Source organism: Phyllobates terribilis, unplaced genomic scaffold (genome assembly GCF_046119375.1).
Source record: "Phyllobates terribilis strain yellow unplaced genomic scaffold, ASM4611937v1 Scaffold_3__8_contigs__length_932513732, whole genome shotgun sequence".
Lineage (NCBI taxonomy): Eukaryota > Metazoa > Chordata > Amphibia > Anura > Dendrobatidae > Phyllobates > Phyllobates terribilis.
In genome coordinates, this window is record NW_027362763.1 from 853,297,120 (window position 1) to 853,441,298 (window position 144,179).

Here is a 144,179-nt window from a genome sequence, read left to right on the forward strand (position 1 = left end):
GCTCTGCCGTCACTTGCCGTGACCACCTGCCTGTCCAGAGACTCTTGCCCGCTCACCTGGGAGCGCTCACCTGCTACCTGCCTGCTAGCCTACCTGGAGGCTCTGCCGTCACTTGCCGTGACCACCTGCCTGTCCAGAGACTCTTGCCCGCTCACCTGGGAGCGCTCACCTGCTACCTGCCTGCTAGCCTATCTAGAGACTCTCTCCCTGCTGTCACTTGCCGTGACCACCTGCCTGTCAAGAGACTGTCCCCGTCACTTGCCGTGACCTCCTGCCCTTCTACCCAGAGACTGTCCCTGTCACTTGCCGTGACCACCTGCCCGCCTTCCCTGGGAGCCACCCGCTTCCTTACAAGGACTGCCCCTTTGTATAGTTGCTCAGAGGTTCCACCTCCCAGACCCGTTACACAATGGCAGATTTTAATTTTCACTCGGCAACAACTACTGCTACTTGTTTCTGGAAAACATCCATGGAGTCAAAATTGTCACTACACCTGTAGATAAATTGCCAAAGGGGTATCATTTCCAAAATTTAGTCACTTGAAGGGGTATTCTGCTCTTCTAGCACTTAGGGGCTCTGTATATGGAGTCTGCAAACTATTGTAGGAAAATCTGCGCTCTGGGAGGCAAATAGCGCTCCGTCCCTCCCAAGTCTCGCCGTATGGCTAAGCAGTACTGCACAGCCACATATGGGGTATTTCTACATTCAGCAGCATTTTATACATTTGGAGGAAACAGAGTTTTGTTGGTATAAAAACACATTTATTGGTTCTTAGAAAAATATGTTAAATCTCAAAAACATTTTAATAGAAAATTACATGACAGTGAAACGAAAAGGTGGCAGACATGGCACCCCGAAACCCCACTAACTAATACATGTATAAATAGCAAAGTGCAGTACAGGTAAGTTAGAACCCACCAATCAAAGCAGATAAGCCATTGTCTCTGATAAAGGTGATGTAGCAACATGAATGGCCCAATTCGGCCCGAACACAAGGCATGAGAGGGGGATTTTTACCTTACCAGTTGGTGGGTGTCAGCTGACAGTGGTGGTTTCAAAAAGACCCCAAAGCGCGTTTTGCATATCACGTTACCTCTTTCTCAAGGGGTGATGGTGAAATGGGAATAAAGAGGACCTTTATGTATCCTGGGAGACTGGTCACGTGACCGCAAACTTCACCGCCAAGAAGGGTGCATGACTTCCGGGAGCGCTCCATGGTGGATGCACAGCGTGGTCACCGTGTCACTGCACAGGCCCTAGCTGTCAGGGCAACCATGCATGCGCGGGAGCGCGTCACATGACAAAGCTCCCGAACATGCACGGGAGGCTGTGATACAGCTGAGTGCGCGCGTGACAACAGCGGCCCGCTAACACAAGCGCACCACAGTCCCAGAGAGGTGGGACGAGATTCCATAAAGATGGGTGGCAAATTGCGGCACAGCAAAATATCATAGACAATAAATGCATCAGTGGCATATAAAGTATGCCTTTTAAAAGGAATCTGTTAGACAGTTTTTGCTATTTAATCTGGCAGCAGCATAATATAGGGCAAGTGAGCCTGATTCCAAGGCTGTGTTACTTATTAGGCTGTGTATTGTATTGTAGTTTCAATACAATCAGCGTTTTATCAACACGAGATTTTCACTGCCTGACTAGAGCCCCCGTCACACTAAGCGAGATCGCTAGCGAGATCGCTGCTGAGTCACAAGTTTTATGACGCAACAGCGACCTCAGTAGCGATCTCGCTACGTTTGACACGTAGCAGTGACCAGGCCCCTGCTGTGAGATCGCTGGTCGTGTCGAAATGGCCTGGACCATTTTTTGATCGTTGAGGCCCCGCTGGGTAGCATGCATCGCTGTGTTTGACACCTTACCAATGACCTCGTTGGCGACTCAGAACTGAGACACATAGGCGTGCATTTGCATTGCATCGTTATACAGGTCGTTGCTGCGTCGTTGGGAAGATCTGACTGTTTGACATCTCACCAGCGACCACATAGCGACGCAGCAACGATCCCTGCGAGGTCGTATCGTTGTCGGGGTCGCTGTAGCGTCGCTAAGTGTGGCGGTACCTTAGGTCTCACCTGCACAGCAGTCCATTCTATGTAACCCCACCACTATCACTGATTAGCAGCTTGCTGACATTGTACACAGGAAGCTGCCAATCAGGGGTGTGAGCGGGGCTATACACAGCCCAGCATTCAGAGCTCTGCTACATCTACAACAGATAAAACAGGGATTCTATCAAAACTGCACCAAGCAGCCCAGTAAGTGACACATTGCTGGAATCAGACTCTCTTTCACTTTATTATTCTGCTCTCACATTACATAGGAAAACCCTGCTGACGGATTACCTTTAATAATAAAGCTAGTAATTTTACAACTATTAGGAGTAAAAAAGACTTGTGCCGAAAACAATCTATTTTGTAGTACTGTCTACCATATCCAGTACGGTCCCGGATCCGGAAAGCAGACGGCCGCAGTCTGTTTATTTCTATGCCTTATCACATAGCTCACCAGGTGAGCGCTTAGCCATTACATTTATCTGGAGACATCTCTCTATTAGTGATACTATTCCAGGGAGCACCCTTGTTTATCTATCTTTTTCTAGTGATATTATAATACAGAAAATTGGCAATGTTTTTTTAAAAAAATAGAGACTCTGTTTTGAATGTGGCTGAGCTGCAATGCCAGACACAGCCCATGGTCCAGAGTGGCGCTGTTTCTGGATGGAGGCATGTTTTTCTTTCAATTTTTGAGAACTACTTTATTGTTCTTATTTGTGTCACGAGATAAGAGGTGAGCATCCTGGAATTGATATCTATTGTATTCTTTTCTTCCTTGTCCGTGCATGTAATCATTAAATGACTTAAAACAAGGTAATTGCTATTTGTATGTGTGCAATTCCATAATAAACTTTGTGAAGTGTCTGCAAAGCCTCTGAGCGTAGCGTTTCTATAAATAATAAGGATTAAGGTGATCTGATATGGTACTGTAAGATGGGGTTAAGTTATTACAGTTGGCACACATGAGCCCCCGAGTGATTATCGTGACCCTGGAACACTTCCATTGTGCAAGCGGTGAATTGTTTTCAGATATGAGTGATAAATGCAGGATCCAAAATAGCCTGCAGTAGGAGTGCTTTCATATCTGGCATTATTAAGGCCGGGCACGTGATCTCGGGGGATAATAGACAGCTGCCTAGCCAGAGCTTCACTGGGATAGCCGGCACAGGAGTGTCCAGGACTGAGGCTGATGAGGCTGAGCTCCACGTGAAGCTAAGCTAAGGTCATCTATACTCCAGCAGCATCACAGCTCCATCAACCAAGCTGCCACCCGAAAGAAGAACTCATTCTTAAAATACATTTACCAGGAGCATGACCCAAGTGATAACCAACGACATGTACAATTATACCTATGAAGAGAATGAGTACATGAACCAAGAAGATGAATGGGACCGAGACATGCTCTTAGACCCAGCATGGGAAAAGCAGCAGCGAAAGGTACGTCTAAGAGGGCAGATCTCTTATATGTTGCTTTTAACAATATCCTAGTGACTAAAATCTCTTCTCTTTTGTGCTGATCTTTAGTCTAAGGCCTCATTCAGACCTCCGTTTTACTCACGAGAAAAACGGACTAATTATATTGATCAGAGTGTGGTCCGAATGTAATCAGTTTTTTCTCGTACATGGAGGAAAAAAAAGTTTCTACATCTTCTCCTTTCTGACAGTCTGTGAAAGTCAGACAGCACACAGATGACATCTGAGTACAGTCTTGTTTCCCAGACCCAATATACTTGCATTGCCAATTTGATCTGACCCTTAGATCAAAATCGGACACGAGTCCATGATTTTTCGTCGACCCTCAGTACATGAAAAATCACGGACATGTGAATTGTCCCATAGACTATCACAGGTACGAGTGCTATGAGAATATCGGACGTCTGAATGAGTCCTGAAGTAGAAGCCCACAACCTTTTAAGGTCCAAGTGCCAAATTTTATGCTTGGGCCACATAAAATTTTAAAGTGATATTCTGATACAAGGTATATATCGTCATTACTATAGGTGCCATAATCTATTAAGTTGGGGATCCATATCTGGAACTTCCACTACTGTAGGCAAAGAGGTTCCTCAGTTCCCCTTTTAAGCAAGCAGAAATGACGGGTTAAGATGACCATACAATAAGTGCAACTATCCCCATAGTTTATGAGAGTTACTGATCCCAGAGGAGCCAGAGATGGCTGGGGGTCACACAGAATGCTATCGCGGGTCACATTTGGACCCCGGGTCGCAGGTTGTGCACCTCTTGTCTAAAGTAAGTGATACATATTGTATTCTCATTAGTAAAGGGGTTGTCCAGTGTGAACATGTTACATGTTCGCAGAATAGGTGATAACTTCTTGACTGGTGGGAGTCTGACAATTGGGACCCTGTTAAAATGGAGCGACAGTGCACATGCTCCACCTGCACTCTATTCGGTCCCTATGGAGCTGCCGAGCCTTAGAGAGAATGACTATTGCAGCGGTTGGGCGGGCAATATGCCATCCCATTTAATAACAAGGATAAAAATTCCCCGTTCTGTGGTCCAGGTGTTTGGACCCCCGATCAATCAGTGCGTTATCACCTATACTTTACACTTATTATTGATGTCCCCCTCTTTCTCCATATTGGTGGTAAACACAACAGCTTGATCACATTGGTCAATCTTTCATAACATTTTTGATTGATTTTTCATATTTTTGTTATCCTTTAACAACTATGAATTATTTAAACTATTATATAAGTACATATTAAAGGGAATCTGTCACCCCCTGGGAGATATCAGACCTCTACTATGGCCATACAGGATATAGAAAAGTAAATCTATACTTACCTGTATGGCCCATAGTAGAGGTTTGATTGCAGAGAAATGTGTTTTTATCAACACGGTTTTGCACAGGCTTGGCATCCCCCGGTCGCCAAGAAATCCCCGCCTTTCTTCTTAGTAATCCCCGAAATCCCTGCCTATGTGTTTAGTTAGCATACTGCCCCCCTCCCCTGCACGTCACAGGGCCCTGTAATGTGCACTGGTCTACCTCACTTCCCGCGCTTTGCTTCATCCCGGCCTGACTCTCTGCCCACTGCGCGTCAGGGCCCAATTGTGCCGGCGCCGGGAAGTCAGTGACTCCCCGGCGCCTGTGCAATAGAACCTTTTCTGCACCTATTAGATCAATTAAGTTTTTTCATTGCATTTTTTACATGTCTTTTTATCTTGTTTTTGACGCTGCGGTTTTGTCTCTTTTTGGTATGTCATGCTTTAAATAAAGCTGCTTTGTTTTTGATACTTCCTGGTATTTGGTTTTTACAAAACTTTATTGATATAGTCATGTGTGGAATACATATGTGTTTGCAGCGTTTTCCTTTATACTTGTAGATTTTCTGCATCTAATACAATTCTATTGAGAAAATCTGCACATAAAACCCAGTGTACTAGGAAGATAAATTGACAGGTTGCGGATTTGAAACACACACCGCAGGTCAGTTTACATCACATACGAAAAATACAGTGGGCACGAGATCTCTATAAATCCATTACATTTTGCTGGCACTATAAGACACTGCCTTTTTTTTGCGCAGTGAAAATCCGCAATGTCAAAAACTCGTCAGTGGAGCTTAACCTTATTGTAATTGGATGTGCAAGCGCTGAAAAAAATCAAACTTCTAAGCCACGAGCAAATTAGCTTGGAAGTGCGCTAGAAGATTGTCGATGTACTTTGAGTACTGGCTGCGCCATAATTCTGCCCAATCTGGCTTAAATAATGTCTTTGAAGACAGAGTACGTCATCCCAGGTTGTGTTGTGGAGCACCCATAGCGCTATTATACTGCTTGGTAGGCTCAACATACACTAACACACAGGACCTGTTGCTCAAATCATAGTTGTGAGAAAATTCTGCAATATTGTTGGTACTATACAATATTACCCTGTATACCGTTCTTCCTTTCTTCATTAGCCTCACTATATTTTTCAAGTTGTTAATGCAACTTGCCGAAGGTGGGAAGGGTCTCATTTTTTTCTGATCACATCCTCTAAAACCAGTGGTCTCCAAGTCTTTCAAACTAAACTGTAAAAAAATAATGTCAATTGAAATAAAAAACGGACCAAAGATACATTAATTTGTATTATTTACCTAAAAGACCCACAGTTTAAATCGCACCTGTCAGCAGGATTGTGCTTAGTAAACCACATACACTATCAGGTGGGCGCCATTACACTGAGTAAAATGATACCTTGGTTGATGAAATCCGTCCAGTGGTTCTTTTATAATCTTTATTTTCAGTTCTGCCATAATGAGATTCTCGTGCTTTGGGGCGGGACTTTGGGGAGGGTCTGTAACTGGTGCTCTCATTTTGTATTCCTATCTCTGGCCTCCTCTGACAGGTCACTGTCACGGTGACGGTGCTTTCAGTGACCTGCCTACTATTTTAAATACTGCCTGTGTAATTTCTGTGGCAAACATAAAATTTACATGCAGCAAAATGGCTCCCCCCGCTAGCGCATGCGCAGTAGCATCTCTCGGTTGCCAATGCGACTGCGCATACGCCATTTTGCTAGAGGAAAAAGAAATTTGCCTGCAGCAATATGGCCCCCTGCTGGCCGCGCTTGCTCAGTAGCATTTCTCGGTTGCTGAGAGATGCTACTGTGCATGCGCGGCGCCATATTGCTGCACCCAAATTTTTTTTTCCAAAAGCAAAATGGCGCCCACACGTGCGCAATAGCATCTCTTGGCAACCGAAAGATGCTACTGCGCGAGCGCAGGCGGCAGCCATTTTGGAGGATGTAAATTTCACTTTAGCACAGAAATTGCAAAGGCAGTATTTAAACTAGTAGGCAGGTCACTGAAAGCACAGTGACCTGTCAGAGGCCAGAGATAGACATACATAATGAGAGCACCAGTTGCAGCCCCTCCCCAAAGGCTGCCCCAAAGCACGAGCATATCATTTTGGCAGAACTGAAAATAAAGATTATAAAAGAACCACTGGACGGATTTCATCAACAAAGGTATCATTTTACTCAGTGTAATGGTGCCCACCTCATAGTGTATGTGGTTTAACAAGCACAATCCTGCTGACAGGTGCACTTTAAAGCATTATTCCCATAATCGCATTATTTATTTCACAAAGCACAGTAAATGCTCACTTATTTTTAATATACAGACTAACCCCAATATGACGTTTCTTTTTTGTACCTTTGTGTGTTTTACACCTCCATCTGCCTCTGTGCATCCAGCTTCACATAGCTGAATGGGCAGTACTATTATCTGTTAAAACTACATCTCCCAGCAGCCTTGCTTCTCCTTAGTGCTTAAGACCCCTCACCCCTTTTCTGTGCTCTCATGATTATCCCCACCTATCATCAAGCTAATGTAAGTGTAGAATTCACCCTATGCTTCTGTGCACTGTCTGCTCCTGTATTGTCCTCTGCCTGACTGATGTTGTCTTCTGCCATCCACATTAGTTTCATTGCAGTATGGTTTTACATCAGCTAGCTCTAGCTCCTGCTGACAAATTTGTTTTGTGAAGCTGAAAAGCATGCTGTATTAATGCATATGAGAGAAGATAACATCACTGATCTGTCAGCAGCAGGTAGAAAACACAGGTCAACTAATCTCAGCCTCTGTACATAGAGCCCCCTCCTAAAGTATATCTCTCCTCTCAGCCCCCTGTGTGCAGTATATCTCTCCTCTCAGCCCCCTATATACAGCCCAGTTCTGCAGTATATCCTTCTTTCTGTTCCTTGAATACAGAGCCCCTCCTGCAGTATATTTCTCATCTCAGCCCCTTGTATTTAAGTGGTTGTCTGATCTAAATCGATATGTCTCGCTGCAAACTTATGAATCCCCCCAGCGCACGCACTGTATGGGGCGAGGCTGCGCCCTCTAGTCAGCCATGCCCACTGAACAGTCGCGTCACTAGTCGGGACGCGGCCTCGCTCAATACAAGTGTATGGAGCGATGCCACGCCCACTAGATGGCTTCTGCCACAGAGTATGTATAACGCATACATACCCTCTACCCCTTTTAAGAGTCCTATTTTGCAATATATCCTCCTTTCTGTTCCCTGTATACAAACCCGTGAAGGTGGCTTTGCCTCTTTCCATGACAACATCTCTCACAGTATAAGCTTCATTGTACACACGTTCAAGAGCACAGATATGCTGACAAGATGCCAGCTGAGAGAGACTGCACTGTGCATAATTAACCATGAGCTGAAACTACCAAAGGACGGTTCCAATGCCAAATGAAGGGCAAATAGAGCCTGGAAGTTCTATTTTTCTCTACCTGGGGTTAAAATTCAGTTTGGTGTCCCCTCCTATACATAGGTGACTAGCTTCTCTTCCTTATTCTCTCAATGTTCAGTGACAAACTATAGCCCCTGCTTCATTGAGAGATGCAAGAAGAGAATCTAGTTGGCATGTGACAATAAGTATGAAAATTGCATATGAGTGGTCATGTGATGGCTGCTGGAATCAGTAAGTCGTGCCAAATTGTTACACTTCTAGGTGACGCACGAGGTTTATGGACCCACTGTGCCACACACCGGACTTACCCTGGAGGGGCATAACTAAGCAGCTCCCTTGGTGTTCACTGGAGCCTCTAGTAGTGAGGTCAGGCTTGTGCAGGTAGCTGCTAGGTACCACTCCAGGGCGACGTCTGGCAGTAGCTACTGACCCCAAAGGACAGAGACGTACTTCAGATTCTTAATGAGGCAGAACGGTCACTTGGGACACTTTCAGACTGTGCCGACAGGACGGCCACTGGGACAGGTTCAGGTTATGCCTACAGGACGGCCACAGGGACAGGTTCAGACTTCTGGCCTGGGTATTCAGCTCCCTGGGTGGCGGACAGGTACCGCCAATGCGGCCACGGGGTACAGATACCGCAGACGTGGTTTCGGGATGCGGACATCGCCAAAGTGGTCACGGGTAACAAGGACTAACGGGACACAGGACATGAGATAATATAACAGGCTAGGGATGGGAGACTTGGCAACATACAGTTGCATACACACCAACTACCTAACACAGAACTATAGGGGTTGCTCAAGCACCTCCCAATTGGGGAGGATGCCTTTTATACTAGATGTCTACCAGCTGTTAGCTGTGAGACACCTTGCAGGTGAACACACATTTAACTAAATGCAGCTGTGGCTGGGAGCATAAACCATGTGCGCACACTGCCCCTTTAAGAACTGGGGAGCACGAGCACCCTATGTACGCTGCCGAGACACAGTACGGCGTGCACAGAGGAGGAAGGAGGCAGGGGCCATGGGCTGGGGCTGTGAGTAAGCCAGCATCCCTGCATGGAGGGAGAAGGGGCACCATGCAGGGGCAACGGGCATAGCGCTGCACAAATCCTGACAATGATTGCATTACACAATGTTATCATTTGTATGCTACAGTGCTTAATTTTAGAATTAATGCTCCGAACATAAATACAGATGTAGTAATCATTAACTTGTCAGACAGCACAATACTTTATCAACATAACCATATATCACGTTTTCTGACAAGTTATAGATTGCTACATGTGTACAGGATCAAAACCAATAACAGAACAGGGATAGTCCATCAGAACCACTATCAGTGCATAAATACAGAAACAAACCATCATTAGTACATGAATACATCAGCATAACCACCATCAGTAAAGGAATACATCAGCAGAACCATCATCAGTGCATAAATGTGTCACCAGAGCTACCATCAGTATGTAAATACATCACCAGAACCACCATCAGTGCATGAATGCTTCACAAGAACAACCATCAGTACTTGAATATATCACCAAGCTTAGTACAGAAATCAATTACAATGTCAGGTCAGCCCCATATACAATTGCACCGCATGAACTTACAAGTTCCATTGTGTCTTTAACAATTGTAAGGTGATACTGGGAGTTGTTATTAACAGCCATCATCAGACTATGGACAATGGAACTACAGTACAGCACAGATGAGATGTAGTTAGTATCACAAATAAACATTTACATCCAGGTACCTTATAGGTGACAACTTCTCTGATTGGAGTCGTTATCTTTTTTTCTCCATCTTATCCAGGCACAATGTTGACTTTTCACATCCACAGCTCATCTTTACAGACGTCCATCTTCTTTGATCTTCTGCAGCACATCCTGACACAGTGCTTTTAAAAATAAATGTAATTTTAATGCTCCTGAACCTACATTGTACCCTGAATAAATGATTGTACCTCACTATGCTCCTCGCACAAAATATGACCTCCACACTGTCCCTCTCTTATAAGATATTGCCTGCACACCATCACCCCTTATGAACTGTAACCACCACACTGTCCCCCTTATAAAATTTAACTGCCACAGTTTGCCTTTCTGATGTCTAACTGCCACACTCTCCGCCTTTATTAGCTATAACTGCCAGACTCTCCACCCTTATTAGCTATAACTGACACACTGACTACCCTTGTTAGCTATAACTGCCATACTGTCACCCCTAATAACTATAATTGCCACACAGTCCACCCTTATTAGCTATAATTTCCATACTGTCCACCCTTATTAGCTATCACTGCCATACTGTCCGCACTTATTAGTGTGGCGCCCAGCTGCGCTTGGTACCACAGATCCTAGAAGGGTGTATTGATGGAATCCTCCACAAGAGGCCCCCATAAACATTCACACATCTTCACCTTCCACCTCAGACCACCAGAGGGAGCCCGTTAGGAATATAAATAGGGAAGGTGGAGCTAGGCAGTTAGTCTGTCGAGAGAGTTCCTGCAGAGTGAGACACAGAAACAGGTCAGTCTGCAGTGGAGCTCAGTCTAGTTTAGAGAACTCAGCTAATAGTTCAGCAGTGGAGCACGAGGCTGCTGCTAGCTAGATTCAGGGAGCTCAGTTAGAGCTTAAGGTGTGCCGGCGCCATAAGATCGGTGAAGCGCGGCAAGCTGCCGTTAGTGTGAGTAGCCTAGTGAGGACCCGAGCGTGGCCGAAGGCGAGTGGAAAGTGAGTAGCAGTGGGGGCAGAGGAGCTTACCCATACACCGGACACCGGGTCCGAGCTTACCGGGATCTCTACGACCCAGTAAGGCATAACCGGAATCCCTGGAGAACTACAGGTCCCAGGTTCACCAGACTGCCGCAGCGCTGGTGATTCTCACCAGAAACCACAGGTGGCGTCACGAACTTTCATAGAGTTAACAAATAATCCCCTTTTAAAAGCTGACCCCAGGGTACGGGCCCGGGAGCCGACCACCGCGACATCCCCAAGGCCAGGCAAAGGCCCGGGTACCGAGTCGTCCCCATCCCCCTGGGCTAGTCATTAGCTATAACTGACACGCTGACTGGCCTTATTAGCTATAACTGCCATACTGTCCACCCTTATTGACTTTAACTGCCACACTGTCCGTTTTTATTAGTTACAACTGCCATATTGTACACCCTTATTAGCTATAACATCACACTGTATGACCTTATTTGCTTTAACCACCACACTGTCCTCCGTTATTAGCTATAACCACCACACTGTCCCTATCTTAAATGTCCCCCAAAGGCTCACCCTTTCTATACTGGGTGCCTATTCACAATGTGTCCCCACATTTTGTTCCTCTAGTGTTTATATTGCACCTCCTTCTCACATTCCCCCCTCTGTATACTGTCGCTTCCATAATGTGCCATTACACGTACCCCCATTCTGTCCCCTTTCTATACTGTTCCGCATACACTGTCCCCATACTGCCCAGTCTCTATACTGTGTGCCCCTTTCTCAGACTTTTCCCCTGTACTGTGCATTCATACTGTTCCCATCGCTGCCCCCATTCTATAACATCCCTTCCCACATTGCCCACTCTATATTCAGTGTCCATTCACATTTTACACTCCCTACATACTGTCACCTCACATTATTTGCCCTCCATGACACTTCCATGCTTCTCCGGGTGCAGGAGTGAAATCAGCACCGTAATCAGGTGACCTCACCGCGTTGAGGAACGTCAAGTTGACCCTGGAACTAACCACATCTTCAATTGTACTTGCGCATGAAATATGCGATTACAACTGAATGCAGGAAGCCGGCATTTTATATGTTCTCTGAGCCGGCTATCAGTTTAACAATTGATTTGGAAAATGGCCGAACCCCACCCCCAGGGAGCGGCAAAATGCTGCCACCTAGGAGATGCCTCATGCAGCCAGATGACCTGCGCCTGGGGCAGTGCTTCTCCTAGTTTTGTTACTGCCCCTTTAAGCATACTTTTATAGTATCTCATAAACATTAAATACAGACATTGTGCTCATGATAGTATCCTGCTGACATTGTAGCTGAACTGTCCCTTTAGGCTACTATATCTCTTCTACATCCTGGTTGTCATAGATATAATGTCAGATCGACAGTATGGATTAGGACAGTATCTATGTATAGAAATGAATAGATTTCGAAAGCTATGTATGTGTATTTGTTTGCAATGGATTCTGCGTGCAGTTCCCATATATCACTCCGACCAGCCACACTGGTCAGCCTTTCCTGGCAGGCAGCAGACATGTATGTCCTATGAGACAATCTCTCAGAAGCGGAGGGACATAAGCCTGCCTTTGCAGCTATTGTGGGCAGCAGACTGTAGACTGTTGCCATTCTGCTGATATGTATGGTATGAAATCTGTCAACAGATGCTGCTAGCAAATGATGAAGTCTGGATTACAATGGATGAGGTTGCTAATTATAACTACAGTTTTTAAGGTCCGTGGTTATCCAACAGTCTTTCTATCAAATTCTTGTTTCAGGAATATCAGATGTTATCTTATGCCACGAGTAGCTAGAACGAATGATTTTAGATATGTACCGTAAAAGGTATATTAAAAAGACAGTAGCTCTGTCTGTTATCACTTCTTGTTTTTTTGGTAATCTAAAGAGGAACTTTCACAAGTTTAACATGTTAAACTAGCCAAATCATGGAATAGTGACTGCTGACCTGAATAAAACATATTTTTTTATTTCTCATCTTTGTTGCTGAGATACTTGCTTGTAAAGTTTATATTCTAATTTCCGCTAAGATAAGGAAGCAGATATTCTTTTCTGGGCACATCTACTTATTTTCCTGCATGTTGTTATCCAATCAGAAACAGGAGACATCATGCAGAGGAAAAAAAACATGCCCCCAGAGATGGTCAGAACAGACTTTCTCCTGTTAAAAATGTAATTACACACATCTCTACTCTCCTTCAAGATCTGACTGCTGGCACCTACTGTGTAGAGTAGAGCACAGTTATTTGTCATTACCAATACCTCTTGCAGCTTTCATCTCAGGGCATTGACGTTTCCTAAAAACGCATGTATTTTTTACCTGTGGATTTTCCGCATCTAATTTAAGTCTATGAGAAAAATCTGCACATAAAATTCAGCATACTCGCAAGAGAAATTGACATGTTGCAGATTTGAAACACGCACCGCAGGTCAGTTTACGCTGAGTAATAAAGAAGCACAGTAGGCATGAGATCTCTATAAATCTCTAAAATCTTAATGACAACCAAAAACATACAAATGACCCTGATCAAAAGTTCACATACCCCAGTTCTTAATACCTTGTACTGACCCCTCTAACATCAATGACATCTTGAAGTCTTTTGTGGTAGTGGATGAGGTTCTTTATTTTCTCAGATGGTAAAGCTGCCCATTCTTCTTGGAAAAAAGCCTCCAGTTCCTGTAAATTCCTGGGTTGTCTAGCATGAACCGCACGCTTGAGATCTCCCCAGAGTGGCTCAATGATATTGAGGTCAGGAGATTGAGATGGCCACTCCAGAACGTTCACTTTGTTCTGCTGTAGCCAATGACAGGTCGACTTGGCCTTGTGTTTTGGATCGTTGTCATGTTGGAACGTTCAAGTACGTCCCATGCACAGCTTCCGGACTGATGAGTGCAAATTTGCTGCATTCATCTTTCCTTCAACTTTTACCAAGTTTCCTGTGCCTTTGTAGTTCACACATCCCCAAAACATCAGCAATCCACCTCTGTGCTTTTCTGTAGGAATGGCGTTCCTTTCATCATAGGCCTTGTTGACCTCTCTCCAAATGTAACGTTTATAGTTGTGGCCAAAAAGTTCTATTTTGGTCTCATCACTTCAAATTACCTTGTTCCAGAAGTTTTGAGGCTTGTCTCTGTGCTCTTTTGGGTATTGTAGGTGAGATATTTTGTGGCATTTGTACAGTAATGGCTTTCTTCTGGTGACTCGACCATGCAGCCCATTTTTCTTCAAGTGCCTCCTTATTGTGCATTTTGAAACAGCCACACTGCTAGTTTTCAGAGAGTCCTGAATTTCAGCTGATGTTATTTGTGGGTTTTTCTTTGCATCCCGAACAATTTTCCTGGCAGTTGTGGCCGAAATTGTTGTTGGTTTACCTGACTGTGGTTTGGTTTTTACAGAGCCCCTGATTTTCCGTTTGTAAATCACAGTTTGAATGCTGCTGACTGGCATTATCAATTCCTTTGATATTTTTTTGTATCCCTTTCCTGTGTTATACAGTTCAACTACCTTTTCCCGTAGATCCGTTGACAATTCTTTTGCTTTCCCCATGACTCACAATCAAGAAACGTCAGTGGTTGGATGAAAGTTGCAAGAGTCTGTCTGGATCCCAGAAACTCACTCAGCTTTTATGCACACACACTGATTACAAGCAAACAGGTCACAGGTGAGGATGCTACCTTTAGTAGCCATTCAAACCCATATGTGTCAAATTCTGTGCATGTTATCAGGCCAAAATCACCAGGGTATGTGAACTTTTGATCAGGGTTATTTGGATGTTTTTGGTTGTCATTAAGATTTAAAAAGAGAAAACACAGTAGTTTGACAATAAATGGGTTCACCCAACCAATAACCATGAGTGGAGAAAAAGTTTTGTGTTATCATTCATATTCTCTGAAACAAGGCCAAGAAAGGAAAAATTCTGCCGGGGTATGTAAACTTTTGAGCACAACTGTATATACAGCGCCGTGATCACGCGGGCTCACGCTGAGCGCCACCGTGATCGAATGCGGGTGTCAGCTCTATGTGAGAGCTGACAACCAGCAGCAACGCCCATAAACGGAGCTAGCACCGATTGCGGCGTTTAACCCCTGTGATGCTGCTGTCAATAGTGACAGTGACATTGCGGGGCATCGCAGAGGGAGTGGGCTCCCTCCGTGCTTCCATCAGCACAACACGATGCAATCGCGTTGTGCTGATGGTCTCCATGGTGACACCCGGTCCCAAGATGGCCACAGAGTCCTTCAGGGTTCTTCAGAAAGGTGGCCTGTCAACACCTGCTCAGAGAGCAGGAGCTGAGATGCCTCTTCCCTGCCTGTCAGATGCTGATCTGATGCTCTGCAGTGCTGAAGCATTGCAGAGTATTAGATTAGCGATCAGGACAGGGAAAGTTGATGTGGGCTCATCGTGGGCCAAGATAAAAGAGTTAATAAAAATTATAAAAATATTTTAAAAAATCACAAAATAAAGAACAAAAAAAAGAATAAATTAATCCAATAAATACATTTATCTGTGTAAAAAAAAATAATTAAAAAGTACACATATTTGGCATTGCCACTTCTGGAACGACACAACCAATAAAATTGTCCCACTAGTTAACCCCTTCAGTGAACATTGTTAAAAAAAAATGAAAAACAAGGCAAAAAAATATGCTTCATCATCATACCGCTGAACAAAAAGTGGAATAAAACGTGATCAAAAAGATGAATGTAAATAAAATGATATCGCTCAATATGTCATCTTGTTCCGCAAAAAAAACAAGCCACCATACAGCTCTGTCAGTGGAAAAATAAAAAAGTTACAGCTCACAGAATAAAGTGATGCCAAGATAACTATTTTTTCTATAAAAAATAGTTTTTATTGTGTAAAAGCGCCAAAACATAAGAAAAGATATAAATGTGGTATTGCTGTAATTGTACTGACCCGAAGAATAAAGCTGCCTTATCAATTTTACCATACGCGGAACGGCATAAAAAAAACAATTCCTAAATTGCTGGTTTTAGTTCATTCTGCTTCCCAAAAACGGAATAGAAAGCAATCAAAAGATGTGATTTGCCCTAACATGGTGCCAATATAAGCGTTAACTTGTCCTGCAAAAAACAAGCCATCACATGATGCTGTCGGCCGAAATATGGAAAAATTATAGCTCACAAAATATGGCGATGCAAAAACTTGTTTTTACAATAAAAAGCGTCTTTTAGTGTGTGACAGCTGCCAAACATAAAAAAACCCAATATAAATCTGGTATCACTGTAATTGCACTTACCTGAAGAATAAAGTCTTCTAATCATTTATACTGTACGAGGAACGGCGTAAAAAATAAATGAAACCAATTCTTCACTTGCTGTTGATTTGTTCGTTCTGTCTCCCAAAGATCACAGTAAGGCTCGGCACACATTTATCCTGCGCTCTACCCTGAGCGCTTACCCAGGGGTTTTTGTGTAAATCTCTGAAATACGTGATTCAGATGGATCCCCCGGCAGAATATTTCCTGTAATGAAGTAGATGGATGCACTGTGTTGCGAAACTGCAACTCAGAACTAGGGCAGGAGAGGGAAAAGCTGTCCCTGCACTAGGACTAGACTGAAACCCTACGATGGAGTGGGCAACTTATTCCTAGCAAATAGACCCACCGACGTTTCCTAGACTAAACTCAAAAGAAGACCTAAAGGAAAAGGGAAAGGAGACCCTGAAAGAGCTAAGGACTGGGAAAAACAAACAGGTGACGTCCTAGCAGTAAACTAGAGGAAGCTGCAGAAACAAAAAGGGAATACTGGAATCTCAGCAGGCAGAAATAGAGGACCCCAGAACTGCACAAAACTAAACACAGAAACCACTACTACCAAACCTCAAAGCCAGAACTCGCGCAGATTAACACTGTTGTCCGGCAAAGACTAGGAGGCAGGTGCTGGGTAATAAAGGGTGATACAATAACCTGACCTTAGTCAAAACCAACACCAGGGGAAAAAGACCAACAGCCAAAACCCACAACAAAATGGCGGATGGTCCCAAGGAAACAGATTCTAACACACTGTGGACGCTGTTTAACCTGTGAATCAACAGTGTCCGTCTTTTTAGGCGTGCATAAAAGCGCCGTCGGCCACAGTTTTGTGCAGTTCTGAAAAGAAGGACACCGCTGAACAGAACTGAACAGAGGCCTGATGGAGTTCAGAGTAACGCTGCTGCCTCACTATAGTGAATGGATCCCTGGTGGGTTTCATCTGAATCACATCACTTGGAGATTTAGATGGAAACCTCGATGTAAGTGCTCAGCGTAGAAAGCCGGATAAATGTGATCCAAAATGTTATGTAAAATGTTCCCAATAAAAGAATCAACTCCATTCCCCCAAAAAATAAGTCACCACTCAGATCCCTCATCTGTTAATGGAAATATAGGGGCTTCCATGTTACTGGTAGTACAAAGGCTCTGGAAAAGCAAAATGACACCTCGCCCTCCAAAAGAAATCCAGCGAATTCTGCACTCCAAAATCCAAATGCGCCCCTCCCTTCTGAGCTCCACAGTGTGCCTAAACCACATTTAGTGTCCACATGTTTGGCATTTCTGTAACGATGAGATCCCGCCTAATTTACGGGTGCTTGTCTCCAGAAGCATATGAACTGGGCACAATGTACAGACACTACAACGTACTGGTCACTACAATGGCAATTTGCAATTTTCACTCAGCAAAACCCAGTGCTGCTTGTTTCTGGAAAACACCCATGGAGTCAAAATAGTCACTACACCAATTCACAAGGGGGTATCGTTTCCAAAATGGGGTCATTTTAGGGGGATTCTGCTCTTCTAGCACATAGGGACTCTGTATATGGAGTCTGCAAACTATTCTAGGAAAATCTGCACTCCAGGGGGCAAAAAGCACTCCATCCCTCCCGAATCTCGCCGTACAGCTAAGCAGTACTGCACAGCCACATAGGGGGTATTTCTACATTCAGCAGAAATTGTGGGACAAATTTTGGTGCCAGTTTTACCCATTTCCCAGTGTGAAAATGTAAAATCTGGGGCTAAAACAAAATTTTGGTGGTAAAAACTTAATTTTTTCTTCACTGCCCAATGTATAAAATGCTGTGACACACCTGTGGTATCAATATGATCACTGCACCCCTAGATGAATTCATTGAGAGGTGTAGTTTGTAAAATGGGGTCACTTATGGGGGGTTCGGCTGATCTGACACTTCAGGAGCTATACCAATGTGACATGGCACCCTCAACCAGTCCAGCACAATCTGAACTCCAATATGGCGCTTCTTCCCTTCTGAGCTTTGCACTATGCCTCAAAAATATTTTTTGACTACATATGGGGTATCTGCATACTCTGGAGAAATTGCACAGCAAATTTTGGGGTCCATTTTCTCCTGTTACCCTTGTGAAAATTTAAAATTTGGGGCTACAAAACATTTTTGTTGGAAAAATTAGTTTTTTGGTTTTTTTTTACGGCTCAACGTTATAAACTTCTGTGAAGCACCTAGGGGTTCAAAGTGCTAACCACACATCTAGATAAGTTCCCTGAGGGGTCTAATTTCCTAAATGATGTCATTTGTGGGGGGTTTCTACTGTTTAGGCATATCAGAAGCTCTCCAAACGCGACATGGTATCCGCTAATTATACCTGCAAATTTTGCATTCAAAAAGCAAAATGGCGCTCCTTCCCTTACAAGCCCTGCCGTGCGCCCAAACAGTAGTTTTCCCTCACATATTGGGTATTGGCTTACTCAGGAGAAATTGCACAACTAATTGCATGGAGAAATTTCTCCTGTTACCCTTATGAAAATGCAAAATTTGGGGATAAAAACATTTTGTTGGAAAAATGTGATTTTTTTAGTTTTATTTTCACTGCTCAATGTTATAAACTTCTGTGAAGCAACTGGGGGTTCAAGGTGCTCACCACACATCTTTATAAGTTCCCTGAGGGTTCTAGTTTCCTAAATGATGTCACTTGTCGGGGGGTTTCCACTGTTTAGGCACATCAGGGGCTCTACAAATGAGACAATGCATCCGCTAATTATTCCTGCAAATTTTGCATTCAAAAAGTCAAATGGCGCTCCTTCCCTTACAAGCCCTGCCATGCGCCCAAACAGTAGTTTTACTTCATATATTGGGTATCTGCATACTCTGAAGAAATTGCACAAAAAATTGTATGGTGCAATTTCTCCTGTTACCCTAGTGAAAATGCTAAATTTGTGGCTAAAACAAAACATTTATGTGGAAAAATCTGATTTCTTTATTTTTACGGCTCAACATTATAAACTTCTGTGAAGCACCTAGTCAAATGACGATTCTTCCCTTCCAAGCCCTGTCATGCACCCAAACAGTAATTTTCCCCCACATATGGGGTATCAGTGTACTCAGGAGAAATTGCACAACAAATTGCATGGTGCAATTTCTCCTGTTACCCTTCTGAAAATTTGGGGCTGCTAAAAAACATTTTTGTGCAAAAAATGTGATTTTTTTTTTTATTTTCATGGTTCAACATTATAAACTTCTGTGAAGCACCTACACATTTATACACGTTCCCTGAAGGGTCTAGTTTCAAGAATGGTGTCACTTGTGGGGGATTTCCACTGTTTAGGCACATCAGGGGCTCTCCAAACGCGACATGGCATCCGCTAATTATGCCAGCAAATTTTACATTCAAAAAGTCTAATGGCGCTCATTCCCTTCCGAGCCTTGCCGTGCACCCAAACAGTGATTTTCCCCCACATATTGGATATCGGTGTGCTCAGGAGAAATTGTGGTCCATTTTCTCCTGTTACCCTTGTGAAAGTAAAAAAAAATTGGTCTAAAGTAAAAGTTTTGGAAAAAAAGTTAAATGTTTATTTTTTCCTTCCACATTCCATTAATTCCTTTGAAGCACCTGAAGGGTTAATAAATGTGGCTTTGAACACCTTGAGGGGTGCAGTTTTTAGAATAGTGTCACTTTTTGGTATTTTCTGTCATATAGACCCTTCAAAATCACTTCAAATGTGATGTGGTCCCTAAAACATAGTTTTGTAAGTTTTGTTGTAAAAATGAGAAATCGCTGGTTAACTTTTAACCATTATAACGTCCTAACAAAAAAAAAAATGATGCTTCCAAAATTGTGCTGATGTAAAGTAGACATATGGGAAATGGTATTTATTAACTGTTTTGTGTGACATATCTCTCTAATTTAGGGGCATACAAATTAAAAATTTGAACATTTTCACCAAATTTCTTTTTTTTTTCACAAATAAAGCCATATCAGTGAAATTTTACCACTATCATGAAGTACGATATGACACACAAAAAAACAATCTCAGAATCACCAGGATCCGTTAAAGCGTTCCAGAGTTATTGCCTCATAAAGTGATAGTGGTCAGAATTCAAAAAATTGGCCTGGTCAGGAAGGTGAAAGGGTTAATATGCAAGTTAAACTTTTGACTAGTCGATGGGGCATTTGTTACCCCAGACTGATCGTCCCACTCAACATGTTATCACGCCCCTGTGGGCATGATAACGTGACTTGCAAGTGTTGGCGTCATTGCCCGCTCTGTGCAAATCTTGCGCATGCGCCCAACTTCCTTTCCTACATGTCATTGCGGCTCTGAAGCCAGGTGTATGCTTGGGTCAGGAGAGCCACCGGCTAGTCTGTGCACTGTGTTCCAATTTTAGTTCAGTTTATACAGTTGTCTGACTTTGCCCTAACACTAAGGTGTTGCCTGAAAACCCATACACTTATTTGAACGTAGTCTGATAATGTGATCACTTATTGGACAATGTCGGACTGTGTAAGTATTATATTCATAGATTTGCACGAGAAAACAACCATTTTGTCAGAACAGCTGACAGATTCTCTCTAAATTGCAGTTGTATTTTATCATGTATTTTATTTGCAGTTGTATTTTACCAAAAATTAGCCCAAAAAAATCCATGTTCTTTGACACTAGTATTATAGCCAACCAAAACCGCAACAATGTATAATTTAATAGTAATTGTTATTGTGTTATTGCATTTGCACATTATGCAAGATAAGTAGTACGGTAATAGGATGCGAGAAAGGTAATCATGCCTGTGACTAGTAGCAGTATGTTTCATATATGGGGGCATAAAATCTTTTTTTTAATTACATTGTACCATTAGCAGTCGTTCTATTTTTTACAAAATGTGCAGCTTTATGTTTGCTAGTTGCTATCACAAGATTCAGTAAGTCAGCCCTTTTTTGCATTTAAAGGGAACCTGACAGTATCACGGGCAGCAAGAATCAGACACTGGCTGCTTTATTGCAGATGTGAATGATTTATTTTGATGTGGCCAGGGACTATTTGACTTGGAAGATTAGTCCAAAAGGCAAGTCCCTAGCGTCTTTTCCTTGCCCCACTCCACTATACTGACAGGTCTTTCCTTATACATGTATATAGGGAGAGACCTGTCAGTCCATGGGAGCAGAGCAAGGAGAAGCGACCAGGGACCTGCCTCAGAGTAGTTTTCTGAGACACATTGTCCTTGCTGTATTTTCAAACAGTTTCTTTTTCTGAAACAGAGTAGTAAATCAAACTAAGAGTGCATTCAGATGTCCATTCAAATTGGTCCAAGATTGCATTGCAATGCACGGACTGGTCACGGGTGTCCTGACCAGAGCGTGACAGTTTCATAGAAATGTATGAAGGTGTCATAATCGGGTAGGGAGACCCGTGGCCAGTCTGTGCATTGCAATCCAATCTTGGACCGATTTGCACGGATGTCTGAATGCGCCATAAAACATACAGGTCTTCAATAATGCAGCCAATGTTTTAATGCTGTCTGTGGTTCGCGCAGCATGAATCTACTCTCTGGCTCCCATTAAGGACGCAGTCAGACAGCCGTATAAGTAGGAGCAAGATTGGAAAGCAGTGTACGGACTGGCCGCCGGTTCGCCCTACCAAAGCAAGACAGCTTCATGTATTTCTATGCAGCTGTCACGCTCGGGGCAGTGAAGCTTACGGCCAGTCCGTACACTGCGTTCTGATCTTGCTCCGATTTATAAAGCCATCAGACTGTGCCCTAAATGCCACTTGCGTGTCTACATGGTGCATCCTGAATAAGAAGCATCCATCCCTGGTACGCTATTCTGGAAGAGATTCAGTAACTAAGTACACAGAACAGTAAATCCTGCTGGAAGCACTGTGTGCAGTCTTGTAGTTTTAGCATTGTGAGTAATACCCTCCGCCTGGACTTTCATTTCTATTTATACGACTTTATGGGCTTTTTCAGTCATCAGGAGGCATACACTTAGCCTTTTTTCATAAAACTAAAAGCAACTTTTGCATGGATTTATATTGCTTCGAGCTGGGTAAATATTGTAAATATTCAGTTTGTTGTCCTCTTTGTTCTTTTTCTGGAAAATATGTACAGGTATTATATGTTACAGTTAGAAAATCAATCAGTTCTCCGCAGCCTTTAGACTATGTTCACATTTTGCGATTTTGCTGCGTTTTTTACTGCAAATTTTAAGCTGCTTTTTTCAGTACCAGTAAAAGCTATGAGATTTCAGAAATCTCATACACACAACTTTTTTTTCTGACTGATTTGGAAAACTGCTGCGTTTCTGCAAACTGCAACATGTCACTTCTTTCAGTGTTTTTTCAGCGTTTTTGCAGGGTTTTTCACATAAGAAAGCCATGAGAAAGTAATGAGTAAGTGCAAAAATGCAGGTATCAGTTTTTGGTGCAAAAATTTCAGAAAGTTGCATCATGTTTTTTTTATGCACTAAACTTTATCAGCATGCACAAGCAGCAAATGTACCTGATAAAATGCAGCAAATACACAGCAAAACCTTCTTTTTGTAAGCAGCTTCTTTACTGCCAAGAGAGCAGCTTTTGCCTGCAGAAAGAAATGCAGCAAAAACGCAACGTATGAACATAGCCTTACAAGGCAACTCCTCTCTGCACCAAGCCAAAACCCGAGTTCAATTAGCAGCCTGTATATATTCCCATTAAAAACATCTTCATCTTTATTCATTTATAATAAAAAAAAATCCAAACAACAAAAATATACAACAAAGAGAGTTAAAGTGTTAGCATGAAAGATATGACTAGTGGTTGATGAATTTCGGACCACTGAGATCCTTAATTATGGGCCATGTTACTTGGTGAGTTTATAAAGAGCAACTAAACTTTAATTTCTTTTTAAACAATATTGTCCAGCATGGAAAGTTATGAAAAATATAATTTTCAAAAAAGGAAACACCCCTTTAACCGCTTTCTGACATAGTACGTAATAATACGTCCCTGTGCCCTGGGTCTTATGGACCAGGTACGCATTATTACGTCTTGGCGATTGCACCCTGATTCTGACATCCAGCACTTTAACTCGCTAAATGCTGCGATCGCTGAGATCGCAGCATTTAGCGAGCGATCAGAGGGACAGAAGCCCCTCTGCTCTTGAATCAGAGACCCCGCAACCTCATCGCAGGGTCCCGATCGTTGCCATGGTGACCCGATGTTGTCATAATCAAATCAGCTATCATGTGCCGGGAAAGATGCGGGCTCAGCGCCAGAGCACGCATCAAAATGAGGGAGACGACCTTAGACGTATCTATATGTCCGGGGTCATAAAGGAGTTAAGAATCAAGAGTACTTTGGCTCTTCCAGACATCTAAGGCTATGTGTTTTCGCTGTGGTTTTCACGCCACGGAAACGCTGCGAAAACGCTTGTGCACATGATGAATGAATTTCCGCTCCGGATTACCATTGCAGAAAAAAATGCAACATGACCATTGTTCGGGCATTTCCGCCGCGAATTCGCGCCCATTGACTTGCATTGAACCGCAGCAAACCCGCAGGTATAATATCTATACCTGCAGATTTGCTGGGTTTCAATTAAAGCCAATTGGCACGAATTTGTGCTGGTGGTACACAGGTCGGGAGAGGAGGACTACTACTCCTCTCATCCGACCGCCGCTCCCGCTAATAACAGAGCGGCGTGGCTGGGAGGATCAGTAGTCTGCTGTGCCCAGCCCATGTGCCCTCAAAAGTCAAAATAAAAAAAACCTCAGTCCGGCGGCCCCCGGTGTCCTCCTAGTCCCCGGCGGCGATGCGCTGCTCCCGGTGGCTGGGGGTACACTGTGGGAGCGTGCTCGCTCCCAGCAGTGTACTGAGCTGCCAGGACCTGCGATGATGTGGTCGATCAGCTCATCGGTCACGTGACCGATGAGCTGATCGCTCACGTGATGTCACCATGGGAACCTTCAGAAGAAAGTTTCCAGGGTGATGGCGGTGAGAGCTCACCGGGGCTGATCAGCTGATCTTCAGCTGATGAACCCTAGTGACCTCCTGCAGCATCATGTATACTAACACGGGTGATTTTACACCCCTGTCAGTATACACTGCTGTCTTCTACAGCAGTGACATCAGTGATCGCTGATGTCACTGCTCTAGAAGTCACCCGGATCGTCGTGGGACATTCATTGGCGGTGATGGTGGACTACATCGTTGACGGCGGAGAGGTGAGGGATATGGTTGTTTGTTATTTTATGTTTTTTTCAGAAGATCGATGGCTTCGTGGACAGACTGCAATAAAAAAAATTGTAGAACCGTGTGTTTTTTATTTCATTAAAATACTTTATTCTGGCCATGTCTTTTATTGAAAAAGCGTCGACCATTTTACTACGTAGTTAGTAATGGGGTGCCTTATAGACGCCCTCCATTACTAACCTGGGCTTCACGTCAGCCGCCAATACAAGGCTGACGTGAACCCCAACCCCATTACCCCACTCGCCACGGCTACAGGGCAGTGGGAAGTGCGGAGGCTAAGCGCCAGATTTGGCGCATCTTATGGATGCGCCATTTCTGGGACTGCTGAGGGGTGATATTAATAGCCGTGGAGGGGGCTAGTATCCATGGCCCCTTCCATGGCTATTAATATCAGCCCGCAGCTGTCTAGTTTAGCCTTTTCTGGTTTGATTTTATAGGGGAACCCCACGTCAATTTTTTTCTGTAATCTAGCCAGTAAAGGCTAAACAAACAGCTGTGGGATGATATTAATAGCCAAAGAACATTGTTGGCTAATGGCCCCTTCCCCGGCTACTAATATCAGCCCCCAACGGTCAGCTTTCCCTCTTCTGGTTATAAAAATGCCACTGGAGCCCACGTCATTTTTTTTACAATTTTAGGCTCTGTGCCCATGATCTGGACATAGCAGCGCTTTGGGCGCATACTTTTTGCTGTGTCCAAAACGTTGCATTCTATTGAATGCAGGTAAATCCACATGTGTTCACTGAACCATTTATTATCATTTAACCGGATTTATCGCATTCAATACTTTCTAGTGGTCAAATTTCTGTTGCGCAGACTAGCGACTCTGCAAGAGAATTTGACATGCTGCGGTCCTGAAAGACGTGCTACATGTCAGTGTCCACAGGTGATTCGCAGCCTCTGATGCACGCATAGTGGACATGGGATTTCTAGAGATCCCATCCACTATACTGTAACATCTGGACACTGCAGGTTTGACGCTGTATAAACACAGCGGCTCCTGACCGTGGCCACGTACCCAAACTCACCCGCAGCATGTCAATTTCTGTAGTGAACACACTAGTCTCAGCTGCAGATTTTGACCGATTGAAGTATCATTATATGCGGTGGGTTCACATGTACTGACAACAAAAGTGCCGCATTAGAACACAGCGTTTTGGACACAACAAAAATATGCTGCGTCCAAAGCTCTGTAAGTGCTGATCAGGGTACATAGTGGCTAAGGAAACAGCTGTGAGCTGTTAATTATGGCCAGGGACCATGTTTGCAAATGGCACCTTCCCAGGCTAAAAATAGTAGCTCACAGCAGCCGCATAAATTACATGAATAGAAATGCAAATGAAGATTGGGTGCATGGGACTAGCTGACACCTAGCTCTTTTGTTTGGTGATGTTGATCAGACCTTTTCATGACCAAACCCAATTAACCCTGCTGTTCTGTTCGGGTCTACTATACACTTATAATGTTCCGGTCATTTTTGACCGGACCTATTAAAGTCTTGATTTTTAGCTAATTTAAGTGTTTTATTTGAATACTTGTTGCATTATTATACTGTATGTGAACATGGTTGTTCATAAACAAATGAAAAATGAAATCAAAAACTTAATTTTTATTTTTTTGCATCAAAAAATCTTACAATGCCTTATTGCAATATTCATGTATATTGCACATTTGCACATAAAAGAAATATTCTTTATAAAATTGTAAACTATAACTAATATCATCAAACTGTATGTAAATATATTTAAAAAAAAAAAAAAAAAAAGTTCATTTTTTTCTCTATAAAATGGTAAATAAGGTTCACAGTGCTACATTTACAGTTTGCATTCGTCACAAGTATAATTTACATGTCTTTTCCATAAGTACTTTGCACAACTGCAACATATCACATTTGTTTTGTGATTACTTGATGTTAGACAGAAGGCGCATCGTTTCCGTTTTAGGTTGGTTACGTTGCTGGTGGAGGCCGTGGGTATCGTAGCAGTGCTGGTGAAAGCCATGGTTCACTTTCTTTAGCATGCTGTTGGATCCTGTGGACGATGGCTCCATCATCTTTGGGTGTTACTTTTCTTTCTTCGATATATGGGCTAACCAGTGATTTTCCCAACTCCTATATAAAAATTCTTCTTTTATATAGTTTATTTTTGTTCCAATTTGAGTGTATTTCACGCCATAACACAAATGCATTGTATGCCGACACATCAAGAATGCTGTAAAAAACAACCATTGGCCACCGATTTGTTTTGCATTTACAGGTGTAAGTGCCTATAAGTTGATCTAGAGTATCAACTGCCACTTTTGTGCCATTGTAATGTAAAATCATGTCCGGTCATGGTGCATTGTCCTCATCAGAATGACCTGTTTGTGTTTTTTGGGAACGTGAGAAACTACTGTTGTATCCTTAGTAAAATAAAACATAGAACTATAAACGTCTCTCTTACTGAGGTTACCTTGTGGCAGTTCTTGCTTATTTTTTCTAACCATACCCAGCATGGTCATTTTTCTTTTCAGCATCATCTGCCCCAGTTGGTATGATGTGAAAACTTTTTGCACATAACTATGCTGGAAGCGAATCCATCTACTGTATCGTAATTTGAAAATGTATGTACAGTGCTGCCCAAAAGTATTGGCACCCCTGCAATTCTGTCAGATAATACTCAGTTTCTTCCTGAAAATGATTGCAATCACAAATTCTTTGGTCTTATTATCTTCATTTAATTTGTCTTCAATGAAAAAAACACAAAAAGAATTGTCCTAAAGCCAAATTGGATATAATTCCACACCAAACCTAAAAAAGGGGGTGGACAAAAGTATTGGCACCCTTTGAAAAATCATGTGATGCTTCTCTAATTCGTGTAATTAACAGCACCTGTAACTTACCTGTGGCACCTAACAGGTGTTGGCAATAACTAAATCACACTTGCAGCCAGTTAACATGGATTAAAGTTGACTCAACCTCTGTCCTGTGTCCTTGTGTGTACCACATTGAGCATGAAGAATGGTCTACAATTCCAGCAGAGCATTGTAAGAAACTCATTGATGGTTACCGGAAGCGGTTGTTCGCAGTTATTTTGGCTAAAGGTTGTGCAACCAAGTATTAGGCTGAGGGTGCCAATACTTTTGTCCGGCCCTTTTTTGGAGTTTTGTGTGAAATGATCAATGATTTGATTTTTGCTTCATTCTCTTTTGTGTTTTTTCCTTGCAAGCAAATTAAATGAAGATAATAAGACCAAAGGATTTGTGATTGCAATCATTTTCAGGAAGAAACTGAGTATTATCTGACAGAATTGCAGGGGTATGACATCTATTACATCACTTCCGGTCTGCGTTCCACGCTGACACGCACGCCGGCACCTCACTCCCCCGCCTGCTCTGCGCTCCTAGGAGCCGCAGCTCAGAGCGGGGAAGCAGTGCACGGCATTACACACATGGCGCCATGGTTTTTAATCATACTCATGCCTCCTCCATTGGTCAGACCCCCTTATACATATCAACCACCCTCTGTTTGACATCACATCCTCGTCAAAGCCCACCCTTGGCGAAACGCGCGTCGGATCTGGCTATCTGGGTTAGTACATGCTTCATTACTTATGCACTTTTTGTCTCTATTTCTGTACTCCTCATTGATGATTCCTCTATAATGTAGCACCTTTCTACTATTTTGGTCCATCTATAGCACTATGCACTTTATTGTGGACCTCATTTAAAACATTGATCGTTTATACACTGCTTTATCTGATGTATAGAAACTGAACACACTATATATTTCTTATATATCAAGTATTGTCCTACCCAGTAACCTCCTTTTTGTGTTACCCTTTCCCTCATTTTATATTGTTATGATCATTTCAGTAGAATTTTTAATTTTGACATCAACTTTCATCGCAGATGGTGAGGCCCAGGTATCACTTTGGTCTTTCTGGTGAGCTCCAGGCATCACCTTGGTTTCTCCACTGGGGCAACAGTTGAAAAAGTATGAAAGGCTGGAAAAAAGTGGAGGCTGCCAGCAAGACGTAGTCAACTAAGTCTTGGTGCCGGCCTCCAATAGGCGTATATGGCAAAAAATGATGTGCAAGAGGACACTGTGCCTCCGTCTGCATCATCAATGTCAATGGCCCAGTCAGCGCATACCACCAAATCCCGTTTTGTTGGGGAGTCCCAAGAGAGCCACTGAACATAGAGTAAAACGCTATGTGAACATTGCCTTAGTCATACAGTTAGAGAAAGAAGTAGACTTAGTCATACAGACATCCAGTGTCACGACTCAGTTGTCTGATATCCCAGGGCTAGGGGCTCCTTCCCTATCCCTAAAGCTGAACTTTTCACCAACAAATAAGTTCAATATCTTCCAGACCATTCTGGATGTAAATAAACTAGAGAGAAACCTTACCCTAAAGTGTCATTTTTCAGAAGAGATGGGAAAACAAGATACTACGAATGTTTAAACTGGTTCCTTATTTTCATCTACAAATTTTTCCTTCCAGGAATTTAGTAATCTGTCCAGTCTTAGATCAATTCAATCCGAATCAGTAACATCCACCACTCTCTCAATGATTGCTTCATAACTAACAGCATATTTTTTTATCCCATTCAGTCCAGACCACCCATTTTAGATTAGTTCCAAGAACTGATAGAAACAGATTTAGAACTTCTGAATAAGAACACTTCTATCCATCCTAACAATTTATCTAGGGAGGAAATTGCTGGATTGGAAGAACTTAAAATAAAGACATAACTATAGGCCCTGCAGATAAGGGTGGGGCTATTGCTGTGATCAATTCCATACTATATTATGAACTGAATATGCAAATTTTGAGTGACACTTCTGTTTATATGAAATTGCCTTCTGATCCAACTAATGGTTTTCAGAAGGAACTACTTAAATTGTTGGAAGAGGGTGTTACTATGGGGGTTTTATACAAAAAAAATTTGAATATCTGCATGTGCAACATCCAATTACACCCATATATCACTCTCTACCTAAAGTGAATAAAAATGTTTTTCCTCCCCCATTTAGACCCATCATCTTTGGGATAGGGTCAATTAGGGAGAGATTGGGGGCATGGGTGGATCACTACTTACAACGCCACAATAGCCATTGTTTTTACATTCAATAATTTTTCGTGGCAGTCTAATTTTAACTGGTTCACCTGTGATGTGGTGGGACTCTATCCTTCCATACCATACCAGGTTAGTATCGATAGTCTCACATTTTTCCTTAATAAATACCGTATTTACACCACGCAGATTCAAGAAATTTTGGTTATGGATGTTTCTTTTTTACTTACAAATATGGACTCACAAACAACAGAGAGGAACACCAGGAAGTAAAGGAAGGAAAAAAACAAATAGGAGATGATGAGGATAAGCACACAGACAAATCAACAAGCAACAGTCTTTAGAACAACACTCCAAACATCTCCTCAAACAACAAACACCTCCAACTCCAGAACCAGGCAGTATAAGACTAACATTGTCAATCCCAATTGCCAGAGGCAAGTATATATAGGCGAAGAGAGTGGCCAATACTGAACAGCTGAGACCATCAAAGCTGGAAAGCTCCTGGAGCTCACAACTGAACAATTTAACCCCTGCACTGAAACCTGCACCATTTAATATGATGATGAAGTGCTTCTAATCAATGCAGAAATTTGTGAAATCAGACGCTTCCGTCTTCTGGCCCTTCTCTGTTGCGGTAAACCCGTGACATCCAGAGTCAGGTGCAGGGGTGAACATATCATAGGTGCAACCTGTGCAGCCGCACAAGGGCCCTAGATGTAAAGGGGCCCAATTCTACCTCCATAGCAAGTTGAATTGTGCATTATGATGTTATTTGACTACAAATTGCTATATACTGAACTTGCACAGGGGCCCTCTGTCTGTGTCCGCCTCTTGGAGATGTATGATTACTCATGCAAACAGATAGAGCCATACATGGACACGTTTGACCATACAACGTTGGTCTCATGTACTCTTGTTTGCCTACATAATTAGGGTCAGACAGACATTCATACATTCTATTTTTGTGTGTGAACTAGATTACAATATTGTTTTTTTATGTTTGTACAGACGTTTACAGCTTGGTGTAATTCACATTTACGAAAAGCAGGCACAGAGATCGAGAACATTGAAGAAGATTTCAGAAATGGACTGAAATTAATGCTCCTACTTGAAGTCATCTCAGGTTGGCGCCCTTTCATTTCAGTATGTTTGCTTTCTAATTTAGCCCCACTGTCCCTGATTTGCTAAAAAATCTTAGATTGAACTATTTATTTCTGAGATCGCTCACACTGCTGGTTAAGTAGTCATTACGCGGCAAAACATTATACAAAGGATATGACAAACTGGATCGTTTAGACCAGGGATGCCCAATCTTTCATGGTCCAAGGTCTATATTATCATACTGAATCACCCACATAAACCAGAATAAAACGCTATAAATGTCTGTTAGATTCCATTGCCATCTACAGGGGTCCCACCAATCTGGAGAACAGTGGTCTCCTTCTCCCCCAGTCAGAACTTCAGAGAAGAGTAGACCGTACAAAATGTGTCTCTCTCCTTTTGTAGATAATGACTTTTATGGTACCAGCCTATCATTTCACAACTTCCATAAACATCAACAGAGAACCAGCACCTCTCCAACTGATATACTTTTTGCAGTGACAACCAGGGATGAAGGGACCCCATTGTCCTAATATACAAGGGAACCAGAGATGGTAAATAGTACGCCATACATACTTTCCTATCCCTCAACTGACTTTTTGCCATTTCTCTTTTCCCTGACACGGAAATACATATGGACAATACATATTTGCATCCACCACAAGCAAATATTTCTGTGTCTAGATTGTTAGGAACAGTGTAGAATAGCTTTGTGGGCCACAGGTTGTGTACCTCTGGTTTAGACAAAGCATCCATGTAGTTTTTTTGTAAATTTTGACAACTTAAATCTGCAGATGACTGAATGCTAAATAGAACGGCTAAGAAATATATGGTTGTCAAAAATTTTGTTCGATATTACTTATGTTTCCTGTCAGTTGAACAAACTTTGCATCGTTGGTACAAGCAAACATGGAACACTTTGTATCGTGGAAATCTGCTTAGAACTTTCTCCACATATGAGCCACTCTTTATCCTTTCCCCATAACTTATAATTTGCTATGAAAAACTTCTAAAATCCATCCCACTTAAAACAAAACGAACTGTCAGCTCACTGAGAGATCATATTACAGTTGCCTATTGAATTCTGTGGAGAGGGGATGGGGAAGGAGCAGACTGAAAGAGAATAGAGGAAAACCTGGGCTGGATTCACAGCTACACTTCTCAGAACTTCAGTATTATGTCCTCCAGTTTGCTGCTGCCTCTGAACATAAGCTATATAACGACAGGGGAACAGGAATCTCTCATGACTCTGTGTATTGAAGACATCATAACAGCTAATCTTCATCCATCCATTCACTTAGATACAACTGGAAATTAAAAGGAGAAAAGTCAGGACAGAAAAAGTGTTATTCCTCATGTATGCACACAACAGCTTATTCTGAAAAGTTACTTAAAGCGACACACAGGCTTTAACTATACCGAGCAAAGCCTTCATTATTGTTCTAATTGCCCGAATGGTATAACATGACTAGGTGTGTGGAATTCTGTGTCACCATGTGCAAAATTCCATTACAAATCTCAATCCTGTATTACTTTCTTCCCACAGGAGAGAGACTGCCAAAGCCAGACAGAGGCAAAATGCGTTTCCATAAGATTGCCAATGTCAACAAAGCTCTGGACTTCATTTCCAGCAAAGGAGTAAAATTGGTTTCAATAGGAGCAGAAGGTAATTTCACTGAATTTTAAACTGCAACCCAACTAAGCAAAGAACTGCAAATCATGCCATCATATATCATATGTTCCCTTGTCTAATGGTTGCCTTTGAATATTACACCCCTAAGTACAAAACATGCTTGCAGTGAAAATCAGCTCAGCCTTCAGCATTTGGATGATGCAGACATAAAACATGACTTGCTGCTACTGTGGGCTAATTCTGACCTTGGAGTACAGGAGGAAATTGAGAAATTTTGACAGTAATCATATTTCCAACTTTTTTTCCAATTTTTAAAAAATTTGTAGGATTATTTTGGGTACTGCATCACATGTATTTGTGGAGCTCAGAACCCTGTTCTACATATGAAGGGTTGAAATCACTTACACTAACCCATAAAGTTAAAGGGGTATTCCCATCTCCAAGATCCTCTCTCAAAATGTAGTAGGTGTAATAATAATAATAATATTAGCAAATACCTCCAATTAGAAAACTAGTATAGTTTTTCTGATTCGCTATGTCGCTTACCCTATGTGCAGGCATTGCAGTAGCTAAGATATCCATGGTTATGACCACTCATATAGTGACAGTTAGTTTATTGTTAGTGGTTGTAACCATGAATACCTAAGCTACTGCAATGCCCTACACATGGGGTAACTAACATAGCTTATCAGAAAAATTATAGTACATTTCTAATTGGAGGTGTTTGCTAATATTATTATTATTATTATTATTATTATTACACCTACTACATATTGGGATAGGATCTTGGGGATGGGAATACCCCTTTAAGCCCCTGTTGTAGTAGAGTTGTACCATTATCAGCAGAAATTAGTTCACTATCAGGTGTCTGTAGCAGGAGAGTTGTGAGTACAATAGCACCAGGATCTACAAATCAGAGCTAAGAAGTAGTCGCAGAAGGTTGAATAGCGGGCTGGAGTTTGCTGAAGAAGTGGTTAGAGAGTTTAGAGAAGTGGATAATGAAGCAAACTTCTCCAACACTTGTGTTAGCTGTATGCTATGCCTTTCAAATATCCAAACAGCACATGACTCTCTGAGCTGACCTTAAAAGGCCTTGGGTGATCAGGGTGTTTTCTGGGTTACCACAGTACCCAGGCGCTGACTTGCACAAAGGGAATCGGCTCTAAGGGATGGAAGCAAAACCCGGCACCTGAGTCAGGACAGGTGAGTAACATTCTTAAAGCAAATGAATGACCCAGTGGTTATTCTAGTTGCTCATTCACCAGTCAGTTATTCACAGAGTTGTACCCATCCTGAGATCTGGAAGGTCAAGTAGGTTTATATTACACCAATTCTTAGGTAAGAAGAATCTGGAGTGGAAGATCAATTATAGCATAGGAAAGTACAGGTGATGAATTACTAGGAGACTTTAACTTGGTTTTAATAATCAGCCTATCCCTGCTGATCGAGGATGGTGTGATTGTAGAGTACAGACCAAAAGTTTGGACACACCTTCTCATTTAAAGATTTTTCTGTATTTTCATGACTATGAAAATTGTACATTCACACTGAAGGCATCAAAACTATGAATTAACACATGTGGAATTATATACTTAACAAAAAAGTGTGAAACAACTGAAAGCGCTGCGGAATATGTTAGCGCTATATAAAAATAAAAAAAATAAAGATTATTATTAAAAAAAATAATATATTTCTTATATTCTAGGTTCTTCAAAGTAGCCACCTTTTGCTTTGATGACTGCTTTGCACACTCTTGGCATTCTCTTGATGAGCTTCAAGAGGTAGTCACCAGAAATGGTCTTCCAACAATCTTGAAGGAGTTCCCAGAGATGCCTAGCACTTGTTGGCCCTTTTGCCTTCACTCTGCGGTCCAGATCACCCCAAACCATCTCGATTGGGTTCAGGTCTGGTGACTGTGGAGGCCAGGTCATTTGGCATAGCACCCCATCACTCTCCCTCTTGGTCAAATAGGCCTTACACAGCCTGGAGGTGTGTTTGGGGTCATTGTCCTCTTGAAAAATAAAGGATGGTCCAACTAAACGCAAACCGGATGGAATAGCATGCCGCTGCAAGATGCTGTGGTAGCTATGCTGGTTCAGTATGCCTTCAGTTTTGAATAAATCCCCAACAGTGTCACCAGCAAAGCACCCCCACACCATCACACCTCCTCCTCCATGCTTCACGGTGGGAACCAGGCATGTAGAGTCCATCATCCGTTCACCTTTTCTGAGTCGCACAAAGACACGGTGGTTGGAACCAAAGATCTCAAATTTGGACGCATCAGAACAAACACAGATTTCCACTGGTCTAATGTCCATTCCTTGTGTTCTTTAGCCCAAACAAGTCTCGTCCTTAGCAGTGGTTTCCTAGCAGCTATTTTACCATGAAGGCCTGCTGCACAAAGTCTCCTCTTAACAGTTGTTGTAGAGATGTGTCTGCTGCTAGAACTCTGTGTGGCATTGACCTGGTCTCTAATCTGAGCTGCTGTTAACCTGCGATTTCTGAGGCTGGTGACTTGGATAAACTTATCCTCAGAAGCAGAGGTGACTCTTGGTCTTCCTTTTCTGGGGCGGTCCTTATGTGAGCCAGTTTCTTTGTAGCGCTTGATGGTTTTTGCAACTGCACTTGGGGACACTTTCAAAGTTTGCCCAATTTTTCAGACTGACTGACCTTCATTTCTTAAAGTAATGATGGCCACTCGTTTTTCTTTACTTAGAATTTGTATTATGGCAAGAAAAAAGCAGCTAACAGTCTTTTCAGTAGAACTATCAGCTGTGTATCCACCTGACTTCTGCACAACACAACTGATGGTCCCAACCCCATTTATAAGGCAAGAAATCCCACTTATTAAACCTGACAGGGCACACCTGTGAAGTGAAAACCATTTCCGGTGACTACCTCCTGAAGCTCATCAAGAGAATGCCAAGAGTGTGCAAAGGAGTCATCAAAGCAAAAGGTGGCTACTTTGAAGAACCTAGAATATAAGAAATATATTATTTTTTTTAATAATAATCTTTATTTTTTTAATTTTTATATAGCGCTAACATATTCCGCAGCGCTTTCAGTTGTTTCACACTTTTTTGTTAAGTATATAATTCCACATATGTTAATTCATAGTTTTGATGCCTTCAGTGTGAATGTACAATTTTCATAGTCATGAAAATACAGAAAAATCTTTAAATGAGAAGGTGTGTCCAAACTTTTGGTCTGTACTGTATGTGCCCGTGAACATTGATTTTTAGACCCCCATGCTATATCTATTTGTTTATTCTCTAGAAATTGTTGATGGAAATGTGAAAATGACACTTGGTATGATCTGGACCATCATTCTTCGTTTTGCTATCCAGGACATATCTGTAGAAGGTAAGTCATTTGTTTTTATTTCCTAATTTTTTCATTGCATTGTCTCTTGCTGTTAGCAAAGTGATTACTTTTATTTCCTTTTCATTTATTCTATAGTATTAGATACATTCATTGTAATTATATGTCACCCATTCTACAGTGGAAGGACAATACGATATATACGGAAAATGTCACATTTCTTTCCAGCACAGCATACTAATATAATTCTAGAATTAAAGAAAATATGCAGTATATTTGCTCTTCTGTTGTTTAAAAGTCAACTTGAACGCTCTGTTTTTCTAAAGCATTTACATATTTATTGTATATGTTGTAATCGTCTTATTTAGAATCTTTTTATTTAGATTATATCAAATTTTTACCTTGGAATTTTGCATCTGTCACATAGTTTCCACCTACAATGTATATATATATATTCTGTGATGTACAATATGCATTCACTTTGCCTATGAAGTGCTGATATTTTTCAGGCTTTTAACTTTTGTAACTGTAGGATATACCTTGGTGAATTAGGGCTGGCCTTAGGAAAGTGTGAAGGGGTGTGCCACGGATGACCTGGCACCTAAGGCTTGTGACCATGGCAAATCTTAATATTTATCAATTGTTTAAAACATTTTTATAGACATTGTAGAGCATCACTATTAGATTAATTGATATATACAGCTTTGAGTACTGTTGGTATTATTTAGGCGCTAAATGGTGGTATTTACATTACTGCTTAAAGGGATTGTGTCATCAGAAAAAGATCTATTATTTTAATCATGTTTTTAATGTAAATATATCATTTTTATAATTTTTTTTTATTATTCATAAAACTAAGTATATTAAAAAGAAAAAAAAAGAACAACACCAGAAATCTTGTAATTTTCACACTGGATGCTAAGCCTTAAAGCCCCCATACACATTAGACTAATATCGGCCAAACCTGCCGATATTGAAGGGTTTGGCCAACAGTGTAATATGTATGGGTCGCCGGCCAACTGATGGTCTGGAGAGATAGTAATCAGGCATGTCCAATTTCGCGTTGCCGATGGCATTGTTTTCCCCGAGATAAGCCGCCGACTGACACTCATATAGTACATAGGACCACTCGGTCGAATGAGTGCTCCTGTGTTTGGGAGAGTCGGCTGAGATGGTTGATTGACGAACGATCGGCTGAAGCATTGTTCAGCCAAAAGCCATCTAGTGTGTATGGCCGACCTTATACTAGAGACTCCCACAGCCTAATTTTTACAGAAGACTTTTTAATCTGTCTCATTCACAGACAAGATTACAATTAAAAGTACCACGGCTATATACAGTAGATCACACAGGATCCACCAATCACAATAGGAGATTTCACAACTCCTCTAATCCCCATCCCCACACAATACCCTTTGCCCTTATGGCTTCTATGCAAAAGATAGGGCCTAAATTAGTCTAAGATCATGGCCCCACTATCAGTATTTGGTCAGTATTCGGTCAGTATTTTTTCTCAGGAGTAGGAGCCAAAACCAGGTGAGGAACAATCAGAGAAAAGGTACAATAGAAACAAGTCACCAATTCTACATTTATCACCCACTCCTGAGGAAAAATACTGACCACATACTGATAATGGGGCCATGGCCTTATGCTGCTAATACTAATGACCATGTACCCAATAAGAAGTAGGAGAATTAAATAAGGTCTTCTGGTCAGTGTGAAAACGGCAAGATTTATTTTTTAATATACTATAGATCATGATATGAAAAATCAAAAATGCATTATTCAACATTTTTGGAAAATATATTTAATATAAGAACCTAATTTAACCCCTTCATGACATATGACGTATATTTACTGAACCAGCTCCGATATCTCTCCCATTACTAAAACCCAAACACTACAAGGAGAAATAAAGTTCATTTGCTCCCCGAAGTATGCCGCTAAATGTGGGCATTGGGCTGGTTAATAAAGCTATTAACCTGCAGATTAACCCCATATCTGCAGTTTAATAGCATTTTTCCTGGTGACAGGTTCCCTTTAAGCAATAGGTAATCTTCTGATAATGATGGCACTGCATAGCATTGGTAGAGTATGGAAGTGATATTTAGCCCGAGTAGGGTTCTGTTATTTAAGCAATATATGGTATTTAAATTTGTATATATGACAGTACTCCATATGGGGAAGCCTTAATAGGAGATGATTAATGGTAAAGTCGGCCCTGGACGGGTGTTAGTGACTGCTGCTACCTTTTATTGCAAGACAAAGCAGAGATGTCTCTGATAATAAATTGCATTCATGTTTTTCTTCGTATAAAGATTCATTGATTGCTGGTAATACACTTCCATATGAAACATCTAAATCATTATTTGGTGCTTTTTGATTATAAATAAAATACATTTTTTTTCTTCTAGAAACGTCTGCAAAAGAAGGATTACTCTTATGGTGTCAGCGGAAGACAGCCCCCTACCGCAATGTGAACATTCAGAACTTCCATACCAGGTACAAACTAAGACAGCATGGAGTGTTCTGTAATATTCAGTTTCCTCATACTAGGATTTCTAATTTGTTTCCAAACCACAACATTGTATGTACAGCAGACCTATTGCTCTATGAGTGTCTTAGTGGGTATGGAAAAAAGAACAGCAATTCCACCATTGTTTTTTGCATTTTAAAGTTACAACATTTTGGATAGTTTTTTATACTTATTGTTTTACAGATGTTGGGTTAGTTTTTAGGTTTTTTTATGGAATTCTTGATCAGGGATAAAACTTGTAGTCATTTTAAAGTTTGGGTTATTCCAGATGTAGTGATACCAAATTCATTTAGCATTTTGTAAGAGAAAGACAAGGGGTTTACTTACAATTGTTGAGCTTTTTATACAGTATTTTTTAGTTTCGTACAACGACTTCAACATGCAAGCATTCGATTGCTTACCTAATACACAACACTACTTATGTAGTGCAATGTATTATATTAGGCATCCTATTAGGCTCTGCCATGGCCTATAAGGAGGTAAGATTTATGTAAACCTTACTGTAATATGGGCATTGGAGCAGACCTGTGGCTTTACTGGGAAGGGTGGGAATTCCTGGGGATGGCCAGGGTTGGGGCCGACTTAAACAAGACAGAAATGCTGGCAAATATGCCGACATGGGGTCTATGTCTATTGCTAGACCCTTAGTTGCCATAGCCATGTATGAAATGTGATCTCCAGCCTCACTACTGATATATTTACTGTGCCTTCCTCTATATAAAAAGATTGTTTCAAATGGATATCACTTCTCCCTATGGTCAGATAGAGCATATGGCATCATCATAAAATCTCCTCTGGCAGACATGGTGGGACCATAAACTGTCCATTCATTAGAAACATAATGTAATACTATTTCCCCTGCTTTATTCTTCAGCAATATTATGCCAGACCGATGCATCTGATTACTGGGGCAGTTTGCATTAGCAGAGGTCTGATCCCAATTACACCATGTTTCCCCTGCAGAAAAGAGTGAGAAGCCTGTTGTATAGCAGATACCAGTGATATCAATATGTTGTCAAAATGCAATGGCAAAAAAAAAAACAATGCATTATTATATCCCATAATCAAAAGAAGGAAGTTGAATACAGATATTAGTTAAATAAGGAAAATGATGTTTGTATATTGGCAGATTTTTCAGAATAGAATTTATTTAAACAGCATCTACCTTGCTTCCATCTGGCCTGAATCCTGATTATATCCACAGTCCACACATGAACTCCGGTTTTGTGTAATCTGGCTACTGACAGACAGCAAATGTCACTGAAATGTGAGCGTTGTTTTGGATGCCTGTCTCCAAGTGGCATTTAGACACGGGTGATATTTCCTAGACAAGCAACTGCAATGTTGAAAGAAACGTTAACGTTATCCCTCGAGAGCCACATTAAAAAAAAACTAGTGACATCGTTGTTCTCAAGAGACATTAAAGTATTGAATATATTAATAACTTACAACCGATAGTAAATGAGAACAGAAAGTGAATAGACATGCAGTATGCATTAAAGGGAACCTGTCACCCCTTAAAAGGCTATCTGCAGGCAAATCGCATTACAAAGTTGCCCGGCCGTCTTACTGAAAATGAACCTATTTCTTCCCAGAAGATGCTGGCTTTCAGTCATGGTGGCGTGCACAGAGCGGATACAGTCATCACTCACAGCATGGCTTACTGTACTGTAAGTGGTGAGTGAAAGCACGCCTCCCCCCCTGGCATTTTGATTGACAGTGAGCGATGCTGATGCTGTGAGCGATGACTGTAGCCGCTGCGTACACAGTCCCATGACTGAAATCCGGCGGCTTCTTCTTAGGTCCGTATGAAAAGAAATCATCTAAACCAGGGGTCTCAAACTCAGCTGGGCATATGGGCCGCATACGGAAAAACATTTCATTTGGGGGGCCGCATTATTTCCATGACAAAGTGACATTTTTAGTGATACCATTTTATTTTCTATACACCTTTTGAACTGGTCCTCATCTTGCAGACATGGTCTCCCATCCAGATTCGCCATATTGCAGACATGGTCTTGTGGCACCCCAGGGGTCTGGTCTCCACAGTAATAGCAATGTTATGTCTGAGAGCAGGTGGGAGGTCTCTTGGTCAGGAATCCTATGCATGCCACACCTCCTGCCCAGTCCTGGGAGGGGAAGGACTTCCCCTATATAAAACTGGGGCTGAGGCAGGGTTAGTGAGTAGAGTAGAGAGAAGAAGAGAAGCAGCTATAGGAAAGAGAGATCAGGAGCTCTGGGGAAGTCGTGCTAAAAGGAATCAGGGGCTGGCAGCTGAAGAGCTCGCCCTGATTGAAGAGTTACCACCGGACCCGGAGTCCGAGGCTGTGGGGATTAACCCAGACCCAGCAGCAGAAACCGCCCGGCAGGGGATTTCAGGTCCTCTGGCCAAGAAACCCGAAGGCACGGTCACACGCGTGGGACCAGCACCGCCGTCGTGGAGCGGAAGCCACTAGAAGGCCCCGAGTCACCGGCCATACGGGTGAGCACCACACGGTACACTCAGGGACGTGGGCTACCTTTACCCGCCTCTAGCAAGGAAGCCAGAAGAGTACAATTAGTTGGGGAGGCCTACAACTCCGCCTGGCCAAGGGGGATCCCATCTGCTCAAGGACTGACCAGGCCCCGACCGCTAGCCAGTACTCCGGGAGGGTCTATCTTTGTCACCAGTAAAGACCCTGAACTACACCGCATCGTCTCTGAGTGGTTCCTACTACCCCCATCATCCACGTCGGTTGCCCTGAGGCCATACCCCTCCCGTTGGGGGTTATACCATCTACGCTGCACAATCGTACCACCGGCCTCAGCGGTCTGCCCTGCAGCGGCAGCTCCATAGCTGCATTCAACGGGTGGCGTAGTCGTCCAACATCTACTGCTAATACTCAGCCACACAGTTTGACTCCCTGGGCACGGACCGGGTCACCGCCACGAAACTACTACCCCCAACAGGCCCGGCTCCGGGTAGTCCCCGCGTGCGCAACGCTACACTAAGTAGGCTCAGGGGCGCGTCAGCTTTTGGCGTAGTCGGCAGGATTTCGTGCCCGCAACCACCGGGTACTGCGTGCCTGAAAAAGACTGTTCAAACTTACCAGTGGTGAAGATTCCCGCCATCCGTGGAGGTTTCCCGCCATCCGGCGCCATCTTCTACCTTCTTCCCGCCATCCGCGAAGGTTTCCCGCCATCCGGCGCCATCTTCTGCCTTCTTCCCGCCTTCCGTGGAGTTTTCCCGCCGTTGGACGCCATCTTGAAGACGCCGCGCGGGAAGAAGAGGGGCGTGGACTCCGAAAGCGCGCGAGAACTGAAGCCCCGCCTCACGTCCGGACGTTGCGTAAGGTCCTGGAAGGAGCCCAGCAGACGCCGACGTCACAGGAGCGCGACGGAAGGTCCTCAACCCTGACGATCCACTGCGGAGCCGCGGCCTACGGAAGAGGATCATCGCAAGGTAGGCCACGGTCCACTGGGGGGGAGAAAGATGTCGGATACGGAGGAGAGCTTCACTGCCTCAACCCCCGCCAGCGCCAGCGCTGCTGCAGTCATGCCTTTTACCATGCCCTATATCCCGGGAGCAGCCTGGCTACCCCAATACTCAGGGGAGTCACATACCCTGAATGACTTTAGAGAAAAGCTGGATAGCCTCTTCCAGGTGTACCCCCTCACAGAAGAGCAAAAAGTGAGCATCCTGGTGGCCCAACTAACCGGGGCAGCCCAAAGGGAGGTAAAGTCCTGGCCACCTGGGAGGAGGACTGTCGCGGGGATACTAACCCGGCTGAGGGACACCTTTGATACCCGCACCTCAGCCGAGATTAAGCTTAAATTCTATGGGTGCAAGCAGCGAGCACATGAGAGTATAAGGGACTATGCACTAAACCTACAAGAGGCCCTGAGAGCCATTAAGCAGACCGACCCCGACAGCGTGGGAAACGAGGACAGGCTGTTGACCGAAAAATTTATAGAGGGACTATATTGCAATGTCCACCGAACCCAGTTGCGGGCCATAGCCTTACAGGATCCTCATCTGGACTTTGCACAGGTCAAGGACAGAGCCATCCGGGTGCTCCGAGAACCGGCACCGGGTGGCGTTGTGACCCACAGGCGCCCAGCTATCACTTACCACCAGGAGGCGGCGCCCTTGTCGGCAGGGCCTGTGGGGGCTGATGCGCAGGCTTTGAACAATGACCCGGCTCCAGACCTGTACCATCAGGTCCAAGAGCTAGCTAAAAGCGTTGCTGCGCTAACCCGAACTGTGCAGTCTTTACAGGTTTCCACTCCAGGGAAGATCCAGCTGGCATCCGGACCGGAGGACATCCCGTGGCGTCGACCAAGGAGGACCCCACCGGCCAGAGGAAGACCCAGCGACCGATACAACGAGGACGGACAACCCATCTGCCGCCGCTGCAATCAACCCGGACATATGGCAAGGTACTGTCCTTTAAACTGGCACAACCTGGGGTAGAGGGCCAACCCCCAGGAAAAAGATCACCAGGCCCATCGAGCTGGCGCGACAAATATGTGGGAGGACGTCCAGTCTTGCCTGTGGTACTGGATGGCATTCCTATGAGTGCCCTACTGGACACTGGGTCACAGGTCACCACCATCCCGTACGTGCTCTTCAAGCAGTACTGGAATGACTCGGATATAACCCGCTACCCTGACGACGACTTGAGTATTATTGCCAGCAATGGTCAACCCGTGCCGCAGATCGGATTTAAAAAGATGACCATTAAAATCGGTAGAGTCGAACTGGCAGCACAGGGACTGATCATTGTGGACATTGACAAGCGCGAGAGTCACCCAAAGATAACTCTAGGAACTAATGTGATTGAAAATTGTCTTGCAGAGGTGATTTTCATTTTACAGCACGTTGCCAAGAACGCCAGCTCCGGCCAGCAGCGAGTGCTCCAGAAAGAGATCCGGGCACTGATGCGACGGCAACAAGTGGAACTCTCCGGCGGTGAGATTGGTAGCGTAAGAATGTGTGACCCTTTCCCTATTGCCATACCCCCGAAAAGTGAAATGATGATTTGGTGCCGGGCAGCTATTGGTCTGAGAGGTAGAGATTACCAGGCCATGGTAGAGCCAGTCTACTCAGACAGTAGGCCCACCATTTTGACAGCCCGGGGGGTAGTTGATGTACGCCATGGGAGGGTACCCGTTCGCATAATAAATATTGGGAAAAGGGAAGTATACCTGCCCCGGTATGCTACGCTAGCCAAATTATATACTATCAACCAAAATTCTATACAGTCTGTGGAACCCTTGCCTCCATCTCATCCGGAGGAAGGTAACGGCTCTGAGAAAATAATGGAGGATTGGTGTCAGCAACTACATTTGGGTACTGACTCCACTCCCTCCCACCAGAAACAGGGAGTCTACCGGGTGGTTCAAGAGTACGAGAGAGTGTTTAGTAAACACCCGTTAGACTTCGGGCGAGTCAAGGGGGTAGAACACCACATCCCCACGGGAGACCATCCTCCCATAAAAGAGAGGTATCGGCCCGTACCCCCTGCACACTACCAACACGCCAAGGGGATGCTTAGAGACATGAAGGAGGCTGGGGTAATCAGGGATAGCTGTAGCCCCTGGGCAGCTCCACTAGTCTTGGTCAAAAAGAAAGACAACACCATGAGAATGTGTCTAGATTACCGGAAAATTAACCGTATCACACACAAAGATGCGTACCCCTTACCAAGAATAGAGGAGTCTTTGGCTGCTTTAAAATCTGCTAACTTCTTCTCCACCTTGGATCTCACTAGCGGGTACTGGCAGGTTCCTGTAGCAGAGGCGGATCGGGAGAAGACCGCATTCACCACCCCGATGGGACTTAGCGAGTTTACCTGCATGCCGTTTGGACTCTGCAACGCACCAGGAACCTTCCAGCGATTGATGGAATGCTGTCTGGGATACCGAAACTTTGAGACGGTCCTGTTATACCTGGACGATGTCATCGTCTATTCCAAGACCTACGAGGACCACCTGAAACACCTGGCGGAAGTGTTCGAAGCTCTGGCAAGTTACGGCCTAAAGGTGAAACCTTCCAAGTGTCACCTCCTGAAGCCAAAGGTGCAGTACCTGGGACACGTGGTGAGTGCTGACGGAGTGGCTCCCGACCCTGATAAGATCACCGCAATTAAGGAATGGCCAAGCCCCTCCAGCGTAAAGGAAGTGAGGCAGTTCCTCGGGTTGGTAGGCTACTACCGAAGGTTCATTCCCGGTTTCACCAAAAAGGCAGCTCCTATGCAGGACCTCCTGATAGGCCAGTCCAGGAAGGCCAAGAACCAGAAGCCACCCTTCAGATGGGAGAAGCTGGAAGAAGAGTCCTTCCGCCAGCTGAAGATGGCCCTCACGGGGGATGAAATCCTGGCGTACCCGGATTACAGCCAGCCCTTTATCCTCTACACCGACGCCAGTAACATCGGGCTAGGAGCCGTACTATCCCAGATCCAGCAGGGGAAAGAACGGGTAATTGCTTACACCAGCCGAAAACTGCGACCCACCGAAAGAAACCCTGAGAATTACAGCTCATTTAAGCTAGAGTTCCTGGCAGTGGTGTGGGCAGTCACCGAACGCTTTAAGCACTACCTCGCTTCTTCCCGGTTCACCGTGTACACGGATAACAACCCGTTGACACACCTGGACACTGCAAGACTCGGTGCACTAGAGCAGAGATGGATGGCCCGCTTGTCCAACTATGAGTTTACAATCAAATACCGGGCAGGACGCTCCAATACCAACGCAGACGCCCTGTCCAGGATGCCAAACCTACCGGACGTAGGGGAAGATTCAGAGGAACTGGAAGAAGTTGAGCTCCCCGCGTTCCACCGTCATGGGACTATCCAGTATTCCCACCGTGTAAGAAGTAAGCAAACCGCTACGTTCAACCCCTTACCTCATTACAACTGGGTGGAGACGCAAGACAGTGACCCTGCCGTCCGTCTGGTAAAGGAGATGCTGACTCGGCCAGATGCACGCCTTGACCCAGACGCTCCGGAGGAAGCCAAGCAACTGTGGGCTGAGAAGAGTCGACTGTTCCTTTATAAGGGAAAGTTGTGCCGCAGAATGGTTAACTCCCGGACGCATGAACTAATCTGGCAAGTAGTGGTGCCAAGAAGAGACGCAGCTATGGTGATGGAGGCATACCACGACGGAGCTGGGCATTTCGGATGGAAGAAGCTGGAGTTTCTGCTGCGCGGGCGGTTCCATTGGGTAGGCATGAGAGGAACCATCGAGAGGTGGTGCAGAGATTGTGGCCCATGCAACTTTAGAAGGAGGGACCGTGCCAGCCAGAAGACTCCCCTGCGGTCCATCATCACCAGATAGCCGTTGGAACTGGTAGCCTTGGATCATGTAAAACTGACCCCAAGCAGAAGTGGCTACGTCTACGCGTTAACCATCGTGGATCACTACTCCCGGTTCTTGGTTGTCGTCCCCGTCAAGGACTTAACGGCTCACACAGCAGCTAGAGCCTTCCAGCAGCACTTCTGCCGTCCGCATGGATACCCGGAGCAGGTGCTGACGGACCAGGGGCCTGCCTTTGAAGCGGAGTCTTCCAGGAGTTCTGCACCCTGTATGGCTGCCGGAAGATTAGAACAACACCCTATCACCCGCAAACTAATGGACTTTGTGAGAAAATGAACCAGGTGGTGATAGATCTCCTGAAAACATTGCCCCTGGAGGAACGCAGTCTGTGGCCTGAGAAGCTGCCCGACCTGGTGGACCTATACAACCACATCCCTGTAGGTTCCACCAACTGTACCCCGGCTTACCTAATGAGGGCAAGACCTGGTAAGCTTCCTGTTGATCTGGAGATGGGAGTCCTGACACCCGAGGACACTTCACCAGAAGCCAACTGGGACACAGAGAGGCAGCAGCAATACCGAAAAGTACAGGAGAGCGTGGAGCGAAGTCTCTGTCAAGCTAGGGAAAGACAAGAGAAAACTTACAACCAGTATGCTCCCGCTGTTCCCCTGGTGCCCGGAGAGCAGGTCTTGAAGAGGAAAAGACGGCTCCACAAGTTGGACGACCAGTGGGAGAAGGACCCGTACACCGTACTGCCCTCAAGCCACGACAACCCAAAGATCTGTACAATCAGTAAAGACGGAGGGGAAACCACAGCCATTGTATCCCGGGATCACCTGAAGAAGTGTCCTGAACAGCTACGGAACCCTGAAGAGGAACAAGAAGACCCTCGACCCGTAGAGGAAAGGGAAGATATGGTTAGTACTGTGCTCGGAGACTTCCCTCGGTCTTGGACTCAAGTCAATGGTGCTGTTGTGGTACCCGTCCTCACGTTCCTCCAACCAGCATCCCAAGTGCCTACGGAGACACAGGTGGAGCTGGAAGAACAGCCGGTCCAGGAGGCAGAAGACCTCACACAAGCAGACCAGGAGAATCAACCCTCTGCTTATAGTGAGCCTGCCATACCCCTAGTGAGCCAAAGAGTCCGTAGACGGCTGCCCAGTTTACCCTTGACAGCTCCTATACCCTGTAGCTCAGGACCAGTCAGCCGGCTCCGTAGGTCCACTAGGGTCACTAGAGGCCAGCTGCCCATACGGTGGAGGATCTAAAATGTTCAAGTTATTTTATTAATGTTTACCTGTTTATTGTTGCTTGTGTATAATTATGTGTTTCTAGTTATTTATAGGAGTCTTTGGTGGATTTACCGGGAATCCTTTGTGTATATAGTTGGAGCGTAACCCAGGACGGACTGAAAGACTGTTAAGGACTCGGGGCAGGACAGACCCCTACCTGGTTACGTCTCCCTGTTGTTGGTGAAATGGACACCCTTGTTTTCCTCAAAAGTTACACCCGGTTGCGGACACGCCGTGACCACCTTATGTGTTGTCTCTATTAGAATGTTATTGTTTGCACCTTGTTATGTTTACAAAAGTATGTTTAGTCCCGGAGTACTAACTTTCACTAGGGGGGAATGTGGCACCCCAGGGGTCTGGTCTCCACAGTAATAGCAATGTTATGTCTGAGAGCAGGTGGGAGGTCTCTTGGTCAGGAATCCTATGCATGCCACACCTCCTGCCCAGTCCTGGGAGGGGAAGGACTTCCCCTATATAAAACTGGGGCTGAGGCAGGGTTAGTGAGTAGAGTAGAGAGAAGAAGAGAAGCATCTATAGGAAAGAGAGATCAGGAGCTCTGGGGAAGTCGTGCTAAAAGGAATCAGGGGCTGGCAGCTGAAGAGCTCGCCCTGATTGAAGAGTTACCACCGGACCCGGAGTCCGAGGCTGTGGGGATTAACCCAGACCCAGCAGCAGAAACCGCCCGGCAGGGGATTTCAGGTCCTCTGGCCAAGAAACCCGAAGGCACGGTCACACGCGTGGGACCAGCACCGCCGTCGTGGAGCGGAAGCCACTAGAAGGCCCCGAGTCACCGGCCATACGGGTGAGCACCACACGGTACACTCAGGGACGTGGGCTACCTTTACCCGCCTCTAGCAAGGAAGCCAGAAGAGTACAATTAGTTGGGGAGGCCTACAACTCCGCCTGGCCAAGTTGGATCCCATCTGCTCAAGGACTGACCAGGCCCCGACCGCTAGCCAGTACTCCGGGAGGGTCTATCTTTGTCACCAGTAAAGACCCTGAACTACACCGCATCGTCTCTGAGTGGTTCCTACTACCCCCATCATCCACGTCGGCTGCCCTGAGGCCATACCCCTCCCGTTGGGGGTTATACCATCTACGCTGCACAATCGTACCACCGGCCTCAGCGGTCTGCCCTGCAGCGGCAGCTCCATAGCTGCATTCAACGGGTGGCGTAGTCGTCCAACATCTACTGCTAATACTCAGCCACACAGTTTGACTCCCTGGGCACGGACCGGGTCACCGCCACGAAACTACTACTCCCAACAGGCCCGGCTCTGGGTAGTCCCTGCGTGCGCAACGCTACACTAAGTAGGCCCAGGGGCGCGTCAGTCTTCCATCCAGGTCCTTCATATTGCAGACATGGTCCCCCATCCAGGTCCCCATATTGCAGACATGGTCTCCCATCCAGGTCTCCCATCCAGGTCCCCCATATTGCAGACATGGTCTCCCATCCAGGTCCCCCATATTGCAGATATGGTCTCCCATTCAGGTCCCCCATATTGCAGACACGGTCTCCCATCCAGGTCCCCCATATTGCAGACATGGTCCCCCATATTGCAGATATGGTCCTCATATTGCAGACATGGTCCCCATATTGCAGACATGGTCTCCCATCCAGGTCCCCCATATTGCAGACATGGTCCCCCATCCAGGTCCCCCATATTGCAGACATGGTCCCCCATCCTGGTCCCCCATATTGCAGACATGGTCCCCCATATTGCAGACATGGTCCCCATATTGCAGACATGGTCCCCCATCCTGGTCCTTATCTTGCAGACATGGTCCCCCATCCTGGTCCTTATCTTGCAGACATGTCCCCCATCCAGGTCCCCATGTTGTAGACATGTCCCCCATCCAGGTCCCCCCATACTGCACACAGGGTCCCCGTCCCCTCATACTGTGCACAGGGTCCCCGTCCCCCCATACTGTGCACAGGGTCCCCGTTCCCCCATACTGCGCACAGGGTTCCCGTTCCCCATACTGCGCACAGGGTCCCCGTCCCCCCATACTGCGCACAGGGTCTCTGTCCCCCCATACTACGCACCGCACAGGGTCCCCGTCCCCCCATACTGTGCACAGGGTCCCCGTCCCCCCATACTGCGCACAGGGTCTCCGTCCCCGTCCCCCCATACTGTGCACAGGGTCCCCGTCCCCCCATACTGCGCACAGAGTCTCCGTCCCCCCATACTGCGCTCAGGGTCCCCGTCCCCCCATACTGCGCTCAGGGTCCCCGTTCCCCCCATACTGCGCTCAGGGTCCCCGTCCCCCCATACTGCGCTCAGGGTCCCCGTCCCCCCATACTGCGCTCAGGGTCCCCGTCCCCCCATACTGCGCTCAGGGTCCCTGTCCCCCCATACTGCGCTCAGGGTCCCTGTCCCCCCATACTGTGCTCAGGGTTCCCGTCCCCCCATACATCGCACAGTGCCCCCCCCCCATACTGAGCGCTGTATTTCACATGACAGAGGAAAAAAAAAAAGATTCTCACCTGTCCTCCGTTCCCTCTGCGTCCTTTCTGCACCTGTGGCCCGCAGGCATAGACCCCATAACGATAGCGGCTCTCTCCAGCAGCCGCTGACATCAGTGCTGTTATGCAGTGTATTGGCGTGCAGAGACCGGCTCTCTGCACAGCAATACCAGTGGCAGCCGCCGGCCTATCAGAGGCCAGCAGCTGACATCTGCGCATGGCAGTGACGTCATACGTCGCTGCGCTGGGACACAGATGTCAGCTGCTGGCTTCTGATAGGCCGGCGGCTGACACTGGTATTGCTGTGCAGAGAGCCGGTCTCTGCGCGGCAATACACTGCACTACGGCACTGATGGCGGCGGCTGCTGGAGAGAGCCGCGATCATTACGGGGTCTATGTGCCTGCGGAAAAGCTATATCCATGAAAAGCTATACCCATGGAAAGCTATATAAATAAAATAAACAGCCCAAAAAAAGGGGGAGCCACGCTTTGTAATTAATTAAAGAGGTTGTCCAGGGGATTAAGGCTGGAAATGGCTGGATATGCTTGTAACATTGCTCACTGGCTGCAGTGGTGAGCCACCTCAGTCAGTGATTGCTTGTGCAGACTATTCATGTGGAAACGGGTCCAGAAAGTACAGACCAGCAGGAACTAAGGGGGATCACGGGACTCTATATAGTTTTGTAGTATAATGCATAAAGAACAAATTTTAGACTGAAAGTGAGTCGGTCAGCCCAAATTGACAGTATAAACTAAGCATATCTTCATGTAGCGGTTGTAGCTCATATAAAAATCACACTTTTAGTAGTCTGATTGCGGCTTCCGTTCTGCAGAAACTGTTGTTTAAGAAAATATGCTAATTAATCATCTTGGTGCACCCTTGGTGTGGCCAAGAGGCTCAGTGCACCATTCCACCCACTGGTTTTGCATGTCCCCTCCTCCCTCACTGGAGATTGACAGTACTGGCTAGCCTGAGCTTCCTCTGCAGACACTGCTCACTCCAGGCAACCAGGGCTGTCAACCACCAGTGAGAGAGATGGGGACATGTAAATCCAGCAGGCAGTACGGTGCACTGAGCTTCTTGGCCACACAAAGGGTGCACATTGAACTTCAGCTTCTGTAGAATGGAGGCAGTGATCAGAACAATAAAGGGGTGGTTTTTATATGGGTATATCACCTACAAGGAGATGTGCTTAGTTTATACTGTCAGTTTGGGCTGACAGACTCTAACAATAATTAGTTTTTTTCATGTGTTTGTGAATTCTAGGTATATTCTTTTAATAAAACATGTAACTTTTCTTTTTCTTGCATTGTATATGGTAAAGCTGGAAAGATGGTCTTGGTCTATGTGCCCTGATCCACAGACATCGGCCTGATCTCATTGACTACTCCAAACTAAATAAGGTCAACCTCATACTGAGATCAGATCTTATTTGACTGGTACTTACACCCACTAACACTGCATGTACTGTACACCTGATGTGATTTTTATCCACAACCAAACACCTTTATATCCTTCATAACAGCAACTTAATGCATAAGGTTACTTCTGACAATTTATAGTTACTATAGAGAGTTAAAGATGGGATTACATCTGTGATAAAAATCCAGTCTTTTTTTTCCATATTAGATAAAGAAAAGTAGAATTTATGACGGTGACGCATTCATCACGTGATGGACACAAAATGTGCTTCACGGACCTAATAATGAGGTCTGTCGGGTTCCCAGTCTGCATCATAGCCTGTTAATGGAGGCTCCAATGCAGATGTGTGTAGTTACTACACTTATACTATCCTGATCCAAAGATACATCATATACAGTATCATTGGTCCAGAATTGCATTTCTATATCTCATGGTGGTTATTGAAAACAGGCAATAAACATTATGCCAGATATCCCCTAAAGATGGGCACACACATTAGATAGCTGTTGGCGGACATCTATCTCTCCTGACTCCCCGATACATAGGATTGCTCCATGTTACTGTATAATCAATGAGAGAGCCTCTGCCAGAATCATCTTATCTCCCTGCCAAACAAAAGGATCAGCCCTTGAAATTCAACAGGCCAGATACTTCTCTATCCCGACATGATCTGTAGGGGAAGAGTCATGAAGCCGCGATATATAGTAAATGACCAACTTTTATCTAATGTGTATGGAGGCCTTAAAGAAGATCTGTTAGCTGGATATTTTACCCACAGCTTGAAGAGAACCTGCCACATGAAAAAATGCTATAAACCTGCAGATATGGGGTTAATCTGCAGGTTAATAGCGTTCTGACCTTGCCCGGCGCCGGCACTTAGAGCCTCGCTGCAGGCAGGAAATTAACTTTATTCCTCCTGGCAGCATTTGGGTTTCAGTCATGGGGGCGGCGCCGGTTCAGTCACTGCTCTGTGTATAGAGAGCGACAGCTGTAACTGTGCCCCCATCACTGACTGAGAGCAGTTCAGCATTAGAGCTGGCTGTCAGTCAATGTCGAGGCTGCAGTTACAGCCACTGCTCTCTATACACAGAGTGGTGACTGAACCTGCACCTGCGAAACCCCCGTGACTGATGCCTCACTCTGCCGGGGGAAATAAAGTTAATTTCCTCCCAGCAGTGGGGCTCAAAGTGCAGGTGCCAGGCAAGTTCAGGAACTCTATTAACCTGCAGATTAACCCCATATCTGCAGGTTAATAGTGTTTTTTCACATGACAGGTTTCCTTTAAAGTATGAGTGTACATTTTTGAGAAATCTATTTTTAAAGTTTTATTCTCAAGGGCACTTCACTCACCAGCTCTGCTGTACTTCACCACCCACTGCCGTCCTCTGGTCATTCATTGACAGTTCATGCTTCTCTCAGCGACCTGTCTTCCCTGCGCATGCGCCGTCATTGCTCAGGATAGTTTCATCAGAAGGGGCAGCGCCTGCACGGTGAGCTCCTGTTAACGTTGCAGGAACCAGTACATTGATTTTGAAATGTCATCAGAAGCTCACCGTACAGGCACTTCTGATTAAACAAACCTTGGCAATTATGGCGCCTGCACAGGGGAGACAGGTCACCAAGGGAAGAGTGACCTGTCAATCAGTGACCGAAGTTTGTCAGTGGGCGTTGAAGTACAGCAGAGCAGAGTGAACTGCCGGCACCAATGCACTTGAGAATAAAACTTCAAATATAGATTTCTCAAAAGTGCCCCAATGAAATTCTACTTGAAAGGTATGAATGTAATAAGCATTAGAGGGGCTTTACACCTATAAGTTTAGCTAGGGGTCAAATATCCTGCTGACAGGTCCTTTTTATCAGCTTAGTTGAGCTCCTTTAATGCACTGGGAAAATTAGTCCCACATCACACATTATTGTGCAGTGCCTGTTGTAAATTATAATTTATAATATGCAAATCACCAGAAAACAAACCAGCAAGGAATGCTGGGATCTTTCAGCTCTGAATTGTGAAAGCAGCTCTGGGATATAACACAGCCTATAACTCAAGATCAACATCAAGAGAATGTATTAACAAAAATGCATCTCAGCTTTTCCAGTATATACACTGATCAGTTATAACAATAAAACCACTGACCGGTCAAGTGAATACCGATTATTATCTCCTTGCAATTGCAAGTATCAAGTGGTGGGAAATATTTGGCACAAAGTCAGCAGTTAATGAAGTTGGAAGCAAGAAAAATGGGCAACTTCTACTTTCATGGCTAAGTGACTGGATAAGAGCATCTCCAAAACAGCTGATCTTTTGGGGTGTTCTCAATATGCTGTGATTATACTGTCCAGAAGTGGCCCGGGAGTAGGGGGGACTAATGATGAATATATGCCCAATTCTCATTGAGGCACATAGGGAGCACAGGCTGGCTTGTCTTATCTGATCCCACAGAGCAGTTACTGTTTGCAGTAATAGAAAGGTGTCAGAACACACATTAAATTGCAGCTTGCTGCATATGGGCTGCGTAGCCACAGACTGGTCCGGGCGTCTATGCGGACACGTTTAAAGAGGAAATCAACTTTTTTTCTTTGATAATTTTGTCCAGCATGAAAACTGCTGAAATTTTGCAAATCACTTTATTTGAGATTTGTCTTCATACCTGTAAAAACTTGTAAGTGGTTTCCAAACCCCAGCTTTACCCCAGACTATTTGCCTTTAGATTCATTCTTATCATAATGTACTCATTTGTAGTATAGATGATGGCACCTGTGTGTCACTAACTCTGGGGACAAGTTGCTCCAGGGGATTGTTTTGATGAGCATAACACTCAGATATTATTATTATTTCTTTTTAGAGCACCATTGATTCCATGGTTCTGTACATGAGAAGGGGTTACATACCAAATACAGATATAAAATGCGGTGAACAAACTAACAATGACAGAGGGGGAGAGGGCCCTGCCCTTGCGGGCTTACATTCTACTGGAGAAAGGTGCTGAGCCTTTCACTGCCATCATCTGTACTCCCAATGAGTACGTTCTGATATTAAGGCTACGGCCCGATTATCAGTATTTGGTCAGTATTCGGTCAGTATTTTTTCTCAGGAGTGGGAGCCAAAACCAGGTGAGGGACAATCAGAGAAAAGGTATAATAGAAACAAGTCACCAATTCTGCATTTATCACCCACTCCTGGTTTTGGCTCCCACTCCTGATAAAAAATACTGACCGAATACTGACCAAACACTGATAGTGGGGCCGTGGCCTAATGAAGCTAAAGGCAGATAAATAGACTGGGGAAAAGCAGGGATGTGGAAGCCACATTTTTTTCAGGAATTAAGACTAAAGCAATTTACACAGTTTCAGAACATTCCATGCTGGATAAAATTTATAAAAAAAATACAAAGTTTAGTAACTCTTTAAGATGGGTAGGTGATGATCAGATCTTGACCATAAAGCAATAGAAGGAGGTGGTCTTATGAATACTGTTTTCTTTCCATCATGTGGATGACCTGGTGCATTTATTTTGCATACCTGGGAAAGAGATGGCACCAGAATGAAACATGAAGGCTATCAGCAGAAGCACTGTGATACTGTGAGCAATGTTCTGCTATGAAACATGGGGTTCTAGCATTCATGTTGATGTTTCTTTGACACGTCCCACCTACCTTTAAAGCACCACTCCACTTTTTTGTTTTTATTTCACTACCAGATAGGTATCAGTGGTGTATGTTCCTGTGTGTAGTAAAATACTTACTGGTCTCCATCTTCAGCTGTTCCCAGTGCCGCCCCGTCCTCAACTACACCACGTGACCGCAGTCGTGACTGGCCGGTTTGCTTCATTGTTTGCTGGGTGGCCTGGATGTCACTTCTCAACGTAAGTCTATGAGACTCAGGACAAGGCTCTCATAGACTGACATTGAGAAAGTAGAAAAACATGGGTGCATTTTTTTCTCGTCAGTAATAGCACCATGCCTGTCCACAGCTTGTATGGGGCATTGCAGCTTGGCTGCCATGGACAGGTCTCGTGGAGTTCATATCGTGACTGGTCAGAGCTATTTGGCTACATGAGGGGGGCCACATAATATTTTATTGTTAATGACCCCATCTTAAGACAATGGGACACTGCAGCTTTAGCCAACAGGAGCATCACAATGCAATGTTGGTAGACTATGATGTGATAAATTGTTGTACAGAAACAACATTACAGCCTGCTTCCAGGATCTGTCGTGAATATGCCAAATACTTCCTCAGGGCTCCATTCACCTGGTAAAGCACGAAAGTAGTATACTTCAGACCTCTATCGTGCCAATATATGTCAGTATACATTTTTTATCTGGTGTACTGTATGAAAAACATATTCTCCATTGTACACTATTTCCAATTTTACAGTGGGAGACTATTAGTGAGCTATCATTGACTTTCACTGCAGGTATCACATTGGGAGTTCCTCCTAACATATATCTCCAATGTAGGCTAAGGTGAGGTGCCCAGAGTCAACATTGTGTTGGCCAGATGACACTTTGTAGATTGAGGTCATTGCATTCATATTTGAGTTGGTAAAACTAAAAGAAAAAATCAACATAAACTGTAACATTAACACACACAGTAATAAAAAAGTCTAATTAACCTGTTGTCAAATGTAACCTACAAATTGTGCTCCCCCAATAACAGCAGCTTGAAATGGCATATATGTTTCCCTTTTAATTATAGTTATACGCAGCAATGGTAATGGATATACAGTATATGAAAAGTGGGAATATAATATAAATGACTATTTTAGCGGTAATATATTACTTTGGCTGCTTTCTACTATTTTACTGAAAACAGAAATACCAAGTTGAAATGACCAAAATATATACCTATGCTTACTCCTTTCCTGCTGCCTGTATTACTTCATTTTATTCTGACCGGCCAGGCTTCGCTCTTCATCACTACCCTATTTTAGGAAACAAAGTGTGTTGGCAGGACTGATATCATAGCCTGTCTATACAGCATAATCCCAGTGAATGCTTCCTAATCTTTTCCTCTCTCTGGTACCAGAGGCTCAGATAATACTAAAAGAAGAACCATAAAGAATTTGTCCAAGCCAGATACAGAATTAAACTATATCCAACAGGGAAGCCATGCCGGAGCACACAGTTTTTATATTAATTTATATAGCTATTCCCAAAATATTAAATTATTCCCTATCCACAAGATAGACAACAACTTAAAGGGGTTTTCCCATGAACAAAAGTACATTTTAATCAATAGATCTTTGAATAATAATAATTTCCACAATTGGATGTGTTTAAATAAAATGTTCCTGTGCTGAGATAATCTTATAAATGTGCCCCTGCTGTGTACTGTGTAATGGCTGTGTCTGACCGTGCAGGAACATGGTCTGATCATACCACAGCTCCTGGGCTTATTATTATTCCAGGATCTATTGATTAAAATGTACTTTTATTCGTGGGAAAACCCCTTTAATATTTGCTAGAGAACCAACTTCTGGGAAGCAAAGAGATCCTAAGAATGGGACTCTGGAACATGATAACCGAGCTATGCAGAGCTCCATCCTGAATGGAGTGGAGGTTCACATGCTCGACCTCTGATCCATTCATTGTTTATGGAACTGCTGGAGATAGACGAGGGTTCTAGAGCCCCGCTCTTGAGGCTGCTGTTCCCAGTGGTACAACACCAGCAATCAGTAAGCTATTCTCTATTCTTTAAAACTGCAGATAACTTAAAGAGTCACAAGGCTGAGGCTTCCCATTTTTCTTTAATAAAAGAGGGGCCAGCCCCAGACTAGTGATTCTTCAAAATATAAGTTAAGAAAAGTGCACAGAACACTTCTTAATGTCCCGCAAAAGGGCTCAACTTTTACTAGAAAGATGCTGGAACTGGGATCCTGGCATGCAGAGCGGGATCCCATAAACCGCCATGGCCACTCACACAGTGAAAGCAAGAGATCTCGCTTCATTATCTTTGCACCAACTACTGCTTCATTGTCTACTAAGTGGTGACCAAACCTCTCTAAGGAGGTTAGCGTTCATTCACCGATTAGCAAAGTATTTAGCAGCCATGGAATAGTGCAAAGAGCAGCATCGCAACATAATGCATACTAATAGAGGGGCCGTGGAGGGTTGTGGGATCACATTCTACATGTCGGGAATCCAAAACCCAGAAGATCGAGCTCACCTTTTGCTAGAAAGTTGGGTCCTTTCAGGAGACATTGGGGAGTGATCTGAGCAATTATGCTAAATATTTAATATTTAGAAAAATCATCAGTCTGGAGCTGCACACTCTTATTAAATAAAAAGGGCAGTATGATGGACCCTACAAACCCCACACACAGTATCATGCCACCACTGCACCCACCACACAATATGATGGCTCCTATACACAGTATGATGGCCCCACAACCTCCAACACACAGTATGATGAACCCCACAGCCCCCAAGCACAGTATGATGAACCCCATATCTCCCCACAGACTGTATGATAAACCCCACATCTTTCCACATTCAGAATGTTGGACCTCACGTCTTCCCTATACATAGTATGTTGTCCTCCCGCCACACACTCACAGTATGATGCACCCCACAACTCCCCCCACAAACACAGTATGATAGCCCCCACAGCTCCCCACACACAGTGTGATGACCACCACAGCTTGACACACAGAATTATGCCCCCACACAAGGTATGATTGCCCACACATCTCCTTACACAATGTATAATGGCCCCCACAGCTCCGTACACACTGCTTGATGGTCCCCTTAGTTTCCCCCAATTACTTTCTGACAAAAAAAAGAAAAAATATAGAACTACACACCTAGCTGCATTTTCTCTGCTGCTGCTCTAATCTGTGCAGCATGGGGACTGAGGCTCTGCCCACCAGTCGCGATTTAGTGACATCATCGCACCTACTGCAATGAGACTCCATACTACACCATTATATTTACCAATACTGAATACTAGGGATGCAGAAACTGGTGAAATTGAGATGCCTTATAGTGGTTGGCCATATGGTGGGATCCACGAGCCACAGTTTCAAGTACTTTGGCACTCCTGGTCTGCAGGCCGGATAGAAACAGCAAAAGAGTCAGATGTGGCCCATGGACCATACTTTGCCCGGGTACGGGTGTTTTTTTTTAGTTCCAATTGATTCAGTGGGAAAGCTTAAACACTAACCCTCATTTTAATTCTCATCTTATAAATCAATAGTACACATAGAAATAAGAAACTTTGTAATATATCTTATCAGAGAAATCTGCTTCTTTCTCCTCCTGGACTGATCGTTCATTTTCAAAATTCATGGGTAAAATCTGTATTCTGTGAAAATTGACTTTCCAATTACAGAGATTGAAGAAGACAGTTGCTACTAATAAGATTCTATGTAGAGGGGAAATGGTAGGAGGAGTGGGGAGGGGCTAGAGGTAGAGCTCCTCCTCCCTACTCCCTTCAACATAGAATCTTTTAAAAACCAACTGCCATCTCCGATCTCAGTAATGTAACAATCTGTCTTCACTGAATACAGATTTTACTCAGGAATTGAGATTTTTTGGAATGAATGATCAATCCTGGTGAAGAAAGAAGCAGATTTCTCTGAGTTATAATATAAAGTTTCTTATTTTTACATGTACGATTGATTTATGAAATAAAAATTAAACAATGGTTACTCTTTCATGAATTGTGCAAACTGAAAGGGCTGCAATAATTGACATGTTATTTTTCCCCACAATTAAAAAAAAGAATTTGATTTGGATTTTGGAGAAGAATCAGATCAAATAGAGTCATTCTGGTTAACTATATAGTACATGTGAGTTAAAATGGTTCTTACAATTATAACAAAAAAGGCTATTTATTTTTTTTACAAAATTATTGACACTAAAAAAAACAATAGAGATGGAAAAATTATGGTTAAGTGTTAAGTGACAGTAATTGGCGTCTCATAGGATGGTGTAACAAAAAGGTGTCAGCCTTAAAGTTGTCCACGACTATTTTTTTTTTTTGCTATGGGCCTGCAAACTAACAGGCAGGTAGATGCTAAATATCTGCCTGTTCTACCAGGCACCGGCGATTCAGCTGCTCTATGTCAACAGAGCAGCTCTGCCTTTTCTGGGCTGCTGTGTTGATGGGGGGTGACTGCCAGTGTCATGCTGATTGACAGCCGGCTCCCTGCAATTAGGCAGCAGGGAGCCGGCTATCAATCAGTATGACATTGGCAGTCATGCCCTGTCAACAGAGCAGAAGAGAAGCCATTGCTCTGTCGACATGCCATTAGAGGAAATCGCTGAATTGTCAGCAGGAGCGGTCTGTAACTTCTCTGTGCTGGCAGAGATCCGCGCTGGGCACAGATCTTATTAATATAGTAAAAAAATGAACTAGTGCCAGATAAACCCTTTAACGTAGACATAGATCTAGATACAATGGATAATTAACAACTGAATATCATTTGAGAAAATGAAAAAATACATGTATGTCCATTTAACTACCAGGCTACTGGCTTATTCCCTCCACATAATGCTGGCTAGAATTCTAGTTACAGTCCTGATTCCGTCAACATATCTGTTGTTGCCAATAACAGTAATCAACTAAATATTGTGTTACCTCCAGAACTACTACTTGGTTTGCAAAAAATTAACTAAAAATCATTTAACTTCACATTCTGGTTAATCCTGGAAATTCAGAAGATGAACACCAATAATAGCACTATTATATTATTGCGCATACACAACATGTAATTTTTTATCACAGGATGACCCTGTTGGAAACATAAACCTAGCAATGGACGTTGCTGAAAAATACCTAGATATACCAAAGATGTTAGACGCTGAAGGTAGGAATCCATTTCTTGATGTTGTACATTATTTTCTAATCCAGTCTACCAGGAAGCCCAATAGGCCATGTATTGATGGTTTCCTAATATTGCATAGAGGATTTAATATGTTTCACAAGATCAATGTTAGCTGTCTATAAGAAATCCTCAAAACGTGGCCTGTCTCCCTGAGGACTAGTTTGAAAAACACTGATCTGATGAAACTAGGAATATAAATAACAATCGTATTTAATTTTGTAATTTGCAACTGGAATATACGTATATGGATTACAAAATATCATAATTTTTATGTTCTCCTAATGGAAAACAGCTCTAAGATGATTAGTTCTCCCTACTATTCATATAAAAGTTGAAGTAACACTGCTGATTCTATTTTTTTAGGGGTAATTAGTGTCTTTTATTCAACAAAAAAGTGCCCGTGTATTCACACAGTGTTTTGAGGAGGATTTTAAAATGGATCCCATCATCAAAAAAACACTTCAAACACTGTTTAAATAATCTTCCTATTTAGTTCAATGGAAAATCCACTTTGCTGTTGATATGACTAATTTTTTTTTTAGATCTTGTTCCACTGAGGTTTTGAAAACCTTACTGAAGAAAAAATAGTGACTGAAATTTTTGAAGGTGCAAAAATATGACAAGTTTGTCGAGAGGAATCTACTCCGGAAAGCACATTTTTTTGGGTAGATGGTTTTTCTTTTCATGACGCATTTTTTAAGTGTCTCTTGACTCGTTTTCTTTCTACTCCTTATTTTACAGCCTTTTGTCTTGATAGTGTCAGATTTGGAGTGGATTCCACCTCCAAGAAGTCACATCCATTCTTTTTTTCCCTCAATGAGTTTTTGAAAGCTCAGTTGATAAAAAAAATCCAGTCGTTATAACAGCAAATTTTCCATTGAAATAACTCGGAAAAGTATTTACAAAGTATTTGAAGAAGTATTTGATGTAAATTTGAACCTATATATGAAGCTAGTCTTATGTATAATGCCACATGTTAAACTGAACAAGTCTGCCTGATGGGAATGATGCCAATGAAAACCATGACCATCTCAAATTAGTTCCTTGTACCCATCTATCAGGCTTTTTTCTTTGAAGGTAGCAAGGACATATGTGACTGCATCTAAATTTATGGAATATCACAAAGGTACGCCATCGCTACCTGATTGTAGGCTTTCACAATTTGACAATAGGATCCTTGTAATTCTAAAGAAGTCATAGATCTAGATCTTGTGAACAGATCCAAAATATTACTGAATTTAAAGAGCCCTTTCCAGTACACTTGTATGGAGCGAGGCCGTGCTCTCTAGTCGACGCGCGCCTCTTTATTCGAGTGCAGCCTCACTAAATACAAGTGTTTGGAGCGAGGCTGCTCCCACTAGTCTGGTTCTGGCCAGGAATATGTACAACTTATCGATTTCGACTGGACAACCCCTTTAAAAGTTCATTTTAAAATTTGCCCGTGTCTGACCTTGTATGGACCATACCACAGCTCCTGGGCAGGGGAGGAAGCAAAAGAGTATACGGACATAACAGCAGGGGATCACAGAGGATTCATTTTGTGAGGTAAAGCATTTCACTGCCTGTTTTTAAACAATATTTTACCTCACAAAATGAATCCTCTGTGATCCCGTGCTGTCCTGTCTGTATATTATTTTGCTTCCTCCCCTGCCCAGGAGCTGTGGTATGATCAGACCATGTTCCATACACGGTCAGACACAGACAATTTTCAAAATGAACTTTTGGTGGTTGTAAAACCCCTTTACAGGGGTACCGCATGGTAGACGTTTCTTTGCAGTAGCCCCCTTTATAGTAAAGCACAGTCTGCTGTGCATACAAACTGTATGCAGACACATACCGGCCAGACGGACGCCCAAAAGAACACACTTTTGGCCTCCATCTGATGAATGAAGCCCTGTGGGCACATTACAGTAGATGACGGGAATAGCTCCTGACATATGCTGTACTCTAGGAGCACAGACAGTGTGTATCTAGCCTAAGGGTTAAATATCTACTAGTCGGTATTGGAAGGCAATCGTGATGGTTGTTTCACCTAGTATAATGACAAGGACTGTTGCTTTTCTTCACTAAGCACAGAATTGTTGTCTTTTTGCAGATAAAAGACCGACCATTGCGACATGACATTGTGTCGGTGAATGTTTAGTAGGGATTTGAAGTTTATCTAGTACGTCGTGGTAATTTATACGTTTTCTCCTGCATCCTTTCAGATATTGTGAACACACCAAAACCTGATGAGAGAGCCCTCATGACCTATGTATCATGTTTTTACCATGCGTTTGCTGGAGCAGAACAGGTATATTGCATCTGTTGTTACATCATGACAAGAAGAGGAGACCCCGCTGGTTCATATCATATGATCATATGTCAATGATACAAAAGTCTTCTACCATCAGGGGCGTAACTATAATAGGTTCAGGGGTTGCAGTCACACCCGGACCCCGGACCTTAGGGGGCCCAAATGGTCCCTTTGGTCGATATTAAAAGGCCAATACAATTACAGAGCCATTATAGTTAGGGGCCCTGTTGGAGATTTTGCTTTGGGGCCCATGAGTTTCAAATTACGCCACTGTCTACCATATTTTATATAATATTACAACATCCAACCTTCATGATTGTGTGGAACTACCTCAATTCCTAGATCCCAAAAGGCCTATTATGTTTATGTAGTGTTTGCTCCCCTTCTCCTTGTTTCTTGTACTTGACCGCAACACAAAAACTTTACATTGTCAGTGAAATATTTACTTTAGAGCGAACAGAAAATAGCTCATTATGTAAAATTGGATCTGTCACCATAATATGTTGTTCAATTAAAAGGAAGCATATTATAATAACAGGAACTAGCATAACTAGGGTGTGATGGGACGTGACCCCAAAAAATCCAACTCACTACCCTCCACTTCCTCCACCAGCATAAGTAATGGATGGATTAGACGGGATGATACAGTAAACCAGCATACTTTGAGCAACATAGACACACTGGTGCTGCTCAGTTCACATGCGTGCACCACTGGGCATGGTTTTGACAAGATGGGCACCAACCATACCCCACTTTTTTCAAAACTCACTTTTTCAGTATTGTGCTTGAAAGACTCAAGAAGACAATGCTGCTTTTCTATAGGTGGTGTCTCCCCCTCCAGGCCCAATTACGGTTGCAATAACTGCATACTTAATTGTTACACCCCTGAAGACCGGTCAGCTGAGTTATGATGCTAAATAGCACAAAAATGTTGGTCCCTTTGTATAATTGCCAATAGGAAATATTAGAGTCATACTTATGAGTCCACTGTGTTTATTAGGAGAGGACTCCACCAAACTCTCTTTTTTAATATACCATGTTTAATCTCATGTACAGTGTATGTCAACTTAAACTATATTCACACATAACAGAAATACCAGCCCACATTAAGGTATCATCCAGAAGGTTTTTTTTTCTCTTATGAAAAATCAGACACTTTTTTCAGTGTGCTTGATCCATTTTAGCCTATGTGTCAGTTGTTACCACCCATTGGTCATGCATTGTTCTCTTATGAAAAAAAAAAACCATTGTCAAAGCTTTCTGTATCAACTGCTCAGTGAAATATGTACCGCACAGATTGTGAGTGCTATCTATGTTTTGATGAACCCATTCTTTCCAGTGGGACAGTTTGCCCTACCAAGTGTATCAAAAACAGATATGCTCCTAGTCTATTTTATGCAGACCATTGTTCTGCAAAAATACCCCTAGACATGTGAACATGCCCAAAGACTGTAATGGGTCCATGTTATATCTGTAAAAAAAAGCTGGATAGAACACGTGAGATTAACGAACTTCTGAATGAGGTCTTACTAAGACTGGAATTTCTTATGCCAGTCAAAGGGAACCTGTCACCAGAAATAATGCTATTAACCTGCAGATATGGGGTTAATCTGCAGATTAACAGCGTTATTATGCCGCCCGGCGCCTGCACGCAGCCAAATGCAGCGGGGAGAAAATGAACTACTTCCCACTAGCATTCAGTTTCAGTAATGGGGCGGGGGCGCCGCGGGTTCAGTCATCGCTCTGAGAATATAGAGTGGCAGATGTAACTGCGCCCCCAGACATGACTGAACCCACTGCGCCCCCGCCGCATGACTGAAACCGAATGCTAGAGGGAAGAATAAAGTTCATTTTCTTCCCGCTGCATTTGGCTGCGTGCAGGCGCCGGGCAGTATAATAACGCGGTTAACCTGCAGATTAACCGCATATCTGCAGGTCGATAGCATTATTTCTGGTGACCGGTTCGCTTTAAAACATAGTTGCAGTGATTTCTACCAAATTTATTAAAAACCAACTTACTTACAGTTGTAAAAACTCTCCAAAACAAATGCATAACAAACACAGCTTTTTCACAAAAAATACAGCGCGTAATTATAAAAGAAATCCACACCAGCAAGCACTAATTGTGCACAAAAATTGCCTAATTTTCTGTCTTTCTGTTTAATAAATTAGTTTACAACTTGGATATTACGTCCACTCCTAAAAGAACAAGCCCACTTTTCCTCAGCACTTTTCCAATTGAAAGAGTGCTGAAAAACCTTGCAATTAAAAAACCTCTTCAGGTGTTTTTACGTTGTAAACTGATTACTATACAATGGCCATTGTATGCAGACTTATCAGCAATCCCTATTTTATCCCAGATTTTTTCAGCAGTGTCAGCTATTCTATTGTGAGCAAATCTGTGAAAAAAATTGGCATGTCATTGTTCTTTTTGTGGTAACGTTTGTGTAATTTTTCTGATGCCTTTATCTGCACAATGTGTACATACCCTAATCAGATGGCTGCTCATTTGGGTTTTGTTCCTAACTGCAAATTACTTAAATTATTCACAGAAGAAAACTCAGGTCAGTAAAATCCAAGTGAGAAAGTGAGAAAAAATGTCATCACTCTTCTAATCATAAAAGCAAGTTATTGGTTCACATTAAAATTCCACTGGAAGATTAAAATAGTTTGGACAAGACTATGGGGGAGATTCATAGTATAAACACCTTAATAAATCACAATATTTTTGCACATCTCAGAAGTTGCGCAAAAATATTGCGACTTTTGTGATTTACATGGCCATAGTATGGGCGGGATGGGGCATGGTCACATATGACTGTCAAATTCATCATAAGCTATGCCACAAAAGTGACGTAACTTACTCTGTAAATCTATACCAGGCCACGACTGGTGTACATTTTTGAAGGTAACACACACTGAGTAACAAACGCACCTACTTCATTAAGTAGTGAACCGCTTAAAGGGAACCTGTCAACAGAAATAACGCTATTAACCTGCATATATTCAGTTAATCTGCAGGTTAACCACATTATTATGCTGCCCGGGGCCTACACGCAGCCGAATGCAGCGGGGAGAAAATTAACTTTAATCTCCCCGTCAGCATTTGGTTTCAGTCACAGGGGTGGCAGCGCTGCTGGTTTAGTCATTGCTCTGAGAATACAGAGCAGCTGCTGTAATCGTGCCCCCAGCCCTGACTGACAGCTGAGCCCCAATGCAGAGCTAGTGTAAGTCAGGGCTAGGGGCGCGGTTACAGCAGCTGCTCTGTATTCTCAGAACGGTGACTGAACTCGTGCCGCCCCCATGACTGAAACCGAATGCTGCCAGGGAGTAAAAAGTTAATTTTCTCCCCACTGCATTCGGCTCCGTGCAGGCGCCGGGCAGCATAATAACCCTGTTAACCTGCAGATTTAACTGCATATCTGCATGTTAATAGAGTTATTTCTGGTGACAGGTTCCTTTTAAACAATCAGGTGACTACACCAGTCCTAATAAATCACCCCCTTAGTGTATTCAAGCTATGGACACCTTTAAAATGGAAAAAAAAAATATTGTTACATATTACATATTACATATTTTTTACGTGGACCAACTGACGGCATGATATGAACACCAATCGATAAACCTTTACCAATCGGCGGTTGTTTAAATGCCTGTTTACACAGGCAGACAAAAGTAAATAATGAGCAATCTGTAATAGATCATTCAGTATGCATAAGCTGCTATAATTCTCGGCAGTGTCAGTCCTGTTTACTCATCGTTCATGATTATCTTGTAATGTAAATGCAGCTTTAATGGTTATCTTAAATTGATTAAATTACACTATCAGTTTTCGCATTTTCAGACTCCCTGTAAAGCAGTTTACAGCTAGATCCAAGTCTCAGATTTTTCAATTGGAAGATTTTTACAAGTCCCATTTTTTTTTCTTCAGTAGGCTAATATACACTTCTCAAAAAAATAAAGGGAACACTTAAACAACAGAATATAACTCCAAGTAAATCAAACTTCTGTGAAATCAAACTGTCCACTTAGGAAGCAACACTGATTGACAATCAATTTCACATGCTGTTGTGCAAATGGAATAGACAATAGATGGAAATTATTGGCCATTATCAAGACACCCTCAATAAAGGAGTGGTTCTGCAGGTGGGGACCACAGACCACATCTCAGTAACAATGCTTTCTGGCTGATGTTTTGGTCACTTTTGAATGTTGGTTGTGCTTTTACACTCATGGTAGCATGAGACGGACTCTACAACCCACAGAAGTTGCTCAGGTAGTGCAGCTCATCCAGGATGGTACATCAATGAGAGCTGTGGCAAGAAGGTTTGCTGTGTCTGTCCGCATAGTGTGCAGAGGCTGGAGGCGCTACCAGGAGACAGGCCAGTACACCAGGAGACGTGGAGGGGGCCGTAGGAGGGCAACAACCCAGCAGCAGGACCGCTACCTCCACCTTTGTGCAAGGAGGAACAGGAGGAGCACTGCCAGAGCCCTGCAAAATGACCTCCAGCAGGCCAAAAATGTGCATGTGTCTGCACAAACGGTTGGAAACCAACTCCATGAGGGTGGTATGAGGGCCCGACGTCCATAGATGGGGGTTATGCTCACAGCCCAACACCGTGCAGGACGCTTTGCATTTGCCACAGAACACCAGGATTGGCAAAGTCGTCACTGGCGCCCCGTGCTCTTCACAGATGACAGAGTCTGGAGACGCCGTGGAGAGCGATCTGCTGCCTGCAACATCCTTCAGCATGACCGGTTTGGCAGTGGGTCAGTAATGGTGTGGGGTGGCATTTCTTTGGAAGGCCGCACAGCCCTCCATGTGCTCGCCAGATGTAGCCTGACTGCCATTAGGTACCGAGATGAGATCCTCAGACCCCTCGTGAGACCATATGCTGGTGCAGTTGGCCCTGGGTTCCTCCTAATGCAGGACAATGCCAGACCTCATGTGGCTGGAGTGTGTCAGCAGTTCCTGCAAGATGAAGGCATTGAAGCTATGGACTGGCTGCCCGTTCCCCAGACCTGAATCCGATTGAGCACATCTAGGACATCATGTCTCGCTCCATCCACCAATGTCACGTTGCATCACAGACTGTCCAGGAGTTGGCGGATGCTTTAGTCCAGGTCTGGGAGGAGATCCCACCGGAGACCATCCGCAACCTCATCAGGAGCATGCCCAGGCGTTGTAGGGAGGTCATACAGGCACGTGGAGGCCACACACAATACTGAGCCTCATTTTGACTTGTTTTAACATCAAAGTTGGATCAGCCTGTAGTGTGTTTTTCCACTTTAATTTTGGGGGTGACTCCAAATCCAGGCCTCCATTGGTTAATAAATTTGATTTCTATTGATGATTTTTGCATGATTTTGTTGTCAGCACATTCAACTTTGTACAGAACAAAGTATTCAATGAGAATATTTCATTCATTCAGATCTAGGATGTGTTATTTGAGTGTTCTCTTTATTTTTTTGAGCAGTATATTTCCAAAGCCAAGACCTTAAATCCTATTTACAGCTTCACACAGATTTTTTTAAATTGTTAATTTACTTCCTAAATGCAAACTTAAGCAACTTTAGAAATAGTTTTCATAAAATACGGTAAGTTCTAATATTTTTCCACTGCAAAGGAAAGTCTTTATCTAGCTGAGTGCTCTTCAAAAATGGTACAAATCCTTCAGAGCTCACTGATTCGCACATATGTCTCTGCTCTCCCCCTCACTTTTCTCAGCATTAGTGATGGCAGCTGGGAGGGGGTTGTACACGAAGCTCCAAGATGTGGAATAAGAGGGAAAGTATTGAAAGTCTCAGAGAGTGCAGAGAAATTAAGCTGTAGAAAAAAACATGTGAAGAGAAAGGATATAGAAGAGCAGGATACATGAACTAATGATAACAGAAGCATTGTAGATACACACAGTCCTCACATCCACATTAAATGACTTTGAGACACTCCCAGAAGACAGATCTAATATTGGATCAGGCTGCAAACTGCAAATCGGTGGTTTGAAAACGAGTGAAGGAATAAAGATTATAGACTGAAAGTTGGTGCAATTTTGTTAACTAAATGTAACCACTATTATACGTATAATTCCCTTATTTCCATTAGTAAGGTGTCTATAGCCTTTAATCTTAGCTATGTTTTCAAATTAAACATAATCCTGTCCGAACCATGTCCACCTTCTAGAAGGATTTTAATATGAGCCATGAATTATTTGCGTGGATGGAAATTTAGGATTTGTTGCCTGACCTGAGGTGCACCCCCAGAAGATTGGATGTAACTGGATTAATTTGGAAAGTGAAATATCAGTGACAGTAAATAAAAGGCCTATAAGAACTGAACAGCCATTGTACAACCTTATAACTATTAATCTAATAAGAATGAAATCTTTACAGGCGGAAACAGCGGCTAATCGCATTTGCAAAGTGTTAGCTGTGAATCAAGAAAATGAGAAAATGATGGAAGAGTATGAGAGACTAGCGAGTGAGGTAATATCGCCATTTTTTAAAAGCTATGTTTGAGAAAAATGTCTGCATTTCTAGGGTTTTCCACCTTCTCTATCCACAATTTTGTCACACTTTATAGTAGCTAGACCCATTCGTATACTATAGATATAACGTTGGACTAGGCCTATAAGAGTAAGGATTCATGCACAAGACCAATTTTCTCGGATGAGTGCTATCCATGGATTTCACGGATAACACTCGTACGTTCCCATGATATTCTATGGGGCTGTGTACTTCCCAGATGACACAATGAGATGAGAAAGGTAATATTCTCCTGGCATTCAACAAACCAAGACTCGTTCATCCCACTGTGAGGTAGAGAAGTGTGATTTGGCAGGCCTGAGGAAGGCTCTAGTCCAGTGCCGAAACGCACAGCTTGTTTTATCCTGAATAAACCTGACATTACTGTTATGCCTATCTTCTGCCATGAAACAGCTTTGCTCTTGAATGTAGCACATCACAGTTCACCAAACTGCCTTACGCCTTTGATGATTTTGCCATCACCACTAATTTCATATGGCTATCTGCACTATGGTGCACCCAGTGTTTTTCTTTCCTTAGATGGGGGAGGAGTGGCTTTTAAAAAATAATAAGTGCCTTTGTGTATTGAATGTATTTCTTTGGAAGTTTACTGACTTTTTTTTCTCATTTCACATAAATCAGCTTTTGGAGTGGATCAGACGCACAATACCATGGCTGGAAAACCGCACCCCTGAGAAGAGTGTGCAAGCCATGATGAAAAAACTGGACGATTTCCGAGACTACCGGCGCAAGCACAAACCTCCCAGGGTGCAGGAGAAATGTCAGCTGGAGATAAACTTCAATACCTTACAGACCAAGTTGCGAATAAGCAATAGACCTGCATTCATGCCATCTGAAGGCAAGATGGTTTCCGTAAGTGAAGCTAGGCATGTTATAAAGACATTGTTCCGAAGTACTCAATTTCCATCCAGTAAATCTGGATATATTTGTATAGGTATGTTGTTTTTTCATGTCTTATATATTCCCCTGTTTCTTCTCCAGGATATAGCAAACGCTTGGCAGAGGTTGGAGCAGGGAGAGAAGGGGTATGAAGAATGGCTACTTAACGAGCTGAGAAGGCTTCAAAGACTTGACCACCTGGCTGAGAAATTCAGGCAAAAGGCATCTACACATGAGGCATGGTCCTCCGGTAAGGACTGATATAGAAATCTGCTACAAGATATGAGGAGTGGATTGATGTGGTCTGTATATCTACTTTGGTTGTCTATTGCCTTCCCCTACCACACAGCAAACACTGCGGTCAATGGTAGTTTTCCTTTCTAGACTACCATAAAGCTGCCAGGCATGTACAGAATGTGGAGTGAAATATATTTTTTTAGTCCTGTAGAAACAATGTTTTTGGAGGAAAATCTATTTGACCCACACTGGCCCACATTTATCAAAAATGGCTTAATTTGCACCAAATCTTTAGTGTACTTACTTCAACATCGCCACTTTATAGTTATCAAGTGTGGCACCTCATTGATACATTGGACACAATTTACACCAGAGCAGTTTTTTAAGCATGTTTAGCACACTTCCCAGTGTTAGAATAGAGCAAGAGACCTGTGTTCAAATGTCCGACATTAAAAATTAAGGTTGAAGCAAAAATGTATTTGTGCCATGGCTTTTTAAATGTGGCAACAATGTGCTACTTTTTTGCGACTTTTACATAGAAAAGCCATCACTATTATTTCGTACTTCAAACCAGAAACCACTTTTCTTGTCATGTTAAAGTTTTGGAATAGATGCTAAAAATGGTGCATTAAATGGAGTAAAAAACCGCTGATAAATTTAGTGCTTACATTTATTGCCAAGATATGTCTCAAATTGTACAAATTTTGGGTGCAAGGGTTCACTGTTCCTTCCAGAGAAAGGTTTAGAGATACCTAAGACTGCTCTCTAGTTACACCCACCTTAAACCACCCTCTACAACCTGTAATTTTTCTGCAGTTACAGTTGACTTTTTAGATATTGAATCTAGCTAGCCCTCATTCAGACATCAGTGATTTTTATTGTAATCCAAAAACGGTCCAATTTTCATCAGAGTTTCTTCTTGAAGAAAGAAATGATAGAGGTTTCTCAAGCTTCTCCCATCAAACAGTCTGTGAAAAACAGACAACACACAGTCTGGCATTGCTGAGATTGACCCGAGACGGAGATCAAAATTGGATGTGTCTCCATGATTTTGTGCTGACCACTCATTTTGCAAAAAATGCATGGACATGTGAACAGTCTGATAGACTATAATAGGTATGAAAGCCAACTGAGCCTATATCAGCAAACAGTGGTTGTGGGGCTCTGAACTGGGGAGCCATACAGTCTTTATGCATAACCTCAGCTGTGCAACGACATTTTGTTCACTTCTTCTTTTATTGCTTAATTTTCATTCATATATCCAGGAAAGGAGCAAATGCTAATTCAGAAAGACTACGAGAGTTCATCTCTGACAGAAGTGCGCGCACTACTGAGGAAACATGAGGCTTTTGAGAGCGAACTGGCCTCCCGCCAAGACCGAGTGGAGCAGATTGCTGCCATCGCCCAGGAGCTGAAGTATGTTCCACTCACAGCTGCTGACATTTAGCTGATAAAACTATTTCCGTGGCATTCAATAGTGTCATAGGTACTGGGTAAAAGAATTCCTAGCATAGTTTGGTAAGAATATTATCTTGGGCTTTTCAGAACCCTCTTCTTTTAATGGCTAAATTTAGTCCTTACTCAGAATGCTTCAATTTATACAAATGACTCAACGGCCATTCGGTTTTATTACGGCATTTCACAGAATAATTTCCTGCAGCTGCCTAGTAGGTTTTCTACTACTGTATTTATAAGTTCCAATATTTTTCTTAATAAATTGAGGAAAATCCTAGATCGTCATTTGAAAAGCTGTTCCATTCAGTGGTATAATTAGAATCCCTTGGGTAAAACCTGTACTAGGGCCTTTGGTTCACTTTAGGCACCAGAGCTTAGGTGCATCTTATACCTCTGTACCTCCTATAACTAGACCCTTGTCCTTAGAATTGCAAATGTTTCTGCTCTATTTATATGCCACAGCTTTATGGAGCCTCAAATTTGGACAATTATGGAAGATCAGGTCCTCGTTCACTTATCTGTCCACGTCCAAGTCAGTTTGTTCCGCACACGGATAGCACACTGATTAAGCATATATTTGTCTGAACATACCCTAACCTATATATTATGCTCAACCAGAGACAAGAAAGGCACTCATAAAGATGTGGCCCATGACTTTCATCCTCTGTACTTGGCTTTCTCGGCACTCGGCAGTCCTATAGACAATGAATGGAGCGGAGACTAGCATGCACATCTCAACTCCATTCAGAAAGATGCTCTGTTCTCGGTGTTTCAGCTCTGATCTTAGAATATCTGGGGTTCCCTGCAGTTTGACCCCAAGTGATCAGCAATTTATACACTATACTATGGGGAAGGGATAACTTGTTATTTTGAAAATCAATCTCTGGGGCTAATAGGAAGCGATATAATGTACAGTATGTGCTATTTTTTGGGGTCCATATGGGTTCTCACTAATATTTTCCCACATTAAAGCGCACCTCCACCATCTTCACTGCAGCACCATTGCTTTATGATTGGATGACATTAGCTCCAGCGGCAGGAACAGGATGTTGCCTAGTTAGCGCAGCTGGGCTGACAATAACAGGAAGTCTCTCCCGATTAGAGAGATGTAGAGAGCCACCCAGTTAATTCCTTTCCACATGCCTGGTTAAAGAATCACTACCATCAAAACTGTTATCCTCTTAATATATTGCAATCATCATATTATATAGCACTGTGTACTTACAATTGCTCATCTTGCCTTTGTAGCCAGCTAATTCTTCTGTTTTCCCTTACGTCTATGACTTCATGTGATTAAAAACTGACTAGCTGAATCCTTCTAAGTTTTATGTAGAAACTGGAGGTCAATTTTCTCTGCACAACTTATGAATCAATGCAAAAGTCTCTGGCAGCGGAGAGGAGTGGATCAGCAGGGTCAGGAGTTGAAGAGAGGGATGATAAATTCAAAGAAAAGACTTCCTGTCTCTACATAGAACTCAGAAAAGAGAAGAATTAGCTGGGTAGAAAGGCAAAATGAGCAATTGTAAGTACACAGTGCTGTATAATACAAGGAGTGCTTCTTTAAGACAGCATGAACAGGCCTTTAACTATTAATGTATATAATATGAATGGAAATCACTGACTGTCTTCAATTTTAAGAAGAGCACGTACTTTTAAACTGATGTCCATGATGTGGAATACCTAGTTATTAAGTTGCCAGGAAGACATTCAAACAAAGGCATCACATCCATTGTTTTGGCATGGTTTTGGAGCACAATAATGTTCTTGTTCTTTTCGCCACCCAGTGAGCTGGACTATTTTGATGCAGCCAGAGTTAATGAGAGGTGCCAAAAGATTTGTGACCAATGGGACAAACTGGGAACATTAACTCAGAAAAGGAGGGAAGCTCTTGAGGTACGTCATATAGTAGCTAGATTTTTTTTTTGCACAATATTATACAAGTTACTTTAAGGATTCTGGTAATGGAAAATTTGAATGGTTTATTTGCTTTGCTCTCATAACTTTACATAAAAATGTATACACGGGACTGCAGGAATCATGGAAATTTATAGGACTGCAAATCAAAATAAGGATTGACAAAGGAGGGCACAGTTCTAATAGCTGTCAAGCCTTTCATTGCTAGAATAGGAAAACATTAATGAATACAACTCGTAAATTACACCCTGAATTTGGCTCTGGAGCAGAGGCTGAAATACAGCACCCCGGTGAACAGAAGCTCTGCTCTCATATCTTTCCTGCCATTAGCTTTTCAAATGAGGTTCGGTGATAGACAAGATTTATGTCCTGGCAATAATAAAAGAAAATATGCCATAAATCTAGAGTAATTATTGAAATCAATACGGTGCTGTTGCACACATTAACATATATAAATATTCTGCTTTTTACTTTTCGAAATGTAAAGTATAAAACAAACTATAGTTTTATGGCGGGAAGGTTACTTCATTACTTCATGATATTAAGAAACATTTGTACTAGCGCTTATAGTCAAGAAGAAGTTTTGCTTTAGTTTCGGTCTAGAAGGAATCCGCTACCTTTTCTTATTTTTACTGTTGTACAGGACATGTGTAATGGTGAGAGTGCCCGGTTATTATTTGGGAGGGTTAGTGCTTCTTTGCCCCTTATTATCTTTATGGCTCTTCTGTTAATTCCCCATAAGCTTGTTTGTTAAAGGGGTTGTCCAGTAAACACCATATTTCACTTATTCAAAGGATAAGTGTTAAATGTGTGATTGCTGGGAGTCTAGTTGCTCAGACCTCCACCAATCGTAGAGAGGAGAGCCAAAGGTCTCCTTTGTTAATACAATAGTAGTGCGTATGTGCGATTACCACCCCTAAAGAAAGTGAATAGAGCAGTTGTTGCATGTGCCTACTTACTCTCAACTCACATAGGGGACTTTGGGCCCCTTCATTCTCAGGATCAGTGGAGCCTCAGCAGTCAGACCCCCAGCAATAAAACTTTCATCAAATTCCTGTGCTGAATATGGAGGGCCCTTGAGGGAAAGGGAGAGAGAGTAGCACTATCTGAGCAAGGAAAACTTGTCACTAGATAAAGTTGTGTAATGTAGGGCACAGCTCCATATAACATGTGTGAGAATCGTATGAAATGGGTGCAGTCCTGTGCTGCAGGAATTTCCTTCAGAAAGAGCTCTGGTACAGCATGATCAAGGGAGAAGAGCCAGATGATAGACGCTCCTGCAGTGGTAAAATTGGAAAGTGATTAAAAAGGAAAGCAGAGAAATTACTACAAAAATAAAAATATTTATAAAAAAAATACACAACGCGTTTTGTCTGTATCCAGCCTTCATCAGGTGAACGTCTTGCCCGTGAATAAGGGATGCAAATTGTTTATGGGACCCCCTTTAATGTTTTTTGGCTTGTGGACTAGAGGCCATCATGGCAGCTAACTAGCCCACCACTGTGCCATGAATTGCCTTCACCTAAATCATTTAGTTCTTCCTACTCAATACAAATATGTTGGAGCAATTTCTGTAGAGACTTTAAAGAAACAACAAAGCCCCCCATACACATTATAGTAAACTGAACATTGCGATCATCTAATTTGTTTGGGAGCATCCCAGATAAAAGCCCAATTTTTTGGTTCTCCAAGAAGATCAGCTGCTGCCAGAGGAGGCTTACTACACCCCATCGAGAACACATGAACGCTTGGCCATTAAACCATGTGTATGAAGTAGTCAGAGGAGAAAGTTAATGGCTACAAGAGTGTCTAGTATATATGGGCACCCTTGTCTTGGGGTTTCTGCACAGTTATATTATCTGTTGTTTGAGAGAAGCCATTATAGGTTAAGTACAGGCTGACTATAGACACTTTTGTGTTCCTTATTAGGATTATTGATAGGGGTGCAGAAGTATCTCTGTCCCACTGACCATGGTAACTATGCTACCTGACATTTTTCTGAGAACCATAAGAAACATTCACGCAGTTGAGTGAGAATTATTAGTGACTTTTTCTTTTATTAGCTGCTGACTTTACATTTAATGTTCCTTTAAGAGTTAAATGACTTGTTACCTTAGATGTCCTCGCTAGAGAGACTGAATGGGTGGTGATATGTGAGGGCCCAGGAGGAAACATGAGGTTTCTCATGATACCACATCACAAGCTACAAATCACAGTAATGGTACAACATGAAAAAATGTATGTTATCTCTTTCTACCTTTTATCTCACACTTAACGAGTCTGAACATCATTTTTATGTCTGATCTCCCCTACCTACAGATTATTTTTTAAATGCTGCAAAAACTTACTCTTAAAAGAAACTTACAGAGCACCTAAACTGCTGTCTAAGCCTTATACATTATGATAATAGGATTTTATTGATGTCACTTTCTGAGATGTACTTAAAGGAAAAAATAAAGTTATAAAGCAGCACAGGCTACCTGTGAACAGTCATGTGGGTGGTGCTCATCTTTTGAGGACTCATGCAGTTTCATGTCTGCCCTCCTTACTTCCTTTTTGTCCCACTGACCTGGAGACATTATTATCATAGCTCCCAAATATCCCGGATTCAGCGGGACTGCACCGTCACGTCAGAGCATTTGTCCCGGCCATAGGAGCCACAGCCCACAACAATGTAGATAGGAGAATTTGGTAATCTTGACCTCTATTGCCTGCAATGAACACAGAAGCAGATTATACAACCCCTGGCAAAAATGATGGAATCACCAGGCTCAGAAGATGTTCATTCAGTTGTTCAATGTTGTTGAAAAAAAGCAGATCACAGACATGGCACAAAACTAAAGTCATTTCATATGGCAACTTTAGGGCTTTAACCCTAGAACGCATACCTGGGGCCTAGCAGGCCCGCCCTGTTAATTGTTTTCTATTTTCTGCAAGATTACTTTAGTTAGAATTTTGAAACTCTAGGTATTCCTCAGGTATATAGTTGTTTGTCATTTTTGTTTGAGTTATTCCATGTTATTTGCACATGGGCCTAAAAAGTGCAACAAAATACTAGTGATGTATTGGAGTGTTGTTTTGTGTGTTTGTTTTTCATGATTCTGACGCGCCCCCTGGGCCATATTCTTTAGGGGAATACCCGGAGCCGGATCAGATGGGGGTTGTAGTCTCCGAGTGGCTGTGACCCGGTCCGTGCCCAGGGTGTCAAACTCAGTGTGTGTGGCAGTCCTACAGATGTTACAAAGTTCGTTATGTCGACTACGCCACCCGTTGGATTGCGGTCACTACGGCCGCCGCTGCAGCAGGGTCCGCTGAGGCTGATGGTGTTGGTGCAGCTTTAGATAGTATAACCCCCAACGGGAGGGGTATGGCCTCAGGGGGTCAGGTGCAGAGGATGGGGGTTGTGGTGGTGCAGCGTAGATGTTAAGTAAAGACAGAGTCGGGTTGTGCAGTTCAGGGTGTTTACTTACTGCAGATATTCCGGTCACTCCGGCCTTCAGTGACCACCCGAGCCGTGCTGCGTCCACCAGGTCCTGGATTCAGCCAACCCCCAAGCAAGTCCGGAGCGTGTCCCTGAGCCCTCCTTCTTGTCCTTTCTTCTGGCCGTCCCCACCAGGGATCCACCTAGGTCCAGCTCCCTCGGGCCTTCTGTTGGGAGACCCTTGGCCTTGGGTTCCCTGACCCTACTCGTGGTTTGCCTTCAGGGTGGATGTGGTGGGTGGCCGTGGCAGATCCTGCCCACGGCCTCCGGTCTCTGGCTGAGGTATGCTTTAGCCCCCACCAGTTTGGGATCCGGTACCCTATTGCCAACTCTTCACCCTAGGATTGTATTTGGGGTCTCAGAGTTCCTTCTGTCTTCCCCTCTGGGTCTTTCTGGCTCTCCTCTCTCACTCTTGCTCTGGGGCTGCTCTGCTCCTCTTCCTCTGACTTCTCTCAGACTGACTGACTCCTCACAGACTGACCCTGATCTTAGTTGGTGCCCACCTTATATACTCCCTCTATGTGTGAGCTCAGGTGACCAGCACCCAATGAGCTCCTATCTTTACCCAGGCTGCTCCCCCTATCTGCCCCTACACTACTGGGATGTACCACCCCCCTCCCACTCCAGCCAGGAACAGACTCGGTCGTACCTGCACATTTCTAAGTGGGAGTACCGTTGGTCTGCTCCTCGGAAATGGGATGTGTGTAGTGCATGCAGCTGACTGAGCTCAGTTCCACACTCCATCCTTACCCGGGAGTGGAATATCACACCTCTGGGTTGAGGTGCAATACCCCTGTAGCAGCCGAATCCTCAGGGTGCTACAATTCCATAATTTTTTCCTCAGAATTGGTCTGAAAAAAATTACCCTTACTGAGTACCACATTGTTAATCTTGATTTCTTTTAGTGTTTCTTAAAGCCCTAAAGTTGCCATTTGAAATGACTTTAGTTTTGTGCCATGTCTGTGATCTGCTTTTTTTCAACAACATTAAACAACTGAATGAACATCCTCCGAGCCCGGTGATTCCATAATTTTTGCCAGGGGTTGTATATGGCCATAGAGATATATATGATAGTTATAACAATGTATTTCTATGGTCCCAGTATACTGAGGTGAAGAAAAAGATGTTTTTTGTTCCTTTAACAGTAGTAAAAATAATAAACAATTACAAAAATTTCTTTTTTTTCTGTGAGTCTCCTGGTCGCAAACCCACAACTTTAATGCAGCAGGCAGGGGCCTAAGATACTGAACCACAAGCTCTGATTGCCCTGGGGAGAATTTTGTGTACTTGATCTGTATTGTAGGCTGACTCCACAGGCAGATTATACTGATAGAAATACACTGCTATGTACAGTTTATGTATTTGTATTCTAGAGGGAGAATAAGAGATTTTTTCATCATATAAAGTTACTAAAAAATAATAATGAAAAACACTTGATGAAGAAAAAAATGATGTGATTTTAATGCGTTTTTAAATAAATAAAATAAATATCACAAATCAGCAAATAACATGGACATATTTGGTGTCCCTGTAATCGTAACGACTCGCACAACGATCAGATTATTTACGGGAATCGGTAAATGATGTAAAAAAAATGTTGTGATTGATACTTTTTTTATGGGTTTAATAGAGAAAAAATAATAAAACTGTAATGCTGAGGCTGTGTTCACACGTAGGTGCGTTCTTTCTGCTGCTTTTTTTGTGCAGGTGTCCGCAACATACAAAGCAATAACAATCTTCTCTAATTATTGCGTTTCTTTTTGTGCATTTTCCCTCTTATTTGATGTGACTTTGGGAGAGTTTATAATACTTTTTTAATAGTACAGAAAAGCTTTGATTCTGCACTTAAAAATGCAACAGCGTTTTTTTCATGCTTTTTTTTTCAGAGGAAGCCTATAGAGAAAAAATGCACCAAAACTGCAGAGTTCAGTAGCATCTTCAGATCACAGGGGGCAGAGATTTCATGGAATCGCATCCACTTTGCTTGGACATTTAGACCATGTTCACAAGTAGTGTAAATGCTGCGTATTTTCTGCTGCTTTTTTTCACAAAAATTCTGTTGTGTTTAACTGTCCAAGTAAAGCGGATGTGATTTCATGAAAACTATGCCCGCTGTGTGCCCAAGGACACTGCTGAACTGTGCAAAACCACTGTGTGGTTTTGGTGCTTGTGGAGCCTAAAAAAACGCTTGTATAAAACTTCAGTTACTTTTTTAATTGCAGAATCAAAACTTTTCTGTACTATAAAAAACACATCAAAAACGCTGCTTCACATCTGCACCAAAACCGCATCAAATAAGGTGCGGACATCTGCAGAAAACAAGAAACACAGTATTTCTAGTATTTCTGCACTGTGTGAACACGGCCTTACAGCCATAAAAAAGCCAGATGTCATACAGTGAAGCTACATAAAGATGAGAAAGTTCTGGCGGCTCGACTGTGAATGAAGGAACAAAAATTAAATCCACAGGTCCCAACTAGAGATGGGCAGGACGCACAGATGACGTCACGCTGCCCGGACTAATCAAAAGCCACCGGGGACACCGGAAGGTTAGAGATTCAGGACCTCCCGTCCAGCCACCAGGTACCACTGACCTTGATGCTGGACCGGAGTCCTGTGAATCCATCCACTCATCTCTAGTCCCAACTGTTCCACATACAGCAAACAATCCTGGATTTGGGTCTATGCCCTGCTGTCTTGGGCATCTGCTGAATTTCCCTCACTGCCAGCGCCCCTCCACCCCTCTGACATCTCCTCCTGCTGGGAGAGAAAGAAATGACAAATGAGCGTGGATTGGGGTGTGGCCAGGAGCATGGCCTAAATCTGACGCGGCGCATCGCTCGTGCCAAATCATCTGTCCCTCTTTCTGTTCTTCAAAAGTTGGAAGGTACAGTACAGACCAAAAGTTTGGACACACCTTCTCATTTAAAGATTTTTCTGTATTTTCATGACTATGAAAATTGTACATTCACACTGAAGGCATCAAAACTATGAATTCACACACGTGGAATTATATACTTAACAAAAAAGTGTGAAACCACTGAAAATATGTCTTATATTCTAGGTTCTTCAAAGTAGCCACCTTTTGCTTTGATGACTGCTTTGCACACTCTTGGCATTCTCTTGATGAGCTTCAAGAGGTAGTCACCGGAAATGGTTTTCACTTCACAGATGTGCCCTGTCAGGTTTAATAAGTGGGATTTCTTGCCTTATAAATGGGGTTGGGACCATCAGTCGTGTTGTGCAGAAGTCTGGTGGATACACAGCTGATAGTCCTACTGAATAGACTGTTAGCTGCTTTTTTCTTGCCATAATACAAATTCTAAGTAAAGAAAAACGAGTGGCCATCATTACTTTAAGAAATGAAGGTCAGTCAGTGCGAAAAATCGGGCAAACTTTGAAAGTGTCTCCAAGTGCAGTTGCAAAAACCATCAAGCGCTACAAAGAAACTGGCTCACATGAGGACCGCCCCAGGAAAGGAAGACCAAGAGTCACCTCTGCTTCTGAGGATAAGTTTATCCGAGTCACCAGCCTCAGAAATCGCAGGTTAACAGCAGCTCAGATTAGAGACCAGGTCAATGCCACACAGAGTTCTAGCAGCATACACATCTCTACAACAACTGTTAAGAGGAGACTTTGTGCAGCAGGTGTTCATGGTAAAATAGCTGCTAGGAAACCACTGCTAAGGACAGGCAACAAGCAGAAGAGACTTGTTTGGGCTAAAGAACGCAAGGAATGGACATTAGACCAGTGGAAATCTGTGCTTTGGTCTGATGAGTCCAAATTTGAGATCTTTGGTTCCAACCACCGTGTCTTTGTGCGACGCAGAAAAGGTGAACGGATGGACTCTACATGCCTGGTTCCCACAATGAAGCATGGAGGAGGAGGTGTGATGGTGTGGGGTTGCTTTGCTGGTGACACTGTTGGGGATTTATTCAAAATTGAAGGCATACTGAACCAGCATGGCTACCACAGCATCTTGAAGCGGCATGCTATTCCATCCGGTTTGCGTTTAGTTGGACCATCATTTATTTTTCAACAGGACAATGACCCCAAACACACCTCCAGGCTGTGTAAGGGCTATTCGACCAAGAAGGAGAGTGATGGGGTGCTGCGCCAGATGACCTGGCCTCCACAGTCACCAGACCTGAACCCAATCGAGATGGTTTGGGGTGAGCTGGACTGTAGAGTGAAGGCAAAAGGGCCAACAAGTGCTAAGCATCTCTGGGAACTCCTTCAAGATTGTTGGAAGACCATTTCCGGTGACTACCTCTTGAAGCTCATCAAGAGAATGCCAAGAGTGTGCAAAGCAGTCAACAAAGCTAAAGGTGGCTACTTTGAAGAACCTAGAATATAAGACATATTTTCAGTTATTTCACACTTTTTTGTAAAGTATATAATTCCACATGTGTTAATTCATAGTTTTGATTCCTTCAGTGTGAATGTACAATTTTCATAGTCATGAAAATACAGAAAAATCTTTAAATAAGAAGGTGTGTCCAAACTTTTGGTCTATACTGTATGTTATTATGAGCCACCTCCAGCTGCATCCATGGCATGTACAGTACAGTGAAGTGAAGTTTTTCGGCCTCAACATCATGTGCACATGGCACGTGTCCAGGATAGTGACGGAAGGTGGCTTTTAATTATGTATTTTGACTCGTGAGCAGATATGGGACTTCTCAAAAGACCAGAAACACTCACATGACTCTTCACAGGTAGTGAAGAGTGACATAGTTAGAGAAGTCTTACCATCCTGTATACAGCTATGGAGGTGGGTTAGGGGGTGTATATGTGATGACAGGGTCCCTTGGATAATGGATGGTGTATTCTTTAAATAATGCTTATTCTAGACTTTGTTTTTCTCTATATAGCGCACAGAAAAACTCTTAGAAACTGTTGATCACCTTCACCTAGAGTTTATCAAGAGGGCCGCTCCTTTCAATATCTGGATGGAGGGAGCCATGGAGGATCTGCAGGACATGTTCATTGTCCACAGTGTGGAGGAAATTCAGGTGAGCACTTCCCTTTATCGTTGGGTAACCAGTCATAGTCTAGTTCTTCCATTTCTGCCTTTAGAGTTATTGCTCTATATAACGGTTGTCGAGGTAAATTGACTAAATTAAATTTTTTTTACTTTTCAGAAATTAATTACTGCCCATGATCAATTTAAAGCTACACTGCCGGAAGCAGACAGTGAAAGACAAGCAATTATAGGCATCCAGAACGAAGTGGAGAAAGTCATTCAGAGCTATAACATTAGAGTATCTTCAGTGAATCCATACAGCTATATTACCCTGGAAGAACTCCGCACCAAGTGGGAAAAGGTAAATCAGAGACTAACAAATTAACACTCCTAACATCTATATTCATCTTTGAACGCCATTTTCTATTGTACTTTAAATGTACTTAATCAATTCATCATGGTTTTCAAGATCTCTGCTTGCTCTCATTCGATATGAATATTTATTTTTACAGCAGTGGAATAAGACCTGTCCTGGTCATGTGGTGGACATACAGGTTCTCAAATGACTGCACCTCTCCGATAACTGTAATGAGCCACTGCCCAGTGTGCCCTTCACTCCACCAGGACAGATGTTTTATTCCTGGAAGTTAACAATTTACGGTTTCCACTGAATGACTGCAGAAAAACCGTGAGGAATTTATATAGGTAGTTTATTTGAGTATTTGCCAATCATGATTTGTCTGGGATGATCAGGAAAACCAAAGTACTCTTTTACAAACCCACCCCAAAAATGAACATTCCTGGGCGTTTTAAAACTGGTCCTGGGCAGACCCTGGACGTGGCTTACAGGGCTCCATTTGGGGCATTGAAATGATGTTAAGAGTGAAGAAGATTATAAAATTTGACTTTTTTCGCTGAAACCGTAATGAACCTTGTGGAAAGCTATTCCAAAGAATGGAATCAAAGGGATGGCCCCTTCATCTTTGGAGGTAGTTTTACATGGAAAAGCTTTAGACCATATTTTTAGTATGGGCCATTTATGTACTTATATAAATCTATGTATTTTACTTTTTTTCCTAAGTATTTTACAAAAAGAAATTTGGGAGAAAATTTGTATTAAAATTAATCTGTCACAAGGATTTTTTTCTATGTAATCTGAGAGCAGCACAATGTAGGGGCTGAGACCCTGATTTCAGCAATGTGTCACTTACTTGGCTGCATGGTATAGTTTTGATAAAATCCCCGCTTTCTCTGTTGCATATCTACCAGTTCTCTGAATGCTGAGCTCTGTATAACCCCGCCCACCCCACTGATTGGCAGCTTCTTCTATTCACGTTTGCATAGGCAGAAAGCTGCCAATCAATTGGGGGGTTGGGCTACACATAGCAGGAGGACTATATGGCAACTATTCCTTTAGTAATAATTTCCTGCTGATAAAACACTGATTTTATAAAAACTTCAGCAAGCAGCCCAGTAAGTGACACATCGTTGGTATCATGGTCTCTGCTCCTAGATCATGCTGCTCTTAGATTGAATAGCAAGCACTTGCTGACAGATTCCCTTTAATGTATGTCTACAGGCTCGGTTTATCTCTTATTTGCCTTTTATGTCATCTATATGAGTTTTTACATGATTAATTTGTGCATTTTTATAAGAGGCAGGGATGACCACTACAGAAACATAGGAAAATAGATGCTTACCACAAATGGCATTGTCAAACCCCTATTAAATATGCCCTTTACAATGCTATTCCTCACAGAAGAGCCATCTGGTGTTGAGGAGCAATCCAATTAGTGCCTACTGCTCTCTTAAAGGAGAACAAAACCCTGTAGGAACTCTGTTTTATTTCTCTTCTTTATAGGGTTAGTGCTGTTTACACAAGGCAAATAAAAAGTACAAAGGTCCCTATTAGCAGATATCCTTTAAAACTCATCTATTTAGGATATGTGCTTTATGCGCCATTAGCATGTTTTAGTAGGACTGGTTTAGCACCTCTCCAATGGGATTTATTTTAGGGAACTCACCCATTTACTGGGGCCCAGGTCCGTATAAGTAAAGCTTTTTATATTAGGTCATCTAGTTCTTGATGTGAAATAGTAAATATAATTGATTGTGATATAACAAATCTAATATTTCCATAAAGGTGAAAAGACTGGTACCTGCTAGAGACACGTCTTTACAAGAAGAACTGGCGCGTCAACAAGGTAATGAACGCTTGCGCCGCCAGTTTGCTGCTCAGGCAAATGTCATAGGACCATGGATTCAGAACAAGATGGAGGTAAGAAAGTAAAATGTGCTTGTACATATAATTCAGATAATAAACACTGATGTATCAAACTCTTTCCTGGAATTGATGTGTTTCTAAGGTTAAATTTTAACCAGAATATTCTAAAGGGCTTATATATTATGGTGGGTGGGTTATATGACAATATGGAATATTCTTCATTCGTAATGATATCTGTGTCTTGCAGGAAATCGCTCGCAGCTCTGTCGATCTGAGTATAACGCTTGAAGATCAGATGAACAGCTTGAAGCAGCAAGAACAGAACATTATCAACTACAAGCTTAACGTTGACAAACTGGAAGGCGATCACCAGATTATCCAGGAGTCGCTTATCTTTGATAACAAGCACACTAACTACACTATGGAGGTATGTCAAATTGTGGTCCTATGTAAAGAGCTATGTAATTTGTAAAGCTGGCTATGCACATAAGATAGCTGTCGGCCAAACAGTCAGGTGGCTGACTGCTGTCTCTCTCGACTCCTCTACACAAAGGAATACTCAGCTTGACCGAGCGTTCCTATATTCTCTATGAGAGAGCCGCTTATCTCGCCACCGATCAAAATGATCGGGTGATTGAATTCCAGCCATCCCATCCTTATGTTCCCTGACATAAATTGTCAGAAAATAGTTGTGAGGCCTCCTTGTACATTATATGGTTGTCCAATCCCACCAGAATTGGCAGGTTTGGACACATTTTATCTATTGTGTAATGGGATCAATAACTGTTGTGGATACTCATTCTTAAAGGGAATCTGTCAGCAGAGAGCAGCATGATGTAAGAAACGAGACCCTGATTCCAACAATGTATCACTTCAATTACTGGGTTCAGCCGTTCTGACCCAATCAGAGCTTTTAGGTTTAGCAATGCATCAGAGCTGAGAAAGCTGCCCCCGCCCACACCACTGCTAACCCCACCCACACCACATCTAACCCCGCCCACACCAGGCTCTCTGTGTACAAAGTCCATAGACAGTGAGGTGCTTAGTTGCCAGACTAGTCCAGGAATGTTAATCTCTTAGCTATAAATCCTTTACAGTTAGTAAACAACAGCACACATTTTGACAAGTGACACATCCCTGAATTCTGTGTTTCAGCCTCTATCTCCTGCTGTCTTCAGATTACATAGCATAAACCTACTGACAGTTTCCCTTTAAAGTGAGTATGCCCACTATGCGTTTTTTAAGTGTTTCCGCAGCAGCAATTCCGCTGCAGAAACGCTTAAAAAACACTTGGTAGAAGGCCTGCCATGTTCCCCAATGATAATCCGCACATGCTGCAGAAATTTCCGCTGTGGATTATCATTGCGGAAAAATCCACAGCACTATCAATTATTTTGCGGAATCACGGCGTTTTCGCCGCCATTGACTTGCATTGGACCGCATAATATCCACATCACTACATGTGCACATGTGGATATCATGCGGTTCAATGTGCGGAAGGTACCCGGGTTTGGAGAAGAGGAGACTCTCCTCCAGACCCGGGTACCATAGTACTTGTAAAAAAAAAAAGAATAAAATAAAAAATATACATTATACTTACCTTCTGATGGCCCCCGGTGTCCTTATCCGATCCAGACTGGCTTCCTGGCAGCTCGCGATGGTCTAAAAGGACCTGTGGGGATGTCATTTAGTCATGTGACAGGTCACACGACCACTGACGTCGGCGGTCACGTGACTCGTCACATGACTAAATTACGTCATAGAAGGTCCTTTTAGACCACTGCGAGACACCGGGGACACCGGACGGATCGGATAAGGCCACCGGGGGCCATCAGAAGGTAAGTATAATATTTATTTTTTACCATTCTTTACGGTCACACTATGCTGGTTGCATGGATTTATATAGTGTGACCAAGTTGTCAAGCACTTTCCAAGTGATGATAAAATCGCTTGGAAAGTGCTTGACAACCCGCATGCGGAAATGCATGTGAAGAACATTTCACATCCGCATGCCCCTGGCAGGAAAAACGCATGTAAAATCCGCATGTACAATCCGTATGTACAATCCGCATGTACAATCCGCATGTACAATCCGCATGCGTTTTTTCTGCCGGGGAGATGCAGAAACGCTCAGGAAAAATCCGGAACATTTCTGTATCGTGGGCACATAGCCAAAGAGTAAGTAAAGGTTTAAGGTTTTTTGTTCCATATTTTGTAGGCACTTTAATTGCCTATGGATCGGTGGGGGACTGGGTCCTGAAACCATTACCGATCGTTCAAAAGACAATAGAGAAGTGTGCCTGAGAACTGTGCAACTTAAGAGGCAGAAGCACACAGTTCCTGCTTCAGCGAGCGCACAGAAAAGCCTATGACTTTCTATTGAATCCACGCCTCGCTCTGTGCACTTGCTCAGCAAAGAACTGTGCGCTCCTGCCTCCCGAGTAAGACACTTATCAGACCTAAATCTTAGTTGTCTTTTGAGGATTTATGGGGGCCTCAGGACCCTGACCACCATCGACCTACAGGCATTTAACCCATTCCAGACATATGACATACAGTTAAGTCATATGTCGGGCCTCAGACTTTGATGCGAGCTCACATGCCGAGTTCAAATCTTTCCGAGCCGATGATGGCTGAATTATTCAGCCATCATCTGCCTCTAACAGACTAGGATGTAACGAAGCTCTGCATGCGGCTGTTAACCTGCTAAATGTCACTGTCAATCTCTGATAGCAGCATTTAATGCATATCAGCAGGATGGCGCGTCATTCCACTTCCCGTGACATGATTGCGGGGAGTCAATGGGTCGCCATTACAGCCAAAGGTCTGCTGAAGACCTCCAGACGGTTCTCCTGTGAAAGCCAGTGTTTCAAAGGAGACCGTGATTTTCTCTATACATAGCAGTGCTTATGCACTGTTATGTATAGTACAACCAGTTAAGCAATCACCATCCCCTATTGAACTAAGGAATATAGTAAAAGGTGAAAAAAATGTTTTTTAAAAAAATAAATAAATATGTTCAATACATCCCCTTTTGTCCATTAAAAATAAAGCAATTAAAAAAAAAAAATACACATATTTAGTATCGCTGCATTCGTAAAACTCCGATCTATCAAAATATAAACTAAATTAATCCGATTGGTAAACGACATAATACCAAAAAAAAATCAAAACTCCAGAAATATGTTTTTTTGGCCACTGCCACATTGCAGTAAAATGCAATAAGAGGTGAGCAAAACATTGTATTCACCCCCAAAATGGTATCAGTAAAAAACAAGCCCTCACAAAGCCACACATCCCAAAAATGTAAAACACTATGGGCCTTGGAAAAAAAGTGACACAAGCAATTATTATTTTTTTTTTAATTCTCAAATTTTTTTCACTACTGAAATAAAAAAAAAAATATATACATGTTTGGTATCTACGTAATCATACTGACCTGAAGAATCATATTGTCAGGTTAGTTTTACCATATAGAGAACATGGTAAATAAAAAACCTAAAAATCAATTGTGGAATTGCACTTTTTTTCGCAATTTCAACAGAATTGGATTTTTTTCCCGCTTTCAAATGCATCACATGATAAAATGAATGATGTCATTCAAAGGTACAATTCATCCTGCAAAAAACAAGCCCTCATTCAGTTATGTGGACGGAAAAATAAAAAAGGTCAAGCTCTTGGAAGAAGGAAAGGAAAAAACGGAAATTGGCCGTGGTGTGAAGTGTTAAAGTGCCTACAAAAATATTTAAAAAACACTTAAAGTTTCAGTTTCTCCTTTAATTTTTTTAATTTTATTATTTAGTATGTCCTTTTTTTATCAGAACTTGACTGGCCTTTTTTATCTCCTGCAGCACATCCGTGTGGGATGGGAGCTTCTGCTAACTACTATCGCAAGAACAATCAATGAAATTGAAACCCAGATGCTGACACGTGATGCAAAAGGCATTACACAGGAGCAGATTAATGAGTTCCGCTCTTCATTCAGTCACTTCGACAAGGTATTATTGATAATTATAGTAGAAGATAGAAGCAAAATGGTTTGAAGTCAATACTGCCCTCAAAGGTGGACATTATTGACCTTTGCACATGTCCTTCACAGTTTCATGTTATTTTTATGGTTTTTCAATGGATATTTTCCAAGCAACAACATAACTTGTGCATATCAATATACCCCCTATATAATGCTGGGCAAGTGTCAGTGACACAAAGCCTCCCTGGTAATCTAGAACAAGAACAGAATATGTTCCCTCCATCTGTTGTGCTGCAGAACGCAGCCTTATCAGTGTGACACCAGGAGAAATCCTATCATGGCCAGCTATTTTAGACGTGATGCAGTAAAGCTGTGTACATTGTGTTTAGTGTTATTTATAGACTGACAATCCATGAGGTGATACTATTATGCCAAGGTTATTTTTCATCAAGCTCGAATTGCACACAATGGAGAAAACTTCTGTGTAAAGACTACATTCCAGCTGCCAACATCAAGAAAGATAAAGATAGGTTATTTCTAGAGATGAGCAAAATTATTTGCAGGGTCCCGGTTCAGCAGCCACGTTGGTAGTCTGTGGCCACCAGACCAGAGCCCTATAAATCTGATCCTACCGGTTGGCATCCTTGGTACCTCTTCTGGTCAGTGGGGCTGACATGAATGACGTCATGCCAGGCCTACTAATCAGGAAAGGAAGGAGGAAGTTCGCAGGGCTCTGGTCCTGCAGCCACCAATTACTGACATGGCCGTTGGACTAGGGTCCTGTGAATCATTTTGCACTACTCTCATTATTTCACTAATAATCATAGAATATTAGAGTTGGAAGGGACCTCCAGGGTCATCGTGTCCAAACCTCTGCTCAATGCAGAATTCACTGAACCATCTCAGACAGATGTCTCTCCAGCCTCTGTTTGAAGACTTCCATTGAAAGAGAACTCACCACCTCTCGTGGCCGCCTGTTCCACTCATTGATCACCCTCAAAGTTTTTTTCTAATATCTAATCTGTATCTTCTCCCTATCAGTATCATTCCATTGCTTTTCGTGTTTCCATGTGCAAATGAGAATAAGGATGATCGCTTTACACTGTGACATCCCTTCAGATATTTGTAGACAGCTATTAAGTCTCCTCTTAGCCTTCTTTTTTCAAGCTAAACATTCCCAGCTCCTTTAACCGTTTCTCATAGGACATAGTTTGCAGTCCGCACACCATCCTGGTAGCTCTCCTCTGAACTTGCTCCATGAGGGGACACATTCTAAAATTCTTTGGTGACCTTCTACAAAACTGCTAAATAATCAAGGATATGACAGTGAGCCAGTCTGGTATGTGTCTCATTTCGAACATTGCAGCAGGTGTGGGTAAAGCAAAGAGTCCAGTAAATCTTCCTGCTTATAACTCTAAAAGTTGTCCACATTTTGGTAGTTTAAAGGGAATTTCCAGCCATAACTTTCTTCAGCTCATCAAACTGTGCTGGGTCAAAATCTTAAAAAGAGCTATTACTTACCCTCTATCAGGTCCAGCGCTACCTGTCTGACACTGCTCCAATCTTTGGTTACAGGCTGCAGCGGTGACATGAAACCATTATCTGAGCTCAACTATTCATGCCATATACATAGGCAGACCCGCTGAGCTCAGTGATTGGATGCAGCCTTGACGTGTTCTCTAGCCTGTAAAAAAAATTAGAGCAGCAACGGAGAGGCAGCGCTGGAACTGGTGAGGGGGAGTAACAGCTCTTTTTAATAATTTAACCTACGGCAGCTTGATAGTCTGAAGAAACATTTTGTCAGAAAATCCTTTTAATTGGATTAAATACAGACATTTTTTAGAGTGGTGAAGACTCTGAAGAGAATTGTTAGTTATAACATTCCTATTATTGTCCCTTAACCACACCGGGAGCATATTCCAGGTCTTAGACATCTATCAACACAGCTTATGTAATAAAGGTGTGAGCCATCAGATCCAAAGAATAGGTTACTCACACAACACTATTACATAGTACGGCCATTCTTACCTCTCACAGAGCACCCAGCCATCAGTGGCTATCCTTGAAATATAAGGTGGCACAATTCTGCCTGAAGAGCATCCGCTCAGACCTTCTGTACTTGCTCAAAAATTACAAAGAATAGGGATAATAAACTGTAATACACAGATAAGCCCTCCTTTATTACATGCCAACGAAGCTTATGAAAGGGTGTCTGAAATGGCACCAACTGGGCCGTATTCAGAATTAAAATACATTACTAAGTTTTATTATTTTACATTTTTACAACAGGTCAAGAACTTTCTATTTCTCCTGACAACCCAAATGAATGGTCTCTCTGTGCAATGCACACATCCAGGCGCGATAGGCAGTGCCCACTCTAGCTAATAATGAGGAGACTGATCGCCAGTTTTTAACATGATACCTTTAACATTTTTTTTTAAACCTCACAGCCCCTTTTAGTCAAATCCCTGCTGCCTGCTTCCCTCTAGTAAAATGTAACTATTATTAATTACAATTGGAGCTATCTATTTATCATTGTAATAACTCATGTGTTTTCTTATTTACTACATATCATATGTTGTATCTACTCTGAAAACTGGAAATTGCATTTTGGAATATTTATGACAAAACATGCGACCCCTGACCTCATATACCTCTCAACAGAGAAAAAAGGGGATGATGGATCACGAGGACTTCCGAGCTTGTCTCATTTCAATGGGTTATGATCTGGTAGGTAATGGGTATTTATTTGTTTTTTAGCAAATGTATAAATGTTGATAGCAGCAGTTCATGCATACATTAGATTACCATTAGTGATGAGCGAGCACTAAAATGCTCGGGTACTCGTTGCTCGGGTCGAGCAAATTGGAATACTCGGGTGCTCGACCCGAGCAACGAGCCCAATGTAAGTCTATGGGAAACTCGAGCACTTTTCAGGCGGCTCCCCCCGCCGGTCTGCAGAGGGCCTAAAAATTGCCCAAATCGATGGGAACAGTGCCCAAATGACATGGGAACAGCATGGGGAAGACCCCTGGAAGCATTTCTGACTCCCAGATCACTGCTGTCAGCAACGTGGTCAGAGTATTACGCCACTTTTACGGACTCACAATGAAACATAAAAAAACAAAACCAAAATGGATTTTCCTGGGAAATATGTTAAAGAACATCCTTTCCAGGGTAATGACTTGTATATAAGGCAAAATAAATAACCAAAAACAAAAATACTCCTCCACAACTTGGGCTATTTTCACACGTAGCGTTTTTGATGCGTTTTTGCACTTTTGCATTGCTTTCAACCAAGACAAATGCATTCACCAGGAAATGTAATTTTAACATTTTACAACCTTATCTGGCCATGTGGTTTTTGTGACACATCATCAAACACATGCATACAGTGCTGAAAAGTCATAGGAACAGCATGGGGAAGATCTCTGGAAGCATCTCGGACTCCCAGGTCACTGCCTAAAACTGTGCCCATCATAAGTGATCCTTGGCACATGTGAAGATGCCTCCCGCCATGCACCTGTCATTGCAGAATTGCAACAATCACCGTCCACGTCCTTGTCCCACTGCAGCGTTCAGTTGTCCCTACCCCATTCCTTGGAATGCAAGAGCAAGTATGCAGGCAGCCACCCACCCGCCCACCCACAGGCTGCAATACTATTCTGCCAAATTTTTGACAGCTGCTAGCACTTGAAATGTGGCCATTTAGGCTCGTGGAGGCGGAAGATTTTCACAACCTCATGCCAGCGGCGGCCGGGTGTCCATACTTGGTCCCCAGCCACCACTATATTTCCCGGTATCGCCTCCGCCTTCCACAAGCACAGGTCCCACAACATTACCCTTGCCCTCCCCAGTGCACTTACTGGGAAGGACCGCCTAACCACAAACACGTGGACAGGTGAATGTGGCCAGGGACGGTACGGAGCCAGTCCACAACTTTTTTTGCTAAGAGTTGTAGTTAGCTAGGTGAAAGGACTGGCATAGAGTGAAATCGTAATTGAGCTTGTTGCAGAAGCAATGGCAGCCCGTCCAACATCAACTCGCACTTGTCGGTGGTGCTTTGACGCACACACATCTTTCTTTGCACATTTAATTTCTTGAATACAGAGTTGGACAATGGCCTGATCTGTAATGCGTTTTGAGAAATAACATGCATAAGCATGGCCGATCCACATTAAAAAAGCAGCCATAGAGTGTCAGGGAACCTTGCCCCACACTTTTCTTAGCCAGGGCTGCTTTTCGGCAGGATTGGACGGGCCCACCAGAGAACCGGAGACTCCTCCGGCGGGCCCTGGCTTCTCCTTCAGGAGAGTTCATAGTGCCGAGGTTAGGCCATGATGATGATAGAGGCCACCATCTGCTTAGTTTTCTGTTACTTGGAATGCAAGTGCAAGTATGCAGCCAGCCACCCACCAACCCACAGGCAGCAACACTAAACTGCCAGATGTCTGGGCAGCTCTTTGCACTTGAAATATGGCCTTTTAAGCTCGTGGAGGCGGAAGCTTTTCACAACCTCATGCCGGCGGCGGCCGGGTGTCCATACTCTGTCCCCAGCCGCCACTATATTTCCCGGTATCGCCTCTGCCTTCCACAAGCACGGGTCCCACAACATTACCCGTGCCCTCCCCAGTGCACTTACTGGGAAGGACCGCCTAACCACAAACACGTGGACAGGTGAATGTGGCCAGGGACGGTATGGAGCCAGTCCACAACTTTTTTTGCTGAGAGTTGTATTTAGCTCAGTGAAAGGACTGGCATAGAGGGAAACCGTATCTACCCTGCATGTCATTTCTCCCAGGCTGCTTGCACTTGAAATGTGGCCTGAACATTACTGCTGGTACTTTTCTGTGGGAATTTGCTTGCCTCCTACCAGTAGCGAAGCCATCCCCAATTTCCTTCTCAGGAATTTTATTTGGTAGACTGAGTGGCTGCCCAAATACATTTTCTCACAAAGGAGCTGAAGATAGAGGGGCAGTAGGTGCAAGTTTCTCCAGTCTGTTAGATATTAGAGGGTGAACGGCAGCACTTTGGATCAGTGGTTAGCACTGAAGCCTTGCAGCGCTGGGATTCTAGGTTCAAATCCCAGCAAGGACAACATCTGCAAGGACTTTGTATGTTCTCCCTGTGTTTGCGTGTGTTTCCTCCTCAGTAAAAAAAGCAGCCATAGAGTGTCTGGGAACCTTCCCACACACAATACTTAGCCAGGACTGCTTCTCGGCAGGGTTGGACGGTCCCACCAGAGAATCCTCTGGTGTGCCTTGGCTTCTACCTCAGGAGAATTCATGATAGCGCTAACTTTGCAGCTGCTATGGGGATCTTGAGAAAGGCTAGCCCTCAGAATCAAATCCTCTGGTGGGCACAATGTTTTTCAATTTGAAACAGCTTCTCAGTGGGAGTTGTATTTCACCACAGCCATATTCTTTAGCTTGGTGAAAGGACAGGCATAGAGGGAAACCGTATCTACCCCGGCTGTCATTTCTCCGTCACCAGGTTCCACCCATTGTCACACACGACCATGCCTGGCTGTATGTTCAACGGTGAGAGCCACAGATCAGGCTGCTGTGTTACAGCTTTCACCAACTCTACAGCGCTGGGCGGTTTGTCAATTAAGTATTAAGCATGTTATCTTCAGCACAGCCTGTTGCCGCTTGGCCAAGGCAGTGCTGCAGTGCTGTCAGCTTGTGACTGATGTGGTCATTTCGGAGATGGAGGAGGAGGTGCATGAGCTGAACAATGTGATTACATTGAGGTTAAATTGGTGACGCTGTTTTTTATACTAAAGAAAAATCCTATTGTTTTGTTTTTTTACGTTATTTTTTAAGACAAATGCATTCACCGGGAAATGTCATTTTAACATTTTACAACCTTATCTGGCAATGTGGTGTGTGACACATCATCAGACACATCCTGTTTTATTTATGATGCAGGGACTCTGAAAGTCATAAAGCCTATTTTTATAGGGACATCAGATGGCCCTTACTATTCTTAAAAGGCCAGCAGTCGGCCCTAGCTATTGTTAGAGAGCCATCAGCCGGCTATGCTTTGTTGTTCCCATTATTAACAAGTGGGTCTCCTATACTGTTATTGCGTATCCAGTGACTGCAAGGGCTGTCAAAAATTTGGACGCAACCCAATACCTCTTTGAAGAGACATAGAGGAGGGTCTCAGTAAAAAAAAATGTTCCCATTATAAAGGAGCGGGTCTCCTATAGTGGTAATGCCCATGCTGTGACCCATGCAGTGAGTCCAACGGCTGACCAATTTTAGGAAGAACACCACTAAGAATTTAAAGACACATAGAGCACGGCCACAGTAACAAGGTACGACATGTTCCCATTAGAAAGGAGAGGGTCTGCTATACAGTTATAGGGTATGCAGTGAGTCCAATGGCTAACCAATTTTAGGAAAAACCCCACTAAGAATTTAAAGACACATGGAGCAGGGCCACAGTAACAAGGTACGACATGTTCCCATTAGAAAGGAGAGGGTCTGCTATACAGTTATAGGGTATGCAGTGAGTCCAACGGCTGACCAATTTTAGGAAAAACACCACTAAGAATTTAAAGACACATAGAGCAGGGCCCAGGGGTGGATTAAGAGTAGTAAGGGCCCCGGGCAGTTTAGAAGGCGCTGCAGAAACGCTTAAAAAACGCTTGGTAGAAGGTCTGCAATGTTCCCCAATGATAATCCGCATGTGCTGTGCACATGCTGCGGTAATTTCCGCTGCGGATTATCATTGCGGAAAAATCCGCAGCATTACCAATTATTTTGCGGAAGCGCTGCGTTTTCGCCCCCATTGACTTGCATTGGAACGCATGGAATCCGCATCACTGCATCTGTACATGCGGAATCCATGCGTTTCAATGTGCGGATGGTACCCGGGTCTGGAGAGGAGGAGACTCTCCTCCGGACCCGGGTACTATAGAATCTGTTAAAAAAGAATACAATAAAAAATATTATACTTACCTTCTGATGGCCCCCGGTGTCTTTATCCGATGCGTCCCAGCTTGCCGGCAGCTCGCGATGGTCTGAAAAGGACCTGCCGTGACGTCATATAGTCATGTGACGGGTCACACGACCGCTGACGTCGGCAGGCCATCAGAAGGTAATTGTATATTTATTTTTTATTTTTTACCATTCTTTTACGGTCACACTATATAAATCCATGCTGGTTGCATGGATTTATATAGTGTGACCAAGTTGTTAAGCACTTTCCAAGTGATGCTAAAATCGCTTGGAAAGCGCTTGTCAACCCGCATGCAGAAATGCATGTGAAGAACGCTTCACTTCCGCTTGTCCCTGGCAGGAAAAACGCATGTACAATCCGCATGCGTTTTTTCTGCCAGGGAGATGCAGAAACGCTCAAAAAAAATCCGGAGCATTTCTGCATCGTGGGCACATAGCCTTACATTAATTGTATGACTCAATATTGAGCACATGTAGCCATCTATACATGGCGGGAGGCCGCACAGCGCCATCTATACACAGCGGGATGCCGCACGGTGCCATCTATACACAGCGGGAGGCCGCACGGTGCCATCAATGCACAGCAGGAGGCCGCTCGTAGCCATCTATAGACAGCAAGAGGCCGCACGTAGCCATCTATACACAGCGGGAGGCCACACGTAGCCATCAGTACACAGCAGGAGGCTGCACGTAGCCATCTATACACAGCGGGAGGCCGCACGGCGCCATCTATGCACAGCGGGAGGCCGCACGGTGCCATCAATACACAGCAGGAGGCCGCACGGTGCCATCTATAGACAACAGGAGGCCGCAGGTAGCCATCAATACACAGCAGGAGGCCACACATAGCCATCTATACACAGTGGGAGGCTGCACGTAGCCATCTATACACAGCAGAACCCCCCACAAAGCCATCTATACACAGCGGGGGGCAGCATGTAGCTGTCTATACACAGCGGGAGGCCGCACGTAGCCATCTATACACAGCGGGAGGCCGCACGTAGCCATCTATATACAGCAAGAAGCCGCACGTAGCCATCTATATACAGCAGGAGGCCGCACGTAGCCATCTATACACAGCAGGAGGCTGCACGCCGCCATCTATATACAGCGGGAGGCCGCACGTAGCCATCTATATACAGCGGGAGGCCACACGTAGCCATCTATACACAGCGGGAGGCCACACAGCGCCATTTATGCACAGCGGGAGGCCACATGTAGCCATCTATACACAGCAGGAGGCCGCACGTAGCCATCTATATACAGCGGGAGGCCGCACGTAGCCATCTTTACACAGCGGGAGGCCGCACGTAGAAATCTATACACAGCAGGAGGCCGCACGGCGCCATCTACACACAGCAGGAGGCCACATGTGTTACGCTCGCGCCCCGACTGACTGGCATGAGCGTGATTTGTGATCCCACTGGACCATGAACCGAGGAGTGCCTGGAGGGGCATAACTAAGTATCAACCCGGTCTGACCAAGGTCGCATGGCGGCTCAGTCGACTCTGTGAACCAGGGAGGAACCGAGCAGAGGGACCAGGTGCTACTCCAGGTCAGACCCCTGTCACAGCTGTTGACCCACACCGGGGAATGCAGGAACAGGCAGGTTAGTCTGGCATATTGACAGGTGGGTACTGGCAGGCACGGCTGGTATTCAGACAGGTGGATATTGACAGGCACAGCTGGTATGGCATGCAGACAGGTGGGCACAGGCAGGCACGACTGTCATGCAGACAGGCAGGTACTGGCAGGTAGGAACTTAGGCAGGAGAGGGACCAGTACAGACTGGGATACAGGAACGGAGCCGCAGGTGCGGTAGACAAGCAGAGCGGAGCAAAACCCGAAGGTGCAGTAGACAAGCACAGCAAAGCAAAACCCGCAAGTGCGGTAGACAAGCGGAGCAGAGCAAAACCCGCAAGTGCGGTAGACAAGCGGAGCAGAGCAAAACCCACAGGTGCGGTGAACAAGCAGAGCAGAGCAAAGCCGCAGGTGCGGTAAACAAGCAGAGCAAAGCAAAACCCGCCGATGCGGTGAACAAGCAGAGCAGAGCAAAACCGCAGGTGCGGTAAACAAGCAGAGGAGAGCACAACCCGCAGATGCGGTGAACAAGCAGAGCAGAGCAAAACATGCAGATGCGGTGAACAAGCAGAGCAGAGCAAAACCGCAGATGCGGTGAACAAGCAAAGCAGAGCAAAATCCGCAGATGCGGTGAACAAGCAGAGCCGAGCAAAACCGCAGGTGCGGTGAACAAGCAGAGCAAAGCAAAACCCGCAGATGTGGTGAACAAGCAGAGAAGAGCAAAACAGCTGGTGCGGTGAGCAAGCAGAGCAAAGCAAAACCCACAGATGCGGTGACCAAGCAGAGCAGAGCAAAACCGCTGGTGCGGTAAACAAGCAGAGCAAAACCCGCAGATGCGGTGAACAATCAGAGCAGAGCAAAACCGCAGATGCGGTGAACAAGCAAAGCAGAGCAAAACCGCAGATGCGGTGAACAAGCAAAGCAGAGCAAAACCCGCAGATGCAGTGAACAAGCAGAGCACAGCCGAAGGCGCAGGCAGACAGGACAGGGCTCTGTTCACATGGAACAGACTGGAAAATACAGGAAGATAGTTAGAACACAGGAGGTAGATACGGAGTCAGGGAAACGGGACAAGCAGAACCAGATACACGCAAGGTACTTACAATGAAGTAGCGAGTGGACACAAAACTCACAAACAGAAATACAGAGACAACGAGTTGGAGTTAGGTGCAGGTTCAGACACTGCAGGAAGAGGGAAGGTTCGGACACAGAGAAAAACAGGTAACGGGCTAGGACACTGTTCAGACAGGAACTGAACCAAGAGCAAGATACAGGAACGAGCCTGGGAACTCAGCCCCCAGGGTGGCAGAAACAGACTAGAAGTCACAGATACAGGCAACAGGCCTGGGTATACAGCCCCCAGGGTGGCAGAACAGACAAGATACAGGACAGGACCTGGCAACTCAGTTGCACAGAACACACTGAATGAAAGTGTTCCTTAGGCACCTCCTACTGGGTGGAGGGGGTTTAAGTATTCAGTGACTCACAGCAATAGGCTGGGGACGCATTAGGACTGTGCACCCTGTAGCTTTAAGAATCAAGAAGTAACAGCGCCGCCGCCCTAAGCCAGCAGACAAGAGACATACAAACAGCAGGTACTGGAGCAAAGTGTGCAGCCTGGCCTGATAGGTAAGATTGCAGTCTTGCATGGTGGGAGGTGGTAAGCCATGCAAGCACGCCGCCAGGGATGTTACAACATGTAGCCATCTATACACAGCAGGAGGCCGCGCGGTGCCATCTATATACAGCAGGAGGCCGCACGTAGCCATCTATATACAGCGGGAGGCCGCACGGTGCCATCTATACACAGCGGGAGGCCGCACGTAGCCATCTATACACAGCAGGAGGCCACACGTAGCCATCTATACACAGCAGGAGGCCGCACGTAGCCATCTATACACAGCAGGAGGCCACACGGCGCCATCTATACACAGCGGGAGACCACACGGTGCCCCCCCTGAGACAGCAGGAGGCCGCACGCAGTCACGCACACACAAACATATACATACACGCATAAACACATTTGAAACACAAAAATACATATAAACAGACATCACACAATGATATCTGCCTGCACACACACACACTCTCACACACACACTCTCACACACACACACACTCTCACACACACTCTCACACACACTCACCATCCCCCGGCTCCAGTCCTCCTACTCCTCTCCGGTGCAGCAGTGCAGGCCGGGCGCGCATTGTGTGACGTCACAGCTAGGAGACACGGCCGCGCACAGGGCCGTGTCTCCTAGCTGTGACGCGGCTGGGCCAGCACACAGGGAAGTTAACAGGTGCAGTGCTGGCTCGGCCGAAGAAGAAGTAGCGGCCGTGCGCCGCTGCTGGGGGAGCGGTCCGGGGTCCCCCCCGCCACTGTCTGCCAGTATGTGCCGCAGCGCCGCACATATAATGACGGCAATCTGGCCATAGACACCCCGGAGCCCCAGGCCCCCTGGAGGCCCGGGACCCCGGGCGGTAGCCCAGATTGCCGGCTATGCTTTGTTGTTCCCATTATTAGCAAGTGGGTCTCCTATACTGTTATTGCGTATCCAGTGACTGCAAGGGCTGTCAAAAATTTGGACGCAACCCAATACCCCTTTGAAGAGACATAGAGGAGGGTCACAGTAAAAAAATGTTCCCATTATAAAGGAGCGGGTCTCCTATAGTGGTAATGCCCATGCTGTGACTGCAAGGTCTGCCAAAATTTGGGAAAAACCCCACTAAGAATTTAAAGACACATAGAGCTGGGCCACAGTAACAAGATACGATATGTTCCCATTAGAAAGGAGAGGGTCTGCTATACAGTTATAGGGTATGCAGTGAGTCCAACAGCTGACCAATTTTAGGAAAAACACCACTAAGAATTTAAAGACACATAGAGCAGGGCCACAGTAACAAGTACGACATGTTCCCATTAGAAAGGAGAGGGTCTGCTATACAGTTATAGGGTATGCAGTGAGTCCAACGGCTGACCAATTTTAGGAAAAACTCCACTAAGAATTTAAAGACACACAGAGCAGGGCCACAGTAATGACAAATTCCCATTAGAAAGGAGAGAGTCTCCCATAGTGTTGACCTATGGAGTGAATGCAAGGGCTGCCAAAAATTTGGAGGCACTTAAATGCCCCTTGGAAGAGACGTGGAGGAGGGCCTCATAAAAAAATGTTCCCTTTAGAAAGGAGCGGGCCTCCTATACTTGTAATGCCCATGCACTAAGTGTATGGGCTGACAAACATTTACCCCTAGGAGGTATACATGAACATACTGCATAAAAATTTTTTTTTTCGGGCATCATAAACACCCTTTAAAAAAATTATGTGGGTGTTGCATCACCGACCACGGTCACCCTGGTGATATGGTGGTGGAGGATGAGGAGAAGGAGGAGGACAAGAGCAAATAGACAAAATCAGGAAGCGTATATCCATGTGTAGGTGTGAAAAGGTGCATGGGAATACACCTCCCAAGAAAATACACTGGATTTGAGTTTATGTTACGCTGCTATCATTCGGTGGTGTTGAGAAGTCTGGCCCAATCCAGCCCTTGTTAATTTTTATAAGAGTCAGCCTGTCAGCATTTTCAGTTGACAGGCGGATGCGCTAATCAGTTATAATTCCACCAGCGGCACTAAAAACCTGCTCTGATAAAACGCTGGCGGCAGGGCAGGCCAGGACCTCCAAAGCATAGAGAGCCAGTTCATTCCACGTATCCAGCTTGGATACCCAATAATTATAAGGCACAGAGGAATCACGGTGGACGTTGATACGGTCGGCAAGGTACTCCCTCAGCATCTTCCCAAACTTTGCACTCCTTGTGAGAGTACCCCGCACCTCAGGGCCTGTGCGATGGGAGGGTCTGAGAAAACTCTCCCAGAACTTTGACAGTGTTCCCCTGCCTCTGCTGGATTGAAGTTGTGTCTCTTTCGCCTGTACTCCTTGGTTGTCCAACGAAGTGTGCCCTCTGCCGTCAGCGTTTTCAGATGGGAATTTTTTTAATAGTTCCGCAACAAGGGCCTTCTGGTACTGCCCCATTTTTGTACACCTGTCCGCCTCAGGAATAAGAGATATAAAGTTCTAAGGGTCTAGAAGTGTCACCAACCAGTAATGACTGTCACCCAAAAGTTTGAGAACGCGAGGGTCATGGGACAGGCAGCGTAACATAAACTCAGCCATGCGTGCCAGACTACTAACAGGCAAGACTTCCGTGTCCCCACCAAGAGGATGACTGACCATGCTCTCCTCCTCCTCTCTGTCCTCTCTGTCCTCTGGCCATCCACGCTGAACAGACGGTATGACAGCTGTGCAGGTAGTACCGTCTATAGTGCATGAAACTAGCTTCTGTCCTTCCTCCTCCTCTTCCTCATTGTCACCCAATCCACGTTGGGATGAGATGAGGCTTGGCTGTGTGTAATCGCCCTGTATGGTTCCTTGCTCCATCTCATCGTGTTCCGCCTGCAATGCATCCTCTTTGATTGTGAGCAGAGAGCATTTCAGAAGACAGAGAAGCGGGATGGTGACGCTAATCATGGCATCATCGCCGCTCACCATCTTGGTGAAGTCCTCAAAGTTTTGGAGGATGGTACATATGTCTGATATCCATGTCCACTCCTGAGGTCTTATGTGTGGAGTCTGAACTGAATACCGACGGCCTTTTTGATGCTGGTACTCAACAACTGCCCTCTTCTGCTCACAAATCCTTCCCAACATCTGTGGTGTAGAGTTCCAATGCGTGGGGACATCACACACCAGTCTGTGAGCCGAAAGCTGCAAACGCTGCTGAAACACTGCAAGGGCGGCAGAAGCTGTAGCTGACTTTCTAAAATGGGCACACTGGCGGCGTACTTTAACAAGCAGATCCGGCAGCTCTGGGTAGGATTTGAGAAACTGCTGAACCACGATGTTAAGCACATGGGCCAGGCATGGTACGTGTGTGAGCTCGCCTCGCCTCAGAGCCGCCACCAGGTTCCGACCATTGTCACACACGATCATGCCTAGCTGTAGGTTCAGCGCTGTGAGCCACAGATCTGCCTGCTCTTTCAGAGCTGTCCACAACTCTTCAGCATTGTGTGGTTTTTCACCTAAACAAATTAGCTTCAGCACAGCCTGTTGCCGCTTAGCCGAGGCAGTGCTGCAGTGCTTCCAGCTTGTGACTGATGGGGTCATGTCGGAGATGGAGGCTGAAGAGGAGGAGGAGGCTGAGGAGGATGAGGTGCAGGAGCTGTAGAACGTGGGGGCAACCCTGATTGACCTAGGGCCCGCATTCCTTGGCGTCGGGAGGACGTGTTCCGTTCCAAGGTCCAACTGGGTCCCGGCTTCCACTAAGTTAACCCAGTGTGCCGTCAGTGAGATGTACCGTCCCTGCCCACAAGCACTTGTCCACGTGTCCGTGGTTAGGTGGACTTTACCGGTAACTGCGTTGTTGAGAGCACGGCTAATGTTTTGGGACACCTGCTTGTGTAATGCAGGGACCGCACACCAGGAGAAATAGTGGCGGCTGGGGACCGAGTACCGAGGGAGGGCCGCCACCATCAGGTTGCGGAATGCTTCTGTCTCCACGAGCCTAAAAGGCAACATTTCGAGCGCAAGCAGTCGTGAAATGTGAGAATTTAGTAGTGTGGCCTGTGGGGCGTTGGCTGCATATTTGCGCTTGCGTTCCAAGGACTGGGGTATGGACAACTGAACGCTGCGCTGGGAGAAGGACATGGATGTTCTTCCTGATGCTGCTACTTGAGAGTGTGCAATGACAGGTGCAGGGCAGGAGGCGTCTTCGCATGCACCATGGACAGGGGATTGGCTTGCATGCACAACAGCGGAAGAAGCAATGGTGCCACCCGCAGACACTGTTCCTGGACCCTGGGGTTCGGCCCACAAAGTCGGGTGCTTTGCTGCCACGTGTCTGATCATGCTGGTGGTGGTCAGGCTGGTCGTTTTGCCACCCCTGCTGATTCTGGCCTGGCAGGTGGTGCAAATGGCCTTTTTGGGGTTATCGGCAGAGTCTTTAACAGACAACCAGACTCGGGAAGACCTAACAGTTGTACTGGCAACTTCCTTCGTGTTGGTGTTACAGGGAACAGTTGCCTGCCTTCTGTCTGCGGCCACCACACTGCTTCTTCCTGCCTGTTGGGGTGCTCTGCCTCCCTCCCCCTGTGTGCTGCTCTGCATGTCCTCCTGCCAGGTTGGGTCAGTTGCTATATCATCCACCACCTCTTCTTCCGCTTCCGCACCCTGGTCCTCCTCCTGACTTTCTGGCAATTGTGTCTCATCATCATCCACCTCTTGTGACACTTTCCCACCATCGCCTTCGTGTGACCGTGGCTGCTCAAATATTTGGGGATCGCTACACGCGATCTCCTCTTGCCCCGCTTCAAGTGGACCGGGCGAGAGGCCCGAATCTATAAATGGAAAAGTGAACAGCTCTTCAGAGGGTCCACGTGTGAGATCAGTTGTCTCTGGGTACTCAGCATGGTGGGAGGAAGGAGGATCAGGGTGAGGAATATGCGGTCCTGACTCACGACTACTGAGCCTTGACCGTGTGGAAGACAGGGTGGTGGTGGTGTTGGCTAAGTGACTGGAAGCATTATCCGCTATCCAACCAACAACCTTTTGACACTGCTCTGGGTTCAATAGTGGTGTGCTGCAGTCCCCTAGAAATTGGGACAGGAAGGTCAGACGAGAAGATGTGGGTGTTTGTTGTGTCACAATTTCGGCTTGCCCACGACCTTGTCCTCGGCCTCTGCATGCACCATTACCATCACGTCCAGTTCCCCGTCCCTTGCCACGTGCCTTGCCCATTTTAAATGGAGTATCTTCCACGCTCACTACAAATGACTGAGTTTGGAGCGAACTTATATGTGATCCGTGTGATAGAGAAAACAGAGTTTTAAATACCTGGCCTGTAGGTAAGTAGTTTGAACAGCAAACTGCACTGAATTGCTTCAATGACACACTAAAGGAAATTTTTAATGGAGGCCAGAAATGGCAGTATTTTCTGACAACGTATATGTGATCCGTTTGACGGAGAAAGCAGAGTTTTAAGTACCTGGCCTGTAGGTAAGTAGTTTGAACAGCAAACTGCGGTGAATTGCTTCAATTACACACTAAAGGAAATTTTTAATGGAGGCCAGAAATGGCAGTATTTTCTGACAACATATATGTGATCCGTTTGACGGAGAAAACACAGTTTTAAATAGCTGGATTTCTAGCGCTCTAATATGGAAAGGACCTGGCTGCATTCTGCAGTGCCAACAAGCAAATGGCACAGAAAAACGGTGTTCTCTGGATTGCTTTTTAAGCAAATAATGAGGATTAAGAACCAAAGAAAAGTATTCCTGGCCCCTGAGACCTGGGCCTTTGTATAGAAATATCTAACAGCAGCAGAAGGCAGAACTGGAATGGAGCCTCTTGTGCTATATGCACTGCAGTCTGCTATATACAGTGCCTGCCTATACACCCTGCCTGCCTGATATCTCTGCAGACGGATTAGTTCTCAGAAGGACTGTTTGTTAAGATGGATATGTGTAATGTACGGTTTTTCTCCCTACACTACCTAATACACGATCAAATCTCTCACTGACACAGCAGCAGCTCTCCTTACACTGTCTGATCCAGAGTGACCGTGACGAGCATGGCGGCGCCAGGTCTGATATAGACCTGATGACGCTGTGCGGCCAGCCAATCACTGTAATACCACAACCAACATGGTTACGGCATTACAGTGCATGGCAGGCAATCCCTGCATGTTCATTGGCTCTCTAAAGAGCGCCAAACATGCAGGGAGGGGACCCGAATTCCCGCCCGAGCAACCCGGAAATACTCGGCGAGCGCCGAGCATCTCGAGCAGTGAGATGCTCGGGCAAGCACCGAGCAGTAACGAGCATGCTCGCTCATCACTAATTACCATCCTTTATGGTAGCACTCCAAAATGACGATGTATTTATTCCCAGTGCAATATGGTTTACTGCCATTACAAATAGTCTATGTTTAGTTTTTACCAGGAACCTATGATGTCTCTACACCCTCAGATGTACATATTTTGTTAAATGTATATTTACTCTGTCACAAAACATTACTTTTTCTTTAATTGTAATCTTTTTAATAAATGTCTGTCTATTCATTCTGCCACATAGTGTATTGGAAACCGGGGAAAAAAATTCCAAGTGTGGTGAAATTGCAAGAAAAGTGCAATTCCACAATGTCTTTTATTTTTTTTATTTACTATGTTCAATATATAATAAAACTGACCTGCCATTATGATTCCCCAGGTCAGTACAAGTAAACAGATATTAAACATATATAGTTGTTTTTTTTTTATTTAAGTGGTGAAAAAAAATCAAAAATTTGTCAAAACAAAAATTGTAGCTTTCGTCTCCATTTTCCGAGACCTGTAGCATTTTCATTTTTCAGAATCTGGAAATGTGTGATGACTTATTTTTTGTAGCTTGAGCTGATGTTTTTATTGATACCATTTTGAGGTAGATACAATGTTTTGATCGCCTCTTATTGCATTTCATTGCAAGGTTGCGGCGACTAAAAAAATTTAATTCTGGTGTTTTCATTATTTTATCGTTACGCCGTTTACCGATCAGATTAATTTACTTTATATTTTGAGAGATCGGACATTTCTGTTCTCAAATGTGGTGTCAGATTCCCTTTAACACCTGTGTGTAGTCTTGTATGACATGGAGGGGATATAACTTTTCAGATCAGATCACCAAAATACTCACAGTCCAAACACCCAAAGGAAGAACAGACACATCACCTGATAAAAGAATATGGACACCACCATTAATTAGTGAGTTCTACCATACAACACACACACACTGAATTGGGGGTGAACTGTGCCAATGAAGGTACATCCCATATACCTGCTGAGACGACTAGACGTGAGCTATTGTAATCAATACTGGGCTTTTTGTTTACAAATAATAACATGTCTCAGTAACAAGTTTGTTTCTTCTGATGGAAGGAGACCTCTTACGCTGCTCTCTCTGGGCTTCAGCTTTCGCACTGTGCAATCTGATCTCTCTGGCTGATGAGTTGGGAGGCATTTACACTACGCTTCCAGTGTTCTAGTTATTTCCTATCCAGGCCATTAGGAGATGTCTGCTGTGTAACGCAGCTGATACCCCCATTGATGGTAAGGCCAGAACATCTCTGCATAACTACACTGTATCTATACAAGCTCACAGGAGTAAGACACAACATACTGTTACAGATAAGAGCCTAAAGGGCTAGGTAAATGGTGAATAATGTGAAACAATGTAACCCTACATCAGTATTTATAGTCAGTCATAGCAGGTAATATTTTGTCATATGTCATTTCTTTTAGGGCGAGGCAGAGTTCGCTCGGATCATGGTTCTGGTTGATCCCAATAGTTCGGGAACTGTATCTTTTCAGTCATTTATTGACTTTATGACAAGAGAGACGGCTGAAACTGATTCAGCAGAACAGGTTGTCGCTGCTTTCAGAATCCTGGCTACTGATAAGGTTGGTAAAATGTTTTTATTTTTTTGACTAATTAAGGCAACAGATACGCTGCGACACAGATTGCATGGCCAAAGATCACTCTGTACCACTGCTACATTGTAGCGTAATGCATGTGAATTTGATCACATTGCAACCGAAAGATACTGCGATTGTGACAAGCAAGTCACAGATAATGTAACTGCATCGGACTTTTTGCAGGTTGTTTATCACAGTATCCTGCGGTTCACAAGGGACTTTATTCACCTGCACTATGGTGCGGTCTAGCACGGCCACAGGGCGATCGTTGGTGGTGTAACCTGTGTAACAGATTGTTTGGACACAAGGCTGCTTTTAAGGGTATGCCAACTGCATCCGCCACCCACCACCCATACTGGAGAGGGAGCCACAAGGGATCGAACACCTGAGACTTGTGACCACCACAGGTTATAAAGTAGCACTCTAGGGCTCTAGGGATTTTTTTTTTATTTAACTCTACCTCTTTAGCCATAGTTATTATGTGTACAGCGCATGGATTAAAGGGAATCTGTCACCAAGTTTTTGCTACCCCATATAAGAGCAGCATGATGTAGGGACAGTGACTCTGATTCCAGATACAGTTTTGATAAAATCACTGTTTTATCTGCTGCAATACTCTACCTGCTGATAAAGCGCAATCAGCATTGACTTACAGCTTTATGTGTACACTGTGCATCGGCAGATAGCTGAAAATCAGTGGTGAGGTTGGGGAGGACTACCTGGTAGCAGGATTACGAGAGCTCTAGTGATAATCTCCTGCTGATAAAACAATGATTTTATCAAAACTACAGCAAGCAGCCCAATAAGCGACACATCACTGGAATCAGGGTCTCTGTCCCTACATTATGCTGCTCTCAGACTAGGGGGAAAAACATGGTGGCAGATTCCCTTTAAAACACCTACTGAACGTTGCTTCAGTACAAGTCTTCAGTTCTGATTAGCGTGTTCTGCGTGGACCTGTAGTCACTTTCTCAATGTGAGAGCCTTGTTCTGAGACACTTTGAATTGAGAAAGCGACTTTCGGTGCACACAGAGGATGCAATGTGAGGCAGCTATTCAGAACTGTGGTCACAAAGTACAGGAGTCAATCAGAACGGTGCTGGGGACAGAAGAAGACAGCGAGCGGTAAGTATTATAGGTCATGCACTATGTACATAACTGTGGCTAATGGGGCACATAACAACAAAAAATTGCTGGGGTGCTACTTTGATATAAATGATATAATAACATTTAGGCATTGTATAGTAGTATTATTGTATATACAGAGCGCTTATGGCAGCAGTATTTGAACACTGTATGGTGGTGTTATGTGACCCTGCAGAGTATATTATTTTTGCAGTGTATAGTGGTTGAAGCCATAAGTAGCTTTGTTATCCAGATAACTTTCTGGGAGCATTTTTTAGGCAATATCCTGTATGGCGCTTATAATTACAGGTGCATCTCACAAAATTAGAATATCATCAAAAAGTTAATTTATTTCAGTTCTTCAATCCAACAAGTGAAACTCATATATTATATAGAGTCATTACAAACAGAGTGATCTATTTCAAGTGTTTATTTCTGTTAATGTTGATGATTATGGCTTACAGTCAATGAAAACACAAAAGTCACTATCTCAGTAAATTAAAATAATTAACAAAAAAACACCTGGAAAGGCTTCCTAAGACTTTAAAAAGGTCCTGTAGTCTGTTTCAGTAGGCTCCACAATCATGGGGATGACTGCTGACTTAACAGATGTCCAGAAGGCAGTCATTGACACACTCCACAAGGTCCCAGAGTTCCAATTTTCATTTGGAAATCAAGGTCCCAGAGTCTGGAGGAAGAGTGGAGAGGCCACAATCCAAGCTGCTTGAGGTCTAGTGTGAAGTCTCCACAATCAGTGATGGTTTGGGGAGCCATGTCATCTGCTGGTGTAGGTCCACTGTGTTTTATCAAGACCAATATCAGCGCAGCCGTCTACCAGGAAAATTTAGAGCACTTCATGCTTTCCTCTGCCGACAAGCTTTTTGGAGATGGAGATTTCATTCTCCAGCAGGACTTGGCACCTGTCCACACTGCCAAAAGTACCAATACCTGGTTTACAAACAACAGTATCACTGTGCTTGATTGGCTAGCAAACTCACCTGACCTTAACCCCATAGAGAATCTATAGGGTCTTGTCAAGAGGAAGATGAGAGACACCAGACCCAACAATGCAGATGAGCTGAAGGCTGCTATCAAAGCAACCTGGGCTTCCATAACACCTCAGCAGTGCCACAGGCTGATCGCCTCCATGCCACGCCACATTGATGCAGTAATTGATGCAAAAGGAGCCCCGACCAAGTATTGAGTGCATTTACTGAACATACATTTCAGTAGACCAACATTTCGTATGTTAAAAACAGTTTTCAAGCTGTTGTTATAAAGTATTCTAATTTACTGAGATAATGACTTTTGTGTTTTCATTGACTGTAAGCCATAATCATCAACATTAACAGAAATAAACACTTGAAATAGATCACTCTGTTTGTAATGACTCTATATAATATATGAGTTTCACTTGTTGGATTGAAGAACTCAAATAAATTAACTTTTTGATGATATTCTAATTTAGTGACATGCACCTGTAGGTACTGAATAGTACAGTTATTTCTACACTGTAGGACTGTATATCATGTAGGGAGATGGTGCCACACAAGGCAGTATCTAATGCAAGGCCCTGTTTCCATATGTTTTATAAAGAATTGATAGAGTCATGATTATTTTTATACAAAATATCTCCTTCTGTAATGTGTTATCCACAGTGTCCCATAGTAGTCAATTGTACATGGGTCATAATATTTTGGGAATGGACTAGTGCACTGTGCATTAAAATGAATAGGAGTTGTTAAAAACTCTGATAAATGAATTATCAAATGCAGTTTAACTTTATAATAACTAAACCGAAAAAAATGAGCTGGAGTATAAGTTATTATACATGCAAAATAGGGGCATGTTCACACTGGCTATTAAACAGAGAAAGCCTAAGACAGAAACAAAATGAACATATACCCTGCTGTAAGTAAATAAGTAAAAGCAATAGTGCATATAAATAACGCTGGGTACTTAGGAAACACCGTTTTTGATCAAAACAAGCGTAAAAGCCACATCCCAAAAGCGTCAAGGTGTTCCCAAATTTGGGATGGTCCTAACCTCTAGTGTTATCCGCTCAATGAGTATTATGTAAAAAAAAAGCATAGTGCTGAAGAAACCATCATCAATCATATGATCAACAGGCGTCTGCCCAACATAGTAAAGCTGCTGGGCCCCAGATCATCTCTACCCGTGACTCTGCCTACAGATGTCACAATTACAGTGGGGGAAAAATGCACAATAAAGGAAGACTATATGATCCACAGAGATCTTTTGTGATCTCTTGGATGAAAAATGAAGTATAAAAATTATCACATCTTAACATTAGGAGAAAAAATAGTAATAAAATAAAAATAACCCTCCCCCCTCAAAGAAAAAAAAGTTAAAAAGAAAGGGTTTTTTTTATGTAAAATACATTTTAGCCCAAATACTAGATATTGCAAAAAACATACACAAATATCCAGACGCTCATAATAATCTGAATAATTCATTCAATAGGTTATTGGATGTGAAACATGACACATAAAAAAAAATACCATACCAAAAATTGTTGTTTTTTTTTCCAAATTTGCGCCATGAAAAAATATTATAGAAGTGACATAATAAGTTATATTTACCTATTAGCAGCAACAGCACAAAAAAATACTACAATTTCTCCCATATTAAACAAGGCCACGAACAGCCATGTCAGTAATAAAATAAAAAAGGTTATGGCTACTGAAATGTGGAGAGGCGAAGGCTAATTAAATCGGCTTGTCATTAAAGTGGTTGTCCGGGCAAAATAAAAAGTTCACAGGTGGCATGGAGCAGTAAAAAATAACAAACTAAGTTATACTCCCCTACCATAACCCAACTGGATCCAGCGCAGGCCGCTCTGTCATCTGTGCTGACACAGAGATGTCACTTTTCCACCATCAACAGGACCACTGCAGCCTGTGATTGGCTGCAGCAAACAGATTCTGCTGCTGGAACGGTGACATCACCACTTCCTGTCTCTGCTCAGACCACAGGGCTGCGTGCGCTGGATTCATGTGGCTGCCAGTAGGTGATTATGACTGAGTTTGTTATGTTTTATATATCCAGTACCATGGGCAAAGTTTGTTTTGCCCACACGACCCCTTTAAGACACTTTCAGGCCTGTTCATGAACAAAAGTGCGTTGATTATTGGAATCCGGCGTGTCTACAATGCTGTCCGATGTTCCATCCTATCAGTTGTGTTGCGGTACATTGCTGATCATTATTTCTCTGTTTGTTCCCTACAGCCTTACATATTAGCTGATGAACTTCGTCGAGAACTTCCTCCAGAACAAGCCCAGTACTGCATCTCCAAGATGCCTCCATACTCTGGCCGCGGCGCTGTCCCCGGTGCTTTAGATTATTCCTGCTTCTCAACTGCTTTGTACGGAGAAAGTGACCTGTAAGGGGCTTCTTGTGCTCATCTCCCACCCGAAAATGTAGATGGTGTGCTTGCAGACTTTGATCAAGCCTAAAGGGAAACATGCATTAAAAATATAAGTGCTTGAAGTGCGGTGTCACACAGAAACGTGGACATTTTCTTTTGTGTAGACAAATATGAATCTGTGAATATGTGTTTTCTTTCTTTGGGAAACTGTATTAGATATGACCTTATAGACAGGATTGGATTGTCATTTATCGCTTCACATGATTAGAATACAGATGTAGAGCCTGCTTCACAGCTGCAATATCAAGCCCCTGGTGCGTACCAATCACTATATAGGGCTTGTTAGAACCGCCGGGGATGGGGTGATGCCGCTATAACCCAAGCTCTAAAATGCAGTCATGTTACAGCCTTTCATTTGTAAGAATTACTTCAATTTCTATAATGCTTCAAACTGAAATTTTGTTTGGGGGCTCATTCACACGACCGTAGGTTCTCGTCAATTATGCTAATGACACCCTGATTACACCCTGATCAGAGTTTGATCCGAGTGTCAGCATAGTGTGATCCGATTCTCTCAGATGAGAGAACTGTAGCACACTGTGAGGAGAAGACGGAGAACAAGATTTCTCCATTCAGCGAATTTGCAGAAATTGGACTGCACTCAGATGTCATCCGAGTGCAGTCCGATGTTTTCCAAGTACCCATAGACTTGAATGGGTTGAGTGGCATCTGATTTCAGAGTAAAATCTCAGCTTGCTGCAATTTTTTTCACTGACAGATTCTGTCAGTGAAAAAAATTGGACATCAGCACTGCCCCATTGAATAACATAAAACATCGGATAATACTCGTCCGATATATACGCTCGTGTGAGCGAGTCCTTAGAGACATTGTTTATGGGATTGGGGGATTTGATGCAGCACTCATCAAACTAAAAAGTTACAGAATGTACACCACACTAATAAAGAATAATCGTCATATATAATCTGTAATAATACCAATATTTGTGTGGTAAATTGAGTTATAATTCTCTTTGCTGAATTGGTCAATACATACAGTAGCTAGTTCTACCTGGATAACATATGGGGGCAGATTTACTAAACCTGTGCAATATTTAGACACCGCAAACTTAGACTAGACAGGACAAATATGTGTCTAAATGATGGCAGTGGTTCAATCTGGATAATAAATTTGACGCATTTTTATGTGTAACTTTTTGTATAACTTTGCACCACCTCTTGGTCATCTGACTTTGCACCACTTTTTTGTGTATAAAGTTTTCCACAATTCGGCTCATGCCCCTTTGTAAGCCATCCCCTTTTCCTCACAGCCATGACCCCTGGTCAGAAAAAGCATACAAGCAGTCTAACACATAATAAATAGGCAGAAAACGTTCTGTGTCATTTTGGCAAATTTATTTAGAAGGTCTTGAGTTAAAGGGGCTTTATATTTTCAGGAAAGTGGACTCCAAGCGCTTTAAAATGCATGAAATAATAAACATAGCAGGTACTCACCCTCCCTGGTTTCATCACCAGCTCCCCAACGTTACTTGGGTCTCAGTGTTTTGGCTGTAGTGTTGATATCATGTAAACAGCACACATCACCGCTGCAGCCAATCACTGAGATCAGCGGCTGTGCTGAGGTAGACACCAAAAGCCGCTGAGCTCAGTAATTGGCTGCAGCGGTGATGAGAGTTGTTGATAAGATGTCACCGCTGCAGGAAAAATATCAAAATCTGAACACCAGCGGAGAGCTTGTGCTGGACTCTGGAGGGAGAGTAACTCCTCCTTTTGTTATTTTAGGTATCTTAGAGCCTTTGGGGTACACTTTCCTGATAGAGGAAAAAAACCTTCATTCTGCTTTAAACATTTCATAGCTTGCATTCTTATGGGACTGTATTTATTATAAGTTATTCAATGCAGTTTAAGACCTCATTCTGAAGTCAGTGTTTTCACGTATGCAAAAAAATGGTCAGTATGTTATCAGTGTTTGGTCGGTGTGTCATCAGTGTTTGGTCGGTGTGTCATCGGTGTTTGGTCGGTGTGTCATTGGTGCTTGGTCGGTGTTTGGTCGGTGTTTGATCAGTGTGTTATAAGTGTTTGGTCAGTGTGTCATCAGCGCTTGGTCAGTGTGTCACCAGCACTTGGTCGGTGTGTCATCAGTGTTTGGTCGGTGTGTCATCGGTGCTTGGTCGGTGTTTGGTCGGTGTTTCATTGGTGTTTGTTCGGTGTGTCATCGGTGCTTGGTCGGTGTTTCATTGGTGTTTGGTCGGTGTGTCATCGGTAGTTGGTCGGTGTTTCATTGGTGTTTGGTCGGTGTGTCATCGGTGCTTGGTCGGTGTTTCATCGGTGTTTGGTCGGTGTGTCATCGGTGCTTGGTCGGTGTTTCATCGGTGTTTGGTCAGTGTGTCATCGGTGCTTGGTCGGTGTTTCATCGGTGTTTGGTCGGTGTGTCATCGTTGTCTGGTCGGTGTGTCATCGATGTTTGGTCGGTGTATCATCAGTGTTTGGTCGGTGTGTCATCGGTGTTTGGTCAGTGTGTCATCGGTGTTTGTTCAGTGTGTCATCGGTCGGTGTGTCATTGGTGTTTGGTCGGTGTGTCATTGGTGTTTGGTTGGTGTTTCATCGGTGTTTGGTCGGTGTGTCATTGGCGTTTGGTCGGTGTGTCATCGGTGTTTGGTCGGTGTGTCATCGGTGTTTGGTCGGTGTGTCATCAGTGATTGGTCGGTGTGTCATCAGTGATTGGTCGGTGTGTCATCAGTGTTTGGTCGGTGTGTCATGGGTCGGTGTGTCATCGGTCGGTGTGTCATTGGTGTTTGGTCAGTGGGTCATCAGTGTTTTTCACATATGGATAAATAAATATTCATTACAATATTAACCATGGGCAGCAAACGCACTGCACACTGATGCAATATGTGTACTGTATGTGTTTTTCATGGACCTATAGACTTGAACTGGCACATCCATGCTGCTGAAAAAAATGTCTCCGTGATTTTTGCACAGACACACAGTCCGGGGAAAAATATGGACATGTGAACAGCCCCATAAACTACTGTATAATGGCTACATTTTCAATCTGAGAAAATCACTGATAGAATATGTACGTGCAACACGGACGTCTAAATGAGGCCTTCTAAAGATAGCTGTTTAGAAAATTCTTAGTTGTCCAGGGAAACACACTACAATGTAGCACCATCTCGCTGTCAGACATGTGGCTTTAGGCTGGAATGACACTTGCAGTTTCTGATAGGGCTTGTCTGTGTTAAAGGTACTGCACTCACCTCTGCTTGAAGTACAACACTTTCTGATGGCTCTATTCGTGATGGACTGCTGCCACTAGGTCTGACTATTTAGTTGTTCTTTTTAAGCACCACTCCAGCGTTTTTTTTTATTTCACCGCTGGAGTGGTGCTTAAAATCCAAGTCCCCTGCCCCCTGTCTGATACTTACTTTCTGGTGTTTTCATCTGTTTTCGCTGCGGTTCTGGTCCTTCTTCTGCAGTTTGTGACCTGCCAGCTTTTCCAGTGTTGCATGTGACGCGCCCCCTGGGCCGCGCGTGTGAGGGGATACCCGGAACCGGACCCGTTGCGGATGCTGGGGGTTGTAATCCTCGTGTGGCGGGGACCCGGTCCCGTGGCTCAGGGTGGTCAACTCAAATGGCGGTCTATTTATGTGGTTTTTATGATATTAAATGTCCAACTACGCCACCCGTGGATTGCGGTCAGGATGAACCGCCGCTGCAGGGCAGACCGCTAAGGTTGGTGTTGTGGGTGCAGCAGTGTGTGATACAACTCCCCACGGGAGGAGTATAGCCTCAGGGCAGTGTATGCGGAGAATGGGGGTGATGGTGCAGGAGTAGCAGTAACGACACGGAGTCAGTGATGCAGTCCAGGGTCTTTACTCACAGTTCTTATTATCCAGACCACTTCTGCAGGTAACGGCTGCCCATGTCGTACTGTGCTCACAAGGTGAGGGGCTCGGCCGACTCCCAGGTATCTCCGGAGTGTTTCACAGGACCCCCTTTGTGTGTCCTTTCTCTGACCTGTCATACCCCGCCAGTGACCTCGCTTCTGTCCGGCTGCCTCGGGCCTTCTCTTGGTAAACTTGGCGCCAGTTTCCCTGACCCTATATGGTGCCATCCTAGCAGGTGTAGCGAGGGGCTGCGCCACATGAAATGTCACAGCCTCCGGTTTCTAGCTGAGGGTAGTTCCCCGCCTCCACTAGTTTCGGGGACCGGTCTCCCCCTTTGGCCTGACCCTTCTACGCAGGTAGATTCGGGCGTGTGGTGGCGACTCGCCGGTCCACACCCATGGGGTCCCTTCGTTCCTTGTTCCTGGAGCCTCCTCCGCTCCTCTTCCTTCCTTCTCCTTCCTTCAGGCTCCGGCCTCTCTCTTAGGCCTTCCTGCGGAGCAGAGCCCATGCAGAGCCTCTGCTCCCACCTCCTGCTCCCTCTTCTTCTGTCTGACTGAACTAACTCTTCTCTTTCAGTGCTGGCTGGGCCTCACAGGCTAGGCCCGCCTCCGGAGCGGAGCTCCACAGTGGCCCTGCTCTGTCACTTCTTCTCTCAGACTGAACACAGAACTAAGATGGTGCCCACTTTTTATACCTCCCTCTAGGTGCACCCAGGAACTGCTTCCTCCCTGCTCCTGCACTACAGGGTTCCCCCTTCCTCGGTGTTCCCTCCCCCCACTCCAGCCAGGGACAGGGACTGTCGTGCTCTACTTGGAGCATATCGGTCGCCCTGCCCCCCGGAAATGTGGTGTAATGCATTCAGGTGTCGGGGTCCTGATCCACACTCCATCCTTACCTGAGAGTAAGATATCGCACATCTGGTTGAGATGCAATACCTCTGTAGCAACCGAGCCTTCGGGGTGCTACATTCCCCCCTGGTAAATCACAGCACGTCCACGGGCTGGAACAGAGCAAAAGACAATGACAATTAGGGCATGCAAAAATTTATTTATTTATTTATTTTTTAAATTGTCAACTGCATATCACTTCCCTTTATGGGAAACATTTTCTCTTTTCAACATTATAAATGCACTTTTAATATCAGGGGAACTCTTTTCTCAAACATCATGTAAAGCATCATATAAAGCATTTCGGTATATAAAACTTTTCATATAAAACGTTTTCAAGTGGACTCTCTTGTACTAGCCGCGGTGTAACTTGCGACCAGGTGTCCATTTTTCAATAAAGTGGAAACTTGCAAACAGGTAACAGACGAACATGAGGGACCCGTTCGTAAACCCTCAACGTAGGCCCTGGGGTGGCTGCAGGGCGTAGCTGATCCAGCTGCTGGACCTCGTCTTCGGCCACCTCTAATGGGTTTTTGTTCTGAGGTCAGTTGTTGTAGTTCTTTTATAAAACCAGTAGGGGGCACTTTAAGAAGTGCAATTATTTACAAAGTTGACCGCTCCCAGTCCTCGGCCGGATAGTTCACAAAAGTTGGCTGCTCCCAGTCCTCAGCCGGCTATTACTAACCCGTCTCCGGGTAACTTTCAGCAAAAACAAACAGGCAACAGTCAGGCAACAGTCCCCGTCTGGGGTAAACTCTTTCTTCCTGTACCCTAACGGGCAACTATGTACAGTGCACTCACGTTTTCCTTTAATAGCGGCGTCCTCCTTGTGCATGCTCTTCCTCCTCGCCATACTCTTCAGACCCGTCCGGGTCCTCTGGGTAGTAGTGCTCATGGTAGTGTTCTTCTTCCACCCTCTGGACATTGAGGGCATACCACCCTTTCAGGCCTCGATGTCGGGTGTATATTACCCGATCTCCCGGGAACAACTCCCGCTTCGGGTGACCCGCTGGCAGGTGACCCTCCACATCCCTCCTGTCAACATAGAGGTCTGTGGCTGTGGTAGAGTCCCGGATAAATCCCCACCCTTTCTCCTGGTGGAACTTTACCACAGTCCCAGCATTTTTAGGACCGCGTGCAGCTTGGGGGTTTCGGCGGGTTCGTGTCTTCTCCGTGCTCCGGGCCTGCAGCTGCTCCCTCTTCTAGCGCCGCGCCAGCTCTTCTTTCTCGAGCTACCTGATTTCCCGCTCACAGAACTCCTGCCTTCGAGCTGTGGCCGCCCGCGTCTCCTGCGCAAACCCCATCAGATCCTCCCTGGTCTGGTCCCACTCGATCTGGACCTCTTCCTCCGGGAGCTGGGGAATGGCGACTGGCTGTGGCACGGGCAGGAGCGGAGCAAGCGGAGCCTCGGCCTCTGCGGACAGGTTCTTCCGCTGACTGGGGTGAACCCATCCCTCTGGCACAGAGACCGGCTCTCCATCGGGTCCGGCGAGCTGGCTGTACAGGTCGGTCCCTAGGGGTGGTGGCTTCGGGATCTGGGGCGCATGCGGTTCGGAGGCGCCTGGGGAGGTCAGGCCTTGCGACCGGGCCTGGAGCAGGCCGCTTCCGACCGCACCCGGGGTCAGGGGGCACGGCCTGGGGCTTGATCCGGCGACGGTGCTCACGGCTTGGGACCTGTGTGCAGGCGGCGGGAGTGGGGGAGGCACAGCGATGCCCGAGACGTCTGGCTCCGCGACAGGGTCTGGAGGCAGGTTGGTAACATCAGGGCTGGTGGCAGGGGTGTCCCCCTTACCTGCTTCCAGGGCTGCGCTGCTCTCAACTTCTTCCGGCCTCCGCTCCTTGTCCTCAGGGGCAGGCTCGCTGGCCGGTGCTGGCGGCGTCCCGTGCTGCTGGGCTGCGACCCGCCGGGCCATCTCCTCTCTCCATCCTGCTACAGCTTCCCGCTGCGCCTGGACCATCCTCCGGTCCAAATCCTCCAACGCAGTTCGAAGGAACTCCGGGTCTTCTCCAGGGAGCTGAGCCATCAGCTCCCTGAGGCTGTACGGGGCCACGATGGCCTGCAGCAAGCCACCCATCAGGGTGCTGGAGTCGGTGCTGCTCGCCATCTCCGGGTGTGGTCTGCCGAGACTGATCCAAACCACACCCTGTCCCCCGGTTTTCTTCTCTTTCCGCCCCTGTTGGGGGTGGTCCTGGGGCAATCTTCTGACCATCACTCTTAGGGGCAGCCCCCCCACGTTGATGGACATCTCTACAGCCGCACTCATGGCTGTTGGGGGTGGGCTCCATCTTTGGCGCCATTCTGGGACCTCACCCACGATGGGAGGTGGTTTCCTGTTGTCTTTTGGCGCGCACATTATGGCGTCCGTTCTGCTAGGGCGGGCGCCATATTTAATACAGTGAAACAGTCTCTTTTCAGGCACGCAGTACCCATTGGTGGCGGGCACGAAATCCTGCCAACTACTCCAAAAGTTGACGCGCCCCCTGGGCCGCGCGTGTGAGGGGATACCCGGAACCGGACCCGTTGCGGATGCTGGGTGTTGTAGTCCTCGTGTGGCGGGGACCCGGTCCCGTGGCTCAGGGTGGTCAACTCAAATGGCGGTCTATTTATGTGGTTTTTATGATATTAAATGTCCGACTACGCCACCCGTGGATTGCGGTCAGAATGAACCGCCGCTGCAGGGCAGACCGCTGAGGCTGGTGTTGTGGGTGCAGCAGAGTGTGATACAACTCCCCACGGGAGGAGTGTAGCCTCAGGGCAGTGTATGCGGAGGATGGGGGTAATGGTGCAGGAGTAGCAGTGATGACACAGAGTCAGTGATGCAGTCCAGGGTCTTTACTCACAGTTCTTATTATCCAGACCACTTCTGCAGGTAACGGCTGCCCATGTCGTACTGTGCTCACAAGGTGAGGGGCTCGGCCGACTCCCAGGTATCTCCGGAGTGTTTCACAGGACCCCCTTTGTGTGTCCTTTCTCTGGCCTGTTATACCCCGCCAGTGACCTCGCTTCTGTCCGGCTGCCTCGGGCCTTCTCTTGGTAAACTTGGCGCCAGTTTCCCTGACCCTATATGGTGCCATCCTAGCGGGTGTAGCGAGGGGCTGCGCCACATGAAATGTCACAGCCTCCGGTTTCTAGCTGAGGGTAGTTCCCCGCCTCCACTAGTTTCGGGAACCGGTCTCCCCCTTTGGCCTGACCCTTCTACGCAGGTAGATTCGGGCGTGTGGTGGCGACTCGCCGGTCCACACCCCTGGGGTCCCTTCATTCCTTGTTCCTGGAGCCTCCTCCGCTCCTCTTCCTTCCTTCTCCTTCCTTCAGGCTCTGGCCTTTCTCTTAGGCCTGCCTGCGGAGCAGAGCCCATGCAGAGCCTCTGCTCCCACCTCCTGCTCCCTCTTCTTCTGTCTGACTGAACTAACTCTTCTCTTTCAGTGCTGGCTGGGCCTCACAGGCTAGGCCCGCCTCCGGAGCGGAGCTCCACAGAGGCCCTGCTCTGTCACTTCTTCTCTCAGACTGAACACAGAACTAAGATGGTGCCCACTTTTTATACCTCCCTCTAGGTGCACCCAGGAACTGCTTCCTCCCTGCTCCTGCACTATAGGGTTGCCCCTTCCTCGGTGTTCCCTCCCCCCACTCCAGCCAGGGACAGGGACTGTCGTGCTCTACTTGGAGCATATCGGTCGCCCTGCCCCCCGGAAATGTGGTGTAATGCATGCAGGTGTCGGGGTCCTGATCCACACTCCATCCTTACCTGAGAGTGAGATATCGCACATCTGGTTGAGATGCAATACCTCTGTAGCAACCGAGCCCTCGGGGTGCTACACATGGAGCGCGGTGGAGGTCACTAATCAATGTAATTCTTGTTCTTGGAGCCTTGTTCTGGCCTTGTTCCAGCTCTCACAGAATTGCATTGACAGCTTGTGACGTAACTTCTGAATTCCGGCCACTCAGAAGCTGCGCTCACAAAAAGGCGTCGCGGGACCGGAGCACCACTGAAAAACAGTGACAACCCCGGAGTGTGAGTATATGATCGGAGGCAGGGGATTTACATTTAAAGCACCAATCCAGCGTTGAAAAACAAATGCTGAAGTGGTGCTTTAACACTAAGGCTATGGCTACACGGCGACTTTGGCTGCAATAGAAGTTCACTTGGTGCTACTACTTCCTCACAGTGCTATAACAGTGAATGGGGTTGTATTGCAACACTTACACTACCACGACAAGCAAGTGCCAAAAAATCAAGTCTGTTTTTTTGCGATTTGCTTCATAAAACCTTTAAAAGATCTGTCTTCAGAGCCCAGTCTTGACATTTCAACTTCTGTCAGGTTTAAGCCTCCCTTACCTCGGCCGTGTCTCTGAGAACTGAACACCTTGTACTTCTGGACACTCCAGGGAGGCTGCAGTTCTGCAATATGACAGCACTGGAGGATAATGTTTTTCATGACCAAGTTGAATATTTGCAACAAAGCTTTTGTTGGTTTTGTGATCACACCCCAATATCTTATCAATTTCAAGAGTGCTGCATCCCTCTGTAAGACATGAAACGATTTATGACTTTTAAGAGTTGGTTAAATCTCTTTTTTGGCCCATTTTGCCTGAGGAAAACAAGCTGCCTAATAATTCTGCACGCATTGATAAAGGGTGCTGTATCCTTAGGCCTCACTCTTTTCATTACACACGTTCACATCACCTGATCTGCTTCATCCAATAAGCATTCAAGTTTATATGTGTGGTAGATCGGCTGCACACGGAGGTAGACACAGGAACGCTGTTGCTTTAAATTTCTCAGTGGTTTATTAAGGCATGGCATAAACCACTTTCAAGTCCATCAAAACAAACAGGCCTTTCTTGGCATAAAGGGGTAAACAAAATAAAAATAGTTATCACAGTCCAGAGGCCTGTGGGGATCCGCCCGCACAGGGTTAGCAAATCACACATGGTTCAGGTCCGTACAACCACGAGCTCCTTTCTCTGGAGCTAGCCTCTCCAGATACACTGAACAACTAATGCCTCAGCAGGCCTTCTATTTAAACCCCAGACCACACCCTGGGGGGGAGATATTGTGAATGACCTCCCACCCGCTCTATGGTTGTTCACAAAAACCTAGCCCTTTTGAAATGGCTGCTTAACACCTTGCAGCACTTAGTGTGCTGGAGCAAACACTTCTGGGTTTCAGATCACTGAAGCTAATAGCCTCAGTGAAACATCCCTCCCCTCCAGCACTTTGCCAGTGACTTTGTCACAATGGCTTGGCGCTGGAAAATCTGCATAAAAATGATGATATGGTCAAAATTCTCACTTACCTAATATTTGTGCATACAGTGTACTTGTTTTACCTCTATCTCAACCCACTCCTTGATTTTGACTGACAGCTCTGGCCTTACAGAACCAAAGAATGGTGGAGATAGAGGGTAAACAAGTAGGTGGAAAGGTGCACTTAAATGTTTGGCCACGCCAATGACTTGGTTTGAACAGTCATTCTGTGCCAACAGTGTCCCTTTAAGCATTTTTTTAAGTTTTCTTAGAGAAACACACCCTATCTGAGCAAATAGTTTCCAGAGCAACCACAATGCAAATCATCAGAATTGTGAATTAAACTTTAGACATAAATGGAGAATAAGACTTCATGTAACTTTAAATCCGTACAGTCTAACAAAAGGAAGGAGTTTACTAGGTTACAAAACTTTAATGTGAATTTCAATTGTGGAATGTTAAAAAATTGTTATTTAAGGAGTTCACTGGAAATGGCCATATCTCATCACTGCATTCTGTAACTAATACAAGAGAATAATGTTTCAGCTTTTATGATTAACCCAGTCCACTGTTTTATTATCCTAAAAAAAATTACACATAAAATAAGAATAAAGGTTGTTAACTTGGTACATAATAAGCAGTAAGAAGTGCAATCACTTAATAAAGCCTTTGTGACTTTATACATTCAAAATTGATAAGCAGCACACTGAGACAAAACTATGACAACTTGTGCATTCAGAGGTGTAGCTATAGGGGGTGCAGAGGTTGCAGTTGCTTCTGGACCCTGCCTCCTGAGGGCCACAGAGTCCCTATTCCTCCTAAGATGACAGTAATGTTATAAACTGTTCATGGCAGCTGGGAACCCTGCTACAGATTCTGCATTGGAGCCCTGGATCTTGCTGCAGAGCAGAACTCTTGCAAGACTATATATCGGAAAGTAAGAAGTCACCTGAACATCGCATCTATATGAGCTTTTTGGACATCCAATTCCAAAACCATGGGCACTAATTTGGAGTTGGTCCCCACTTTTGTAGTAGTAACAGCCTTTATTACTCTGGGAACGCTTTTCACAAGATTTCTGATTGTGTCTGTGGGAATTTGTACTCATTCAACAAAACAGCATTTGTGAGGTCAAGTGCAGTTTTTGGACGAGAGGTCATCACACCATGTCTTTATGGTCCGTACTTTGTACACTGGGCACAATCATGCTGGATCATAAAAGGGCTTTCCCCAAACTGTTGCCAGAAAGGATGCAACGTTGTAAAAGGTCTGTGAACACTGGAGTACATAACCCCAATAACACAATCCAAGATTTAATCTTAAAAGTCAGGGACAACAGGCACCAAATGGACCTTATATAAAAATAATGTAAATGTCGCAATTTCTTTGACCAATCTGCTGACAGAACAGTCAGTATGGCACCGTGTGTGGTTTATTAGTCAGTGGTCCAATAATCAAGCTACTGGCCTAATAATTGGTGATACCGGAGAATAATTTGGGACCGCTGGCAGCATCCACATATTCATAGCATGTCATACAAGGCTGCAGCTGAATTCACACTTGTGTTGCCATTTCGCAGCATTTTTGATGCAGTTTTTACAGCAGTCTTGCAATCAGTTGATCTCTAAGTTGCAAATATATACGGCACTTTACAATAATATTATAGTGCAAAATTAATTTACATGCTTTAATAGTAATAAGCCCCCTTCACATGTACGTTGTCATGATTCTGTTGTCTGATAACCTGGGCCAGGGGCACCTTCCCTGTCCCTAACGCTAAGGGTGCCCTAGCTATCCCTGCTCCCCAGGTTACTTCTGATGGTGAAGATGCTGGGGCCACGTACCTTGCTGAGCTCCTGAATCAGCCCTAATATGTCCCCTCCCCCACCCAGGGAAGTGGGGAGGAATAGTGTATTTAAATACACAAACCAGACAAACAAGGAAGGACGTACAGGGATAAAATGAAAATACCAATCATACAAAATATGCACACACAGACAACAGAAGGAAGCACCGGAGAGATTTGGTAGGTAAACAAAATAGGAGGAGATGGGGACTATGCACACAGCCAAAACACCAAGCAACAGTCACAGAACAATTAATTTGTCTCTACCAACAACTGACACCTCCACACCACTCCTCACCAGGCAATACAAGATTTAACACTGTCAATCCAAATTGTCAGAAGTGAGAATGTATAGGAGAGAGAAGAGTGGCCAATACTGCACAACTGAGATCATCCAAGCAGGAAACTTCAGAGACTCCAAGCTGAAAAAATGAACCCCTGCGCTGTTGACAGAAACCTGCACCGCTTAATATGAGGGAGAAGTGCTTCTAGTCTGTGCAGAAGTACATGTAATCAGACTCTGCGGTCTTCTGACTCCTCTCTGTTGCGGTACCGGTTTTATACGGATGTGTGAAGGAGGCGTAACAGATGACACATAGCTAAAATCTGTGTCTCAGCCTCTACATTATGCTGTCCTCAGATTGCAAAGTAAAAACATGCTCACAGATCCCCTTTAAGACAATGTGCACACAAAGCGTTTTTGATGTGTTTTCCACCGTGGAAATGCTGCAAAAACTCTTGTTAATAGGTCTGCCAGCTATAGCAATGCTAATCCTGATGTGCTGTGCACATGATGCGGAAATTTCCACTCAGGATTAGCATTGCGGAAAAAAATGCAGCATGACCATTACACCCAGCATTTCCGGAGCATTTACCGCCCATTGACTTTAATTGAAACGCAGCAAATGTACAAGTATAATATTTATACCTGCAGATTTGCTACATTTCAATTAAAGCCAATGAGTGGGAAACGCTCCGGAAATGTGGTGTGGGTGGTACCTGGGTCGGGAGAGGAGGACTACAACTCCTCTCATCCGACCGCAGCTCCCGCTGATAACAGCGAGAGCGGCGCTGCTGAGAGGAGCAGTAGTTCTCCTCAGCAGGATCGGGAACCATCGGCAGTGAAAAAAAGAAAAAAAAAAGTAAAAAAAAAAAAAATCCTTATACTCACCTGTCCTCGGTGCCAATGATCCTCCCCTCCTGGCGGACGGCGGTATACTGAGGGGAGCGCGCTCTCTCCCTGTAGTATACTGTGCTTCCAGGACCTGCGGTCAATCAGACCTTTTCATAACCAAACCTAATTAAAGTAAAGAGTTAAATAAACACACAGACACAGAGTAAACACTTTATTTGAAATACAACAGACACATTCTTTAATCATTTAAATTACCAATATACTCACCCAAGTTCTGACAGTAATCCAAGGGTTTAAGCAAGGTCCCACCAAATGACTTTATTTAGCTCCAAAAAGCATTCATTGATGTACAAAAACGCATAAAAAACGAGCGGAATTTCCGCAGCATTTTTCCTGCCTAGGAGATGCAGAAACGCTCAGGAAATGTCTGCTTCAAATCCTGATCATGTGCACATAACCTTATTAATATTCAGAAAAGGTTTAAGTGCTCTTAGCATGATCATAGCACTTCCCAAACATCTACCTCCCTGGTTATATTTCCCACCTGTATTGGAGGCATTGTTTATGGTCACCTTGGAGATCTAAAGATGGGTACCATGAACAGGATTTAACAGGTTCCCCTAGGCTGAAGCCATGGAGATAACTACTGTTCAGTGGTGCAAGCTCTGAACCAGGAGGTGCGGGGACAAAATCGTAAGGCAGGAGAGAAGTCAAAAAACGAGCTGAGGTTAAAATCAGGAATGTCTACTGGAAATTACAGCAGGATACAAAGATGTTTACTGGAGCTTGTCACATTATAACTGGCAGTAGACAGCAGGTTTTCAGTATTGTTAAATAGCTTGCAGCCCAGACCAAACAAGAGGAAGCAAACACTGAAAAGTTAACTCTTGTTCTGCCAACATGGATGGAACTGCAAGTCCCAGATGACACACAACTAGAATTGTTGCCCCCTGCAACAAGAGCTCGGCGCCTCCTGGTGACAGAAGCAGAAACAGGAAGGGCAGGCACCAATACAGATGTCACTGCACCTTCTTCTGCTTGACTGTCAGTTCACTGGCCTGACCAAGCAGCCAATGAGCTATCAATGAAACAAGGGAAGTTGTGGCTGGGTGGGGGATAGAGCCAATGAGGCAGAGGCTTGGGAAGTGCCTTGACAGAGGATTTAAGCCTCATTTGCAAACTATTTAAAACAGTGATTTTTGAGTCAAGGAGAAACAGATTGGATCAGTAAAGGTGTGGATGACATTACTTTTCATATATCAACATGACCATAAAAACTGTTTTTGGAGTGGATCATTCTGGGCTCCCAGACGATATATAATGTATTGAGGTATCATATTTTGTAATATAATGGCAGAAACTCTAACCCTTAAAATTAATATCTTTATTATTTCATTACTAAAATCACCCCATATGTAAGCACAAAATCAAAAATAATAACTAATAATGCAAGTATAGAAAAGTGCGTTAAAGATGCCGTAAATAAAGTTGCCAGTTACACTCCCTTATTAATATTTGGTCAGGAAGCAAGAGATAAAATTTGATGGGAAAATTGGAACATACAGTATATTGGGTGGATAATTCTGACAGATTCCCTTTAATAAAAGATTACTTCTTCAGCACTTCTACTGATTTTATACAACATCCATAGAATTATTGTCATGCGTAATACAAGTCTCAATAGAGCGGGCAGTGCCCAATGATTACCGTGAGCAGTGCGTAGTATTGTAGCTACATACATGTATAAGTACATAACAAGTGAGGAAAATGTAGTTTTAAAAACACGCAATAAATTGTTTATCACTCTTTAAACCCCCTCTCTACAACCGTGTATCCTGGGAGCTCCCTCTCTCCATTTCCTATGTAAACCTACTGAAATTGCATTACTATTTTCCCGTATCAATGAAAAAGAGAATTTTTGTGACCGCAAACTGTTGTGTGACACATGTGGTATTTATAGTTTCCTGGAATAAAATACATGGTGTTTCCCACTCACAAGTGTTCATAGCTGACCGGACAAACACTATAACATTTTACAGGCATCAATGAAGCGGGGTATCATAAGGGGTCCACACTCCAGGCCAATAAATTACACGTTATCAAGCTGCTGCTATAGTACTAGCAAAAATGTCTTGTTTTGCACTTTCTATTGTTGGACAATTTGGTCTTAAAAGAGAAATGTGAAAGTTTTATATGTGTTGTCCCGGTTTCCACTGGAGACTTTTGTGAATCCAGGGAATCCCATTGTTGCCTGGTAAATTTATTGTTCCTTGTCCAAGTAAGAGGCACTCATCACTGCAAAGGTGACGAAATGAAGAAACACTTTTAAAAACTGAGGCTAGGCGGTTCCTTGATCACCTACTGCCAATGAATCAACAGTGAAGGTCGTCATTGGACTTCTCACCATCGATGAGTCAAGAGCTTCTGGAGAGCCCATAATGATGCCATACTTTCATATATTCCTTGTTGTAATCCAGGCTTCTTTTCTTGTGGTGTATCCAGAAATTGCAAATAGGAATGCTAAGATAGGTAAGTGAAGAAATTCTGAAAAACTCTGTAAACTGTGTTTATGTCAAGAACATTAATTAAACCAAAATGTTTCATCCAAAAATAGAAAGTCAGCTTTCTTAGGCCGGGTCCAGATTGGCTACATTCTGAGCCAACGTCCCAAATTCCATCAAAAAAGATGGAAGAAAAATAGTGCAGCATGCCATTTTCTTTTTTTTCCAGAAAATGAGGGACACCATGGCAGTAGCCCACCAATATAGTTAGCGGGGTCTGTTGGGCACTGTTGGTATCATCATGTAAGGCATTTATTACAGTACTGAATTTCACTTTTCTGCTACTATGCTGGAACAGTAAAATGGAATTCTACAGATGGGAACCTGGCCTAATATAGTTTTCTTTTGTCAATATTTTTAAGATCTGTTGACTTTTAATGAATGGAATAAATGTTTCGCCCCAGAAAATAAAAACCTATCCAGACATAATAGCTAGTTTCCGCAATTGTGTTCAGTTTAGACAATGATATATTACCTAAGCCGCCTGGACTCCAGATCGTCACACTGTAAACCAAAAGGAAGGAAGCAATATTTATGCTGTAGATGTCCCTAGCACACAGAGGGTTTCATAGATCGGATACATTTAAAGAAAACTCTCATCTATAGGAAGTATTATGTATGTAGCCTCTAAATATTCACTGAAAACAAGCACTACTTTAAAATTACTAGAAAAGGCCCCAATTCATATCTTGCTGGGTTTTTTAAGTCACTTTTCTTTTTTGTCTTGTGGTATTTGATGCCTTTTTTTGCGCTAAATTATTTAAAATGGCACACACGGTTAATGAGTTTGTGAAAGGTCAAAAGTGGTCTTTTCTTTGTATGAAATTCTTCAAAATACCACATGTGGTTAAAGGGGTTGTCCACTACTTGGACAACCCCATCTGAATCCCTATGCTTCCCCCCAGTAAAATAATAATACTTATATTCACCTCCGGTGCTGGCGCCATTCCAGCAGTGGCTCTCCTGATCTCGCATAACATTGATATGTCACGCGATCCCTGGAGTCAATCAGCGCTGGCTTCACTCTCCTTCGGACAAATCAAGACATCCAGAGGAAGTGAGAGCTGCTGCTGCCATGTTCCTTGCTCTGGACGTCAATTACATTGATAGGAGAGGAGCGTAAAGCCAGTGCTGATTGGCCACAGAGATAATAACGTCACGCAAGCCCTAGGAGAACCAGTGCCGAAACCTCTGGAATGTCGCCGACACTGGAGGGGAGTATAAGTGTTATTATTTTACTGGGGGGGGGAGCAGAGGGATTCAGAAGGGGTTGTCCAAGTAGTGAACAAACCCTTTAATAAATTTTGTGCAATGTCAAAAATGGTCTTTATTTCCATCTTTAACCTTTTTTGTGCGCAAAAAGTAGCATGGTTCGCAAAATGGTACACAAATTGATCAAAAATTACTTGCATACATAAAGTCAGTCCAGGAGGTACTGGAGTAAATTTGCAACAAATTTTGTAACTTTTCAAAAAGCTGCAAATGATGAGTCATGTGAAAACATCTGGAAATCATAAACACAGTGGTAATATATATATATATTTTAAAAAGGCAAACATATATAAATTGAATTTAATAAAAAGCACAAGTTAAAACATGAATATGAAGCAAAGAAAAAAAAACGCAAGACACTAAAAACTGAACATAAAACAGGCGCTAATGCAATGCAATATCATACCTAAACGCATGCAATTAGGGCTAAAAATAATTTTTGCTGTTGGATTTCACTAAATATTTTGCCTTCTATAGCCTTTGTATTACACTGATTACACTGTCCATTACTGACTATAGAATGAGATACTGGGGTTATCCACATTATCTTTATTTTCACATATGTGATGATGAAGATGATTTTGTGGCACTTACTGTAATATTATACAGGTATGACCGGTTCTCCTCCTGCTCTTGTTACTGCAGTTTTCCTCAGACTGCACATCTCTCCAGTCCATACAATGGCGGCAGGTGGAGACATGTGACCAGACCTGTCCATCAGTCTCCTTCAATAGAACAATTGGACAAGGCTGATAGACAGGTCTGGTTACATGTTCCTCCACCAGCGGCCATTGTACTAACTGAACTTTGCTATAGAAGGTAAACAGTGCAAAATGTTTAATGAAACCCAATTGCAAAAATGGCTTAGACCAACATTTAAATGGCAAATGTCCCAATATTTTTGAATAATTTCCTTGTTGTGCAAAAATATTGCAACCTTAATGAATTGGGCCCTTGGTAATGTTTCCTGTAATCCACACCAAACCCACAAAAATTTCAAAAAGCTGTAATAGTGATGTATTATAGTAGAAATAAACAATTATACATAGTCATAGATTTATCTTTCATGAGACAACCTCCAAAAATTGCAGTGAAAAATGGAGGCTGATGGCCCTTTTATATAGATGGATGGATGGTCTCCTCAAAGAGGTGGCCTTTTGGCGAGGTTTTACTATATTTACATGCATGTTTTGATATAGTATAGTGCTGCATACAGGTGTAACGGGGCACGGGGTGGTAGCCATTGGTGAGGCACTCATCTGTGGCGCCCCGGCACGTTACATGAAAGTGGAGGTCCTGGCTGGGTGTGTTGACTTGTGCTGTGAGGGCCTTACGCCTGTGCAGGCCGCAGATAACAGATGCTGTGGGTTTTCCAGGACTAGATGTTTCACAGTACTAAACAGTAACTTGGTAAGGGTTATATACAAGGAATAGCCAGTACAAAGTCTTATGAACATTCCCTTTACAACTTGAAGTATTTTCCACAGTTTTCTTCCTCGGTAGTTTACTCCAGGGCTCTCTATGTCCTCTGTTTCTCCCTACTTCACCACAACCCAGCGTTAACAAGTGCCCTTAACTTGCTCTGCTGTTCCGTGTCTTCTTTCCACTGCTGGTGCCCTGGAACTCCCGCTCGGGGCACTTTACTAGTCTCATGTACTCAGTACTGTTTAGGCCCATTACCTTTCAGTGTTATCACCTCTTCTAGGACCCGTTTCCGGAAGGCCATTCTGTTTCTTAGTCACTAGTAATCTGGATCTCGCTATCCCAGCTTTTCGGTCTCCTCTCACTTAGGGTCACCTCAGAATGCGGCACTGCTCACCTTGGACCTTGTGGTCCACTCACTTTGCACTCAGCCCTATCTAACTCTCTGAAAGGAACTTGTCACTTTCAATTACACTAGGCTCACCCTGGGCTAGTGAGCCTTGGCACTTCCCTCACTCTGGGCTAGTCCCAAACATTAACGCTAACTGTTCCTACGGTCAAACTACACGTCATTAACACATTACATTATTCACATTACACAACACAGTTCACATTACACCACAATAGCGTGATTGGTGTCTGCAGGGAAAGGAATGCGACAGCAGCAGTCCACCTCCTTACACAGGCACAGAACAATTTATGGCAGCCTGTACTTAAAGGTACATTAACTGTAAAACACGGGCAGAAACCAGACAATCTATGGAACACAATCCGAGGGAGGTCCCTTGATGCCAGGGCCGGCTGTAAGTCTCTTGGCTTGAGCCTCATAGGCATATTAATGAAGCTATTGAGTTTGGGTTTAGAGACCCGCAGCTGGTCCAGACATTGTGATCCCTACAAAATTGTGTTTAACATCTAAATTTGGCCATACGCTGCATCTCATATTGGTGGGGGTAGGTAAAGTGAACATAACAATACAATTTCTACAGCTAATAAATGATCTGATGAGTACAATTGTTATGAAACTTTTAGTGATAAATGATCAGATATGTATCCACCTAAACAAAGTCACTAAATTACTGGACTTGATTTTAATGCATTGCTTTATTTAAAATTAATTCTTACTATTGAAAGAGAATAAATGGTGAAAACAAGATCAGCACCATGTGAGGCCTAAAGTACATAAAACAAGCCCTGGGAATCAATTCACTCTTGTTATGGTCCTAATAAACTTGGTGTCCATGACAACCCTCACCAACTATTCATGGAGAGATGCTAGTGTAGACAAGTAGGTCTATTGTAAAGTGTCCTCACTGATGTGTTCTGCCTGCCCAATGGATTTGTACAAAAGGCCTTATATTATTTTCATATAATTCTTTAGGAAATGAAAGCCATGATGCCAGTGTGACTCATATCTGACCTACAACATGATCACCTATATCCATCTTCTGTGGATCATAGGTCTGTGGCTGAAGTTCAGTGATCAGATATAAGGACCTCCTTTATGTTTTCTTGGTCCCATAGTCATGTAGTATTGTTAAAAGGAATGTGTCATTGGGAAATTTCAAGTTTTTGTGTTAATTGTTTTTTTTTTTACATTTTTGGCATGTTGTTTTTCACCATATAATAGACTTAATTTTTAAAAAAAAAGATGAATCTTTCAATTTTCACACTGGCTTCTGAGACTTTTTGAGACTCTTAAGCCGCTAGTCATCAAACTGTTAATGCCAGGACATGAAGTTCAACAACATTTTATTTACTTTTAGCGTTTTCACAACACTTTTGCCCACCTCCGCCACAATGGAAGGAGCTGGAGGGGCAGCTGGGATATGATGGGACATGGCAATGCCTGCCTAACAAATTCGTCAAAAGTGCCAGCATTTCTTATACCAGAAATGTTACTCTAGTCAAAGTCAGGAGTAACATTTCTGGCGTATGAAATGCCAGTCCTAATGCAACGAGACTATACCCGATGCAAACTCAAGTAGCAAGCAATTGCGCTCAAGACTAATGACAACTTATTCAATATGATGACCTAATGTTATCAAATTCTGCGTCGTACCTCTGGGTTCAAAATGTTCACTATACCCCTTGATAACATCTTTGAGGGGTCTAGTTTCCAAAATGGGGTCACTTGTGGGGGGTTTAGGCACATCAGGGGCTCCCCAAACGCAACATGGCATCCGCTAATGATTCAAGCAAATTTTACATTCAAAAAGTCAAATGGTGCTCCTTCCCAGGGGCGGACACAGACTGTAGTGGGCCCCTGTGCAAGAATTTTTTGGGCCCCCCCCGCTGCCGTTCATAGGGGGCATGAAGGGCCTCCCCCCCGTGCATCTCTCATCCCCCCGTGCATCTCTGATTCCCCCCACTCCTAGTTAATTAATTGTATTTAAAAATAATAAAACTTGTTATACTTACCCCCAGGGCCGGCTCCAGGTTTTTATGGGCCCTGGGCGACAGAGTTTCAGTGGGCCCCTTTATCACATACCATGATTCATGATGCACAGATACCACAGAGAAATATATATATATATATATATATATATAGTACAAGGTCAAAGATTTCACTTACTACATTACATGAGCGATATCTACTGTAAATTTGAATAGCTAAAGAAAAATGTAATGTAAAATAGCTCAGAAACCGGCGGATCCTCACAGCGCACAGTGCAGACCGGACAGTATAGTCCTCCATACAGTATTATGGGCACCATATAATGCCCCATACAGGATACTGACCCCCATATAATGCTCCATACAGGATACTGGTCCCCATATAACGCTCCATACAGGATACTGGTCCCCATATAACACTGCATACAGAATACTGGCCCCCATATAACGCTCCATACAGAATACTGTCCCCCATATAACGCTCCATAGAGAATACTGACCCATATAACGCTCCATACAGAATATTGGCCCCCATATAACGCTCCATGCAGGCTGTTCCCCCCTTATAATGCCCCATTACACGAGCGATATCTATTGTAAATTCTACAATAGCTCAGAAACCGGCGAATCCTCACAGCGCACAGTGCAGACCGGACAGTATAGTCCTCCATACAGTATTATGGGCACCATATAATGCTCCATACAGGATACTGACCCCCATATAATGCTCCATACAGGATACTGGTCCCCATATAACGCTCCATACAGGATACTGGTCACCATATAACACTGCATACAGAATACTGGCCCCCATAAATTGCTCCATACAGAATACTGACCCCATATTTCGCTCCATACAGAATACTGACCCCCATATAACGCTCCATACAGAATACTGACCCCCATATAACGCTCCATACAGAATACTGACCCCCATATAACGCTCCATACAGAATACTGTCCCCCATATAACGCTCCATACAGAATACTGACCCCCATATAAAGCTCCATACAGAATATTGGCCCCAATGTAATGCTCCATGCAGGCTGTTCCCCCCCTTATAATGCCCCATTAAGGATGACACCCCCCTTTTAATGCCCTATGCAGGTTGTCACCTCTACCCCCCATAAAATGCCCCATGCAGGATGTCACCTCTCCCCCCATATAATGCCCCTTGCAGGATGTCACTTCCCCCCTTTTCAATGCCCCATGCAGTATGTCAGACCACCCTCTCCCTTATAATGCCCCATGCAGGAGGTCACACACCCCCCCTCTTTATAATGCCCCATGCAGTATGTCACACACCCACCCTCCTTATAATGCCCCATGCAGGATGTCAATTCCCCCTCCCCCTCTTATAATGCCCCATGCAGGATGTCACACCCCCTCCCTTATAATGCCCCATGCAGGATGTCACATCCGCTCCCTTATAATGCCCCATGCAGGATGTCACTTCCCCCCTTCCCCTCTTATAATACCCCATGCAGGATGTCACTTCCCCCCTTCCCCTCTTATAATGCCCCATGCAGGATGTCACACCCCCCACCCCCATATAATGCCCCATGCAGGATGTCACCCCCCCCATACCATATAATGCCCCATGCCCCCATACATGAAAAAAATAAAAAAATCCAATACTCACCTCACTTCTTACCTGCTGCTGGCTCTGGTCCGGACTCCAGCGTTGTGCGCGTCTTCCCGCTCTGCACTGTGACAGGTCAGGAGAGAGCGCGCGCGGTGTAAAGATGTCACCGCGCCCTCTGACCTGAGACGTCACAGTCAGAGAACGTGGAAGACGCTGCGGAGGCACGGGGAGGGGTAAGCATTGTGCCGGCGCTGTCACATGACCGGAGATGTCCCTGCACTCAGCATGGGGCCGGGGACCCATGCTGAGCGCAGGGACATCTCCTTTCATGTGACGGTGGGGGGTGATGTGACGGCGGGGGGTCCTGCGTGGAGGCCCCATGAGGAGACGCACAAGAGGGGGGCCCCAACGGGGCTCCAAGGGGGCCCCGACCGGCCGGGCCCCATGCTGGAGTCAGGGCAGTCATGCCCTGATGGCAGCCCTGCTGGAGGCTGGAGGGGCCCCCTCTCCCTCGGGGGCCCCCGTTCAATGAACCGGCTGCACGGGCGGTAGGTCCGCCCCTGCTCCTTTCCCTCCGAGCCCTGCCGTGTGCCCAAACAGTGGTTTTATTTACTTAGCTGCTTTTTTCTTGCCATAATACAAATTCTAACAGTCTATTCATAGTTTTGATGCCTTCAGTGTGAATGTACAATTTTCATAGTCATGAAAATACAGAAAAATCTTTAAATGAGAAGGTGTGTCCAAACTTTTGGTCTGTACTGTATCTCTCTGATTTAAGGGCATAAAAATTCAAAGTTTGAAAATTGCAAATTTTTTGCCAAATTTCTGATTTTTTCCGTTGAAATTTTCCAGAGTTATTGCCTCATAAAGTGACAGTGGTCAGAACTGTAAAAATTGGCCTGGTCATTGACGTGCAAACCACCTTCAGGGGTAAAGGGGTTAAGGAATATCTGAAATGATTTCTATGTTTGTAAAATAAGTTGTGTAGGAATTTAAAAAAAATCTAAAGGCAGAGAATATGGTAGAATAAAAAATAAGTTGTACACAACTTATAAATTTCCCGCTGTTCCAGCACAATTGCTCTATTGATCCCGCTTGTCTTTCTGACTTATCCAGAAGTGATGACAAGACAACTATATGCAAGTGACTGGTGCAACCAATTTATGATCTCAATTCACAGTCTGGGGAATGGGTTGTCACGTCGTCACCATTTTACCTCATACGCTTTTTGAAATTCCTTTATAACCCTTGTAGGAAAGCAGGAGGGTAAAGTCCTGGATGGACAGTATGTGTCACTCAGGTGCCTAGCCTTGGTGATGTGAAATCCAGAAGAGCAGGCTCAAGCACACATAGGGCTGAGAGGTTTTTTATTAATGGGCCAGGATTTTGGGTCTGGGTTTTAGGAATGCCTGGAAGAGCTGTGTGGGACTGGTTGTTCCCATTTTCCAATCCAGGCTTCAGGTCATTTAAAAGGCAGCTGAGCTACCTCAGAAAGTTCTGGGAGTAGAGAAGGAAACACCTCTGTTATACTGGTTTGCTCTGCTAGAGGCTGACTAGGTCTATGAGTGAAGCTGGAAAGACCTATGATCCCTTGCAGATTTGTGTGTGGGAGGAGGGAAGGACCCTTGTGTTGCTTTAGTTTCAGTCCAGAGTCTAAAGGAGTGTGCACTAATCAGTTCGAGTGAGCCAGCAGGAACATATATAGACCTGCTGAACGAACAGTTTTGTTTTCTTTTATACCTTTTGTGCCCAGAAAAGGCTGTTTTGTTTGGAGTTTATCTAGAAGTTTATGGAAATAATAAACTTCATCTGTTTTGGACCCGACTGCATTGCCTTTATGTATGCTAACGGCTACCAAAGAGCTTGAATCCCTTCACCCTTTTATACTCTATTTATACTTGTGCTATGACTTCTATTGCACTTTATTTTATAACGGATCCAGTGTGACAGTCACAGAAACAGTCACCCCTAAGTCAGATGTGAATGTAGCCTAAGGGATGCATACATTTTCATTTTCTTAAAGCGGTTGTCCAGGTTTAGCATGAAAGTCTGTAGTTCACACTATGTGACTGCAGACATGTAAATCCTCACAGCGTGCATAGCGCATGCTATCAGGATTCTCCGGTGCTGGGTGGTCATGTGACTATAAGTATGCAATATGCATACTCCCGGCCACATTCCAAATGTACATGTGCAGTCAAGCTCAATTAAACTGAATTGAGAGAAGCCGGACACGTCTAGTTGGAATGTGGCTGGGAATATGCATATCGCCTACTTACAGTCACATTGCTGCCCACTGTCGCTGCTGCCAACGGAGAATCTTGACAATGCGCACTGTGAGGATTCACAATTCTATAGTCACTTAGAGTGACTGGAGACCATTGTGCCAAACCAGGACAACGCCTTTAATATTTATATTGTGACTTTACTATGAAACACATTGAAATTTTCAAGTTGTTTAACCACTTTGGTATAATTTCTTCATGCAGAAATCAATGAAACTGTCATTTGCACAAAGGACTTAATAGAGGTGGAGATTCCAAGTACATTTTTCTTAACAAAGAGCCCTCCAATTTATGTAAGTTCAATATCCATTAAAATAAAAAGTAATTAAAATGCTAAAATTCCATATCATTGTAGAAATAAAGTGACAAAAAGTGAAGGCATGGGTGATTATGATATATGTAAAGAAGTACCATAATTGTGTTTGGTACACTCTGTCCACATCGTGATGTTTGAGTGTTCGGTTGATATATATACCAGGGTGAGTCAAAAATTATCCTCAAAAATTATCACAAGTAGGGCAGAAATAGTTTCTCACATTGCAGTCACAAATAAACTGATGTAGCGCTGATTAGACAGTGTGGCCAGCAGAAGTTTTAATATAAATGGAGTGTAAAGTGTACAGTATTCTAAGGGGATATTAAATGTCAGGGGAATTTTGTTACATACAGTACAGACCAAAAGTTTGGACACACCTTCTCATTTAAGGATTTTTCTGTATTTTCATGACTATGAAAATTGCACATTCACACTGAAGGCATCAAAACTATGAATTAACACATGTGGAATTATATACTTAACAAAAAAGTGTGAAACAACTGAAAACATGTCTTATATTCTAGGTTCTTCAAAGTAGCCACCTTTTGCTTTGATGAATGCTTTGCACACTCTTGGCATTCTCTTGATGAGCTTCAAGATGTAGTCACTGGAAATGGTCTTCCAACAATCTTGAAGGAGTTCCCAGAGATGCTTAGCACTTGTTGGCCCTTTTGCCTTCACTCTGCGGTCCAGCTCACCCCAAACCATCTCAATTGGGTTCAGGTCTGGTGACTGTGGAGGCCAGGTCATCTGGCGTAGCACCCCATCACTCTCCCTCTTGGTCAAAAAGCCCTTACACAGCCTGGGTGTGTTTGGGGTCATTGTCCTGTTGAAAAATAAATGATGGTCCAACGAAACGCAAACCGGATGGAATAGCATGCCGCTGCAAGATGCTGTGGTAGCCATGCTGGTTCAGTATGCCTTCAATTTTGAATAAATCCCCAACAGTGTCACCAGCAAAGCACCCCCACACCATCACACCTCCTCCTCCATGCTTCACGGTGGGAACCAGGCATGTAGAGTCCATCCATTCACCTTTTCTGCGTCGCACAAAGACACGGTGTTTGGAACCAAAGATCTCAAATTTGGACTCATCAGACCAAAGCACAGATTTCCACTGGTCTAATGTCCATTCCTTGTGTTCTTTAGCTTTTGGTCTTCCTTTCTTAGGGCGGTCCTCATGTGAGCCAATTTCTTTGTAGCGCTTTATGGTTTTTGCAGCTGCACTTGGGGACACTTTCAAAGTTTTCCCAATTTTTCACACAAAGTAATGATGGCCACTCTTTTTTCTTTACTTAGCTGCTTTTTTCTTGCCATAATACAAATTCTAACAGTCTATTCAGTAGGACTGTCAGCTGTGTATCCACCAGATTTCTGCACAACGCAACTGATGGTCCCAACCCCATTTATAAGGCAAGAAATCCCACTTATTAAACCTGACAGGGCACACCTGCGAAGTGAAAACCATTTCCGGTGACTACCTCTTGAAGCTCATCAAGAGAATGCCAAGAGTGTGCAAAGCAGTCATCAAAGTAAAATGTGGCTACTTTGAACAACCTAGAATATAAGACATATTTTAAGTTGTTTCACACTTTTTTGTTAAGTATATAATTCCACATGTGTTAATTCATAGTTTTGATGCTTTCAGTGTGAATGTGCAATTTTCATAGTCATGAAAATACAGAAAAATCCTTAAATGAGAAGGTGTGTCCAAACTTTTGGTCTGTACTGTATATCCCAAATGTAGAGCCCAAACCTGGTGTGAACCTAGCCTAAACAGTACAGTAGGAAGGAATTGCTTATAATGCTACATTTTCAAATTACTCAAACAATGAATCTTTATTACTTATTGGAAACATGCTATAATTACCCTAATTCTTCAATTCTAGGTCGTTTACATTTTTACTGTTTTCTCCAGATTTCTGATCTGCACCTGAATGACCCAGAATGTCGTGGAAGAGAAGCTGATGATTCCTATATATTCAGCATTCAGACGAATTTCACAGATTGTGGGACCATAATGGTAAAATAACACATTAAATCATAATATACACTACAGACCAAAAGTTTTGACACACCTTCTCATTTAAAGATTTTTCAGTATTTTCATGACTTTGAAAATTGTACATTTACACTGAAGGCATCAAATCTATGAATTAACACATGTGGAATTATATACTTAACAAAAAAGTGTGAAACAACTGAAAATATGTCATATTCTAGGTTCTTCAAAATAGCCACCTTTTGCCTTGATGACTGCTTTACACACTCTTGGCATTCTCTTGATCACTTTCAAGAGGTAGTCACCGGAAATGGTTTTCACTTCACAGGTGTGCCCTGTCAGGTTTAATAAGTGTGATTTCTTGCCTTATAAATGGGGTTGGGACCATCAGTTGTGGTGTGCAGAAGTCAGGTGGATACACAGCTGATATTCCTACTGAATGTAACATACCTGGTGGCGTTCTTGCATAGTGCTCCATCCCCCACTATGCAAGATTGCAAACTTGATCACCAGTCCCGTCTGCTAGCCTGGCTTCCCTCCATGCTGTCTGCTTGCCTCTGTTCTGGCTGCTTAAGGGCGGCGCCCGATCACTTCCTGCTTCTTATAGCTGCTGTGGGCACACCCTTAATGCGTCCTCAGCCTATTGCTGTCTGTCACTGGGTATTTAAACCAGCTTCACCTGGAAGCTAGTGCCTGAGCATCTCGTTCCTTCAGAGGGCTTCTTGGCCCTGATGTGCCAGGTCCTGTCTGAACTATCTCCTAGCCTGTTGTCTGTCCGCCTTCCTGAGGCTGTATTTCCAGGCCAGTCTGAACACGCTCCTTGCCTGTTTGTTCCGCCTTCTAGGGGCTACATACCTAGACCTGTTATCTGTGTTTTCTTGCCAGTCTGTCCACCTGCCTGGAGGCTGTACTTCCAGGCCAGTCTGAACACACTCCTAGCCTGTTCGTCCCGCCATTCTGGGGGCCGCATACCCAGACTCGCTCCTGTTTCTCGCTGCAGTGTCGGTTCCTGTCCGAACACTCAGTTCCTGTCTGAACACTCTTCTAGCCTTTTACCTTTTTTGAGTCAATTGCAAGTACCTTGTGTGTATCTGGTTTTGCCTTTCCCTTCCAGTCTGTTCCGTGTGAACAGAGCCCTGTCCCCTCTGCTCTACCTTGCTCACCGCTCCGGCGGTTTCTGCCCGCTCTGCCTTGCTCACCGCTCCGGCGGTTCTTGCCTGCTCTGCCTTGCTCACCGCTCCGGCAGTTCTTGCCTGCTCTGCCTTGCTCACCGCTCCGGTGGTTCTTGCCTGCTCTGCCTTGCTCACCGCTCCGGCGGTTCTTGCCTGCTCTGCCTTGCTCACCGCTCCGGCGGTTCTTGCCTGCTCTGCCTTGCTCACCGCTCCGGCGTTTCTTGCCTGCTCTGCCTTGCTCACCGCTCCGGCGGCTCTTGCCTGCTCTGCCTTGCTCACCGCTCCGGCGGTTCTTGCCTGCTCTGCCTTGCTCACCGCTCCGGTGGTTCTTGCCTGCTCTGCCTTGCTCACTGCTCCGGCGGTTCTTGCCTGCTCTGCCTTGCTCACTGCTCCGGCGGTTCTTGCCTGCTCTGCCTTGCTCACCGCTCCGGCGGTTCTTGCCTGCTCTGCCTTGCTCACCGCTCCGGCGGTTCTTGCCTGCTCTGCCTTGCTCACTGCTCTGGCGGTTCTCGCCTGCTCTGCCTTGCTCACCGCTCCTGCGGTTTCCGCTCTGCTCTGCCTTGCTCACCGCTCCTGCGGTTTCCCCTCTGCTCTGCCTTGCTCACCGCTCCTGCGGTTTCCGCTCTGCTCTGCCTTGCTCACCGCTCCTGCAGTTTCCCCTCTGCTCTGCCTTGCTCACCGCTCTGCTCTGCCTTGCTCACCGCTCCCGCGGTTTCCGCTCTGCTCTGCCTTGCTCACCGCTCCTGCGGTTTCCGCTCTGCTCTGCCTTGCTCACCGCTCCTGCGGTTTCCGCTCTGCTCTGCCTTGCTCACCGCTCCTGCGGTTTCCGCTCTGCTCTGCCTTGCTCACCGCTCCTGCGGTTTCCGCTCTGCTCTGCCTTGCTCACCGCTCCTGCGGTTTCCGCTCTGCTCTGCCTTGCTCACCGCTCCTGCGGTTTCCGCTCTGCTCTGCCTTGCTCACCGCTCCTGCGGTTTCCGCTCTGCCTTGCTCACAGCTCCTGCGGTTTCCCCTCTGCTCTGCCTTGCTCACCGCTCCTGCGGTTTCCGCTCTGCTCTGCCTTGCTCACCGCTCCTGCGGTTTCCCCTCTGCTCTGCCTTGCTCACCGCTCCTGAGGTTTCCGCTCTGCTCTGTCTTTGCTCACCGCTCCGGCGGTCTCGCCCCGCTCTGCTCTTGCTCACCGCTCCAGGCGGCCTTGTCCTGCTCTACTCTTGCTCACCGCTCCAGTCTCGACCCACTCTGCTCTTGCTCACCGCTCCGGCGGCCTCGCTCTGCTCTGTTTGTCTACCGCATCCGCGGTTCTGTTCCTGAGTCCCAATCTGTATTGGACCTTATCCCATCTGTGCTCCAACCTGCTTGTGCCTCCCTGTCTGCACTGTATCCGTGCTTGCCTGTACCCCCTGCCTGCATACCCGCCTGCTTGCATACCAGTCGTGCCTGCCTGTGCCCCCAGTCGGTGTGCCAGCCGAGCCTGCCTGTTCCTGTATTCCCCGGTGTGGGTCAAACAGCCGTGTCCGGGGTCTGACCTGGAGTAGCACCTGGTCCCTCTGCTCGGTTCCTCCCTGGTGCACTGGCGTCGTATGCCGTCGTGCGACCTTGGTCGGATCGGGCAGATACTTAGTTATGCCCCTCCAGGCACTCTCCGGTTCATGGTCCAGTGGGATCACTAAACACGCACACGCCAGTCAGTCCGGGCGTGTGCATAACACTGAATAGACTGTTTGAATTTGTATTATGGCAAGAAAAAAGCAGCTAAGTAAGGAAAAACGAGTGGCCATCATTACTTTAAGAAATGAAGGTCAGTCAGTCCGAAAAATTGGGAAAACTTTGAAAGTGTCCCCAAGTGCAGTTGCAAAAACCATCAAGCGCTACAAAGAAACTGGCTCACATGAGGACCGCCCCAGGAAAGGAAGACCAAGAGTCACCTCTGCTTCTGAGGATAAGTTTATCCGAGTCACCAGCCTCAGAAATCGCAGGTTAACAGCAGCTCAGATTAGAGACCCAGTCAATGCCACACAGAGTTCTAGCAGCAGACACATCTCTACAACAACTGTTAAGAGGAGACTTTGTGCAGCAGGCCTTCATGGTAAAATAGCTGCTAAGAAACCACTGCTAAGGACAGGCAACATGCAGAAGAGACTTGTTTGGGCTAAAGAACACAAGGAATGGACATTAGACCAGTGGAAATCTGTGCTTTGGTCTGATGAGTCTAAATTTGAGATCTTTGGTTCCAACCACCTTTGTCTTTGTGCGACGCAGAAAAGGTGAACGGATGGACTCTACATGCCTGGTTCCCACCGTGAAGCATGGAGCAGGAGGAGGTGTGATGGTGTGGGGGTGCTTTGATGGTGACACTGTTGGGGATTTATTCAAAATTGAAGGCATAATGAACCAGCATGGCTACCACAGCATCTCGCAGCGGCATGCTATTTCATGCGGTTTGCGTTTAGTTGGACCATCATTTATTTTTCAACAGGACAATGACCCCAAACACACCTCCAGGCTGTGTAAGGGTTACTTGACCAAGGAGGAGAGTGATGGGGTGCTACGCCAGATGACCTGGCCTCCACAGTCACCAGACCTGAACCCAATCGAGATGGTTTGGGGTGAGCTGGACTGCAGAGTGAAGGCAAAAGGGCCAACAAGTGCTAAGCATCTCTGGGAACTCCTTCAAGATTGTTGGAAGACTATTTCCGGTGACTACCTCTTGAAGCTCATCAAGAGAATGCCAAGAGTGTGCAAAGCAGTCATCAAAGCAAAAGGTGGCTACTTTGAAGAACCTAGAATATAAGACATATTTTCAGTTGTTTCACACTTTTTTGTTAAGTATATAATTCCACATGTGTTAATTCATAGTTTTGATGCCTTCAGTGTGAATGTACAATTTTCATAGTCATGAAAATACAGAAAAATCTTTAAATGAGAAGGTGTGTCCAAACTTTTGGTCTGTACTGTATGCAACAAAGCAGCCATAAAAAGGATGACTATAACTAACGTGAGCAGATTTTTCACCATACTATGTTTGGGGTCATTGCTTTGTTTGCCGATGATCCTTTATCTCCTAGACACACTCTACCACAGGCCTCCATTCACCCGAAGGAGTCCCAAAGAGTGTCCTTTTTGCCTCTCTCATGCCAGTACTTGTAGGAGTACCTTTGTTAGTTGCTGCATGGAATAGTTAGTTGACTATACTGTTCTATACAGCAGCATCCAATATAAAGTATATCATGATGTTTATGTTTTGTAACAGGAGAGCCTGCGGTCAATGCATGCCATTGTATACCTACACAGTGCATATGCTGTATGTGTCCATTGGGGACGCATGTCAGGAACAGCCCCAACCTATTCCTGCTATGAACACTGCAGATGCAATGTGAATGCACACATTATAGGAATACATTCTGGTAGTCACATTTACCATGAGCTTTCATCCAACACTTTTATACTTGTTATGTTCCAGGTCTCAGATGACTCCCACATTGTATTCATCAACACGATACACAGCAATTCTTCTGATGTGGTTACAAGATCTTACATCAATATTACTTTTGCCTGTCGTTACCCGATTACTTATATGGTCCAGCAGCCAAATGGGGAGAGCAGGATCAGTGTTGATGTTAGGTAAGTGTTAATGTCAGTCCTATGCCAATGTAAGTGGTTTCACCATTGTCATCCATGACTGCTTCAAAAGGACCAGTCACCTGCCCTAAGTATGTATTTTTTTAACCTGGTGTAAATGTCACTGTTCTGCTGAATCTGACATTGTTTTTCTTTTATCTCTGCAGCTCTCCGCTCCTGAGTTATGGCCCCCTCTTCCCTGTATGCAAATGTAGTCTTTTTAGCCAAAAGGGTGTGGACCTAAACTCTTTATTTTACTTACTTATACATTGTCATTAATTCCACAGTGTTTTACAGACATAATCATCACTGTCCACATTGGGGCTCACAATATAAATTCCCTATCAGTATGTCTTTGGAGTATGGGAGGAAACCCACACGAATACGGGGAGAACATACAAACTCTTTGCAGATGATTCCTTGGTGGGATTTGTACCCAGGACCCCAGTGCTGCAAAGCAACAGTGCTAACCACTGAGCCACCTATGGAAGTCTTCTTGAGCATCATGACCCTTTGCCTAACAAGACTAGATTTATATACAAGGAACCATATCTCCAGAATGAAGAGAAAATAGTGGCATTTACACCAGATGAACCAAATTACTTGACAGATCCTCTTTAAATCACATTATAATACATGAGTAGACATGGGATAAAATCCTTGTGCTTATTTTGTACCATTAGGGTTGCTACTTAAAGCTTGTGTCTCTATCGTAGGCTGCAATTTGTAGGCTGTGGTAGGGAACATCATGCCATGTTAATTATTATTATTTATTATTATAGCGCCATTTATTCCATGGCGCTTTACATGTGAAAAGGGGTATACATAGCAAAAAACAATTCCAGTAATCTTGAGCAAAAACTAATCAGTGACTGGTACAGGAGGAGAGAGGACCCTGCCCGCGAGGGCTCACAATCTACAAGGGATGGGTGAGGATACAGTTGGTGAGGGTAGTGTTAGAATCTGTTTCTTTGGGACCATCCGCCATTTCATTGTGATTTTCTGGCTGTTGGTCTTTTTCCCCTGGTGTTGGTTTTGACTAAGGTCAGGTGATTGTAACACCCTTTATTACCCAGCACCTGCCTCCTAGTCCTTGCCGGACAACAGTGTTTATTCGCGAGAGTTCTGGCTAGGAGGTTTGGTAGTAGTACTTTCTGCGTTCGGTTTTGTGCAGTTCTAGGATCCTCTAGTTCTGCCTGCTGAAGATTCCTTTATTCCCTTTTTCGCTTCTGCAGCTTCCTCTAGTTTCCTGTCAGGAGGTCACCTGTTTGTTTTCTCCCAGTCCTTAGTTCTTTCAGGGTCTCCTTCCCCTCTCCCTTTAGGTCTTCTTTTGCGTTTAGTCTAGGAAACGTCGGTGGGTCTATTCGCTAGGAATAGGTTGCCCACTCCACCATAGGGCTTCAGTCTAGACCTAGTGCAGGGACAGCTTTTCCCTCTTCTGCCCTAGTGTGGAGTTGCAGTTTCGTAACAGTTAGAGCTGGTCGTGTAGCGGTATGGTGGAGTGAGGGTTACTGCAGGTTGTACGCTTGTCGGAAGAGGTAGGTCTTCAGGTTCCTTTTGAAGGTTTCCACGGTAGACGAGAGTCTGATATGTTGGGGTAGAGTAGGGGGGAGAAATATGATATGTGATTGTGGAAAAAAGAGATAAGAGGGGAGTAGAGAAGGAGATCTTGTCAGGATCGGAGGTTCCGTGCAGGTAAGTATCAAGGAACTAGGTTACAGATGTATGGAGGAGACAGGTTGTGGATCGCTTTGTATGCCAAGGTTAGGGTTTTGAACTGGAGTATCTGGGCAATGAGAAGCCAGTGAAGGAATTGACAGAGAGAAGAGGCCGGGAAATAGCTTGGGGATAAGTGGATTAGTCGGGCAGCAGAGTTTAGGATAGATTGGAGGAGTGCGAAAGTGTTAGAGGGGAGGCCACAGAGCAGGAGGTTGCAGTAGTTGACAGATCAAGGAGGAGGAGGACAGAGTAGTGTCACTTAGATTTGGCGGTTAGTAGGTCGTTGGTGACTTTAGTCACGGTAATTTCATTGGAATGGTGCTGTCAGAAGCCAGATTGTAAGTGGCAAAAAAGGGAGCAGGAGGTGAGGTGGGAGGACAGTTCAAGATGGACGTGTTGTTCCAGTAGTTTTGAGGCACAGGGGAGAAGTGATATGTGGCGATAGCTAGACAGAGAGGATGAGTCAAGCAAGGGCTTTTTGAGGATGGGTGTGATCGAGGCATGTTTGAAGCATGAGGGGAAGGCACCAGTTGTTAATGACAGGATGAAGAGGTGGTCTAGGGTTGGGGTGAAGACTGTGGTAAGGTTTGGAATGAGGTGGGATGGGTCAGGTTCACAGGTGGTGAGATGTGATTTGGAGAGTAAAGAGGAAAGCTGATCTTCCGTAATGGCGGAGAAGCTGGTTTTGGAGGAGGGGGGTTGAGTACTTATGAGGAGGGGAAGTAGGGACTGTAGGCAAAAGATTTGCCTGATGGTGTGAATCTTGTGTTTGAAGAATGAGGCAAAGTATTCGGCTGAGATGAGAGGAGAGGG

General features: G+C 44.4%; 1 protein-coding gene and 1 long non-coding RNA gene across 2 annotated transcripts; both read left to right on the forward strand.

The window, feature by feature from the left end:
• The first annotated feature begins 3,104 nt into the window (after window positions 1-3,104).
• On the forward strand, window positions 3,105-114,050 carry ACTN2 (actinin alpha 2). The gene is made up of 21 exons (XM_073672542.1): window positions 3,105-3,503; window positions 30,575-30,689; window positions 32,214-32,333; window positions 35,577-35,663; window positions 38,036-38,123; window positions 50,538-50,616; window positions 59,366-59,447; window positions 61,673-61,758; window positions 68,152-68,244; window positions 68,926-69,156; window positions 69,286-69,433; window positions 70,686-70,836; window positions 72,660-72,768; window positions 81,145-81,285; window positions 81,415-81,597; window positions 83,380-83,514; window positions 83,708-83,887; window positions 87,312-87,458; window positions 90,095-90,160; window positions 105,311-105,469; window positions 109,859-114,050. The coding sequence occupies exons 1-21, from the start codon at window positions 3,378-3,380 to the stop codon at window positions 110,015-110,017; spliced, it is 2,685 nt and encodes an 894-aa protein (XP_073528643.1). The 5' UTR covers window positions 3,105-3,377; the 3' UTR covers window positions 110,018-114,050.
• An 11,291-nt stretch (window positions 114,051-125,341) lies between these two features.
• Window positions 125,342-136,849, forward strand: LOC141258374 (uncharacterized). Its single transcript, XR_012318309.1, has 3 exons — window positions 125,342-125,548; window positions 134,747-134,835; window positions 136,777-136,849. It is a non-coding gene; the product is annotated as an uncharacterized lncRNA (long non-coding RNA).
• Window positions 136,850-144,179: the final 7,330 nt, after the last annotated feature.

Bases quoted from the DNA above. Each gene is read 5' to 3' on its own strand.
- ACTN2 (XM_073672542.1), top strand. From the start codon at position 3,378: ATGACCCAAGTGATAACCAACGACATGTACAATTATACCTATGAAGAG. The intron at 35,664-38,035 runs GTAAGTCATTTG...TTTTTCTTCTAG, and splicing joins CCAGGACATATCTGTAGAAG to AAACGTCTGCAAAAGAAGGA. The intron at 59,448-61,672 runs GTAGGAATCCAT...GCATCCTTTCAG, and splicing joins AAAGATGTTAGACGCTGAAG to ATATTGTGAACACACCAAAA.